At 37.4% G+C, this 144,179-nt stretch overlaps 2 protein-coding genes across 2 annotated transcripts; one reads left to right on the forward strand and one right to left on the reverse strand.

Annotated features, from left to right (window-relative positions):
* Positions 1–39,182: 39,182 nt before the first annotated feature.
* On the forward strand, positions 39,183–101,641 carry NDFIP1 (Nedd4 family interacting protein 1). The gene is made up of 8 exons (XM_036750292.1): positions 39,183–39,657; positions 66,759–66,846; positions 71,072–71,202; positions 88,447–88,534; positions 90,002–90,126; positions 91,407–91,473; positions 93,126–93,231; positions 100,599–101,641. Exons 1-7 carry the CDS (start codon positions 39,613–39,615, stop codon positions 93,227–93,229), a joined length of 648 nt encoding a protein of 215 aa, XP_036606187.1. The 5' UTR covers positions 39,183–39,612; the 3' UTR covers positions 93,230–93,231; positions 100,599–101,641.
* Positions 101,642–143,432: 41,791 nt separating this feature from the next.
* Positions 143,433–143,654, reverse strand: LOC118844933 (ubiquitin-like protein 5). Its single transcript, XM_036752952.1, has one exon. It carries the CDS (start codon positions 143,652–143,654, stop codon positions 143,433–143,435), a length of 222 nt encoding a protein of 73 aa, XP_036608847.1.
* Between the last annotated feature and the right edge of the window lie 525 nt (positions 143,655–144,179).

Genomic DNA, 144,179 nt, shown 5'->3' on the forward strand with positions numbered 1-144,179 from the left:
TTGCCTGATGCTCCTTTGAATAAGGGCACCCACTTGTGAGCTGATTGTCTAGCAGTACAATCTTTGGCCTTGGCACAGAAAAAAACTAACTGGCACCCATAGAGATGGAACCTATGGCTTTGGCCTCATTTATGAGGCTTGCTAACTGAGCTATCCATACGTTAGCAGAAATGAGACTGTTCCCCCTCCCCATAAAGTAGAAAGCCAGCCATTCTCTCTCATCCCCCTCTAGAGGCCAGAAATCTCTATGACTTAGGCTGCTACTGTGGCTGGGACCCTGGCCAAGGGAGAAATGAAAGGCTTTGCCTTGAATCAGCCTAGGAAAGGAGAGAAGGGAGTTGCTGTGGCTACTGTAAGTCACACCAAGACGGATAGAAATGTGAGCTCATCTTTGAGATCCCTGAAAGCCAACACTAGAACTCAAAAGCACCTCATTGGAAATGATTTGTAGGTGTAGGCTGAGAGGGGCGGCATTTGCAGACAAATAAGATAAGGTTATTCCCATTTCCCTCAGATTAATTTCAGACCAGTCCACAACCTGTTCATGTTGCTCTTTTCTAGTTGGAACTTGCCTATCTAGCCCCACAGCACATGTAAATAAAACAATGTAGCTAGAAGCAGCCTAGCATCCTAGGAAGAACACTGATCTAAAAATGAAAAGATACTTAGTTTTCACTTTATCGCTAACCAAGTGTAAGTAACCTTGGGCGGCACAGTGAATGGAGAGCTGGGCCTGGAGTCACCCTAGGTCAAATTTGGCCTCATGTACTTTCTAGCTGTGTGACCTTGTGCAAGCCCTTTAACCTCCATCTGCTTTATTTTCCTCAACTATAAATAGGGATAATAACGCCCAGGGTGGTTTTGAGGAAAAAATGAGATAATATATTTTTTTATTGCTTAGTACAGTGTCTGGCACATAGTAGGTAACTACAGACTTATTCTCTTCTCCATTGGTTTCCATATCTATAAAATGGGGATATTAATTCATGCCAATTAAACATTCAAGAGATTATTAGTATTATTTTGAAAGAGCTGTGATTTTATTTATGTGGGTAATTCTTCCACTGATGCAAGCTATAATATCTTCATGCTTTTCTAGAATGTAAGCTCTGTGAGGGCAATGACCATCTTTTGCCACTTTTTGTGCCTCCAGTGTTTAGCACAGTGCCTGGAACATAGTAGGAACTTAATAAATGTTTATTGATTGAGTCTTTGTGAGTTATTGTGGTCCAGAAAATTTGGGGGGGGGGGTCAGCCTCCTAGTGCCAACCCTGTCAGACTTACCTGGGCTGGTTCTTGGGCAACAGATGCCATCCACCACCAGATTCTCTGTGAAATCTTTTTGACTCCAGTCCCATAGAACCTGCCAGAGTTGGTGCTCTGCTGCCAAAGTCTTCAAGAACCCAGACTCATAAATCTTCAAGTCAGAGCTGGAAAGGACCTCACAGGCTAGCTAATTCTCCCTCCTTCTCTATTTTACAGAGAAGGAGCTGAAAGCCCATGGAGGTAAAGTGACTTGCCCAGTGTTAGCCAGGTAGTAATCATCACAGGTAGCATTTGAACCTGGGTCCTCTGACTAGAGGGCAGTGCTCTACTTACTGAACCATACAAGGTCACCTCTAAATTATGAGGAATTGGAGTAGGTTAGGGTTAATATTATTTTTAAATTCAAATATTATTTTTTTACATTTAATTTTTATTTTTCTCAATTTTCTCAATTTTTTCCCATAAGAAATTTTTAACATTTTTTTTAAATTTTGAATTCCAAATTCTCTCCCTCCTTCCTTACTTTCTCCCTTTCTGAGAAGGCAAGCAATTTGATGTAAATTATACATGTGCAATCATGCAAAAACATTTCCATATTAGCCATATTGCAAAAGGGAAAACACAGGTTAAAAAAAATAAAGAAAGCAAAAAAGTATGCTTCAATCTGCATTCAGAGATGGATAGCATTTTTCATCATGAGTCCTTCAGAACTGTCTTAGATCATTATATTGCTGATAATAGCTAAGTCATTCACAGTTGACCATCATACAATATTGCTGTTCCTATATATAATATACTTTTTTTTTTTGCTTTTTGTTTTTTGGTAGGGCAATTGGGACTAAATGACTTGCCCAAGGTCACATAGCTAGTACGTATGTGTCAAGTGTCTGAGGCCGAATTTGAACTCAAGTCCTCCTGACTTCAGGGCCGGTGCTCTACTCACTGCGCCACCTAGCTGCCCCTGTATATAATATTCTCCTGGATCTGCTCACTTTACTTGGCATCAGTTCATATAAGTATAACAACAATGCTACTTGCTGCTACTATGTGTATAAACAATAACACCAGCACACAGGAGGGCCCCTAGCACAGGTTTTTTGATCTGCTTTTCTAAGGAAAGCAACTTTAAGGGGTTTACAATCATACTTTAATCAAACATACATGTATCATTCACTTAGTTCAGGGGAAAAAGTCAGCACCCTGAACTTCAGAGCAAATACAAACAGAAATTACAAGCAGAAATTATAAATTGAGCAAAATAACACAAATGAACAGACAGGCTTCTATCTGTCTGACCATAGCGATACATACACAGTTACCAGAGAGAGGAGCACTAATATCTGGGTTTTCAAAGCCAGTGGGGCTTCTTAATAGCTACCCAGAGTCTTATCTAGTCAAATCACAGGAACACTCTTCCAGTGAGTGAGCTTCCAAAGCAAAACCCCTCCTCCCACAGTTCTGAGAGTTCTCAATTCTCAATTCTCGAATCTGAGTTCAATAACTGTCCTCTGGGTATATATATACCCTTTTTCCAGGGCCCAAGGACTTCACGCCTCTCCTGACCTAATTAGCAAAAGGGCATGGGCCTTCCTACAAACAATGGCCTTAGTGCTGAGAAGCACTCCAGAAGAAAAAACAGTAAAAAGTCCCACTTTGTTTGCCCTTACGATAAGTATCTTCCAGGTTTTTCTGAGAACATCCTGCTTGTCATTTCTTATAGAAAAATAGTATTCCATCACAATTATATACCACAACTTGTTCAGCCATCCTCCGGTTGATGAGCATCTCCTCAATTTCTAATTCTTTTGCCACCACAAAAAGGGTTGCTATAAATATTTTTGTACATATAGGTGCTTTTCCTTTTTCTTTGACCTCTTTGGGATACAGACCTACTAGTGATATTGCTGGGTCAAAGGGTATGCATAGTTTTATAGCAGGGCTAATAGTATTTATAATTACCTACTTATTTGTCTACTCACAAGACCTGCTCCCAATTATCTTCTATCAACCTAAAACCTACAGAATGTTCGCCCAGGCTGCTTTAAAGCCCTTACATTAAACAGTTCCTCCCGAGATGGCCTTTAAAAAAGACACATGGAGGACAGTCTAACTCTAAATTCTAAGATTCAATGACCATAGATACTATTTTCCTCCTTTAAAATCTCCTTTGATCACCAAAAAAGATTATGAAGTAAGGCTAAAGTGCTTACTCTCACATCAGTTTAAAAAAATCAGTTTCTTAGGCAACCAGTCTTCTAGGCTGTTTCATTTTGGCAAATGGTAGGTAACAGCTCTCTTGAGTTCTCTACATGGTTTGCCATATCAGCTCTAAGCCCTGGCTGAGAAGAAAAGTCAGAGTTAGGGGAAAAGGAGAAGGAATAGGTGTTGATGTTAGGGATTTGAAAATCGTTATTATTTGAGAACCTTTTATAACTTTGTAATGCTTAATAATAATAATATATAGCACTTTAAGGTTTTGCATGTACTATATCTCGTTTGATCCTTATAACGATCCTGTGAGGTAGGTGCTATTTTTATCCTGATTTTACAGATGAGGAAATAGAGATTGGTTAAGTCACTTGCTCAGAGTCATATAACTAGCCTTTGTTGGAAGCAGGATTTAAATTTAGGTCTTGCTGATTCCAAGGCCAGTGTAGCCATTGCTCCACCTAGCTACCTTAATCTTGGATTTAATATCACAGTAGTTTATAGCATTAAGTAGTTACCATGGTCTGAATGTCTGGAGGGCTGCTAGCCATTTGCCTGGTAACCTATGGAATAACTTGCCTTTTTAGACTTTTCCCAGGAGATTAGGAGGCAGAAATTGGTTGCCACCTTTACAAATTCTTTCTAAACATCGTGGGATCAAAGTAAGATCATGGAATTTTACCAAAGAGCCTTAAGAAGGCTATCTCATCATGATATTAGCATATTCTTTTGAAGAATGAAAGTGTCCAAATCTATTTCTTAAAATAGATTTTGTGGATATCTTTTACATCTCCTACATTGAACCCTCTTCTGTATCCCTTCCCTATTCCCCTCCCAGAGAGCCAGCTCTTATAACAAAGAATTCAAATTATTTTGAATTGACATTTGAAACCCTTGAAATCTAGATTCTCATGTCCCAGGTACACCTTAGGTGATTTTCTCACTCTCTTTGATTGTGGTCTCCACCCAGAAAAGTTGAGACACTGGCATGCATAACACTTCCCTGTGTATTTGAGGTAAATCAAGTTCCAAGGATGTAGTTCAAGGCCATGAATCATCAGTCAGTCATCCTCAGGGTGGCCTCAAAGGGGCATGGAGTACCCAAGTAAAGGTTGGGTTCTCAAAGAATTTAACCTTGAAAGGGAATTTCACACCTTGTTAAGGAGCCAAAATCGGTGTCAGAGAAAGTCCTCATCTTGGGGTTCAATGAAGATTTTATACCTTGTATAGGGAGTCATTATCAATGCCAGAAGACAGGCCTCATCAGTGGAGCAACAAAGACACAGGATGATGTCTGGGTGCAGCAATTATGTGTAAATTCCCAAACTATTTCACAGTCCAGAATATGAGGACTCTTCTGTCTATAAGTCCTGCCTAAGATATCCCTTCTTTGATGATTGTGGCTATTGATACACAAAGGGTGGAGAGAACAAAAGCAATCTCTGTATGTGTGTGTGTGTGTGTGTGTGTGTGTGTGTGTGTGTGTGTGTCTTTGTTTCCGTCTCTGTCTCTGTCTCTTTCTCTGCCACTGTGAGTCTCAATGCCATTTTTCCCTAGGGTAAGATGAGGGTTTTAAAAAAACCCTCTACAATCATTCTCATCTCTTTTTTCTCTCCAGTTGCCACCACTCTCTCCCTATAGGCCCTTCCTCTTCTCTTATTTCTTCAGGCTTCCTCAAATTCCAGTCCTGCCCCATCATCTCACATTTACCTTGGTGTGGTTAAACCTCATTTTCAATTAAATAGGCATTTATTAAGTGCCAGCACCAAGGCACCAAGATTCAAAGACAAAGCCAAAACAGTCTCTGCACTCAAAGAGCTTGCGGAAGCAACATGTGCACAGATAAATTCAAAATATGTACAAAATAGACATTTTCTTCTGCTGGGAAGGAGGACTGGAGGAACCAGTAATTCAAATAGAAAAAGAATAAGGGGGAAATGTCCTACCAATGACCAATACATCACAGTAATGCTTTGATCTTTGCCATGTGTTTGAAAAATGCAGTTTTTTATTCCTTAGGCCATTATTGCCAATATAGATTCCTTATATTTTAAATTTTCTTTTTGTTATTGAACCATTACATTCATCAGCATTATGCTATCCATGGAAATAGATCATTAAGATTACTTTTTATGGAATGGGATCCTTTTTTTTAATAGTTGCAATCAATTTATTAAAAGAGATGATTGGTTAGGCATCTGCAACGGTGACTTCAACTTCTACACCTGGTTCAATGCTGATAGAAGTTATCTGTTTAACAATTTCAGAAGGACTGTGCAAATCAATAAGGCATTTGTGAATTCTCATCTGGAACCGATTCCAAGTCTTTGAACTTTCACCTCAAGGAGTTTTTCTAGTTCTGATCCAAAGTGTCTTAGTGAGCATTTGAACAGGTCCCTTCACTTTCAAGTTTTTCTTTGGCTCCTCTAATTAGGTCAACACACACTTTCTCAAGTGATTTCACATTACGGCTGGTGAGGGTGATGAGGATTCAGTGAATGGCCACTTCGGGCTCCACAAGGGTTTTGCCAGTGTCTTTGAATGCCACGACAATGGAGCGGCTTCCTGACTGACTTATTCCTTGGTGAGAGCGAACAGCAGTGAGCCAGGAGGAGGAGAGGCAAGGACTGCCAACTCCACACAGCTGCAGCGGCGATACCTTCACCAAAGAGTGGATCCTTCTCATATGACATTATCTGGGGACCTGAATTCCACACACCAGTAGAGGGAGTTACTGGGGTTTCTCTTTTTTCTGTGACATTCCCACCTGTTGGTATTGAATGATGAATATGAAAGGCAGATATTAATGATACAAGAAAACATGCTGTCTCTGAGGCTGTCACCTCTAAAGTGAGTCTGAGTTGGAAGGGAAATACATTGTCAGGTCTTGTACTTTTACCAAATCAAGGTCATGGCAGCTTTTGTGGAACTTCAATGTTTCTAGTCAAATACTTAAAGGTGACAGAAATCAATTACACTGAGGGGATCTCATTCCCATAATATTTATTGTCAAGATTTTCTCTGCTCTCTGTATTAGGGAGATTACATAGAAATTTTACTAGACCTTTTGCCTATTCAATGGACTTTATTCCCATTAACTAGTCAATCTACAGAGCACCCTAGGGAATTGTGACTGGCCATTTTCTCTAATTATTGGAAGAGCCAGATGGTTTATCCAAGGTCCTTTGTGCATTAAATCAGCTCTAAGGCCTAGGTCAGAAAACTTGTTGATTCTCTAATCCCTTCTGGTCGTTCTGTCAGGCTTCAAGGAATTATCCCTTTGGGCATTTGCCTGTACTTTTTGGGGAGAGAAACATGACCACTAGCTAGTGAATTTTACCTCTTCTATACCTATTTCCAGCTCTCCTCACTTGTGACATTATCTAGTCTGTTCTCAGGTCTCAGAAATCACCTTGGACAAAGAAGTCTTTATATGAAAATCCTGACTGCAGTCTTATCTCTGTGGCCTGGCATCATGACAATTATCCTGTCTAAGAGATACACAGACCTATAACTAAGATGGGGCAACTGGGGATTTGTCCCAGGGTGTTGAAATTCAATGAGATCTGATAGCACTTCCAGCCCTTCAATAGCAGTGGAAACAACTGAGCCTAACAACTGCTTAGCAGGAATAGTCAGTTAAAAGAAGAAACTGCAAGATAGTAAGATCTTCCTGGGCTTTCTGTTCTCTGCCCCTGCCCTGCCCCCCCCCCCCCCCCCCCCCCCCCCCCGTTACGTCCTCCAGAATTTGAGGTTGCATTTTGTTCTGTTTGCTCCCGGCCTAAAAATTGCTAGTTATGGTTCTGTAGATGTGATCCAATTCTTCGCTGTCAACAACTAAGCAATTCAGACCTTTTCTATCCTGTCCCCCAAGTTTGTAGCTAGAATAGACTGTAATCTGTCACACTGAAATCTCTAGCACTTTTAGACATCTTCTGAATGGCATCATCCCAAGTTTTTATTCTCTGGACTAGGAGGTTGAGGGGAAGAAGATTGGGAGGGACAGGGAAGCCAGGTACAACTTCTGACTTGTCTATTGTAGTAAATCAATAAGGAAGCAGATACACTCCAATGAAATCAATACATTTACTCGGGGGTGTTGATCCACAGTTCAGCTGAGCTACAGATACTTTGACATTTATCTGTTTGTTCCATACTTTATGAGCAATTGAGCCTATTGTCCTTTCTACTGAGCCTAGAAGATCTACTTATGGGATTATGGTTTTGGGGGTTTTCTTGTTTTTGTTTTTTGGGTGGGGAAGGAGGTTGTGGCAAGGAGTCTGTATTAAATTCCTCAAACAAGGAAGTGAATGATTATCAAATTTACATAAAGCAAAATAGTACTTTCTAACTGCAATTTGGCAGCACATTAACCGGCCCCAGTCCATGCTGCAGGGGCCAATGTTGATCATTCCTGAGCATTATTTGTGATCAAAGAATAGATAGAGGTGCAATGATGCCCAACTGTGTTAGGCAAAAATGTTGTTTTTAGTCAACACTTGGTTGGACCTTCTTGGTTTAGTGTCCTGGAGGAAGAGGAGAAGGCAATCTCTAATTATCAATCTAAAGTCTAAGCTAAAAAAAATTTAGAATAGTAAACTATAGAGAAGGGAAATAGAGGACCATTCCAAATCTACTTTTCTTTTTAAGGTTATTTTAAATTCTAAACTTAGCAAATATCAAAAAAGTAAGCATTTCCATATATACCATAAAAGAGAAAAAGGATCATTTACTAAACTGTAAATCTCTACAGCTAGCTTTTCCTTTTAAGTATATAATAAATCCAACATGTAATTTTCAAAGCTGGCCTCTTGCCACTTTTTTTTTTCTTCCTGGACCTCCTCTGTTCTCTTCTGAGCATTAAAAAAATGTTTCAACGACCTCTTTTCCTTTTTATTTTTTCCTTTCTGCAATCTTATAAATAGCCTCGCTCTCTCTTTCATCTCCCTCTTTCAATAGAAAAATAAATGCCTTTTTAATAGATATGCATAGTTGAGAAAAACAAATTCCCACATTGGCCATATTTGAAAATGTATGTCTCTTCCTGCACTTTAAGTCCATCGTTCTCTCTCATGAGGTGGGTAGCATACTGTGCAGCGTATTTCCTCATTGGTTCTCTGGAATTATGCCAAGCCTACTTTTCTTCATTATTGTTAGTGCATATCCTCATTTTCTGAGACTTTGACAGTCTTCAGGATATCCAGGAAGTGTGAGTTATTGAAAACCTTTAGCCTACAATGTTATTATATTCCATATTTCAGAATGATCATTTAATCCCAATCTAATGCTCTCTTCCTAGGAGGAATGACACACCCTTTCTCTGGGGGGAGTTTTTACCTTGTCAGGGAAATTGTAGAGTTAGCCAAAATTTTTCATCAATTCAGTTGTCACTATCCAATAAAATGCAAGCCCTGAAAGTAGAGGCTACTTCATTTTTGTTTTTGTGAGAGGCAGTGTGGCATAGGGAATAGAGTTCTAAACCAGGAAATCCTGGTTCAAGTACTACCCCTGATACATACTGGCTCTGTAACCCTGAGCTTACTTAACCTCTGGGTGCTCAAAGCCAGTAGTGTCAAACTCAAATAGGAAAGGGGACCCCTAAATTCTGCAAATTGACTTAGAAAACCACATATTGACATTTCCTATGTTTTATTGTATTTTTATTTATTTTGTTAAATATTTCCCAATTATATTCTAATCTGGTTCTGGTTATACTTTGGAGTGTTGTACTTCCGTGACAGAGGGCAGGTATTTGACAGCTCTGCTCTGGACAATTCTCAGACACTATGAGTTCAGAAAAGACACTGACCTACATTAGTGGAGGAATTTTCTCATCTTCCAGGAGTTCCTTGTATCAATCAACTCAACAGTAGCCTGCCACTAGTGACTGCCTGATTAATGTTTATTAAATAATTGATTGATTTACTTGCTTCTGCTCTTCAGGAAAGCATACTTTTAGTGATTCATAGATTAACAAAGCATAAAACTGTACTAAGAAGGCCAGTTGACAAACTGTTAGTCCCAGGGCTTGATAAGTAGGGGGCCCAAATACACCACATATGGGATAATGTAGAAGGTCTAGAAAGGTGCCAGCAGTGGGTCTTAGGAATGCAGGCAGGAGGAATGAATAATAAGGAAATATATCAGCAGCCAGTATGTGGGAATCTAGTGAAAGGAAAAAACTCCTTTTGTCACTTCTAAGGAATGCCTTTCTCCTAAGTCTCCTCCAGAGAGCTTAGGTCAGCTGAAATAGGAATGTGTTTCTTAACTAGCTAGACTCCCTTCTTGGTCTTGAGTTGATTGACCTCTCTGCAGCAGGGGATCCCAGTGGCCTAAAAAGCTGCCAGCTCAGCTGTTCTCTCTTTTACTGGGTCTCTACATTCTATTTTCCATTGGTATATTCCAACCTGTGCTCCCACCACTTGGCTGTCTTCCAGTAATTAATATTTTTAGCCTTTTTTGGAGGGGGGTGGTGCTAAGATTAGAAGGGAGAACTTTTTTTCATAGCCCCAGAGTTAGAGTGATGCATATTACTAAGCATATGACTATATTGAGATTAGGGCTGTTTTTCAATGTTGGCCTGTCACCTGTCTTAGGATAATCATCCTAGTTCCCAGCATTGTCTAGAGCTTTAAAAAGCAAATATGACTTGCTCTTTGTGGTCATTTTCTCACGGGCAGAGGCTAGTCAACCTCTCTGAGTCTGTTTCCTGTAGTAGAATGGTGGTAATAACATTTCTAATGCCTTCCTCATCAGAATATATATATATGTATATATATGTATATGGTAATATATATTATTGTATATAAAAAAACCACTTTGCAAAACTTAAAGCACTGTATGTGCTAGGAGGCATTGGGGGTAACAGCAGTGGACCTAGAGTCAGGGAGACCCGTTCAAATTTGACCTCAGACACTTATCGACTGTGTGATCCTGGGCAAGTCACTTAACCTCTGTCTGCCTCAGTTTCCAGAACTGTAAAATAATAATAATAGCACCTAATTTACAGGATTGTTGTAAGAATAAAATCAGATAATATTTGTAAAGCACTTTGAAAACCTTAAAGTACTATCTAAATACTAGCTATTATTATGCTATTATTTGCTTTGTTAATTATTGCTATGATCAAATCTTTTCTATAGAAATCTTGTCTATAGAAAAATATGACCAGATTTGTGTATGTCCAGTGGTTGTAGTAGCTGCATCTATTAAAACCAAATGACCATGTTTAGTTATATAAAGGCTCTCAGGAAGCGTGGTTGATCTTAAAGGTCCCAAATGAAGCAAAACTCTAGTAATCACCATGTAGCATAATATCACATAGCTGTGTTAATATATCTAGACTAATAAATTCATCAGTTTACATACTCATTTCAGGGCTTCATTACTGAGGTTATTATAAACCACCCTAACTTCTGTTAACATAGCTAGTAGCTCTTCCTGGATATGCATCCATCTGTATATATCATGTATATGATATATATGTATGTGTGCATATGTAATATACACACAGAGATAATACGTTTATTAAATATTTACTACATACCACTGACTGAGCTAAAGGCTCAGGTTACAACTATAGTATAAGGAAAAAGACTGTCCCTGCCCTCAAGAAGCTTCCATTCTAATGATGAATAAAGGAGAACTAGAAAGGGAGTTGGAGAGAAGAAGGGTGAGGATGGGGTGGGTAGGTAGCTAGGGAGGAAGTGGAGACCTACAGAGAGTGAGCTGATCTGAGAATGAAACAAGTATGTCTGGGCCCCTCAGGAAATCCTGGTCTGGCTTAGGGAGTCACCAATCAGAAGAGTGGATCTTAGAGCAGAGGTTATTCTAGGGTGACAAGGCCTCTAGTGAGGGGTTGAAGAAAACATACAGTTTCTTTTTCCTGTGGTTGCCTTTGCTAGGCTGATGCTAGCTCTAATCCTTAGAACTGTTTTGTTGTTGTTATTTTTTTTGGTGGGGCAATTAGGGTTAAGTGACTTGTCCAGGGTCACACAGCTAGTAAGTGTCAAGTATCTGAGGCTTGATTCCAACTTAGGTCCTCCTGACAAGAAACTGAAAATAGTATGCTTTGGTCTGTGTTCAGACAACATCAGTTCTTTCTCTGGAGATGGATAGCATTTTCCATCATGAGTCCTTTGGGATTGTCTTGGATCATTGTATTGATGAGAATACCTAAGTCATTCACTTGATCATCATACAATATTACTGTTACTATGTACAATGTTGTCCTGGTTGTGTTCATTTCATTCTATACTAGTTCATACAAGTCTTTCCAGGTTTTTATGAAATTATCCTTATGTCATTTCTTTTTTTAATATAGTACTTTATTTTTTCCTAATTACATGTAAAGACAATTTTAAACATTCATTTTTTTAGAAATGCTTACCTAAGATGGTAAACAATTGGATATAGGTGATATATGCATAATCATGTAAAACTTATTTCTGTATTAGTCATCTTGTGACAGAAGAAACATACCAAAAGGAAAAAATCACAAAAAAATTTTTAAATGAAAATTAGTATGTGGATGGCATTTTTCATTATGAGTCCTTTGGCCTTGGGTCAATAGCTAAGTCATTCATAGCTGATCATATTACAATATTGCTGTTACTATGTATGATGTTCTCCTGGTTCTGCTCATTTCACTTTTCATCAATTCATGTAAGTCTTTCTAGGTTTTTCTGAAATCCTCCTGCTCATCATTTCTTATAGCAAAATTTCCGTTACAATCATATACCACAACTTGTTCAGTCATTCCCCAGTTGATGGGGATCTCCTCAATTTCCAATTCTTTGCCACCAGAAAAAGAGTTGTTATAAATATTTTTGTACAAATAGGTTCTTCTCGGGGGTCGGAGCCAAGATGGCGGCTGGAAAGCAGGGACTAGTGTGAACTCCCCACCGAGCCCCTCCAAAAACCTATAAAAAATGGCTCTGAACCAATTCTAGAACTGCAGAACCCACAAAATAGCAGAAGGAAGCAGGGCTCCAGCCCAGGACAGCCTGGATGGTCTCTGGGTGAGGTCTATCCTGCACAGAGCTGCGAGCGGAGGGGAGCCGAGCCCAGCTTGGGCTGCGCAGACCAACCAGACCAGGAGCCGGGCAGAGCGTGCCCTAGCACCCTGAATCAGTGAGCTGAAGCAGTTACCAGACTTCTCAACCCACAAACACCAAAGACAACAGAGAAGGTTAGTGGGAAAAGCTGCTGGGGACAGAGTTATAAAGGAGTTCATGGTTCAACCACTGCCCCGGGGGCAGAGGAGGTGGGGCAGCTACAGAAGTACAGCTGCAGTTGCTTCCGGCCCCAGGCCCACCTGGCAGGAGGAATTAAGTGGCAGATCAGAGCAGGAATGAAGAGCCTGCTGAAGATCTAAGTCCAGTCCGGGTTGGGGATTCTTGGGGAAGGAGGAGTGCTGGTGTGGCAGACCTGGCACATCCCCCCAGGCGTGGAACATAGTTCTCTTAACTCTACAAGCAGTCATACCCCACTGAAAAACTCAAGGGTCAAATCAGTTGGCTGGGAATATGGCCAGGCAGTGAAAATGCACCCAGATTCAGTCTCAGACTCTGGAATCTTTCTTTGGTGACAAAGAAGACCAAAACATACAGCCAGAAGAAGTCAACAAAGTCAAAGAGCCTACAATAAAAGCCTCCAAGAAAAACATGAACTGGTCTCAGGCCATGGAAGAGCTCAATAAGGATTTGGAAAAGTAAGTTAGAGAAGTAGAGGAAAAATTGGGAAGAGAAATGAGAAGGATGCGAGAAAACCATGAAAAGCAAGTCAATGACTTGCTAAAGGAGACCCAAAAAAATATTGAAAAATATACTGAAGAAAACAACACCTTAAAAAATAGACTAACTCAAATGGCAAAAGAGCTCCAAAAAGCCAATGAGGAGAAGAATGCCTTGAAAGGCAGAACTAGCCAAATGGAAAAGGAGATCCAAAAGACCACTGAAGAAAATACTAGCTTAAAAATTAGATTGGAGCAAGTGGAACCTAGTGACTTGATGAGAAATCAAGATATTATCAAACAGAACCAAAGGAAGGAAAAAAATGGAAAACAATGTGAAATATCTCATTGGAAAAATCACTGACCTGGAAAATAGATCCAGGAGAGATAATTTAAAAATTATTGGACTACCTGAAAGCCATGATCAAAAAAAGAGCCTAGATATCTATCATCTTTCAAGAAATTACCAAGGACAACTGCCCTGATATTCTAGAGCCACAGGGCAAAATAGAAATTGAAAGAATCCATCGATCGCCTCCTCAAATAGATCCCAAAAAGAAATCTCCTAGGAATATTGTCGCCAAATTCCAGAGCTCCCAGATCAAGGAGAAAATACTGCAAGCAGCCAGAAAGAAACAATTTGAGTATTGTGGAAACACAATCAGAACAATCTAAGAAATAGCAGCTTCTACATTAAGAGATAGAAGGGCTTGGAATACAATATTCCGGAGGTCAATGGAGCTAGGATTAAAACCAAGAATCACGTACCCAGCAAAACTGAGTATCATGCTCCAAGGTAAAATATGGATTTTCAATAAAATAGAGGACTTTCAAGCTTTCTCAGTGAAAAGACCAGAGCTGAATAGAAAATTTGACTTTCAAACACAAGAATCAAGAGAAGCATCAAAAGGTAATCAAGAAAAAGAACAAGAAAAAGAAATTGCCAGGGACTTACTAAAGTTGAATTGTTTTGTTTACATTCCTACATGGAAAGATGATGGGTATGATTCATGAGACCTCAGTATTAGGGTAGCTGAAGGGAATATACATGTATATATATACACACATATATGTATATATCTTTATGTATATATATGTATATGTGAGTGTGTATATATGTATATATGTATGTGTATGTATATATATAATGTATATATATATATATATATATATATATATAGAGAGAGAGAGAGAGAGAGAGAGAGAGAGAGAAAGAGCACAGGGTGAGTTGAAGATGAAGGGAAGATATCTAAAAGAAATAAAATCAAATTAAGGGATGAGAGAGGAATATATTGAGAGAGGTAGATAAGGAGGGATAGAATGGGACAAATTATCTCACGTAAAAGTGGGAAGAAAAAGCAGTTCTGTAGGAAGAGAAGAGAAGTCAGGTGAGGGGGAATGAGTGAATCTTGTTCTCATCAGATTTGACCTGAGGAGGGAATACCATACATACCCATTTGGGTATCTTACCCCACAGGAAAAAAGGAGGAAGAAGATAAAAAAAGAGGGGGGATGATAGAAGGGAGGGCAGATAAGGGTGGAGGTAATCAAAAACAAACACTTTCGAAAGGTGACAGGGCCAAAGGAGAAAATTCAATAAAGGGGGGTAGGTTAGGAAGGAGCAAAATATAGTTAATCTTTCACAACACGAGTATTGTGGAAGGGTTATACATAATGATACACATGTGACCTATGTTGAATTGCTTGACTTCTTAGGGAGGGTGGGTGGGAAGGGAAGAGGGGAGAGAATTTGGAACTCAAAGTTCTAAAAACAGATGTTCAAAAACAAACAAAAAAAAAGTTTTTGCATGCAACTAGAAAATAAGATACACAGGCAATGGGGTGTAGAAATTTATCTTGCCCTACAAGAAAGGAAGGGAAAAAGGGATGGGAGGGGAGGGGAGTGACAAGGGAGGGCTGACTGGAGAACAGGGCAACCAGAATATATGCCATCTTGGAGTGGGGGGGAGGGTAGAAATGGGGAGAAAATTTGTAATTCAAACTCTTGTGAAAATCAATGCTGAAAACTAAATAAAAAAAATAAAAAAAACCAAATAGGTTCTTCTCCCAATCTCCCCACTTTTTTAATCTCTTTGAGATACAGACCTAGTAGTGGTATCACTGGATCAAAGGGTAAGCACCATTTTAGCCCTTTGGGCATAATTCCAAATTACCGTCCAGAATAGTTGAATTAGTTCACAACTTCATCAACAGTGTGTCCCACTTTTCCCACTTCCTCTCCAACATATATCATTTCCCTTTTTTGTCATATTAGCCAATCTGATGGATGTGAGGTGGTAGCTCAGAGTTGTTTTAGTTCATATTTCTCTAATCAATAGTGAATTAGAGTATTTTTTCATATTACTATAGACTTTTGATTTCTTCATCTGAAAGTTGTCTATTCATATCCTTTGTTTATTGATTGGGGAATGACTTGTATTCTTATAAATTTAATTCAGTTCTTTATATATTTGAGAAATGAAAGATTATTTTCAAAAAGAAATATTTGCATAGCAGTTTCCAGGTTAATAGCTGGCAGATGGACCACATGACTGGCTCTTTATTTAACTGGCCACATTATTTAATTCTCCTCATGCACATGTTCATTTCCTCTGAGGAAGAAACAGGAAGGAACACTATTGATAAGTATATTTGGACACCTCAATCTTCTGTAAATCATTGGTTTGGAGATCTGAAATAAAACTTAGTACATCCATTTTTTATTCTCTCCCTATACTCTGCTCCCCTTAACTCTTTGCCCTCCATACTGCATCCCCAACTGCAGCTCCCAGTTCTGGGAATTAAAGCCTAGAGACCTTCTAGCTTCTTTCCTTATCATTTTGGCTTTCAGAATTTCATCACCTAAGATTCCTTGTTGATAATCTGTACTCTAAGAACTCCCCCTGTTGCTGCTCCCCTTTTCTATATACACCAAGATGAGAAGAGGTTTAGTCTAGATCCTTGGCTACCCACCCTGATATGACAAGCTGTGACCCATTCCCCTAGAAAAGACTAAAGACCTCCCTGAGCCCTGATGACTGTGAATGAGCTAGAACTGACCTGGACTCTTTAAGACAGGGATTCTGAACCTTTTTTGTGTCATGGATCCCTTTGGGAATCTGATGAAGCTTATGGACCCTTTCTTAGGACAATGCTTTTAAACGCATACAATAAAAGTAAATAAGATTACATAGGAAACCAATTACATTGGAAATTTTTGTTGTTGAATTCTGTCCAACTCTTCATGACATCATTTGGAGTTTTCTCAGCAAAGATTCCAGAGTGGCTTATAATTTTCTTCTTCAGCTCATTTTACAGGTGAGGAAACTGAGGCAAACAGGATTAAGTGACTTTCCCAGGGTCACACAGCTAATAAGTATCTGAGACTGGATTTGAACTCATGAAGATAAGTCTTCCTAATTCCGAACCCAGTGCTCTATCCACTATGCCATCTAGCTGCTCATTTTAGAAATACAGCCGTCAAAATATTAAAAGTTCCAAGTTCATGGGCCCTCTGAAATCTATCCACAGACCCCCTTCATGAACCCCAGTTTAGGAACCTATGCTTTAGGCAATTGCCCATGAGAAGAGATTCCCTAGAGGAGCTCTGTACATCCTAGAACAAATTTTGTCTCTCTTTCTCTATGCCAATCATCAGTTAGAGAAACCATGATGGGCGAATATTAATATGCTTTTAGAATTTATTCTCTTGGACTGAGGCACTGACGTAGGATGGCCTATTTCTGTTCTACTCTTCATCCTCTCTTGAATTAGCTGTGTACCTTTAGGCTAGTTGCTGAACTTTCCTTTAAAAATTTTTAAAAATTTTTTATCATTACCTATTATTTTTATATCACTTTCTTGTCTGAGTACATATCTTCCCCCTGCCCTCCTCAGCAAGTAATAAAAAAAATAACAAAAAGGAAAAAAGGCAGTTCAGAAAAAACTAATCGATACTTCAATTAAGATTGACAGTGTATGCGATGCTCCACACACTCATAGTACCCCCTCTCTTCATCTATTCTTCATGGTCATGTTTAGTCATTGTAAAAACATAGCATTAAGTTATGTTTTTTTTTGTTCTTTCCATTTTTATTGTTAGAATCATTGGGCCATGTAGTCTCTCCTTCACCCAGCCATCTTCTGCCCTGGGGGCATCTTGTACCATCCCTATTTCTGCTTCTTACACTGAGAATTGTAATCAAATTAACTCCATCATTGCCTCTGGAAAGGGCATGTCTATTGACTGTCCTGTTGTTCTATTCATCATCCTAGTGACTTTCCTAACCAAAACTCCCTTCCTTGGCTACCACTGTTATGTCTTCCTCATTGGAGGCGAAGGCAGGAATTGTTTTACCTTTCCGTTTGTATCCCCTCCTCCTTGGAACTTAGCACAATGCTTGGCACATAGTAAGTGCTTAATAAATACTTTTCTTTTTTATGTTTTCCTGGCTTTGTATTAGTTCATACCGGTATTCTTATGCTTCTCTGAATGCTTTTTATCCATTACATTCATGTACCACAATTTGCTTAATTATATGTCAATCAATGGTCATTGATTTTGCTGGAGAAAAAGTCCTTTGCTACCATAAAAATAATACACACATGTGGATGGCATGTAGGTTTGTTACAACACTCTTGAGTGCTGCCTGAACTAGATTAAAATGTAATTGAGAAATGTTTAACAAAATAAAGATATGATTAGACATAAATAACATTCATATGTGGGTTTCTAAGGCAATATGTGGCCTGCAAGAATCCTTATGTATAGTTTAGTGGCTCTGTTTCTATTCGAGTTTGATACCAATGTCTTCCTTGGGGTCTATGCTTAACAATGGCATCTCTGGGTCAAAGGATGACATTTTATTTTTCTGTGCTTCAGCCTCCTCATTTGTTAGATGACAGTAATACCTGCCATATCAACCTCTCTGCGTTGTTATATCAAATGAGATAATACAGGTGAAACGACTTTGAAAAATTAAAAAGTGCTCTACACTTAAATAGCAGACATTTTAATATAACGTCTAACTGCTACTATTCCACGAATCTAGGATCATTCTCATAAAGTAGGCCCACTTACCTACCTTCTGCCAAGGTCCCTGTGCAGGGCTTTGGAACTCACAGAAAAGTTGTGGCCTAATGAATAGAGTGTTTGTTGATTTGATTTGGCTTGACCTGCCTGCCTCTTACTTACTAGCTATGTGACCCTAGGCAAGTCAGCCCTTGCCTTCCTCAGACTCCTCATCTGTAAAATGGAGATAGCAATAACACCTACCTCCCAGGATCATTGTAGGGATAATATGTGTAAAGCATGTTGTGAATCTTAGCACATTATAGAAATGTTAGTGATTATTTAAAATTAACTGTATAGTTTTCATTACACTTTCCAGTCCCTGGATTGCCATATCCAGGAGGGAATAGGAGCATAAGAGGATTCTTGAGGACCTCCCAGAGCATTGCATGTTGTCTTGGGAAGGGCCTGTCTCCCACAGTTTAATGAAGGGCAAAGCGACCTCCTTTTCCCAATAAAGGGCTTGTCAGACAACTCTGGCCGATTTATATTCAATGACTGATAGGTACATAGCTCTTCTGTACATAGAGATGTTTCTTGCATATAACCAGGAGTCAGGCTGCAGAATTTACTCATTGGTCTTTATGCCTCAAATAGCAATTTGTACCCTGCCTTAATTCTCCATTTCCCTCAGAGCTGTAATTAGATGGTAATGAAGGGTCAGGAGGAGTAGGGAGGAATAGGACAGCTTACAATATGAGATTTGTTCACATCAGCAGCTACCACTCAACCACCTTTGGAACTTAGTCAAGTTATTTCATCTCATTACTTTTAATTGCATACCTCCCCTTTTTCTCCACCCTCCCTCTCTCTTTTCAGTTCAAACTCGAAAGCATGGAGTCGTTTTTCCTTTCTTTCAAAATGATACAGGAAAGAAAAAAAAATGTTGCTAAGAATCATGTTTGCTTTTCTGTTGTTGATTGTTTTATGATTGGTTCAATGGAAAGAGTGTTGGGTTTGAAGTCAAAGGAGCTGTATTCAAATTCTGGTTCTTCCACTTGATACTTGTATGACCATGGGCAAACCTGAACCTCCCTGAGCCCTAGTTTTCTTATCTGCAAAGTGAAGGGGTTGGACTAGATAACCTTTAAGGTCCCTTCTGCCTCTCAATCTATAATCTTATGATTCTTCTAAATAAGATCTATAGGACAGTGAAATCTCTGCCTCACACCAAATCTATAATTTGCTTTGTTTCTTGAGGAAGGTGTGAGGGTGAGTATATAAAAAGAGGGTGAAGAAGTGACTCCCGAAGGCTATGTTCATTTTTGCTGCCCTCCACCATTCTATCCCTAATCCTCCACCTTAGATGGGTGCACATTTTGCAAAAATACTGTTACCATCCCCCTACCCCAAACTTTTATTTCCAAATAAGACAGATTCTAGCCTAGTGTGAAGCAAGCAAATTATCTAGGTCTATTCCCACAGATTAAATAGTTTTTCTCTGTTAATATTTTCACTTTTGCATACTATGTCACATGCTCTCACCAATGGAGTTCTTTAGTTTGATTTTGGGGAATTAATGAAAAACCTTCATTGGTAGTTTGTTATTTGGGGATACACCATCAACAGTAAGTCAATCGTTTTTCTCTGGGGGAACATAACCCATTTTGTTTAACTTATGGCAAGTAACCAAAGCGCAAGTTAGAATGTGTTCAAGAAAAGAACAAAGTGCTATGGATATGCAATATAGGAAAAAATTGATTCCAAGTGGGGAATCAAGAAAGGCTTCAGAATATGAAGGTAGCACTTGAAGTGAGCCTTCAAGGACAGGTAGGAACTATACAGGTAAAATCTAGAGGAGAAGGCCATCTCAGATGGAAGGAACAACATAGACAAAAAATATGGAGGTGAGAAAACATACTCAATATCTGGAAAACAATTAATAGTTTTATGTGTCTGGAGTTTAGGTTACTGCTTATGAAAATCACCAGTAAATGATGAGGTAGCAGACTAACTGTGGAGGAGATTGATTATAAAAGAAAAGCATTTGGACTCGAAGTAATGGAGAACCATTTAAATCTTTAGTGTAGGGGATAACAAGATAAGAATGAGCACTTAAAGTCAGATGGAGCTATAGAGTTCACCTAGATTTTAGTAAAGCATTGGATAAAGCCTCTCATGCTATTCTGATGGAGAATATGGTGATATTGGTTAGACAACAGGCCAAATTGATAGACTCAGAATGCATCAACTCAAAGAATTCATTAAAAGCTTTATAGCAATTGGGAAAGAGGCATTAGTGGAGTGTTCTATGGGTCTGTATTAGTCCTTCTACTATATAACACTTTTGTCAGCAACTTGGACAAAAATATGGCATGCTTTGCAAATTTGTAGATCCCATAAAGCTGGGAAAGATAGCTAGCACCTTGGATGACAGAGTCTAGTTCCATAAAAGACTTGACATTGGGCCTAGAACATTATGCTTGGGTTAAAAAAAATCAACTTCAGAAGAATGAAGTGAGGAAGTTATGTCTAGGCTAACCATTTGTCTGAAAAAGATCCAGGCGTTCTAATGTATTACAAACTCAACAGGAGGCTGTAGTGGAATATAGCAGCTATTAAACTTAATGTAATCTTTGACTGCATTAAGAGAGGCTTTATGTCAAGGAATAGGACGAAGATCTCTCAGTACTCTTCCTTGGCCAGACCATATTTTTTAAGATAATATTTTATTTTTTCCTAAATTACATGTAAAAGCAATTTTCAACATACTAAAAAAAATTTTTGAGTTCTACATTCTCTCCTTCTTTTCCTCCCATTCTCCCTCCCTGAGACAATAAGTAATCTGATATAGTTTATCCATCTGCAATCATGTAAAACATTTTCATATTACATATTTTGAGAAAGAAAATTTGAACAACAAAAACAGTGAAAAATAATGTTCTTTGGTGTACATTCAGACTCGAACAGTTCTTTCTCTGAAGGCAAATGGCATTTTCCATCGTGAGTCCTTTGGGTTTGGGTCAGAGCATGTTTAGAGTATTGTATTCAGTTCTGGATGCCACTAAAGCTTCCCCTTACCAATCACAGACCATGCCTTCCCACCCAGATCACAATGGGAAACTCTAGGGCCCAGCAGGAGCAGGGCACAGAGATCCTTTCTCCTTTCCCAATCCAGCCCCCATTGCCTAGTTCCCACCGGACTCTGGACACGTCTCCCTGTTTGGATGCTGACGCCCCATTCCCACTGCCTCAGGAGGATACACAGAGCCCCTACTCCACTCTGTCCATTAGGTCCACTATTCCTTTCTCAACAATTATGGTTTGGGAATATGGCACCTCATACCATGAATAGAGATGAACAGAAAGTTGCCAACTTTAATTTTTCCAGCAAGAAAATGGGCTACTGGATATTGCTATCTAATCTGCCTTTGCACATTAAGGACCATCAGGTCTTTCCATCTGCCTTGAAGATAAGCCCTCCTAAATATGTTGTCTACTCTAATTAGGATATGAGTTCCTTTAGACAAGGAAAGGGCTGTCATTTCTCTTTGCATCCTCAATGCTAAGCATAGTGCTTGGCACATAGCTAGTGTTTAAAAAATGTTTGTTCTTTTTATTCATTCACTCATCCATCAATTCACATTTTAAGAATTATATAAAGAGCATCTAGGGGAAGGTGACCAGGTTGGTAAAATAGATCATACTCATGTCATATGGGGATCAATTGAAGGAACTGAGGATGTTTAGCTTAGAGAAGATTCAGGAAAGAATATGCTAGGTATCTTCAAGTTAGGTGGTACTGTGGCTAGAATGCTGGGCTTGGAGTCAGAAAGACCTGAGTTCAAATTTAGCCTCAGACACTTACTAGCTATGTTATCTTGGGCAAGTCACTTAACCTCTATTCATCTCAGTTTCCTCATCTGTTAAATGGTGGGGGGTGGTGGTGGTGGTGGTGGTAATAATAGTACCTATTTTTGTAGGGTTGTGGTGAGAATCAAATGAGGAAATATTTATAAAGCACTTAGCACAGCAGGCACCTGGTAGGTACTATGTAAGTGTTACCTATTATCATTATGTGGAAGAGAGGTTATACTCATTCTGCTTGCCCCAACCAATCAACAGTTTATAGTGTCTTCTGTGTGCCTAGGCACTGCGTTAGGTACTGGGGATATAAGTACAAAGAATAAAACAATTTCTACTTGCAAGGAGCTTACGTTTTTCCAAAGGGGAAAATAGTATGAATAGGTGGTAACTGCAAAAAAGACAAATTTAGGCCTGTCTAAATGGTCTGAACAATTTAGAGCTATGCAAAATTGGAATGGTTTGCCTTGAGGGTTGGTGGGTTCTCCTTCATCTGAGCACAATCAGACTATTGAATATGTTATAGGGAGCATTCTTTTTTCGGTATGAATTGTAGTAGATTTTCCTTTCCAGCTCTAAAATTCTGTGATTCTGTATTCAGGACAGAGAAGAAAAGGGAGACCTATCAGGTACTAAAACTGAAGAGTTTGTTTAATGTACATACATGCAAGAAAAGTCAAGGCACTCTTGGTTTCTTCTTGAATTTGGGCAGAGTCCCTTAAGGCAGTTGGCGAATAACAGGTGTGAGGTGTCTTCATAATCAAAATAACCTTCTGCTACATAACAAATCAAGTCTTTCCTTGGTCTTTCGCTTTCAGCTGAATTCAACCTCATTCCTAATCTTCAGTGGCTAATTTTAACTTTCAAGTGCCTAGTCCTGGCTGCTAGTTATAGTGCCAGTGGCTATACTTAGAGGTCTAATCTCATCAGCACTGTACACAAGGAGTCAGCACTAGTAAATCCTAGACCTAGAATACTCTCTGGGCCTCTATTTAGAAAATCCGAGTCACTGGCATTATATCTACAGAAGTTATATCTTTCCTCCTTGTACTGAAGGGGAATACATCAGAATTCCTGATCTCATCACCCCTTTACCTTGAAAACATGAGAACATTTTTTAAAGTCCGAATGGAAATTCTCTCCACTCTATGGGAATGTTTTTAAAAGTCCAAATGGAAATTATCTGCTGTCGGCTGACAGGAGACATTTCTACCTGCTCCTAAGGAGGAAATTTGTCTACTAGTGAGAGGAGGATATGGCCCTATGCGACAAATTGGCTATGAAAGACTACACCCTGGATTGTGGTTAATCTGGATTAACATCTAGCCAAAAGGGAACATTTTCAAAGCTAAATTTTCTGTCCACAATTTAAGGCCTATTAAAACAGTCATAGGTTCACAAGCTTTGAAAAAAGTTTTATTGCTGTCTTTTCACTTTTTTTAATATCATAGTCATTTTTACTTTACTTAATTGTCCCTCCATTCTGTATCCCCTCTTTTGGATGTTGAGTCCTCTCTTAGTTTTTTTATTCTTAATTTAACTAAAAAAGAAAACCAAAAGAGAGGATTATATATGAAATTGTGAATCTCTATTATGTACAGTTTGCTTTTTAAAAAAAATTATAGTGGGTGAAAGAAATGACTGATGAAACAAAGGTTTTATCTTCCTAGCATTTAGATTTATTAAGCAATGCATACTAATTGCCCAACAAATTGGGATCAGATATCCTCATCTTAGGCCTGGAGCCTGAACACAGAGGGAGACAGATTTGTATACACTAAAAACAATTAATCAAATAAGGCCAATTAATTGAAAAGAAGCAATACAACATTGGTATCTGATTTGTAATTGGAGGAAAGATTAGGGACTTTTCAAATTGGGAGGGGGAAGTACACAGGTGCAATTGTCTGAAATCAGAAAAGGAGGTGTCTCACTCTCCAAAGTGTCTGTAAACAATCACAGGAACATGGAAACAATAACTTGTTGATCAGTATGGGGCCAGCTTTCAGATAAGACACATGAACTGCTTAAGATGAACAATTGTGAGAAACTCCTTGCTTCAATCTTTGGATCTGACTGGGTTTCTGGTCAGCATACCCTAGGTGTGCCTAGTTAAGGGTCTCTAAGCAGCAGGGAGTGGAGGTCCAGCTTGCCAGACACTCAGGGATAAATTCAAACAATATAATAGGATTTTCTTCCAATTCCCACAGTTGAATAAAGTTTCCTCACGAGACAGAATTTTGACTAGACACATGAACTAGCTCCAGAATTGAGTCACAGGATGGAGTCAGTGTGGTTCACTCAATTCCCACAAATAACTACTTGCAGTCCTAATCCCCTGGATTCCCTCAGTATACAATAAATTCAACATTAAGTTACTGTCAAAATTGTCTTCTTTGTCTACATTTCTTTCTGAACCTTTTCTGTTCTTTTGTATGTATTTTTAAGATGCTTCAATTCTTCCCCTTTTCTTTCTTTTCTTTTTCTTTTTTATTGCTAAGTTTCCCTCTTTCTCTTAAATTAAAAAAAATAGCCTTGTGACTAATGAACATAATCAAACAAAGCAAATACACACATTTTCCAAGTCCAAAAATGTATGTCTCATTCTGCAGACTTTGATTCTATTGTGTCTCTCTCTGTCAAGAGGTGGGTAGTAGGTTTCATTATTGATACTTTAGAGTCTTTGATCATTGCATTGAATAGAGTTCTGATCTTTCAAAGTTGTTTTTCTTTTGTTGTTGTCATTGTTCAGTCATGTCTGACTCATGATGACTCCATTTGGGGTTTTCTTGGCAAAGATACTGGAGTGGTTTGCCATTTCCTTCTCCAGCTCATTTGATAGATGAGGAAACCGAGGCAAACAGCATTAAATGACTTGCCCAGGGTCACACAGCTAGTAAGTGTCTGAGACCAGATTTGAACTCAGGAAGATGAGTCTTCTTGACTCCAGGCCCTGTGCTCTATCCATTGTAGCCCCAGCTGCCCCTATAGTCTTTCTTTAAAATTTTTTTATTCATTTTGTACTTAAATACAAAGACACACACAAAAGAACATTCCCATGTACATACCACAATGTAAAAAGAAGATTCAAAATAAAAACACCAATTTCCATTTCACACTGTTCACTTTTTTTGAAAACCATGTAATAAATATTACTCATCATTTTCAGAGCTACCCTGCTTTTCTGTGTTTGCTTCTAAGTTTTCTCCTTCTGCTTTTCTTTACGGTGTTAACTGCTGCACCAAGAATCAGGAAGACCTGAATTCATATCTGGCCTCAGATACCATCTAATGGTGTGACCCTGGGAAAAATCACTTAACCTCTGTCTGCCTCAGTTTCCTTACTGTAAAATTAGGATAATACTAGCATCTACCTCCTACGGTTGCTGTAAAGCATTTAGCACAGTGCCTAGCACAGAACAAGTGGTTAATAAAATCTTTTCTTCCTTCCTTCCTTCCTTCCTTCCTCTTTACTATATATACATATATAGTATATATACATATTTAACACATATGTATGTGTTCTGGTTCTGCTCACTTCACTCTACATCAGTATTACAAGTCTTCCCAGGTTTCTTTGAAACTGTCCTTTTTGTTGTTTCCTATGGTACAATAATATTCCATTATATTCATATTCCAAAAATTTTTATTATTGCATTATTTTATACCATAGTCATTTTCGCCTCTTCATTCTGCACTTTCCCACTCAGGTACTGAATATTCGCTTTCCACAGTCAAACATTTTGTACAGAGAAAGAGATATCTCTTGAAGCGATTATTTAAGATTGATATAATTGACATTGTAGGGTGATCATAGGGCCATAGAATTGGAACTGGAGGGGAACTTAAAGGCCATCCAATTTAACTCCATAATTTTGCAGATGAGGAAACTGAGGTCCACAGAGCTTAAATGACTCACTTAAGATCATACAGTTAGGTTTGGGGCATGATTTGAACCCTGGCCTTTAAGACTCCAAGTCAAGTGCTTTATCAACCACTCCTGATGAAATCATGTGAGAATGCCAGCTGAATACATAAAATGATGGTATGATCCTCATTCGATTTTTGCTTTATGTTTATGAATTACTGGTGTAGGAACCATGGCAATATTTAACATTCCAAAAGCTGAAGGGAATGGCTCTATTGGCTTTCACCCCCGAACTCCCAGGCTGATGGGGTAATACATTTAAAATCCAAACTTAAGTTTTTGTAGCCAATCTGGCAATTCTACCACCATGGTTCCACAAGTGTGACTTTTAGAGCACAACTTGACATTATATGTCACTATGACACTATTTACTATAGGACAAAATATGATATAAAAACAGATATGTCTTAGATCCCTCCATGGGGTTCAATTATTGAGGTAGCAAAGGACACCATTAAGAATCAGTGGCACCTCCAAGCACATCTCAGGAAACAGGCCCTAAAGATGGCACTGGTGCAGGGCTCAGGTGCATTATGGCCAAGAGGTTATAGCTTAAGAAATAAAGATAGTTAAATAGAATGTAGTTAGGCGGGTGAAGATATGGAGAACAGCTTCACAGAGAAGGCAATGCTTGAGTCACATCTGGAAGTGAGGAATTCTATGAGGCTTAGAGGAGTGCATTCCAAACAAGAGGGAAGGCCATTGAAGAAGCTCAAAGATGGGAGAGTATAGTGGGTGAGGAACGGGGGGATGCCTCGTTTGGCTGGAGTTCAAGAAAAAGAATAACGTATAATAAATGATGCTGGAAAAGATAGGCTGGGACAGGTTGTGAAGGGCTTTAAAAACAAAAGAGAGGAAACCTAGGAAACAACACTCCAGAGAGGCTAAACGATAGGCAGCTAGGTGGGCATGCTGAATAGAGTGCTGGGCTTAGAGTCAGGAAGACCTGACTCCAAATCCAGTTTTAGACACTTACTATCTGTGTGACCGTGGGCAAGTCTCTTATCCTCTGTCCCATTTTCCTCAACTGTAAAATGGTGATGATAATAGCAGCTACCTTCCGGGGCTGTTTTGAGGATCAAATGAGATAAAGCAGTTATCACAGTGCTTGGCATGTAGTGGGTGCTTAATACATGATTTTTTCCCTTCACCTTCTTTTCTCCTTGTTCAAGGTCACGCAGGCAGTAAGTAAAGGAGCTAGGAGTTCTGACTCCAAATCCAAAGCTCTTTCTACTATGTGCTTACTGCCTCTAACGTTAAATGTCTATTGAATTGAATATCACTTAGCAGTAAAGAATCCTTCATATACCATTTGCTTATACAAGGGCAAAAACTCCAGAGGCCTCAGGCCTGATCTCTATCACATGGCCATGTTTCCGCAAAGACCCATAAGGTTGAACACTTCACTCGCACTACAAACAGCTGCTATAGGTTTTACCAAAGAGCAACATGAATTTCTTCCACCAGAGCTGCATCCCTCCGCCCCCGCCAACTTCAATTATGTTTCTCTTGTGTCTGATAATTAATGTGCATTGTTTTTCCCTTGCCAGACCATGAAAAATATAATGTCTGCCTACAATATCTCCCTTGTGTGTCCCAGCTTCTCATGATAGTCCCTAAACACAGGCAGAAAATTACCTTCCATAAGAAAGACAGGAAATGGAAAGAACACTCCATTCACCCAATGTCTTCTAATACACAATTGTTGTAAGGGCCCCTGCGGCTGGTAAGCTTGGTTCCAACTCTTAAATGCTTTTAAAAATGCCTGTATCTAATTAGCTCAGCAGGTTAGAACACACTATTCATGATGCTAGGGACCATGGGGAGGGATTCCCAAATGGTTTTGCTAATGTGGTGCCGTCATGTGTATGTTCTCTGTGTCCCTAATTCCAGCCAACCCTTACAACAATGTATGCAGTGGTTCAAAAGGAGAGTTACAATCATATGACTCTGTGTAAATACAGCATCATGCAGTATGTGGAGTTTTTTCCATAGGTGTTAACATCATGAATTCTTAGAGCTAATAGGGTCTTCAGATCACATAACCTGTTTCATTTTTCAGATGAGGAAACTGAGGCCTAGTGTGAGGAAATACCTCCTTGCCCAAGATCACACAAGGAACTTGTTCACTGTCTTGACTAGAACCCAGTTCTTCTTTTATTATATATTTTTAATATATTTTGTTTTTCCCAATTACATGTTAAAACAATTTTTAAACATTTTTTTTAATCTTTTGAGGTCCAAATTCTATCCTTCCTTTCCTTCCCTCTCCTTCCCTTCCTGAGATGGTAAGCAATCAGATATAGGTTATACATGTGCAATCATGTGAAAAGTTTCCACATTAGTCATTTTGTACGAGAAGACTCAACTAAATTTCTTTTATTATATTGAACTGCTTATAAGGATTTTAATTCAAAGCATGTTCTCTGTTGATGATTGGGAGGCTGGCTTTGACATATCTTATCATGAAAACGGAATTTATAGTGTAGCAGTGACCAGTAGGGTTTATAGTTGTTCAGTTCTTTCAATCATGTTTGACTCTTTGTGACCTTATTTGGGGTTTTTTTTTGGCAAAGATACTGGAATGGCTTGCTATTTCCTTCCCTAGCTCATTTTATAGATGAGGAAACTGAGGCAAACAGGGTTAAGTGACTTGCCCAGGGTCACGCAGCCAGTAAGTGTCTGAGGCCACACACGAATTCAGGTCTTTGTAACTCCAGGCCCAGGGCTCTGTCCACTTCAACATCTAGCTGCCTGATTGATAGGGTAGTTGTAACAGTTACATTTCACTTCTCCCCCAGGGTTCTTCAGTGCCCTCCTGGGGTCTGGGAGAGTCTAGTCTTTTTGCCATTGGCTTGAGCCCCCATCAATGATATTCTTTCAATTTTAAGGGACCCTTGCAACCCAGGTCCATTAACAGTCAAATTAGCTTTTACAAGAGAATACCTACTTCAAAGATAGAGCAACAAATATATAACCATCTTCTCCAACTTGTAGAAGGCATAATCCCCCCTTTCACCACCTCACTCTCTGGGAAGGGGTCAGGGATTAAGTTCACAGTTTAGTTCAGTTCCTATGCAGTATAATCCCACCAAATTCCAAGTCCAAAGCTCTGTACTGGGCTGAGTCCTGAGCAACCTGGCTTGTCAGGGCTTTACTGCTGGACCAGTTACAACCTTTGGCCTTGAATCTACCTTCACATGCCATGTGCTGAATCTGGGTCTGGGTACTCCACCACCTGCACCTAGAACTAAAAAAAGACAGATGTCTGTTTAGGTCTGTTTAGATGAGACCAAAGCCTCAAGGCCATTTCTTAGAGTCACAGGACATAAAAAGGGGCAGGGAGAAGAAAGGTAGTACTCCTCCCTCCCAGTGCAGCTCATGGTGCCTGTGTTGTAGGTGAACAGGACTTTTAGCCCTTCTGAATGAAGCCAAGAAAAGAGAGAGAGAGGGAGAGAGAGGGAGGAAGAGAGAGGGAGGGAGAGAGGGAGGGAGAGAGAGAGGGAGAGAGAGAGAGAGAGAGAGGGAGGGATGAAGGGAAGGAGAGGGAGGGAGCGAGGGAGAGAGATGGGGGGAGGGAGAGGGAGAGAGGGAGAGAGGGAGAGAGAGAGAGAGAGAGAGAGAGAGAGAGAGAGAGAGAGAGAGAGAGGGAGAGAGGGAGGGAGAGAGAGAGAGAGAGAGGGAGAGAGAGGGAGAGGGAGATTGAGACTGGATCAGTCTGGTAGTTTTAAAGATTCAGCCCATTCTGGCTATGTAGCCAATGGAAAAAGGCTACTCCTACTCATGTTGTAGGTCTTTGGTGCCTCCCATGTAAGTGCATCTTTGTTAGGTGATCTAGGCATGTAGGCATGTGCAAAGCAAAACCCTGTTACACTCACCTTGAAGTTATCCTATATATCCCTCTACCCCAAGGAACCTCCTTCCCAAAACAGCCTGGGAAAAGTCCAGAAAATGCACAAATCAGATAAGTTATGAGGCCAAATTTGATTAGTGGCCTTATCATTGCTCTTCTCTTGCCAATATAATCACTGTGGGGAAGTGGAGGACGATATTGGGACTTTTGTCACTTTACTCCAGCTTATAGTTCCTCTGAGATGAATTCTCAACACTTTCCATCTACATTCCTTCCTCAGCATATTCAGGCCAGTTTCTAACCACCAATGACCAGTATCAGGCTCCTTTCTGCTTAATAGGCCCAGGGAATAGCTGGCAGCTGCACTTCCCTGCAGCCTTAGATACACAAATGTTCCTCCTTTCCCAGAGTACTTAGCCCTTGATACTTTCTGAACTATTTCCAGAAGTGTTATATAAATATCAGCTATTTTACTGCTATCATTATTATTTGTTATTATCTTGGTCATGACTGTGTCAGAGGTATGTGTGTCAGAGGCATAGTGAGATCTTGGTGATTGGGCCCCCATGAGACCCTGACACAGGAACTCACAGTATCTCATGCATTGCTCTGTACTCAGTATCATTAGAACAAATCAACTGTGTTCTAGGTTGAAAGATGTAAATGGAGAAAATAAATTTTAATAGTATTTTATTTTTTTTTCAATTACATGTAAAGACAATTTTTAACATTCATTTTAAATAAAAATTTTCTCCCTCCCTCCCTAAGATGATAAGCAATTTGATATAGGTTATATATGTGCAATCATATAAAACATAAGGAAATATCTTTTGGATTCTATTCCTGCCTCCATAGCTTTGATTCCCTCACTGGGTGGTCTTTATAAAAATCTTTTAGACACTCATACTCTAAGGCCTTTCACAAATTACCTCTTACCTCCTCTAAATCTCTTAATCTAGTTATTCACTTTTCCTTGCTCCTTGAGTCAGACATTCTGTTTCAGGACTAGGAACATAATCTATTTGCTCTAGCCTTTTTCAGGGTGTAATAACTATGTTATTTGCAGCTACTATGGCTGTGTAAGGCCAATAACATCAGCACATAGGAAGGCTGCTAGTACATGTTCTTTGATCTGCTTTTCTAAGGAGAGAAGCTTTAAGGGGTTTACAATCTCACTTTAATTAAACATACATATATCATTCACTTAGTTCAGGGGAAAAAGTCAGCACCTTGAACTTCAAAGAAAACACAAACAGAAATTACAAGCAGAAATTATATAAACAGAGCAAATAAACACCAATCAACAGACAGGCTTCTAGCTGTCTGATCAAGATATTACATACATAGTTACCAGAGAGAGAAGCACCAACATCTGGGTTTTCAAAGCTGGGGGTTGGGGTGGGGGGGCTCCTTTATGGCTACCCAGAGTCTCATCTGGCCAAATCACATGAACACTCTTCCCATGAGTAAGCCCTCAAAGCAAAATGCCAACCTCAGAGCATATATACCCCATTTAGGGCCCTGGGGCTTAGCACCTACTTAGCAAAAGGGTGTAGGCCTAAAGCTTAGCATCTACTTAGCAAAAGGGTGTAGGAAAGATCTTTAATCACTGATTGGCATCACAAAGGCATAGGCCTGCCTCTAATCAGGCCTCTTTTAACTGGCTCCATTTGAGGCCTATTAAATGAGTGGGAAAGATCTTTAATCACATTATCATTACACAGAGCTTTCTCCTGGAGTGGGATGCAATCACTCCTCCTTTCCATCAAGACATCCCTCTAGTATCATGTAGTGGAAAGATGGTGAAATTTGGATTGAGAGGATCTGTCGTCATCCAGGCTCTGCCACTTACTACCTGCATGACCTTGGGTAAGTCACTCAAACATCTTTCCTTCAAAATCCTTAACAAAACTTAACCTCCATGAGCAGAGCCAGGAAAACATTGTACACAACCACAGATATATGGATTCCGTGAGGACCAACCCTGACATACTTCGCTCTTCTCAGCAACGAGAGGTGCAAGGATAACTCCAGGGGACTCACGATGGAGAATGCTGTCTTCATCCAGAGAAAGAACTGTGAAGTTTGAATACAGATTGAGGCGCACTACATGCTTGCCTTTTTTCTTCTCTTTTGTTTTTGTTTTTGTTTTGTTTTTTTTTGGGCAGGGTCATAATTCTCCTCCACAACTTGACTAGTGTATAATTCAATGTGAAAAAAAAAAAACTTAACCTCCATGAAGCCCTCCCCATCTAATAATAGCTAGGATTTAAAATTGCTTTAAGGCCTTCAAAGCGCTTTACATGTTATTTCTTTTTTTGTGAGGTAGGTTCTATTTCTATCCCCATTTTACAGACAAGTAAACCAAACCTAAAGAGATGACTTCTCAGGGTCAAATAGTTGGTGAGTGTCTGAGGCAGGCCTTAAACTCAGGTCTTTATGATTTCAAGACTAGCCATTTCATTTTCTACATAATCTATGCACTCTTTTTTTTTTACTATTTTGCAACATATCTATCTAGTAGAAGCATAGATTTATTAAAAATGAAAAAATATTAGTCATTGATGTCCCCATGAAGATTTAATAAAAATGAAAAAGTAGTAGTTACTGATACTGTATTGAAGTCAGTGTGGTATAGCAGAAAGAATGACAGATTTACGAGTCCGAAGACCTGAGTGAGAGTCCTGAAACTTCTACTCGCTACCTTTGTGACCATAGGTAAGTCACTTAACCTCTTTGGATCTTACTTTCCACATTTGTTAAATGAGGAAAAGGGAATGGACTAGATGACCTCTGAGGTCTTATCTGCCTCTAAACCTATAAAAATTTTTGTTGACGTTAATAGTATCTGCGGCCCCTCCCCGCCCCCCCCCAATTCTTTAGTATCTTTCTTTCCCTGAGATAGCTTATAAAATTATCTCCTAAAACTTTCAAAATCATGTTGCCTCCTGCACAGATTTTCGATGGTATTTACTTGATCCGGTCCAATCTTTCTTCCCAATTTTATTTTGTTAAGTGCCATTTCTAGGTCTTCATTTTATATTTTGTGCACTGAGGTGTTAGAGTCTAAATCAGATGGTTTCTCTGTCACTGATAATGAAAATAGATCATTCTAGAAATGCTGACAAATGTTTGCATTTTATACCTATTTCTTCTGCTGCCAATTTCATCTATGAATGCTCCTAGGACAATGTGGCCAAGTTGGGTCTTATGCCAAGGTTTCTATAGACTTATTTTTGTCTCCTCTGCTTTTTGACATTTAATGAGGTGATATCGCTCATATTCTTCCTCCTCTGTAGCACTTGACGAATTATTTTGTATTCTAAATTGATGTTGCCTTTGGCTGACATTTCCCTGCAGCATGGAGATCGAGTATAGGCTGACTAAGGCAGCTTTGAGGCTCTTTTGGCCACTACCTTGTGGCAGTTGCTTTATACCTATTAAAGTATACACAGGGATACTGTTTCCTACATATTTGTTTATGTAGGAAATGGTGATGATGAAGGTCAGTATCTGCCTTTTTTCCATGCCCTATTTTTTTTAACATCGACACCCTGTTTGAATAGATCAATTTGAGTCAGTTTCAGTTTATGAAGGATCTCTTCATTTTTACCCTTTCTTCTTAATTTGTTATTTGGGCCTTTGCTCTAACTAGTTGATGGCATGCACATACACAACTGATTCTGAAATTACCCCTTCATCTGTAGCCAGTTGTTTCCTGTTTGTTAAGATGTAACCAAGTACATTTTTTGTTGTGTGATACAATTCACCATTCATTCACTTCTGGAAGAAAGTATGATATGTAGGTATTAAGGTTCTGATTAACCAATGAGATTGTGATTTTTTGTTTCTTAAACCAGAAACATATTTTCTGTTGCTCTTTTTATCATTCTTCCCTGGGCCTACATTCATACGCTGAGATCACAAAGTACCAAAATATATAAGTAATAAATGATATAAGTATTATATATTTATGATATATACTTAAAAACAAGTTGTCTATAGTGGAGTTTAGTGGTTTACTATGCAATCCTTTTTTATTCTATGTTGTACATGGAAATACTAATTTTATTTTGTCTTAAGTTCCTAAATTTTTTTTTCAGAAGAGAAAACTATAAATTACATAGGATTTTCCTGATCTGCATTAGTGGAGGGAGTTTCCACACCACTGAGCTGTCCAAACTGATAAAATCACAAGTTGGACAAGAACAAAAGAAAAACAACGACAAAAAATCCCACTAGAACAAACAAAAACATTTTTTTCAAGAATTTACAGTACTTAGGTTTCTGATCTCATTAACATGGATACTCCCTTTTTAAAGCTCATGCCCTTTCATCTTTCTCCATATCTTACCTTAACTTCTCTACAGATACCCATATAACCTGCTGGGGGTGAAGTGGGGCTTTCTCTGGATCTCTTCATAGTGGTTGGCTCCCAATGGGATGGACTCCCCTTCCCTGGTTGTTCCTCTCTCACTACATAACTGGTCCACCCTTTTTCTGGTCTTCTCCTGCTAACATCCTTTATGTTTCTTCTCTTGCCCAGTGTTTTATTCAAAATGTGTTACAACTTACTGTGGGTTACTCCATTAATCTTTAGGTGATCTGAAACTTTGTTCTTTAGGAAGTAGGATATTCGATGACTTGCCATTTAATTGTGTTAATATCAGTGTTAAAAATATAGGTCTTTGTTTCAGAGAGAATCTTGGCTCATTATAAGTACTATGTCATTTCTAAAAAGTAATCCAGTCCACTCTTCTATTACTCAGTTCTGGGGTCAGTTGATTTTTCATTTGGACAGTTCTAGGGTTTGTGCAACTAATTGAATGTTATGAGGTAGACAATAGTCATTATTTATACGCTATGTGGATGGAGTAATTATAGCTCTAATCTAAGAGGCTCTGAAATGGTGTCAGGATTAATACAATCAGTATAATAGCATCCACATATAAAAGAATTTGGAGGACTTCTCCAGGTCTTCTCTTCCACTTGGCAAACACTGTCACAGACTGCCAACATGTATGGCAAGCTTATGTCTTCCAGTTTTATGCTTCTTTTGATAATAAGAGCCAGAGAGTTATTGAATAAAGTTATTTTAGTCACATTGCTGGAAGAGAGTTTTTAAGGCAGCATTTTGCTCTACTGAATCAAATGCTTTTGCAGGGTCAACAAACAATAAGCATGGTATCATCCTGTATTTACTATATATTTAAGTTAATAATATGACTATAAAGATGTGACCTACTGTAGAATATAGTTTGTTAAAGCCTGTCTCTAATCTTTTCAAACTTTATCAAGGAAACCTTTGATACATGAAGCATAGGTCCTGGGATAACTCTCTTAACTCATACTTGATCAGCAGGTTGGGGGAGGGTTCTACATATGAGCCTGAGAGGTTGGAGTTCTATAATACTATTGCTCACGACCTCCATACATTTACTTCACCCACTATCGTTTAACCAGGTAACATCTCCCCAATATCTTTTAACCAATTAACATCAATTAGTTTTTACAAAGGGATACTTATTGAGACTAACAAGGACTAAAATAAAACATTAACCCTTCAAAATAAACAAAGAAATTCAGAGGCATACTCTCCCTCCTACACATACATATTACTTTCTACAAAAATAATCTTTCCCCCTAAACCCTCCCCATTACCTTTCCTAACTTCGCTATTACTATGGAGGGCAACATATCCTCCCGTTCCCTCAAGTCACTACCTAGGAGTCATCGTCATCCTGGACTCCTGGCTATCTCTCCACCCCACCCCCTCACTCCCCATATCCAAGCTGTCACTAAGGCCTGTTGATTTCACCTTTGCAACATCTTTCAAATAAGCCCCTTTCTCTCCACTGGCACTGCCATCACTCTAGTGTAGGCCCTCATGACCTCATGCCTGGATTATGGTAATAGCCTGATGGGGGCTGCCTGCCTCAAGTCTCTTTTCACTCCAATTCATCCTCCATTCAGCCACTAAAGTGATTTTCCTAAAGCACAGGCCCTATCATGCTACTCAATAAACTCCAGTGGCTTCCCATTGCCTTCAGGATCAAATACAAAATGCTCTGTTTGACATACGAAGCCTTTCATAGTCCAGCCCCCTCCTACCTTTCCAGTCTTCTTATATTCCCCTACATGTACTCTTCAATCCAATGACATTGGCTTCCTGGATGTTCCACAAACAAGACACTCCCTTGCTCCACTCTGGGCCTTTTCTCTGGCTGTACCCCATGCCTGGAACACTCTCTCCTCTGCTGTGACTATTGACCTACCTGGCTTCCTTTAAGAGCCAACTAAAATCCTCCTTTCTACAGTGAGTCTTCCCTATAAGCCTAGTGTCTTCCCTCTGCTAATTATTTTCTATTTATCCAGTATATAGCTTGCTTTGTATCTGTTTGTTTACATGTCATGTCATGGGATCACCTCCTTGAGGTCATAGTTCTCTTCAAGAAGGAAGGACAAACAACAACAATAATAAAAATAATGTTTCCCTTATTAGATCATATGCTCCTTGAGGGCAAGGATTGTTTTTTTTTTTTGCCTCTTTTTGTATGCCCAGTGTTTAGCTCAGTGCCTGGCACATAGTAGGCACTTAGTAAATATTTATTGATTGATTGATCCACTTTGTGCCTACCTTGCCTACTTCTAGTTCCCTTCTGCCTCCAAATTATAAAATTTATCCTGAATCCTCCAGTGATCAACTACTCCTTTGAATTCCTGTTGTACTTTCTAGGATCATAGGATTTAGACATGAATAAACCTTAGAAAACAACTAGTCCAATCTCCTCATTTGACAGATGGATAAACAGAGGTCCGTAGAGGTTAAGTAACTTGCCCAAAGTCATATTGTTGTGTAGAAAATAACAGCAAGATGAGACCTGGGTTCAAGGTAAATTTAAGTGTGGACTTATTGGCCAAGCCCACGACTACCTGTAGTACATACCCAAAGTACACTAAAATCAGGCAGTCCTGAACTGAGGGACTTACAGGCTTATAAAGGCAAAAACCACAATTACACAATTAGGGAAGGTCGCTAGCAGAAGTAATGACTTACAGAAGCAAAGATTGGTTGAATTCATCATCTCAGAGCTAATTTGGGAACATGGCCAGATTCTGGGGTGCGACCATTCTGTGACACAGAGTGGTCAGCTTCCTAGAATGGGTGGCCCTCTTAGGTCGTGATCGGTTTCCTATAACTGGATGGAGGGGTCAGGGCGGAATTTCCCAGAAAGTAACCCCTACTTGATTAGCTATAGTCCGAGTGGAGGGACCTAGCTTGGTCAGCAGAATAGCTGCACCATAACTCAGGATGTGGGGCTATTTGGTAAGGGGCAGGGTTCTCCTTAAAATAAATTTATACCTTACCCAAGCAACTGATCCTTACACATAATGGGGGGGGGGGGGTCAGCGGACTAGCCTTGGGCAATCTACCCAGAATTATGCCTTAAGCTGTTTCAAGCCATTTCAGGGTGTGGACAGAGACAAAGACAAAAATATAAAGGGGATTGATGGTGGGCTCAAAAGGGATTAATGGTGTGCGTCTAATGGTGGGCTTCATTTGGGTGTAACAATATGCATTATAAGGAGCAGATCCAGGGCTCAAGTTCGGGCTTCTGATTCCAAATTCGAAGGTCTTTCCATGACAGGGCACAATGGACCACTTACTTACATTGGGGTATTTGGTGATATAGAGATAGTGATTAGTGGATGGGGCATTGCTCTTGGAGTAAGGGAGATATGGGTTTAAATCCCCCTCCCCCCAATCTCTGGGTGAGTTGCTTGACATCTCTGTGCCCTAGATAATTTTCTAAACCTACAAAGGAAGGGATAATCAGCATTAGTAAAGTGAGTTCCTCACTTGGTGGCTTCTTATACCACTGAATGAGTGAAAAGCATTTATTCAGCACTCTTGGGCCAAGCACTGTGCTAAGTGCAGTAATACAAATACAAAACTGAAGTGGTCCTTGGCCTCAAGGGGTGTGTGTGTGTGTGTGTGTGTGTGTGTGTGTGTGTGTGTGTGTGTGTGTGTGTATGTGTTTGTGGGTACATGACAAAATGTAGTGGGTATTTTGGTTTGGGAAGTCAGGGATGGTAAGTAGAGTCATCCAGTAGCGAAGGCAGTATTGATTTGATTATGGTTAGTGAAGGTAGGGGTGGGAATGGGAGATGCAGCAGGGTGGACTTTGAAGTTTCTTGGCTGGAAGGTACAGCAGCGGGCCTAGTACACAGAACCTCACAGCCCCTAGGACAGAGTTCTAGAGTGGTAAGGATTAAATCCCCCAGGGCATGGTCTCTGATCTGAGGTTTCAGCAAACAGCAGGTATGGTGGATGAAATCACTGGTCTGATACAGAAAATGCCATAATAATGGCTCACATTTTAAAACTATAGTTTACAGAGGTATGTGAGCCAGGGTGTGCAAGAATCCTTACTTTACAGACAAAGAAATTTAGGCTCAGAAAGGTTGTAACTTGCTGAGTCATGTTAGTAAATGGCAGAGCTGGTTTTCGAGCCTAGAGTCATTGTTCTTCACAAAGCTGCTCCCTAAAGTCTCCTTCCACTCAACACTGTGTAATGCATATACATCAGAATGTATATATGTACACACACATATATCCTTACAATATATCCCCATATGTATATATGGGGGTGGGGTCTTCCACCTAGTACTTGTAGAGCTTGTCTTCCAACTAGTTTATAAGCTCCTTGCAGGCAGGCACTGTATTTTATATTTCTCTTCTATGTCTACAAGGGACCCAGACTGCATAAAATGAGAAGGACTAAAAAAACCCCCAAACAAAAAACCCCTTTGAATATAATAGGACAATCCTTTCCAGGCAGAGGAGAGATGATCTGGCAGGCTTAAAAGGAAAAAAAAATACATATTTCTAGGAATGAGCTAATATAATAGGATGCATTAGTGATGGCCAAGAAGAAGTGATCTGTGAGATCTCTTACTGAATCCTGGAGAAAGTAACTAGATCTCCCTTCTTTTTCCCTGTCAACCATGCAGTGCCTCAGAGGTGGTGATGATGATGGTGGGAGGGGTTTCCCTCTAATTCTGAAGGTAGGAGGAAGACAGGAAATCAAAGATGAAGGGCATAAGACTAGGGAAGGGGACTTAGGGCTGAGAAAAAGCCTGACAAGAAGGAGAAGAGGCTGAGAGTGGCACCGAGACAAGGGGAGGAGGGACAGGGAGAGGGGAGAAAGGTGGGGGAGAGTAAGAGGCTGAGAATTACCCAAGAAGGGTGGGAGGAAGAGGAGAGAGGGAGGAGGAGGAGGGGAACATAGGGGAGAGGGAGGAGGAGGAGGAGCAGAGGGAGGAGGAGGAGGAGCAGAGGGAGGAGGAGAGCAGGAGGAGGAGAGGAAACATACGAGGGAGGGAGGAGGCCGGGGGGGAGGGAGGAGGAGGGCTCGCGCCCGCGCCTAGCCAACTGGGCCTGGAGGGGAGGGGGAGGAGAGCGCAGCGCCGCGGCTTCGTCGTATCGTTTCGGTCTCCGCCTCCTTTCGGAGAGATCGCGGCTGTGCTTCGACAGCTGCACCGTCAGGCCCAGGGAGGGCAACCCGCAGAGAGCCTGAAGGAAGCCGAGGCCTCCGAGTGCTTCCCGCAGCGGCCACCCATCGATCCTAGCCCTTCCGTCGCCCCCCTTTACAGACTCCCCACCCCCCGGGCCTCCCCGAAAGCAGCCCAGCCGCCGCGGCCCCGCCACCGTCCCCGCAGCGGCCCCTCCGCCCTCCCGGCTGCGCCATGGCCGCGGCGGCCGAGCCCAGCAGCGGCAGCAGATACCAGCAGGTGAGCAACGGCCCAGCCCGCAGCCCCGCCCCACCCTGCCGCCCCTCGGGCCCCGCTCTTCACTCCGGCGGGGCCTAGAATGCGACGCCGAGGCCCTGTAGGCCCAGCGCAGGACTCCCTGGACAGAACTGGGCCTGGCCCTGGGCGCCCCCGCCCCCGAAGGACGCGCCTCCCCCGCCCTAGTCGACCCTGTGGGCCACCTGCCCGGGGGTCCTTTCCGACACGACCTCCCCTAGGGGCGGGCGGGTCCCTTGGTCGGTTTGGCGGGGCTTGCGGGATGGAAGAGGACTGCCCTCCCTCGTTTGCAGCCCCCCCCCCCTTTTCTTTTCTTTTTGGTTTTCCTTGCCGTCAGATTGTCAATTTAAAAACAGGAGGGGAAGGGGTAGAAATGCACTGGAAAAGCGAACCGAGGGATGGATTGAAGTAGGTGCCTGCGCCCAGCGCTCCCTGCTGTGGGAGATGGCATTACTCATGCCTCAAAGCTGGCTCTGTTTTTGCCAGCCCCCTCTCCCTTCGCTTTAAGATAATTAAAAAAAAAAAGGGACCCAGAGAGGATGGCCTGTAATTTTTTTTTTAAAGGCCATCTTTTGTTGCATGTGTCCTCAGAAATGGCGACGTGTATATGGAAGGTTTGCATTTTAAGCACTTGAAAATGATGATGAAAGAAGATACAACTTTCTCATAACAAACATGGGAGGAAATGAATAGTTTATGGTTGGATCATTATCTAACAGCGTTTTGGAAATTGAGGCCTAAGGAAGAAATTTTTTTTGTTTGTTTCTGCTACTGAGCCTCATTTTCTGGAAACGTAGAGAGGCCTAAAGGTGTTTAATAATGTAGCCCAAAATCTATTATAATTGGCAGAATACAGCCAGATTCTAGCTGTTGATGCTTAATTGTAACCACAAATGCCTGCAGTCTAGTCATATTAAAGGATTTTTAATACTAATTTGAATAACAGTGCTAAGGAATGGATATAAAGTCTGTGTTAGATGTTTTCTGTCTTCCACAGAATAAATGGAAACCATGAAAAGATTAAAATAGGAAGTTTAAACCTTACATAACCCAGTTTTTGTTTTTGTTTTCATCATCTGTATGTTGTCATTTCCTCCATCTCATTTCTCAGGTTATCAAGGTGATTTTATTTAGGAATTTGGGTAGATTGTCACAAATTTAAATTGTGGCAGTACAGCCTGCTGAATAAATCACTAGACTGGATTAAGAGACCTAAAGCCTAATCAGGAGCCTGTAATAGACTTTTTATATGACCTTGGGCAAGTCATTCTTGTTCACTGTGCCTGGGTGTCTCCATTAATAGGACGTAAATAATTACCTATGTCATAAAACTGTTACCAGGATGTTCGTTAATTTCAAATTTACTGAAGATTTGTTTTTATTGATTCTTTAAAATGTTAATTTTGGATTTAAAAAGAAGTCATACATTTTCTTTTAATTAGTCATCGTCTTGATCTACCCAGGTGGCTGTTGGCATGTTAGCATTTAGAAAAACTGCTGGCATATTATACTGCATACTGAGTGCATTATTTCAATGCATAAAAATGTGATATGTCAGGATTAAGTCAATTTTAGATATTAGCCTATTATTTGCATCAGTTAGAAATTGGCTTTTTAAATTTGATGTAGTTGATTAAATTTATTCTTGTAATTAATAGTAGAAAAGAGGGAGATTGTGTCCACTACAGTAATATATTTGAATAGTAGTTTGCCACTCCAGATCTTTGTTAAGGACTGAGGAAAAGACCAATATAAATTTAGCATCTGGCTGTAAGCACCCTGGCAAACAAGACTATTTCAAAAAATTTTTTTGTCTTTGTATCCTCAATTTTTAGCTCATAATAGGTGCTTAATAAATGTTTATTGAATGAATAGTTGATTGTGGAATTCACAAATTTGAATAGAATATGCATACACGTATTCATTTAAATCTATTAATATATACTGAAAACAGGACATCCCCGTTATCTTTTAAAAATTTATTAGGAAAAATGCAATTACTGTATCATGCTACATGCAAAAAATTTTAGAAGTTTGTCATTAGAGCTGAGATACCTGATTTCTATTGCTGATTCTGCTTCCTACTTTCACTTAGTGATTTGCCCAAAGGCATTTATCCTTTCCTTAATTACAGTATGGTTTTGATAAACTCTGTCATTTGTCCCCATTTGAAGACTTAACATTTGTAAAGAGCTTTGAGTTGAGTTCCTTGGATTTGTATCCAGCGTAAATTATGTGATAATCCATTGGAACTAGGTAGAGATCTGGATTCAAATCCTGTTTCTGACACTAGCTGAGACAATGAAGGAAAAAGCATTTAAGAGCTGCAGAATTTACTGAGATAGTTGCCAGGTCACATCTTCACAAGATTTGCTTCCTTGAACAATTTCTTTGGGGGTTGCAGTGGGAGTAAGGGGTGCTGTTGTTCCCCTGGAGCTCTTGGGCTACTTTCCCTTATGTAATAATGGACCAGTCATTTAACCTATCTGAACCTCAATTTTCTCTTCTGTAAGATGGGAATAATATCTTTGGTATATCAAAGCAGATATTAGATATATACACATTTATATATAGTGCTTGGAAACTTAAGATACTTAAAATGAGAATATTATCTACTTGTCTCACAAGATTATTTCATGGGGGCCAAAAAAATATGTAAAGCATTTTGTAAACTTTGAAACACCATAAATGTAAGATTTGCATTTATTATTATTTTATACATTAAAAATAGACTGCATAACTTTTAGTTATTCAGGTTTGGCTTACAGCCTTCTAAGGGAGTTGACAGCTTTTTGAGCGAGATGTAAACCTTGAGCTTCTTCAGTCTGGTGTCTTTCATTTCTCTCTTGTTGATCTACTGGAACTTCATCCAACATTTAAATCTTCATTTCTTTCTCTCTACTCTCCAATATCCTAATTTCTCTATTTCTGTTGATACTGTTCTTATAACCTCAGTTTCCAGGTGTTGTTGCTTCTACTTGGGTAGTTTATCATGTAGCCACCACATTTTCTCTCCTCAAGTTGCAACAATCCTAGCTGAGGCCCTCATTACCTCTTTCTTAAATTATTGTAATAATCTCTTAATTCTTTTCCCACATCTTGTTTTTTATTTTTCCAACCCATTCTTCATGTGGATTCCAAAAGATTCTTCTTAATAAATAATTCTGACCATAATTCTGGTCTAACCAGATTGGTCTAATGAGTCCTCTTCTCAAAAAGTTTTCTTGGATCTCTATTGCCTGCAGTTGTATAGAAGACCAACTCCTTAAGTTGGCATTTAAGTCCCTCCAAAATCTGACTCTAATCCATCTTTTTCAGGCATACCTACCTCACACCTTGTTCTTGTCAGACTGGACTGCTGACTATTCCTTGATCTTGACCTGCCTGGAACATATTCCTTCTACATCTCTGCTTATGCAAAATTGTTATTCTTCAAAGACCAGTTAGAAGCCACTACTTCCATCAAGCATTAGTTCCCATGAATGCTCTCCTCCCCCTCACTCCAAGTTCCCTTTCTCATCTGTCTAGTACTTTGTCTACATCACTCCTTTGCCAGATACCTTGTATCATACTTGTTTGTGTATGTCTAACTGTTCCTATCAGATTATAAACTCTTGGAAGACGGGCTTAAGTTTTTGTGTTGGAGAATCTCAGGGTTTCTTGAAATATGTAACAACAGAGAAAAGCTTGTTTATTGATCCTCAGATTATAATTTTTAATTGAAGCATAAAGTAGGGAGATACAAGCTTACTAAAAGTGTTCATCATTGTCATGGATGTTGTCTGCACGAAATTCATGAAGTCATTTGCAAGTTGGCACTTGAACTGAGTTTTGAAGGAAACAGAGTTAGGAGGGAGTCCTTTCCAGGACTGGGACAAAGGCTAGGGCACCAAGATGTAAGGGAGTGTCTTGTTCCAGGAACAGCAAGAAGGCTAGACTATACAGTACAGTACAGTGTGTGGAGGGGAATGATGGGATTGGTTGGGGCCAGTTTGTGAAAGGTTTTAAATACCAAACAGAGTAACTTGCATTTTATTCTAGAGACAGGAGGAAACCCTTGGAGTTTGAGAAGGAGATTACATAGTCAACCATTTGCTTTGGGAAAATCAGTTTGACAGATTTTTAGAGGATAGATTGAAACTAGAAGGCTGTTGCATTGTAGTCTAGCTAGCAGGAGATGAGGGCTTGAATTGGAGTGGTGACCTTGTAAGTAAAGAGAAAGGGGACGTATGTGAGAGAAGTTGTGGAGATTAAAAATGACAAGGCTTGACAACTGAATTTATAGGGTGAAGAAGAGTGAGAGTTGATAATAATGCCAAGGTGGTGGGTGGTGGTATTCTTGACAGAAATAGGACTTTGAAGTATTTTTGAAGTATCTTAGAATCTAGCACAATGTCTTATACATTTCAAGTACTTAATAAATATTTGTTGAGTTTAATTTTGGGTATTCACATATAATAATGTCATTATAGGGATTGCAGATTTGGCAAAAAAAAAATTGAGATTGTGGTAAACTATTGAATTAACCGGTTCAACAAATATTTATTTTTTTCTGGCAGGTCTTTCTGGCTTATAAATGAATTCATGTGTGAACTAAGGAAAGAATATATTCACCTCAGAATAGGATCAGTATGGTGTGATTAGGATGGAGTACAGATCACGTAGTAGTTTATGGATTTATTTCATAACTTTGTATGGCATTTCTCTCTGGCTTATGAATGAACATTATATATGAACCAAGGAAAGAATACCTTCACCTTTCTCATAATACTACCAGTATGGTGATTAGGTTATTGGACCAGGTAGACATAAGAGATATTTTAGGACATAATATTACAAATTTGTTATAGTAGGAGGATTAAGATGAATATTTGCATGTTTTATTATTAGTTGTGTTTTACAATTATATGCTGGACTGTTTTTTTGAATGTTCTATAAAAATATAATGCCTTGCACATAGTAGGTTTTTAATGATTGAACTAAAAACATTCACTTGCTTGGTATATCAGGAGCCTGTTTTGGCTTAGGGATACATCAGCTGTGAAAATAAAAGACAACACCTAGGCATGTCTTTGCAGTAGAAAAATTAATTGTGGTTAGAATTATTGCCTAATTGAATGTTAGATTTTAAGCCATTTTTTACCACATGGTGAATCACTGTAGTCAAACCATTTGTCTTAGAAGTAATTAGCTTTCTGTTGAGTTTTGGTATCTGCAAGTAACAATGTATTAATTCCTTTGTATAAGAAAATATCCCTACTTACAGGCTGTTACTAAGGCACTTACTGAGTTTTTTCCACAGTTAGTGATGGATTTATGTAGCTTTATTCTCTCTGCCTTACTTAGTCCTCTATGTTTAGAGGAGAGCTTATTATTATTTAGAGGAGAGCTTAAAGATATTAGTTGTAGCCAAGGTATCAGGCAAAACCAACTGATTGATATAGGATTCAAAGCCAGAACCTTAGGCTCATCATTAAAAGTCATACTTTAAACTGAGGTAATAAGCACAGATTTGTCTGGAGGAAGAAAAAAAAAAAAGGGCAGTCCTCAAAGGTAGTTTTGCCTTTCTGAATTCCATATGTTTCTTACTTGTCATATGTAATTAGGGGAAAAAAATTAAAATTACCTTGAAAATTGCTTTGTTATTCCTTCTTTAAAAAAAAAAAAGAAGATCCTGAACTTATATATAGCTCCCTATTATACGTTTATATTTAGCTCTTTAAAATAATGGTTTCAGTTTCCTTAATTGATTATTCTTATTTTGTCCTTGAACAGAGCTATAATGATAGCACATTCTTTGGGAAGTAGATTTTGATAGCTATTCTTTCAAAATGTTAACAGATTAATGGTTTAGTAGTACTTTAGTTCACTTTAAAGTAATTTTTTCCAATAGACAAGAAATTTAGTGAATAGTAGTCTATCAGGGTTTTTATGTTTTTCAACTTTTCAACCCTTGTATTTAGCTTAGTAGAAAAATAGAATATATTGCCATATTCTTATGTATAACTTAAATTCGTAAAAGATTTTAACTTACACAGTTCCTTGAAAGATGCAACAGTAGGTAACTTTGTTTAAAAATCTAATGATTGTTAGTATCAAGTGAGACATAAAACTGGGGTACATATCCTTACCAAAGGCTTACCATGGCTTCTGCCATGGAGGATCCTCAGTCAAGGTAGAATCCAAATGATAACAGAATTCCCTGTAGATGTGGAGAAGGCCCTTTAAATACATGTTAGGATGACATTGTGTTGATTGCTTTAAGCCCTGGAACATTAAAGAGTCTCCTAAGTGACATACCTAATCTTTCTAAAGACTATAACCTAATTATTCATATAGGAAAAATCCAAGTGGATTAAGTATGCCAGTGGTCCAGATGATCATATGCATTTGCATGAACAACTCATAGAGCTGGTCCATTACTACATACAGCTTAGGACAAACATTTCAGATGGATAGTAAATGGATTCCAGAATTGGACATAAGGGAGAAGAAAAGACCATTGAATTTGGGGAATTTCATGGTGTTTTTAATGATCCCACATTTCTCTTTTAAAAGGCCCCATTTTTAAACCACACTGTTCTTTTGGTAATGATACAACACCGGTATGAATCATGGGTTATCATAGTCTCTGAAGAATTAAAATACGGGTCTTCAAAGGACATGGTGTGATACATGGTGGAGATGAATAGGTTGCAGCATATTATTCATGAAGAATTGTCCAAAAGAGACAGCATTAAAAAAGCCAAAAGGAAGAAAAGAAGATTTGGTAGTTAAGTAGTGAGAGTTAGGGAGTAGGAATGGATTAATCAATAAAATGAGCCTCTACCATGTACTTCCAGTTGACTTTTAAAAGTACTACCAGTCGTCCTAGTTCCTTAAGTTTGCAACCTGAGTATCATCCTCAACTCACTGTCACTTACCCTGCATATTCAGTCATTTGCTAAAGCTTGTCATTTTTTTCTCCTCAACATCAGGATAGAATCCAATACGTTTTCTGGGAGACATTTTTTCTCCTTATACAGCCACTTTTCTTTTTCACTTCTCACCTGGATTATTTTAGTAAGCTTCTAAATTTCCCAGCCTCAAGTCTCCCCACCCCCCCAATCCATCCTTTACCCTGGTGGTGTCAAATTCATATAGAAAGAAATTGTGAGAAAGAGAAATTCCATTCAAAGTTACTATAAAATGTTTGGGAGTCAAGACAAGCCCAGGACCTATATGAACATAATTATGAAACACTTTTCACGCGAATGAAGTCAGATCTAAATAAATGGAAAAATATCAATTGCTCGTGGTTAGGCCGAGCTAATATAATAAAAATGACAATTTTACCTAAATTAATCTATCTGTTCAGTGCCATACCAATTGAACTACCAAAAAATTATTTTACAGAGCTGGATAAAATAATAACAAAATTCATCTGGAAGAACAAGAGGTCTAGAATATCTAGGGTATTAATGAAAAGAAATGCTAGAGAAGGTGGCCTAGCCATACCAGATATTAAACTGTACTATAGAGCAGCAGTCATCAAAACTACCTGGTACTGGCTAAGAAACAGAGTTGTGGATCATTGGAATAGGGTAGGTACACAAGATGGAGAAGTCAACGACTATAGCAACCTACTCTTTGATAAACCCAAAGAGGCCAGCTTCTGGGCTAAGAAGTCACTATTTCACAAAGACTGCTGGGAAAATTGGAAAATGGTAGGGCAGAAACTGGGCATAGACCAGTATCCTATACCATATACCAAAATAAAGTCAAAATGTGTTCATGATTTAGGAGTAAAGGCTGATACTATAAGCAGTTTGGGAGAGCAAGGAATAGTTTACCTATCAGATTTATGGAAAAGAAAAGAATTCATGATCCAACAAGAGATAGAAAGCATTAAAAAATGCAAAATGGATAATTTTGATTATGTTAAATTGAAATGTTTTTGTACAAAAAAAGCCAATGCAACAAAGATTAAGAGGGAAGCAGAAAATTGGGAGAAAATGTTTACAACTAGTGTCTCTGATAAAGGCCTCATTTCTGAAGTATACAGGGAACTGAGCCAAATATATAGGAATACAAGTCACTCCCCAATTGAGAAATGATCAAAGGACATGAACAGGCAGTTTTCAGAGGAAGAAATAAAAGATATCTATAGGCATATGAAAAAATGCTCAAAATCACTATTGATTAGAGGAATGCAAATCAAAACAACTCTTAGATACCACATCTCTCCTGTCAGATTGGCTAAAATAACAAAACAGGAAAATGATAAATGCTGGAGAGGATGTGGGAAAATTGAAACATTGTTACATTGCTGGTGGAGTTGTGAACTGATCCAGCCATTTTGGAGAGCAATTTGGAACTATGCCGAAAGGGCTATAAAAATGTTCATACCCTTTGACCCAGCAATACCACTTCAAGGGTTGTATCCCAAAGAGATCACACAAGTGGGAAAAGGACCCATATGTACAAGGATATTTATAGCAGCTCTTTTTGTGGTAGCTAAGGATTGGAAATCAAAGGGATGCCCAGCAATTGGGGAATGGCTGAACAAGCTGTGGTATGTGAAGGTAATGGAACACTATTGTGCCATAAGAAATGGGGATGATATGGGCTTCATAACAACCTGGAAAAACCTACATGTTATAATGCTGAGTGAGCGGAGCAGAGCCAAGAGAACATTATCCACAACCACAGATATATGGATTCTGTGAGGACTAACCCTGATAGACTTTGCTCTTCTCAGCAACACAAGGTGCAAAGACAACTCCAAAGGACTCACGATGGAGAATACTATCTACATCCAGAGAAAGAACTATGAAATATGAATGTAGATTGGGGCACACTTCATGCTAGCCTTCCCCCCCCCCCTTTTTTTTTCCTCTTTTTTGGTTTTGGGTTGGTTTTTTTTTGGGTCTGTTTCTTCTTTCTGATGATTGATTCCATTGGTCATAATTCTTCTCCACAACTTGACTAGTGTGTAAATTAATTCAATGCAAAGTTATATGTGGAAGTTATATGGGATTCCATGCCGTCTTGGGGAGGGAGGGAAGAAAATCTGGAACTCAAAATTACGTAGAACCAACCGAGTGTTGTAAACTAAAAAAAAAAAAAGAATAAAAAAAGAAGAAAGAAATTGTGTCTGTGGGCTGATATTGCCTTAGAAAACCACAAATTAATATTATTTGTGTTGTATTATATTTTTATTTATTTTGTTAAATATTTCTTACACTCAGGATTATTTATTTTTAATGTGTATTTAAAAACTTTTTGAGTTCCAGATTCTCTCGTCCCCCATACCTTCCCTTCCATTGAGAAGACAAGCAATATAATATAAATATTACATGTGAAGTCATTCAAAACATATCTCCATATTAGCCATGTTGCAAAAAAAAAATGAAAATCAAGAACCATAGAAAGTGAAAAAAACATGCTTCCATCTGCACTTATAGTTTATCAGTCTTCTCTGTGGATGTGGATAGCATTTTTCCATCATAGGTCCTTTGGAATTATCTTAAATCATTGTCTTGATCAGAGTAGCAAAGTCTTTCTCAGTTCCAGTATTGCTGTTACTTTGCACAGTGTTCTTTTGGCTCTATTCACTTCACTTTGCATCAATTCATATAAGTCTTCCCAGGTTTTTCTGGAAGCATCCTGCTAGTCATTTCTAATAGCACAGTAGTATTCCATCACAATCATATGCCACAATTTGTTCAGCCATTTCCCCAATTGCTGGGTATCCTTTCAATTTTCCAATTCTTTGCTACCAAAAAAAAGCATTACTGCAAATATTTTTGTACATATAGGTCCTTTTCTGTTTTCTTTGCTCTCTTTGGGATATAGACCTAAAGTGTTACTGCTTGGTTAATCACAGTTTTATAGCTCTTAGGGCATTTGTTCACCAGAACGGTTGGACCCATTAACAACTCCAAAAACAGTTCATTGGTATACCTATTTTTCCACATCCCTTCTAGCACTTATTTTATTTTTCGGTCATGTTAGGCAGTCTGATAGGTGTGCCAATTATATGTTAATCTTGTTCTGCAACACTTGGGAGTTTAGTGGGCTGAGATTTTAACACCTCTGCTCTACATAGCTGCCAAACTAATTTTCCTAAAGCCTTTTTTTGACCTGGCAAGGCAGGGTGTAAATAACTTGCTACACGTTACTGTCTTCATGTACAAACTAGCTCTACCACCATTTTTTACCTTTTTTTTGCGTTACGTACCCCTTTGACAGTCTAGTTAAACCTATGGACCCCTTTCTCAGAATAATGTTTTCAAAGCTATAAAATAAAATATATGGGGTTTCGAAGGAAACAGCTTATAGTGGAAATAAAAAAAAAAATCAAAGGCAGAGATTGCAAAAACCTTTGCCCTGCTTGTCCTCACACACAATACTCCATCTCCTTTTTCTGTACTTTTGCACTGGCTGTTCTTGTGCCTGAATTGCTCTCTCTCCTCACCTCTGCCTCTTAGAAGCCTCAACTTCTTTTCAGACTAAGCTTAAATGCTACCTTTTGAAATTCATGAAACCTTTACTGGTTACCTCAGCTGCTAGTGCCTTTTTCTCTAAGCTTACCTTCCAGCCTCTCTTGCTATCTAGTATGGGCCTATTTACATACATGCTGTCTCTACTTGAGGAGAAGTTTTTTTTTTTTTTTGCTTTTTCTTTGTATTCCCAGTATTTTGCACCTTGACTGGCATATTGTGTTTTTAATAAATAGTTATTGATTTAAGAGGTGGAGATGAGGGAAGGAGTGGTTTCAACATAACGTCAAGAGATAGGGATAAGGTCACCAGTATATTAGTTGGATCCTCTCCTAGAAGCTTTAGGGATATGATTTTCATAGGATAGGAAGGTGTGTAGATGTGATTAAGATTGGAGGAGTTCCTATGTAGTCCATTGGAAGAGTTAATTGCATAGTTCCTTGGAGGAATTACCCAGTTTGTCCATTGGAAGAGTACCCATGTTAACAATATCATTGGATTGATCAGCTCTCTTTTTGACTCTACAGTTGACCTCATCTAAAGGCAATTGTCACATGTCACCCAATATCTGTTGTTGTTACATTTAGGGTTGCCTTATTTTTCTAAGCAGGATAGCTAGTTAAAAGTTTCAGATGCTAACTAAAAATGCTGACTAGGATCAAGGGCATTTTTAGTAAAATATTCACTAATTGGTTAAAACAAGAATTTCCCCTTGTGCAGTATTTATCAATCCCCCAGGCAATATGACACATTTTTTTTGACTTTGCTGTCTTTTTTGGTAGTTAACATAAAGTTAACATAAATGTAGACTTAAAAGAGACTAAAGACTCAACCAGTATCATATTTAATCAAGAAAAATATTAAGATATATTAGAAAAAACTTGAGACTGTTGTGTAATAGTAGATCAAGAGCTAGTTTTGAAACTAGGGATTCAAGTCCTGCTTTTGACATACTGGCTGTATGATCCTAGGCAAGTTACTGTTTCAGCAATTCGGCTAGCAGCACAAGCCCAACAACAAGAATGCTGCCAGCACAGATTCTTTTGATCTGCTTTACTAAGGAAAGCAACGTTAAAGGGTTAACAATCTTATTTCAGTCCAACATACAACATCATTCACTTAGCTCAGGGCAAAAAGGCAGCACCCTGAACTTCAGAGGAAATACAAACAAATTACAAACATACGTTTACAAACAGACCACATACAATTCATGGTTACCAAGAAACCAACATCGGAGTTACGAGCTATGGGAGCTCATAACAACGGCTGGCCCAGAGTCACTCGCTCCTCCTCCTGTGGCTCACGGCCCCAAGGGAGAACGCCAACCTCTGGGTTTATATGTCTTGTTCAGGGTCAATGGTGAGTCACACATGCGACTCACCCATGGGGGACCTAAAAGCGGCACAAAAATGCAACTTAAACCCACATGGTCTAAAAGCCTCTGATATCACAAACATATCACTCAAACCCATGTAAACTAGGCTTTCCCTTGAGGCAAGGAAGTCACCAAGGACTCCTAATTTAATCAAGGAAACAAAGGCCAAACTCTTCAAGGGCACTTGATTGAATAAATGTCAAAAGCCCATCTTAATTACCAATGCAGTTACTTAACCTAAGACTGTAAGTTGCAGAGAAGATGCTCAATTGGAAGAAGGAGTTTCCACGTGAAGATACCTAATTAATGAAGTTAGTCACATGTCCAGTCTATCCCTGCTAACTTAGTTTTATATATTAATGTTTGGATGCATTTTGGGACTAAATGGGACTACACTTATAATCTAGGTAAAAGTCTTTGGGGAATATATGAAATTCAGCAATGTTCAGTAAAATTCCAATAAAATTCTTAGTAGTTTTATTGAAGTTTTTGTTATATATTTTATTCAGTCTTCTAAGCTCTTAATTTTTTTCTTTTACTAATTGCATTGAAATAAATTGTGTTCTAAGGTTCCTTACATTCCATATTCACAGGACCCTTCTAGTACTGTTTTATCTTCTCAGACACTTAGTAGCTATGTGATCCTGTGTAAAAGTGTCTTAACCTCTGTCTGTTTCTGTCTCTTTAACTGTAAAATGAGAATAATAATGACACCTCCCAGAGTTGTGAGGATCACATGAGATAATATTTTAAAGTGCTTAGGACAATGCCTCAAACATAGTAGGCACTCATAGAAATAATCGCTATTATTCTCCTTTCTCCTCCTTGGGGCCCCTCCCTCCCAAAGTTCTGTATCTGGGGGAAAAATATTTAATTCTAATGAATGCCTTCTTGGAAGGGGTGTTTTGGAGGGAAGCTTGATGACTTACTACTCTGAGGGTTGTTTGCATTTGAATTTGCATTGGAAATTTGAATGCAGAAGATATCAAGATTAAATATCTCAAAATTTCTAGAAAACTAACATTTTCCAGATGACAAGCTAAGGATTCCTGCAGGTAAGTATAGGTTGGCCAGATGACTTGTAATATCCCTTCTAGGTATGAAATTTTATGATTCTGATAGTAATAGCTAGCTGACATTTATATAACATTTTATGGTTTATAAAATACTTATAAACACTCTCATTTGATCCTCAACGTAGGTCTGTGAGGAAAGTAGTTACATTTATTTTACAACTGAGACTCAGAATAGCTAAGTGATTTGTCTAACATACAAAATGGCAAGGTTAAAATTTAAATTCAATTCACAAGTCAGTTAATCTTTATGGGCCTTTGTTTCCTTATCTTTAAAATAAGCAAAATAATGGAAAAGGTCTATGTAACATGTTTTATAAAACTAATTTTAAAAGCAATTATCGAGCCAGGAAAGTGGTGCTTTGTGGGCAGAATGATGTAAGAATATGGTTCCACATCTTGTTTAGAGCCATAAAAAAAAGTAACTCAGTTTCAAAGAAATATATAGTAAAACTCATAAACAGAAACATTCATTAGTAGTTAGAAGCAATAAATTGGAAATTACTTTTCAAAGCTTCTCTCATTTCATTTTTTGCAAAAGGGAGGATTGCTATTTCATATCCATATTGATTTTTGTACATTCTTGGCCCTGTACTTGTCTTCCTGAGATTTTTTTAGAAAACTCACCCAGTTACTATGGTAACAGAACATAGAGACATACGATTTGAAGAGGGTTATCCGCAGTCTTATTGAATCTTGTGCGTCAGGAGTAGGAGACTCTTCAGTAAAATTTTGTTCTTGTACAGCTGACATGGAGTCTTTCTGGTATAGTTAAAATATGCTTAAAGTCATTTCCACTTGTTTATATTAATATATAGATGGGCATTAGCTATATGAGAGGTATTTTTACACTATTAGCCTTGTTTTAGGTGAATGAATATCTAATAGCATTTTGAACATGAGTCTCATGAATTTGAGCAATATTGATAGAATTCAGTTCTAGCCAAAATGGCCAGCTAAGTGAAAGACAAAAAAAGGAAGTAATTGGGCATTATATTAACATCTCTAATTGTTAGGAAAGTTAAAAGCATTTTGGTGGTCTAGTTTGTACTTTTTAAATTGATTTTAATGTTAATGTTTAAAGCTTTTTTTAAGCCTTAACGCTTGACCTTCTGTAAATATATAATCTATATGAAAATCTGTATATGATAGCTGTATTCCAATAAACCTCATCAATAACATTAGTGTATGTATATATATAATTTATACATACACATATTTTATATACTTACACATATTTAAAATTAGTCCTGACTGCATTTTTCTCTTGGTAATAAAATTATTATTTAGCTATTCCTGGACAATTCTATGATTCAGATTTTTTTCAAAGCTGTTTGAGAAACCCTACTCGTGAATCTTCAGCCATTTGCCTCTGGGATAAAATATAGCTTGACATTTAAAGATTTTTAAAGATTTTCACAATTTAACTCCACCCAGACTGGTCTTCTTGTTTTTTCTTGAAGTTGGCATTCTGTCTCCCACCTCTGTCTACCTTTGCATAGACCCAGAGGTTCCCAAACTTGGCCTACTGGCCTCTTTAAAAACAAATTATTCAGTGCCCCCCCCCAAAGTCTTTAATGTTTTTTTTTAAATTTGTGTCATTTCAAAAAAATATAAATTTTTTTTAAAAAGATGCATCTTAAATTTAGTAATTTATTGCAAATTTATGGTTTTTTTCTTGCATTGAAATTTTGATGACACAATATTGCTTCATGTTACCTTACAGTATCCTATTGTAAACAAGTCATTACATGTACATATTCATGCTTATGCATGCTGGACTTCCTGACATTGTGCAACACGCCTGCTTATTAAGAACTGTCCGCAGACTTGACCACTGATTGGTTATAACTTGCATTTTGTGTGTTTATTTGGACAATAATGGACAATAATCACTACAACTTTAACTCTGTTACACAACAGATGAAACAACGTATGAACAGTTTTTCCAAAATTTTTTATCTTCTTTCCTTATGTTTCCACTGCCCTTTTATTTTTGTTCAAAACATCCCCAATTGCACTGGAGGCTACTGATCCACCTCCCCCATCATTCCAGTGCCCCACAGGTGGTATCGCCCAGCTTTGGGAACCTCTGGCATAGACTGTCCCCCATGCCCTTCTCACATCAACTGCTTAGACTCTTTAGGGCTCTCAGCTCATATGACAATATTGTATAGAAAGCCTGTCTTGATCCTACTAAATGTTACTGGTCTCTGTCCCTTGAAATTATCCTGTATATATTTTTTATGTTTAAGCCAGACTATAAACTTAAATAAAATGTAAGTCCTTGAGTGCAGGGAATATTTTGTTTTTGTCTTTGGCAAAAATGAGACAATGTAGTGTATTGAATGGAGAGTTGTCCTTAAACCAAAGGAAGATTTGAGTTCATCTGCTGCTTCTCATACGTTCTAGCTATATGACTGTGGACAAGTCACTTAATTTCTCAGGGCCCTAGGCAGTTCTTTCTAAGAACTATAATGGTAGCAGAGGTTAACACCTGGGAGTTACCAACAGTAATGAAATTATAGGTCTAGGTCCCAGCCCTTCTATCTACTTTGTGGTTCTTAGAGGCTAGTACAATGCCAGTGCCTTGAATGTAGTAAATGTTTAATAATGGTTGGATTGGATTGGAAAGTGAAGTATAAAAGAGAAGGGTTAGAAAAGAGGATTTAAATGAAACATTTTCTGTATGCTAAGATAATTATGGAGGTATTCCAGGAAAACATGCTTATAGCTATTACCTTAGGTCCTTTGCTTTTTGTCCATGATACTGTAAGCAATAGTTTGGAGGGGACTGGTGTGGAGAAAAATCTCCAATTGATTATAGCGTTCTTTGGCCATGTTCTTGGAGTGCCTCAAATTTTGAGTGATTATTTTTCCACATCCAGAAACTTTTTACTTGTAGGAATAAGAGTAACACAAGAGTACTTGTCTTTTGGATTGAGTAGTCCTTCCCTAACCCTTTGACGAAGATGCCAATAGGTGACATTGGCATTAGTTCTTGAAATCCTTTAAAATTCTGTATTTATTTTTAAATTTTACTTTGGCTGGGTATGTAATTTATCTTAATGTTTTGATAACATGAAAGAAAACGCATGTTTTAAATTTCTTTTGAAATTATTTTAATTTGGATCATTTTTATTTTATTATTACAATTTTAGTTAATTATATTATTTTTATTTATATTTTTATTAATTGTTATTACAGTTCTAGTTAAAGGAGATATTCTTTAGCCTATACTATCATTTGCATGAAATATTTTGAATGTGAAATACAGTTCAAAAATATTTAATGATTTTATTAATTTTAAAAATTTAAACATTTTCTCAATAGGCATTGCGTTATTTATTTTGTAGCAGAATTCATAGAATTAAAAAAAGTCATTTATTAAGTTGCTGAAAGATTTGTGAAAAAATTTTTATCTGATGGTAAACTAAATAAGTGAATAATTCCATACTTAAAGCCCCCTTAAATGTCAAGAATTTAACTTTGTGTTCTCCCTTAATTTTTTTTTTTAAACTGGGAGGCAGCTTTGCAAAGTGAATAAAGAGGCTTAGAGGCAGGAAAATCAGTATTCAACTGCTGCCTCAGACATTTCCTAGTTATGTTCCCATGGAGAAGTTATCTCTTGTCCGGGTCTCAGGATCACAATCAATCAAGAAGAATTTATTTCTGACTTACCATGTACCAAATACTGTGCTGGTGTACAAAGGGAAAAAAAAAAACACTCTTTGCTCTTAAGGAGCTTACATTCTAATGGGGGACACATATTTAACATATTTAAATCTAATATCCAAGATATATGCAAAGTAGATGGAGAGGTCATTTTTGAGGAGGTCATTAGCAGCTGAGTGGATTGTGAAGGGCCTCCTCTAGCAAGTGATGATTGAATTGTCTCAGATTCAGAGGTAAATGGGACTTCAAGGACTATCTCATCCACACCTCTCATTTTATAGATGAGGAAACCGAGGCCCATAGAGGTTAAGTGACTTGGCCAGTGTCATATAAATGAGCTATAAATCCAGGTCCTCTGAATACTCTTTTCACTGAACCAAGCTGATTATCTGTAGTACTGCAGTAAGCTCCTCTTTGCTCTCCCTGTCTCAGGTCTTTCCCCTCTCCAATCCTCCATAAAATGCCTTAAGTCATTTATCTGAATTGTGGGTCTGACTCTTTTACTCCTGTATTCAGTAAATTCCTCTTTGGCATTTAATAGGGCTTTCATAATCTGCCTTCAGCGTACCTTTTAACCTTATTATATATTACTTGTATCTTTCCTGCAGTTGAGCCAAACTCTCCTTACCACATATGACTCAGTTTGGCTGTCAGTGCATACCTGTAATGCATACCTTCCTCACCTCTTCTTTTTAGAATCTTTTGTTTCTTTCAAAACGTTGCTGAAGTCCTACCTATGTGAAGCTTTTTTTAATTCCCTCCAGTTGCTAGTATGTATCCCCCTCCAAAATGAACAAAAAACCCCTTTACCTTATCTCTATTCCGAATATACTTATTTATGTAAATGTCATCTTCCCCTCCCTGCCCCCCTTAGAATGTGATCTTCTTGCGGTAAGAGCTATTTCATTTTTGTCATTTTATCCCTAGCACCTAATATTAGTATGTAGCATATGAAGGTCATAGGATCATAAATTTAGACCTAGAAAGGGACTTTTTGAGATTATTAAGTCCAACACCTTTATTTTACACATGAGGTAATTGAGGCCTAGAGAGGTTAAGGACTTGCCCAGGGTCACACAGCTAATAAATTCACTTAGGTCTTCTCTGACTTCCAAATCCAGTGCTCTTTCCATTACACTACCCTGCTTTTCATTAAATTAGAGGTCTGTACTAGGCTTTTTCCCCCACTTCACAAATAGTCTTCTTAAGGGAACACATGGTACTCTATGCAGTATAATTTTTTTAAAAAGGAAAAAAAAAACCTATTTTGCCCTTACAGTTATGTAAGCTAGAAAGTAACTCTTGAACATGTAAGTCTTAGTGGAATAGGACATATTTGGAGATAATGTGTTAGCAATTAGAATTTTGTTGTTTTCATTTTCATTCAGGTTTCGTCTTATTTATAATTTTAATTTTATATAATAACAGTAGCAGCAATACACAGGGAAGGTTAAAAAGCATTTATAAAACAAAGACTATGAACTGTATAACTTGCTATAGTAAATAACAAGTTTACAGAGAAAATAATTTACAGTCTGTCGGATTTTTTGTTTTTCTTCTTTTCTTGTTTACATACTTCAGTATGTATACTTTACGTTGGAAGTTAAAATGTATATAATCTAAAAAAAATTGTTCTTTTAAAGAACTTTTCCTAACCTTTATCTTCTAAAAACCCAATCTTTTCTTTTCCCTAAAGGAAGTTAAAGGGGAAAAAAGGCATACCAAATGCCATTTCAGGTGGAAATTATTGGCCTAATATAATCATGGCAGTGTTAGTCTGTGTGAAAAGTGATGATTCATTCTTCCTACCACATAAACCCTCACTGTTTTGTTGATCAACACTTAGATTTTGGTGATGAATTCAGAACATCTTTGTGCTGTACATGCAAGGAAAATTTTGTTTCATTTGCACTTGGTGGAAATTAGCTTATTAAGAGTTTTAAATATAATTAATATTTCCACGTACCAAAATAAATATAGAAAATAACTTTGGATTGTTAACTTTATAACAGTAAGGCTCATTTTTTTAGGTCTTTTTTTTGTCCCTTTCACCTGTTAAACTTTAAAAAAAAATCAGTCCCTTTTTTTCCTTTCTTTCAAATTTTCTTTGACCTGTAATTTTAATTTTTGTGTCTTAAAAACTTTGTGTGTGTGTTATTGCGAGGAAAGCTACAAATATTCTTTTTATTCAGATTAGTAGGTTCTCTGGGAAGCATTTAAAATTTCAAAGCCAACAACTTAATTACAGTTGGAAGTTCAGACTTTCTAGGAATTCTAATGAGATCAAAATTGTAATTATTAGAAAGAGAGTGTTAGATTTGCTTGGTCAGCTGTGCTCATGGCTTCTATCAGAGTTCCCTAAATTTTTTTCTTACTCAATACTATTCATTCTGGAAGGATAACCCTTTCTTTTGGTACTTTGTTGTTCCATTTCTCAACCATCCTTTTTAAGAAATTTATTCACTGTTAATTACTTGATATAGTACTCAGGTGTTGTGTACTAAAAAGGGACTGATCTCATAGATGAGAGTATTCTCTTCAGTGGTGTATATTGCACCCCATATGTGATTTCTTATTCTGTTCAATTCTTGTGCATGTCATCTTGTAAAGGATCTGCCTAACATGCTGAAAGTCTACATTTAAGTCTTTTACAATTAATTGGGAACCAGTGTAGCACACAGGCTTTGTTATTGCTCACTTTTGAAATGTGACTAATCTGCCTTTTTTAGTCTTAGATTTCTTGGTTAACTAAATCTTTTACACCAAATCATTTGTTAATATGCTGCAGTCTGTGTCCACCATATATTTCATCATTGCCCTTTTGGTTTACTTGCAGTTTTGAGTCTTTGTGTTCCATAACTTATAGTCATATAGCAGCATTATGAGGATGATGATGTTAAAAAGACGACGTTACAGTCATTGAATATATTGCACTTTCCAAGTTGGAATTTTGTTCACTTCTTTCTTTGATAGAATTCTGGGCCCAGTCAGTATTACCTTTGAGAACCTTTGTAAAGTTGAGCTCTATACCATGATGAGACTATGGAATGGGACTTTTGTGGAGGATGATATGAGATAGATTTAGATCTAAAAGGGACTTTATAAATCAACCAGTACAACCCCTCATTTTATGGATAAAAAGGTCTGAGGCCCAAAGGGGCTAATTGAGTTGGTCAGTATTACATAGGTAGTTAAGTAGTGAAAAAGAATTTTAACTGAGGTAATTTGATTCCACGTTTAATACTCTTTCCACATCACCACTTTGTCTCTCTGAGGAGTACAAGAGTTTGAAGGGGAAATTTTTTAAAGATGCTTTGTTCTAGTTGCTTTGAAAAGTCCTCTTCCTCCCCATGCACAGAATGCTTATTTGGTTAATCATTGAGAACTAGTGGAAGAAACAGTGAAGTGGGTGGAGCTCCTGCCCTTGTGAGTAGAGCCTTAGTCATTTTTTCCTTTACAACTACAGCAGTAATGCACAGTGTTACATTTCATGTGTTGCCTAGTAACTTAGCCCACAAGTTGCTTTTTTTTTTAAAGATGTTTCAGTGAGTATTGAGGTTAACTTGAGTTAATTTAAATTAATTGCTAAGATATATAAGATACATTAAGAATTAGCTACCTTATCTTCAGTGTTGCAGAACAAGGTTTCCATGCCTGCTTTTAAAATAATTAAAGATGACTTTGCTATACATTTTGCTTTTTGGAGAAGGTCACAGATAAGAGTGTGTGGTCTCTATGAAATGAAGTGTATGCCTGTTGGGAAAATCAGCATATATTCAAGTTGAACACTTAGGGAAAAAATTTATCATTGTCAGTCACATACCCTCCTTTTTTTTTTTAACATAAAAGGTTGATGATGTGTTCATTTTGGCCTACTTGTATATAATTAATGTGAAAAACTTTGGTTATTTATAGTTGACTAGAGAAGCAATGTGATGTAGTGGATAGAGCTCTGGACTTGGAGTCAGGAAACTGTTTTCTATTTGTGCGACTCTAATCTTTGTGGGCCTCAGTTTTCTCACCTGTAAAACAAGCAGGTTGGACTTGATAGCCAAGGTTTCTTTTGGTTCTCAATCTTATGTTCTTACAAATAGTGGCATGCCTAAAGTATTGCTTTTAATAAGTACCTTATTGACATAACTGGTTTTCAACTCCTAAAATTAATAATATATATTACTATTATGGTAAAAAAATTTTAATAAAAAAGTTGAAAGGTAATTTTTTTTTTTTTAGTAATTTTAGAGACAGAGGAGTAACTTTGAAAACATTTGTAAAGATTATGAAGTCTTGGGCAAGAAGTTGAAGACTTTAAAGGGACAGATATTATTTTCATGGTATCTATGCATCTTTACCAAGCTAGATACCATAGAGAATAGCTACAATATAGGAAGAATATCAATAGAGAATTACCCAGTAATTCACAAGAGACAAAATCTCGCGCAGATTAACGAGGACTCTGTTCCTTGACATGCTGAACCTGAACAACGCAAAATTAAAAAAAGAAGCAGCAAAACGCAAGACCTCAATTGTTCATTCTCATATTTACCAAGTATGAATAACAAGCAAGGTAAACTAGCTAACATTAAGTGATACTTTCTCTGAGACCAGACTTAATGGGATGGGACTTAATATTGAAATAGTGCTCTGGAAAGGGTTTATTTTACTCAAATGGAGCAGGATAGTTATAATGGGTGGTAGAGTTGAATTGTATATTAAGAAGCAGAGTAGCATTTTATATTATTTCTCACATGAATATGTGAGAAAATCCAGGAAACAGTGAAGAAATATGGAGAGTATTTGGATTGATAATAATGGTAATAATATTTATATAACACTTAAAGGAAAAACTTTTGTCAAATCTAGTAACTTTTCTACTTCACAAAGCCCTTAGTGTTGAAGAATATTGAGTCCAGGACTGAACTTTATTCATTTAACTTTTCTACTTTTAAAAACTTGATAACTTTTAAAACCATTGCGGTTAAAATGCCTCCAATTATATTTCTTATATCAGATAATAAAAGTTAATCTTACATCCTGAAAAAATTAATCACACTTTAAGCAAAAGAGCAGATTATCAAAGCTGCCATAACTGTATCTCAAAATTATAAATTACTATGAACATCAAAATCCTACTCTGAAGCTAAATATTTTTATGTCACAATTTTTTTTAAGAAAAGCAATCAGTTTGAAATATTTCCTCCCTGGAAAAAATCTCAGGTTATCACTGTTAATTTTAATTTACAATTTAGGTACATGGCTCCAAGTACCTTAGGTTTCAAAGGGAAAAGAAAAGAGAAAGTGCATTGTAAATTCAAGCTTCATTTTTTTAAACATATAATTCATGTGTTTTATTTGGAAAAAAATTGTGTTCTCAAAGTTTTACTTCCAAAAATAAATTACATACAACAGACCTAGTGTTCTAAATATGGCCATTCTTATTAGTAGCACTTACTAGTGTAGCAAAGGACTGGAAACTTAAGAGATTGCTGATCAGTTGAGGAACAGATGAATTACAGTATATGAATGTAATGGATGGAATATTGTACCATAAGAAATGACAAAAGGGATGGATTCAGAGAATCCTTGGAAGATATGAATTAATGTAGAATGAAGTGAGCAGAACAGTTTATACAGTGAGTACAACATTTTGAAGAAAACCAACTGAGAGATTTATAATCTGGGTGGGTCAATGCAGTGACCAACCATGATTCCAAAAGATAAATGATGTCGCATACTAACCTGATAATACTCCTGATAGAGTGGTTATGGACTAGAGACTCAGAAAGAGAGGTACATTTTTGTATGTGGCCAGTACAAGAGTTGGTTTTGCTTGACTAGACTTTTTTTTTTTAAACTATACTTTTATTTTTTACAAAGGAGATTCATGATGTCCAGAAGAAGGAAAAAAGAAAGAAAAAGAGTTGTTGAAGCAGTTTTTTAAAATGCAAAGAACAGAAGAAAGTTCAGAGGATAAAAAACATAGCTTTGAAAATAATGTATTGAACTTGTTCTTAAATAATTACAGACTGTATCGAATAGAGATGTCATTTCATCTTTATTTTTTTGTTCTTTTTTCTTTTTGTATATGGAAATGTTCATTTTGTTGGTGTTTGTTAAAGTGAGTAATAAAAAAATTTTTTAAAAGAAGATGATAAAAATATTAATAATAGTTAAATGAATTTTAATTTAAAAAAATGAACTATTAAAGAGGCAAGCTATTCAAACTTTCCAGCAGAAGTTCTGTTACCTGTGATAGTAACATTTCAAAGGCAAAGAAAATAATGATTGTTATCTACCTCATTTCAAATGACCTCCCTATTGCTCTCCATTACTAAATCTTTACAGTAGATGGTAATATTTTACATGCAGCATCTTACAAAAGTATGAAAAAAAAGTCAAGTGAATCACATTTTAAAGCTCTTGTAGAACTTATATTGAGCCACATTTTATAGCTACAAAGTAGCAGTATTTCAGGTCAAGTCTTGTTACACTGCACAAATCTTGTTAAAAATTCTCACATGTATGTATGTATGCAATGGCAGATTATATCATGCTTTATATTATTAGCTCACGTGGTAAAAATATGGTACTAATGAGGTCAGATATATTGCCACCACTATGAAGCAGTAGTGTCAACAGAGAAAATCTTTTTGAGTCATTATGTGTGCTATGAATGCCTAAGGGGGATTAGACAAAAGTATGCAGACAGCTTAACCTAAACTAAATCGCTCTTAGAAAAGCCAAAGCATTTATTGCAAAAACTTATTTCATCATTCTTACTCAGAGTTGAGTAAAAGGGCAGTGTGACGTATGACCAGAGTCCTGGACTTGGCATCAAGACAACATGATTCAAATTCTTTATGAAAACATGTACTATGTATTGTAGGCACTCGACTTCGCTGGGCCTTAGATTCCTTTTCTGTGAAGTACAGAGGTTAGGTTTGATAATATCTAGGGTCCCTTCTTTCTTTAAAGCTATGATTTCATGACCTGTGGATAGTGAATTGAGAGCCAATTGATATAATCTTTTTCTATAAAATTGTTTGTAAAATGTTATGGATGTGGATAGTTCAACATAGTATTTCTTAATAAATGGGGAAGTAGTAGAGAGAAAAAACATTTTAAAGAAGTTTGTTGAAACAACTGTCCACCTGAGATAAGATGTTTAAGGATGAATCTGGAAGGAATATAAGATGGAAAAAGACATACAAAATTTTTAATGATGAGTTCTTTTTCTTTACTATCAAGGAATTACATTTGTACTCTATAAAGAGGAACACTTCATTAGGAAACATTTTTCCAGCTATAGATATATATTGCTGAATATATGTTACAATCCCAAAGCAGTAGGTTTTAGGTATTAAGTTTTTGAGTTGTGATTATGGGACTTGGTTTGATAAACCTATATTATATGAAACTTGAATACATTAAAAGAAAACAGTTTTATTTCCCTATTTCTTATGGAACTTTTTACTTTTGTGCTTAATCTTACATACTCCTGTGTCATTCTTCCATCTTCCCACTTCACCTCATCTCCTTTAGAGACATAACTCTTTCAGCATTCTGTTGTTATTTTTCAAAAAGAAGACATGGAATTTTCTGAAGAGGTGGGAATATCTCTTCTCGGAAATCTCTCCATTTTTCGGTTGTGAGATGATCATATTTTTCTGTTTTAAAGGAAACTTCTGTCTGTATAGTGAGTGGCATTGAATGTAAAATCTCTTTATTCTGTTACTCTGCAGACTTTGTAGCTTTTAGAATTATTGTGCTGCTAAATTATGCAGAAGTCATTAATGTTTGCTTGCACCATTTTCATAAGATGAAAATAATAAAATTTAGAAGCAACTTTTTGAATTTAATTTCAAGAGTGTAATACTATCCTAGGATTTAGAACTGGAAGGGACCTTAGAGATGACCTTTTCTAAGACAGGGAGAGGTGGTACCCAAGTGGATAAAATTACAAATCTTTTGAGGAATTCAGTATGCTAGCATTACTAAAAACTTGAAAAAAAATTGTCTGTAGTCTTATTTGGGATGGTACCTTTCCCTTTGAAGGATTTTACAAGAATGAGAAAAGAAAGGTATATGGAATTCTGGAATATCCTCTTTGCCTTCCTGGGACTTATTCTACCTTAAAATGTTTGCCAGAACTGTGGACACTCAGCATGTTCTCACTGCAGAATCTAATTAAAGTAACTATTTGCATTTCCATATGCAGGTTTGAGTCTTTGTATTCTATGGAGTTATTGCTTTACATATAAATATTTTAAGTGTTTTACAAAATTGATTTTTGGTTAAAATTAAATAATTTAGGTATATCTTGACCCAAGCTAAACGTTAGATATGGGATCCCTGGGAGTGGCAGTACTACCTCAACAACTGGTCCTACTTACAGCCCAGCCCTCACCACCATTATCCAGGGGAGTAACTCTTGTGAAAAAGGGGGCAGCTTTCTCCATCAACTGCCAACCCTCTGCCAGAGGGCAGGCAAGCCTCCAGCTGAATCCTTAGCTGTCATCCTGGAAAGTAACTCCTGTTTATATGCAGCCTAGCTCTTGTGGGTGCTACAGTTGATATGCAGCCCAGCTCTTGTAGGTGCAAGAGCCTGAGCTACTGCCCACCCAGAAAGAAGATTCTTGCTACCAAAGTTCTTGGCACTGTCAAATGGTTCAACCTCAGAAAGCGGTATTTTATAGTGGAAATGACATTAAAGAACAAGCATTACCATCTGCTTTGCCACTACACCCTAAGGACCATGGGACTTTTCCACCTCATCATCTTACCTGCTGCTGAAACCTTCCACTTGTGTTACCTTAGAATGTGAGCTCCTGGAGAACAGGGACCTTCTTACTTTTTCTTTCTGTATTGCACAAGGCAGACACTTAATAAATTCTTCATTCATTAAAATGTAAATAGTTGGATAATTATGGTGTGACTTTATTATGAAAATTAGGCTTGTGTGCAAGAATTTGAAATTAAAGATTTGGTAATACTGGTTAGCACTTATACATTTATATCTTGTTTTAAATGACCATATAGAGTGAATAGGAAATGGAGAATTTCGCCTTTTAACATGTAGGTTTGGTTTTTCTTACTATACTTAAGTTTTAGATTATGTTGTTTTTCTGTAACGGTTCAAGGTAGAATGTAAAATATATGTCACTTCAAGCATGTTGGTGTAGTGATAGAGAAGTCTGGCTTTTGAGTCAGGGGTTCAAGTCTCATCTCTGACATGTACTGGCATATGACCCTGGACAAGTCACTTAACCTTATTGCTCCAGGTAATCAAGTTTGCAGAACAGTGGCTGCGCTTTGTTTGTAAAGGGCATTCATTCAATGGGGAGCACCCTACTTCCTCTTAAATCACAGGTATGAGCCCTCCAAAATATCAGTAAAGTAGGGATTAAAGGTTTGACCCTCAAAAAGCATTTCACTTTCACATAGAGTTAAACATATTCCATGGTCTCAGATTATATCATTACTATTGGAGAAAGAGAAAACTGAATGGATGGCCCAGTGCAGCCTGTTAACTACATTGGAAAAACTAAAAACTTATTTTTCTTATTCTAAGATGGCACTACTCTCATCCATGAACTGTAGAACAACGTGTTTGAGATGTGTACTAAAAAGTTGGAGAGGCATTGTGTTGTATTGAGTAAGGAAAGATCTGGCCTTGGTTGGACTCCAGATCAGGAACACCTTGGGTTCCATTAGTAATCATAATAACAATAATATTTATATAATTCTTACTAGGTGTCAGGCACTGTGCAAGGTGCTTTAAAACTATTATCTCATTAGATCTTCACAGGATATGGGCACTGTTGTCTCACAGGAAGATATGTGCTATTATCCTCATTTTATAGGTGAAGAAACTGAGGGAGAGGTTAAATGACTTGCCCAGGTTCACATATCTCGTAAATGTCTGAGGCTAGATCTGAGGTCAGGTATTTCTGACTCCAGGACTATTGCTCTATCTGCTAGACTACCTAGCTACCCCTGTTTGCTATGGACAAGTCACCCAACACCTTATAAAAATTGTTCATTGTAATTTTTCAATGTAAAAGATTTACATTGGTAAAAGGGACTTCCTCACCAGAATTTCCTAGTGAAATCATAGGTTTGGACAAAAAAAAAATTAAAAGGATTGAGTATTTTGAACAACTTAACTCTCATTGCCAAATACTTACTATGGAGTTTCATAGAGGTGGAATTGGGAGGAGGTTATGTCATTTGTCGAATCTAGCAGAATGCCTAAACTATTTGGGATTATTAAAACATTGAATATTTCAAATATGAACAGTGAACTTGAGTTGAGAAATATCCAAGCAAAATGGTTTGCATGTTGTCTTATTTTCCTTAATTAGGCTCTTCAGTGAGAGTGAACTATTCGTTTAAGCACAGACTCTGTATACAGCACTATCACTACTACATCAGAGAACTTTTAATTATCGCATTTATTAAAATAAAATTTGTTTTCAGTTGCAGAATGAGGAAGAGTCTGGAGAACCTGAGCGAGTTGTTAGCGATGCTCCTCCCCCCTACAGCAGCATCTCTGCAGAGAGTGCAGGTAAATGGAAAAGGACTGAACTGCTTTACTCTTTTCATTCCCCAAGGGAATTTTATTTTTCTATCTTTGTTTTTCTAATTTATTTTCACAAATGATTGCCTTGTTATCTTTTTTTTTAAACTGGCCTAGTTTTTGTTTTGTTTATGACCTGAGGGGTGCACTTTTCCATGTATATTTGTTATGACGGATTTATTTTTATTTTCTTTTTCAGGGGAGGAGGAAAGAGTTGTGGAGGGGAAAGAATAGATTTTTGTTAATTGAAAATTAATTGAAAAAAAATTTAGTGTAAAAAATAATTGGAGGGGAACATAGATTAGTTCCTTAGTTGTTGGAGGGGATGTGGGAAAACTGGGACACTACTAATGCACTGTTGGTGGAGTTCTGAACTGATCTAATCATTTTGGAGAGCAATTTGGAACTATGCCCAAAGGGCTACAAAACCATGCATACCCTTTGATCTGGCAATATCACTGCTAGGTCTGTATCCCAAAGACATCCAAAAAAAATGGAAAGGGACCTATATGCACAAAAATATTTTATCACAAACTTTTTTTTGAGGTGTCTGAGAATTGGAAATCAGTTGGATAGCCATCAATTGGGGAATGGCTAAAAAAATCTATGGTATATGATTGTAATGGAATATTTTTTTTGTTGTAAGAAATGAGCAGGATGATTTCAGAAAAACCTGGAAAGACTTATATGAACTGATGCATAGTGAAGTGAACAAAACCAGCAAAACATTGTATGTAATAACAGCAATATTGTTTGATGAATTGTGAATGACTTAGTTATTCTCAACAAGACTATCCCAAAGGACTCATGATGAAGCATACTACCTGTCTTCAGAGAAGGAACTGATATTGACTGAATACAGACTGAAGCATGCTATTTTTCACTTCTTGCATTTTTTTCATTTATTTGAGTTGTCTTGTATGAAATGACTAATATGGAAATGTTTTGCATAATTGCACATGTATAACCTATTGCTTACTGTCTCAGGGAGGAGTGGGGGAGGGAAAGAAGGAGGGGTAGAATTTGGAACTCAAAACTTTAAATAAGATTCTTTATTTTAACATACATTTGAGTCCATGTTTTCACAAAACTTATTTAAAGTTCATTTTTAATGCTGCCAGTTAAAGAATAAAATCAAGAATTCAGAATGCTAAAAAATAAAGTAATTAGTCAAGGCTTCAATAAATGCACTAATAGAAATTTAAGAGCCTTCAGACTGTGTAGTCTTGCTTTTTTGATTTGTCTATTTCAATTCTATTTTAAACAGTTTTTTTGTTTTCATAGTTTGCTTAGTCTTCTTGTTATTTATGATTCATTTATGAAATGGTACCCGTTTCTAATGTCTATAGCATTTATGGTTATTAATGATGCTTTTATGCTAATAAAATCTTATTTGAAAACTTGAGAGCAAAAGTATAACTCACTGATCGTCTTTTACAAGGCTCGAAAAGGAACAAAAGGAAGCAAAACAATATTCAGTCTGACTTGGGCCATAGTCAACCTCTTATCTTCCCTTTTTCAAACATTTCTTTTAGTTTAGCATATACTTAAGGTGAATAAGTAAGGAAACATAGTGGTCCATGCTAGAGCCTTAGTAGAACCTTCCCCCCAAAACTTTAACTTGTAGTCAGGTGTCCATCTGGCTAGACAAGTACCTTCCACCCCACCTTTTACTTCACAGTGGGATTGTATGGGTTATGTGGAATGTTTCCTTGAAGTTGTTATCACCACTGTATAAGTGGATGGCCACTTCTTAGCTCTTATTCCTGCTGCCTTTTCCCCTGTGGTAACTTAACTACCTTAGTAACTGGGGAATTTACTGGGTGCCTTCATTTCTGAATGAGGATGATGACTTACCTGGAATCAGGGGACAGAAAAAATGTTTGAATAGTGCTTTTTTGGCTAGCCTCATTAAATTTCTATTTGTTTAGGAGAGGCAGAGCAAAACTGAGGCTATCTGAAAAAGAACCAGAGAGCTATGCTTTTTTTTCTCTTTGGTTTATAACTTCAAGCAGTACTGGTAAGATTTTCACTTGGTTAATGAGCAACTGGATTCTTATTTTAGAGAGTAAAAATCTTTATCTCAACTATCTGTAGTCTTTCGAGGATAAATTGTTCTGGACAGCTGAATTTTCTGAATAGATTAAAATTTATTGCTTTAAGTACCAACTTATTTTAAAATTTTAACTATTTTGGCAGGAAATATTTCCATATAGTGAACATATTCTAACCTTTTCTTGATAACTTAGGGTCTTTGTTATGAACGTAAGTTAGTGACTTCTCTTTTTTTTTGGAGGGGAGAAGGCAGGGCAATTGGGGTTAAGTGACTTGCCCAAGGTCACACAGCTAGCAAGTGTGTCAAGTATCTGAGGTCAGATTAGAACTCAGGTCCTCCTGACTCCAGGGCCGGTGCTCTACTCACCGCACCACCTAGCTGCTCCATGTTAGTGACTTCTGCTATAATATAGTGATTCGCCCAATCATTTTTGAGGTAAGAAGGGCTTTTTACAGTACAATATGAACTTTGAGACGTTGGCTTGTTGCAGTGCCAAATGTACCTGATAAATATTGTTGGGTTGAATGTGAAATAGAACTTAAGGTAATATGAATCATTTTATTAAGGTTGTTAAAAATGGATTCCATATCTTTTGGAATTGGAAGCAGATTTTTCATAAAGGCTCTTTATAACTCCTTTCTTTTTTAGATCTTAGAGAATCTTAGTTCATCAAGACGTCAAGCAGTATTTGATTATTGATTTGGCATTTTTTGTAGGTAGTATTGTGGCTTTTTGTAGGGAAAATCTGTAGATAAATTTCATTGAGCTTGGCATAGCTTTTTAAACATTTATTATATTTTAAACATTTTAAATTGTATATTTTAAACATTTTTTAGCACTATCTGTGGAAGTAAGATAGTTTTAGATTAATTTATAAACATAAATTATAAGTTTGTTTAAAGTATGCTCTCTTTTATGGATTGTGTCTTCAGGTAGAAAAGAATAATAGTTTATGGAAAAACACAGATAGTTCTAAAAATGTTGGTACGATAGTCTAAGAGCTGCATAGCTGCATAGGTCTTGAAACTATATAGCTTTTCTGATTCAATAAAGCATGGGAAAATTAAAAAATAGGAAAATTTAATCTTGATGAATTGTAGGACATTCTTTTCCTTACAGGATATTGTAGGAATTTAATTAAGAAAGCATGAATGTAGGAGAGATTAAGTTTTTTTAATAAATGTTTTTTCTTTGAGCTTTTGACAATAAGGGGCATTGATCATGAAGTTTCTCATTTTAAAGAGAGAAAAGAAAGTTAATAGATGTTAGGCCTGTGTTATCAGCTTTTTAAAATATAAATTACGGTTCTATCAGTGTATTAGCCATGTCAGACATGCCAGAATGTGATAGATTCATAGATTTGGACCCTGAAGTGACCTCTGAGATCATTTATTCCACATACTTCCTTTCTCAGATAATAAAACTGAAGCCTATAGAATTTCTTTGGCTTTTACGATGTCCTACAGGTACTAGTAAAGGTGAGATTTGAGTCTAGGTCTTTTGATTCTTAAGTCATATTAACCTGTTTTCTTACTGTGATAGTGACAGTACTAATTTCATAAAATAGCAGTATGGCACCGTGGAAATGGTGTTGGATTTGGAGTCTAAAGATTATTTACTGCTTGTATGACCTGGGATAAGGCCCATAACCTCTCAAGTGCCTCAATTTAATTATCTGTAAAATGAGGGAGTTGGATTAGATGACTTCAGAAGTCTTTTCTATCTCTAAATCTTTTCTCAATAATGACTTCTCATGATAATGTGCAAAATGCACATGACTATAACAACTTTACTGTGATACAAATTTTACCTTTTATTTAAAAAAAATAGTTCTTTCTTAATTGTAATGAAAGGAAACAATAATCTAAAAATCTTTTTTTTTTTTTTTTTTGGTTTGTAGTATTACTTTTCTTCATCAAGTTAGCTTGTTGGATGTTTTTCTTTAAGAAAATATTGAAAGTACATAAATCACAGTGGAAGGAGTTTCCCTGAAAACATGGCAGTAAAGATGGTCTAAGATTCAAAATTTATTTTTGGTAATCTACATAGAAATCATTTAAAAATCATACCCATTGAGAGAATGCATGGCATGAGCAATAAATAAACCATCTTAAGCTCCTTTTCTGTATGTGATTTTTTTTTAATCTTTCTCTACAGCATATTTTGACTACAAAGATGAATCTGGATTTCCTAAGCCCCCGTCTTACAATGTGGCTACCACATTGCCTACTTATGATGAAGCAGAAAGGACCAAGGCTGAAGCTACCATCCCCTTGGTTCCTGGGAGAGTGAGTATTGGACATGATGTAATTAATGATTGTTGTGTAGGAGTTAACATTTGTTTAGTTATTTCTTAGATATGAGGAAAGTGATTACTGAAAACACTAGTAATTTTTAAAGAATAATGTACTTTTAAAAATAATACATTTTCATCTCTTGTTATTAATGATGAAGTGAAGAAAAAATGGAAAAACCCAATGTGGGGAAATTTTTTTTTGGATCAGACTTTGACCATGAGGGAAGAACTAGCAGCTGGGCTAGAAATAATGGGTATCTTTGGAGGATATGATTGGTCCATCCTCTAGTTTTTGATAGAGAAAGAATGAAAATCTGATCATAGTCTTGACACCCACCCTAGATTTTGATAAATCAGATTTCAAAGGATACAGAGGAAAGATGGAATCTGAAATAATAAAATTATTCAGGAATAGTAAGCCCGGGAGGGATGTGGGAGATGTTTAATGATGAAATTTGGTAGATACAAAGGGCAACAATTTCAACGAAGAGAAAAAAATGGGATGTGTCTGAAGAGACTGATACTAGTACACAGGACAGTTATCAGCCAGTCTAAATTTAAAAACAAAATGTACAGAAGAATGCAATGTCCAGATAGAACATATGATATAACGAATATGAAAATATGGCACAGTAAAAATAGTTTCAGAGAAGCTCATTCTCAGAATGAGCCGAAGCCAGTAAGGAAAGCTAAGACAACTAAGAGTCGTTATCGTCTTCTCCTATTCCTTCTCTTCCTTCTCCTTCCTTCTTCCTTCCCTCTTACTTCAGAGCTGCTCCAATCTATTTTGTTTTGTTTTTCTTGCCAGGGGGGACAAATTTTATGCTGAAGATGATACAACAAAAGTGGCTAACAAGGAGTTGATGCCCAAAATAAGGAGAGAATCTAGCCATCCCTCATCAATTTCAGTTATCTAGTTCAGATGAACTACATTCTTAGGTCCTGAAGCAATTGGCTGAACCAATGTATAGTTGAAAGATCACAGGAAAATGAAAAGTGGTAGTGCAAAATAAGAGAAACATAAATATCATGATGTTCAAAAAGAGAACAGACTATAGACCAGTGCGTTTGACTTTAATTCCTGGGAAAATTCCAGAACAGTTCGTTAAAAAGATGGTTGGGGAACATCTAGACAAGGAAGTGGTGATGACAAGTAGCCAGCCTGGCTTCCTCAAGAACCACTCTTGCCAGAGTCATTTCCTTCTTTAATGGGATTCCTGAAGTAGTAGATAAGGGGAGTGCTGTGGATATAGTTAACCTAGATTTTTAGCAAAGTTTCTGATAAAATATTACATGCTGTGCTTATGGAAGAAGATGGAAAATATAAATTAGACAATAATAGAGTCAGATGGAATCAGAACTGATTAGAATCAGAACTGTACCCAAATGGTTGTTAAGAGTTCAGTGTCAGTGGGATAAGATGTTTCCAGTGTAGTACACTAGGGATACGTGTTTGGCTGTTAAACATTTTTATCATTAAATAAAATTTATATTTTATTTTATTGGTTACATTTTCAGATGAAAACAAACAGTGCATAACAGAGTCAGAATCCAAAAGAATTTTGATGAGGTAGAGCATTGGGCTGAGAAAGAGAAATTCAAGAGGGATTACTAAAGTCTTGTTCTTGGGTACCTCTCCCTGCCCACCCCAAATTAACTATATAAGTATAAGATAAGAGGAAGCATGGTTATATAGCAGTTGAAAAAAAATCTGTAGGTTTAGTGGACTGCAAGCTTAGTATGAGTCAACTCTAATGAAAAAAATGGAGGTTTCGATTGCATTAAGAAGAGCATAATTTCCAGAAATAGAGAGGTGATAATCTCACAGTTAAGAAGGTCATAATTTCCAGGAACAGAGAAGTGATAATCTCACAGTATTTTGCTTTCATTAGACCTTATTTGAAGTGTTGTGTTTTAGTTCTGGGTACCACATTTTAAGAAGAACATTGACTTATAGAGTATCCATAGGTAGACATGCAGGATAGTAAAGGGTCTGAACCTATGTCATACAGGGATCACTTGAAGGAATTGTGCATATTTAACCTGGAAAAGAGAAGACTGGGGTGGGAGGGAGGGGAGAGAAGGACAGACATGATCACTGTCTTCAAATATTTGAAGGGCTGTCATGTGGCAAAGGGTCCGAACCAGAAGCAATGATAATCCTGCCAAGTGTGAAAGCTGCAAAAAGGCAAATAAATACAAGCTTGATGTCAGTAAAAACTTGTTAAATATTAGAGCTGTCCAAAAATAGGATGGGCTGCCTAGGTGAGTGAGATTCTTCCTTGGAGGTCTTCAAGCAGGGTAAATTACAGTAGAGATTCCTTTATTGTATGGATTAGACTCAATAGCCATTGAGTTTACTTCCGTCTCTCAAGTTCTATGATTCTACGAAGCTGTTAAGGCTATTCTTTTTGAGAAAGAATTTTGTTTAACATCTGACATCTCTAAAAGTGGGACATTAAGACTCTTGGCTATCTGCACCCTACTGGATTAATGGATGACTTTGTTAATGAAAAAATACAAAGTTAATAAGTACTTATATTCATATGGTCTTTAGAGACATATCTAACTTAGTACAACTGGGGAGGTGGGGGGAAGGGAGGGAGGGAGGACAGATACTCTGGACTTAGAGTCAAGAAAACTCATTTTCATGAGTTCAAATTCAGCCTCAGGTGCTTGGAAGCTATGTGATCCTGGACAAGTCACTTAGCTCTGTTTGCCTCAGTTTCCTCATCTGTAAAATGAGCTGGAGAAGGAAATGGCAAGCTATTCCTATGTCTTTGCCAAGAAAATCCCAAAATGGGGTTATGAAGAGTTAGACATGACTGAAATGACTGAAGAATAACAACAACTCTGACCTGCTTCTTAGCACCCTCCATGTCAGATCTGAAAGGTCTGAATATGTTGTCCCTTTTATAAGGAAAAAGAGTTTTGAATCAAGAAATTGTCTTCATTTTTTAAAAGCTACTTTTTCAGGACATGGTTTGTTGGTACCCTCTCTCCTGATACTTAAATCAGGAACTGAGTCAGGGAGGAACAAATTATTTTGTTCTCCATTCTACATAACTAAATGGTAATGAGATGATTAGAGCAGCCAGAGAGCTTTTGCCTCAAGCTGTTCAGTACTTGTGTGGAGCAGGACCAGCTGCTACCTAACCTGAAGTCTGTGGGCTACAATGAGTTGAAAGGCTGAGATAACATCTTCAAGCAATTCTATTTCTAAGACTTTAGCTGGATTTGGTTGTTTGTGACAAGAATCTCTCTACAAGATAAAATACTGGACCACCAGACTGACTGGTTCAGGACATTACCTTTACCAGTTTCATTGAACAGGTAGTAGTGTCTCTGGCTTAGCCTATGACACCCTGCCCCCCCCCCCCCCCGCCCTGTACTTCCTTGGTGGGTATAGCTGACAGCATAAGGTAGTATAAGGTAGTTGAGCAAGAAGGCACAGGAAATACAAGACATTGGAGCAGAGTTGGTGATTGTACGTAGCAGGGGGAAATAGACGTAAGGCTGTGTTGCAGTATGAAACATTCTCTTGTTCTGAGCACCAGAATATGCCTATATATGCTAGAGGGTGTGTGTTCTAGAGGTGTATCTTCATTTGTGGGGAAAAAACTCTTTACTGATTCATGTTGACATCTTTGGAGCTTTATAGTCTTGCTTCAGTACTGGGAGACTGAATGAATTGTCATTGGGCATATAGATTAGTGTATGTCTCAGAGGCAGGACTTGAATCTGTGTCTTCTTGACTCCAAGATTGGCTTTTTATTTGTTAATGCTAATGCCTCTTGGTTTCCTTTTATAATCTGTTATAATAGTTTAATGTTCTAATAGATATTTTTAAAGATTATTTCCATGGTCTACTGTTAGTGCCATTTTGGCTGTACTTTGAATTAATAGTGTTCATGAGTGGATTTTACATGTTTTAATGAAATTGATGTTTTTAAAGATTATTTGAAATAAATAACTCACAGTGAGTTGAGCTTACAGAATTATAGGGCCATAGACATTATTTTAATGCTAGAAAAAGATCTTCAGAGCTTCTATCTATGTCATGAGGAATCTAGGACTAGAAAGGTGACATCATTTAAATGAGAATTTGGTGGTATATACAGTGATTTTTATTTTAAAATTTGATAGCGAGGAGACTTTCTGATGAAGTGTTTCATATGTTATTTGAAATCTTCAAGCTAGATAACCCCCCAGTGTTACTGTGGTGTACATTTATCATTATTATCAATATTATTTAATGAGGGCCTGTTGGATATCAAGGGAATTTTGACAGGTGAAGGGAGCATGCTTTTAGTCCTCCAGGGGGCTAGAATCCAAGATCAAAAGAAGAGCAACAAAACTATGTATGTGTGTGTTAAGATAGTTTAGAGAGGCAATAGGCCTTAGTGGATAGAATCAGGAGAGACTTGGCTTCAAATGCCCCTTATATTGCCTACTAGTCATGTGACCATAGGTAACTTAACCTCTCTGAACCTAGTTTTTTCTTCTGTAAAATGAGGTAAATAATACCTGTGGTACCTTCCGCATGCACGATGTGGTTCTGAAGATCAAATGAGATAATTATGTAAAGTACTTTGTAAACTTTAAAGTTCTGTATAAATGTCAAGTTGTTTTTATGATATATGCACAGAGGGTGAGCACCTTATCAAATAGATCAGGACATTAAGGTTTATTCAAAATATTAATTCATTTAATAAATTTATTGAGTACTTGCAATATACCAGAAATTATGAAGGAAAAAGAGAAATAGAAGGTGCTAGACAAAGAATTTCTAATCTAATTAGAGAGATATATCCAAAACTAATTATAATGCTAGACAATGCATGACATGTCTGTCATATGAACATATAAGTCACACATGCCACAGGAATGAAAAAGAAGGAAGATAGCACTTATCTATCCCTTCCCCCCCATTGAGAAGGCAAGCAATTTGGTACAGGTTGTACATGTGCAGTCATGCAAAACATATTTCGTTATTAGTCATATTGTAAAAGAAAACACAGACCAAAAAAAAAAACCCGCAAGAAAAATAAAGTTAAAAAACGTATTCTTTCAATCTGCTTTGACTCCATCAGTTCTTTCTGTGGGGGTGGATAGCATTTTTGGAATTGAGTCCTTTGGAATTGTCTCAGATCACCGTATTGCTAAGAATAGCTAAGTCATTCACAGTTGATCATCATATGATTGATCAGGGGAAAGAAACTATTATGAAAGGTGAAATTAGAATTTTGGGAGAATAGAGTTTTAATAGGTAGAGATAGAGGGTAATTGGAAATTCCATATGAGGGAGAAAGATATGGAAACTTTCAGAGAAAAACTTTTATACTTTCTATAAGGAAAATAAGATTTAAAATGCAGATTAGGCCCAGATTTATGAGTGAGAGGAGGAGGCAGATCTTGGATGCAAGGTTAAATAGTTCTATTCTGTAGGCTGAGCAGGTTTTTGAGTAGATCAGTGGGATTGAACCTATGAAAATATTATTATAGCATGATGTATAGAATTATACTAGGAAAGGGAGAGATGAGACAGGGAAATGATTTTAGGAGATTATTGCAATATTACTAGGAGAGGAATTATATTTGAAAATTTTTAATGAATTAGCCAAAAAATAAAGCAGTTGGTTAAAGAAAGGCTTACTTATCCTTATCTGAAGTCAGAGTTAATCATCATGGTTTTGAATGTTCCTCAGTAGTTCTTTTCTGTTGAGTAAGTACTGAGTTTACTCTGCAAATGAGTTCGTTCTTTTTTTTTTATTATTTAATATATTTAGTTTTCAGCATTGATTTTCACAAGAGTTTGATTTACAGATTTTCTCCCCATTTCTACCCTCCTCCCCACTCCAAGATGGCATATATTCTGGTTGCCCTGTTCCCCAGTCAGCCCTCCCTTCTGTCACCCCACTCCCCTCCCATCCCCTTTTCCCTTCCTTTCTTGTAGGGCAAGATAAATTTCTACACTTCATTGCCTGTGTACCTTATTTTCTAGTTGCATGCAAAAACTTTTTTTTTTTGTTTTTGAACATCTGTTTTTAAAACTTGGAGTTCCCAATTCTCTCCCCTCTTCCCTTCCCACCCACCCTCCCTAAGAAGTCAAGCAATTCAACATAGGCCACATGTGTATCGTTATGTGTAACCCTTCCACAATACTCATGTTGTGAAAGACTAACTATATTTTGCTCCTTCCTAACCTATCCCCCTTTATTGAATTTTCTCCCTTGACCCTGTCCCCTTTCGAAAGTGTTTGTTTCTGATTACCTCCACTCCCATCTGCCCTCCCTTCTATCATCCCCCCTTTTTTTATCTTCTTCCTCCTTTTGTCCTGTGGGGTAAGATACCCAATTGAGTATGTATGGTATTCCCTCCTCAGGTCACATCTGATGAGAGCAAGATTCACTCATTCCTCCTCACCTGCCTTCTCTTCTCTTCCTACAGAACTGCTTTTTCTTGCCACTTTTATGCAAGATAATTTACCCCATTCTATCTCTCCCTATCTCCCTCTCTCAATATATTCCTCTTTCATCCTTTAATTTGATTTTATTTCTTTTAGATATCATCCCTTCATCTTCAACTCACCCTGTGCCCTCTCTCTCTCTCTCTCTCTCTCTCTCTCCCTCTCCCTCTCTCCACATACATATATACATACATACACACTCACATATATATACATAAACATATATATCTATATATCTATATCTATATATATGCATATTCCCTTCAGCTACCCTAATACTGAGGTCTCATGAATCATACTCATAATCTTTCCATGTAGGAATGTAAACAAAACAGTTCAACTTTAGTAAGTCCCTGGCAATTTCTTTTTCTTGTTCTTTTTCTTGATTACCTTTTCATGCTTCTCTTGATTCTTGTGTTTGAAAGTCAAATTTTCTATTCAGCTCTGGTCTTTTCACTGAGAAAGCTTGAAAGTCCTCTATTTTATTGAAAATCCGTATTTTGCCTTGGAGCATGATACTCAGTTTTGCTGGGTAGGTGATTCGAGGTTTTAATCCTAGCTCCATTGACCTCTGGAATATCGTATTCCAAGCCCTTCGATCTCTTAATGTAGAAGCTGCTAGATCTTGGGCTATTCTGATTGTGTTTCCACAATACTCAAATTGTTTCTTTCTGGCTGCTTTCAGTATTTTCTCCTTGATCTGGGAGCTCTGGAATTTGGAGACTATATTCCTAGGAGATTTCTTTTTGGGATCTATTTGAGGAGGCGATCGGTGGATTCTTTCAATTTCTATTTTGCCCTCTGGCTGTAGAATATCAGGGCAGGTGTCCTTGATAATTTCTTGAAAGATGATATCTAGGCTCTTTTTTTGATCATGGCTTTCAGGTAGTCCAATAATTTTTCAGTTATCTCTCCTGGATCTATTTTCCAGGCCAGTGGTTTTTCCAATGAGATATTTTACATTGTCTTCCATTTTTTCATTCCTTTGGTTCTGTTTTATAATATCTTGATTTCTCACCAAGACACTAGCTTCCACTTGCTCCAATCTAATTTTTAAGGTAGTGTTTTCTTCAGTGGTCTTTTGGACCCCCTTTTCCTTTTGACTAATTCTGCCTTTCAAGGCATTCTTCTCCTCATTGGCTTTTTGGAGCTCTTTTGCCATTTGAGTTAGTCTATTTTTTAAGGTGTTGTTTTCTTCAGTATATTTTTCAGTATTTTTTGGGTCTCCTTTAGCAAGTCATTGACTTGTTTTTCATGGTTTTCTCGCATCCTTCTTATTTCTCTTCCCAATTTTTTCTCTACTTCTCTAACTTGCTTTTCCAAATCCTTTTTGAGCTCTTCCATGGCCTGGGACCAGTTCATGTTTTTCTTGGAGGCTTTTGTTGTAGGCTCTTTGACTTTGTTGACTTCTTCTGGCTGTATGTTTTGGTCTTCTTTGTCACCAAAGAAAGATTCCAGAGTCTGAGACTGAATCTGGGTGCATTTTCACTGCCTGGCCATATTCCCAGCCAACTAACTTGACCCTTGAGTTTTTCAGCAGGGTATGACTGCTTGTAGAGTTAAGAGAACTATGTTCCACGCCTGGAGGGATGCGCCAGCTCTGCCACACCAGCACTCTTCCTTCCCCAAGAACCCCCAACCCAGACTGGACTCTTAGATCTTCAGCAGGCTCTTCGTTCCTGCTCTGATCCGCCACTTAATTCCTCCCACCAGGTGGGCCTGGGGCCGTAAGCAATTGCAGCTGTACTTCTGTAGCTGCCTCACCTCCTCTGCCCCTGGAGCAGTGGCTGAACCGTGAACTCCTTCCACTCCCGCAGATTTTCCCACTAACCTTCCCTGTTGTCTTTGGTGTTTGTGGGTTGAGAAGTCTGGTAACTGCTGCAGCTCACTGATTCAGGGCGCTAGGGCACGCTCCGCTGGCTCCTGGTCTGGTTGGTCCGTGCCGCCCACGCTGGGCTCTGCTCCGCTCTGTGCAGGATAGACCTTACGCAGAGACCATGTAGGCTGTCCTGGGCTGGAGCCCTGCTTCCCTCTGCTATTTTCTGGGTTCTGCAGTTCTAGAATTGGTTCAGAGCCATTTTTTATAGGTTTTTAGAGGGACTCGGCAGGGAGCTCACGCTAGTCCCTGCTTTCCGGCTGCCATCTTGGCCTTGCCCCCCATGTTTGTTCTTAGTAGCATCTCTTCTTAGTAAGAAAGATTTGTTGAAGGGGATATGGTATTAATGGTGCCAAGATAAGTCTCAGTTTTGAAATAGTTCATGTTTTAAAAAATGGGAAAGATGATAGTTATTCTGGGCCTATATACTGGCCCAAACAAATCTTTACAGAATGAACAGTTGGAAAGTATCTCAGGGGCCATTTATACCTGAACAAAGTCACCCTACAGCATACTAATAAGTTATCATCCAGTCAAGGCAGCTTGTTCCATTTTGGCATAGTTCTAATTGTTTCAAAGCTTTTCCTTATATCAAGTCTAAATCTGCCCCTTTGTAACTCCTGTCAGTCCTAGATCTGTCCTCTTGAGTCCGATCAGAACAAGTCTAATGATCTCTCTTTCATATTATAGTCCTTAAAGACAGCTCTTATGTTCTCTCCTGAATTCTCTCCAGGCTAAACTCTCTAATTCCTTCAACTGATATTCATGTGGTTAGAACTTGAGGACCTTCATTGTTCTGGTCAACCTCTTCTATGATCATTCTACAACTTTTTAGCGTCATGTGGAGCCATGAGCTGAAAATAATACATGTGATGCGATTTGACCAAAGCAGTACAGAAGGACCATCACTCCTGGTCCTAGACACTGTACTTCCCTTAATGTGGCCCAAGGTTACATTAGGGTTTTTTTGTTGGTTTATTTTGTAAAGGAATGCTCCATTTATTCCTTTGCTTTCTAGTGTTTTTTTAAAATATTTTTTCCTAGATGGCGGCTGGAAAGCAGGGACCAGCCTAAGCTCCCTGCCGAGCCCCTCCAAAAACCTATAAAAAATGGCTCTGAACCAATTCTAGAACGGCAGAACCTACAGAACAGCAGAGGGAAGCAGGGCTCCAGCCCAGGACAGCCTGGATGGTCTCTGGGTGAGGTCTATCCCGCACAGAGCTGGGAGCTGGGAGCTGGGAACGGAGTGGAGCAGAGCCCAGCCTGAGCGGCGTGGACCAACAAGAACAGCAATCGGGCAGAGCATGCCCTAGCGCCCTGATTCAGTGAGCTGTGGCAGTTACGAGACTTCTCAACCCACAAACACCAGACTGCTGAGAAGGTTAGTGGGAAAAGCTGCGGGAGTGGAAGGAGTTCCCGGTTCGGCTTCCAGCCGCGGGGGCAGCGGAGGTGGGGCAGCTACGGCTGCTGCTGCTTCCGGCTCCAGGCCCACCTGGTGGGAGGAATTAAGTGGCGGATCAGAGCAGGAGTGCACAGCCTGCCGAAGATCTAAGCCCATTTCGGGTTGGGGGTTCTTGGGAAAGGAGCAGTGCTGGTGTGGCAGAGCTGGCACCTCCCCCCCAAACGTGGAACATAGAACTCTCTAGTCTACAAGCAGTCATACCCCACTGAAAAACTCAAAGGTCAAGTTAGTTGGCTGGGAATATGGCCAGGCAGCGAAAACGCACCGAGATTCAGTCTCAGACTCTGCATTCTTTCTTTGCTGACAAAGAAGACCAAAACATACAGACAGAAGAAATTAATAAAGTCAAAGAGCCTACAACAGAAACCTCCAAGAAAAACATGAACTGGTCCCAGGCCATGGAAGAGCTCAAAAAGGATTTGGAAAAGCAAGTTAGAGAAGTAGAGGAAAAATTGGGAAGAGAAATGAGAAGGATGCAAGAAAACCATGAAAAACAAGTCAATGATTTGCTAAAGGAGACCAAAAAAAATACTGAAAAATACACTGAAGAAAACAACACCTTAAAAAATGGACTAACTCAAATGGCAAAAGAGCTCCAAAAAGCCAATGAGGAGAAGAATGCCTTGAAAGGCAGAATTAGCCAAATGGAAAAGGAGGTCCAAAAGACCACTGAAGAAAATACTACTTTAAAAATTAGATTGGAGCAAGTGGAAGCTAGTGACTTTATGAGAAATCAAGATATTATAAAACAGAACCATAGGAATGAAAAAATGGAAGACAATGTCAAATATCTCATTGGAAAAACCACTGACCTGGAAAATAGATCCAGGAGAGATAATTTAAAAATTATTGGACTACCTGAAAGCCATGATCAAAAAAAGAGCCTAGATATCATCTTTCAAGAAATTATCAAGGAGAACTGCCCTGATATTCTAGAGCCACGGAGCAAAATAGAAATTGAAAGAATCCATCGATTGCCTCCTCAAATAGATCCCAAAAAGAAATCTCCTAGGAATATTGTCTCCAAATTCCAGAGCTCCCAGATCAAGGAGAAAATACTGAAAGCAGCCAGAAAGAAACAATTTGAGTATTGTGGAAACCCAATCAGAATAACCCAGGATCTGGCAGCTTCTACATTAAGAGATCGAAGGGCTTGGAATGCGATATTCCGGAGGTCAATGGAGCTAGGATTAAAACCTCGAATCACCTACCCAGCAAAACTGTGTATCATGCTCCAAGGCAAAATATGGATTTTCAATAAAATAGAGGACTTTCAAGCTTTCTCAGTGAAAAGACCAGAACTGAATAGAAAATTTGACTTTCAAACATAAGAATCAAGAGAAGCATGAAAAGGTAATCAAGAAACAGAAATTGCCAGGGACTTACTAAAGTTGAACTGTTTTGTTTACATTCCTACATGGAAAGAGGACATGTATGATTCATGAGACCTCAGTATTAGGGTAGCTGAAGGGAATATGCATATATATATATGTTTATGTATATATATAAGTGAATGTGTATGTATGTATATATCTATGTGTATATATATGTGTGACACAGGGTGAGTTGAAGATGAAGGGAAGATATCTAAAAGAAATAAAATGAAATTAAGGGATGAGAGAGCAACATACTGAGAGAGGGAGATAGGGAGAGATAGAATGGGGTGGATTATCTCGCATGAAGGTGGCAAGAGGAAGCAGTTCTGTGGGAGGAGGGGAGAGGGCAGGTGAGGGGGGAATGAGTGAACCTTGTGCTCATCAGATTTGGCCTGAGGAGGGAATACCATACATTCTCAGTTGTGTATCTTACCCCACAGGAAAGAAGAGGGAGGAAGATAAAAAAAAAAATAAAAGGGGGGGGATGATGGAGGGGAGGGCAGATGGGGGTGGAGGTAATCAAAAACAAACACTTTGGAAAGGGGACAGGGTCAAGGGAGAAAATTCAATAAAGCGTGATGGGTTGGGAAGGAGCAAAATGTAGTTAGTCTTTCACAACATGAGTATTGTGGAAGGGTTATACATAATGATACACATGTGGCCTAGGTTGAATTGCTCGACTTCTTAGGGAGGGTGGGTGGGAAGGGAAGAGGGGAGAGAATTTGGAACTCAAAGGTTTAAAATCAGATGTTCAAAAACAAAAAAAAAAAAGTTTTTGCGTGCAATTAAAAAATAAGATACACAGGCAATGGGGCGTAGAAATTTATCTTGCCCTACAAGAAAGGAAGGGAAAAGGGGATGAGAGGGGAGGGGGGTGATAGAGGGGAGGGCTGACTGTGGAACAGGGCAAGCAGAATATACGCCATCTTGGAGTGGGGGGGGGGAGGGTAGAAATGGGGAGAAAATTTGTAATTCAAACTCTTGTGAAAATCAATGCTGAAAACTAAATATGTCAAATAAATAAATTTAAATTAAAAGAAAAAAAAAGAAAAGAAAAAAAATATTTTTTCCAATTACATGTAAAAATAATTTTTAACATTCTTTTAAAAAAACATTTTCAGTTCCAAATTCTCTCCCTCCTTCTCTCCCTTCCCTTCTCATAGAGAAGGCAAGCAGTTCGATATAGGTTATGTATGTGCAGCCATGCAAAACATATTTCATTATTCATGTTGTAAAAGAAAATATAGACCAGAAAAACCCCCCAAGAAAAATAAAGTTAAAAAAGTATGCTTCGATCTGCTTTCAAACTCTATCAGTTCTTTCTCTGGACATGGATAGTATTTTTGGAATTGAGTCCTTTGAAATTGTCTTGGATCATCGTATTGCTAAGAATAGTTACGTCATTCACAGTTGATCACCATACAATATTGCTGTTAATGGTTTACAATGTTCTTTTGGTTCTGCTCATTTTGCTTTACATCAGTTCATGTCAGTCTTTCAGGTTTTTTTTTTTTGAGACCATCCTGTTTGTCATTTCTTATAGCACAATAGTATTCTATCACAATCATGTACCATAGAAAATTGGAACACCAATGCATTGTCGGTGGAATTGTGTACTGATCCAGCTTTTCTGGAGAGCAATTTGGAACTTTGCCCAAAGGGCAATCAAACCGTGCATACTCTCTGATCCAGCAATACCACTACTAGGTCTATATTCCAAAGAAATCATGAAAAAGGGAAAAGGACCCATATATACAAAAATATTTATAGCAGCTCTTTTTGTGGAAAGATAGGAAGGGGTAGGGTTAAAAAGGTCCTTAAAAGCCAAACAGAATAGGTTTGATCCTGGAGATATAATCGGGAGCCATTGGAGATCATTGTATATAGGATGACATGATCAGATTTGTGCTTTAGGCAAATCACTTTGATAGGCAAGTGGAGGAGGATGAACTGGAGTGGGAAGAGACTTGAGGCAGGAAAACAACTGGGAATAACTTACCTAACCTGCACAATTGAGCTTCGTCTTAAAGGGGGGAAATGGACTTTGAATGAAACAGAGAACTTTTGAGCATTCCTTCTTGGAAAACAAAAATCAGAACTGAGTAGAAACTTTAGAATCCAAACACAGAAGTCAAGAAAAAGCTGGAAATATAAATACATTTGAAATACATTTGAACATCTGGAAGGTGCTAAGATGGCAGTCAAGGGCTTAAATTCAGGGAGGAGAAGAGACAAGTTTCCCTTTTAGAATCCTGATTTCAAGGTCACATAAGGAATTAAATAAGACAAACAGGAGGTTTGGGGGTGGTTTTTTTTTTTTCTGTTTTGATGGTCTTAAGAGAGGAGAGAAAAGTGAAGGAAAATGGAATACACAAGGATGTAAAATGGGTAATTTTGATTACATTAAATAAGATTTTTTTTTTTGCATAAACAAAACCAATGCAGCCAGAAGACTGGGAGAAATTTTTATAGCAAGTAACGAGGAAATTTGGAAAACTTAGTATTTCTCTTTATTGGGGTTCTCTAACAGAAGATTATTTAAATATGGAATAAAGGACATTCTTTGAATCTCACTCAATTTCATTTGAACCAGATGAACAGATAAGGAGGTTCAAACACAGACATAACCACACACTCAAAGAGCTGAGGTTTCACTTCATACTCACAAGACTGGCTAAGATGACATTAAGGGAAAGGTGGAGTTTAAGAGGGAGGGGAGTGTTGGAAGCAAAATATTTAAATTTCAGAGGGTGGATCAGTTGTAAAGGGAGGATTGAAAGAATTGAAAGTGTAAGAACCAGTGACTGGGGTCTAGATGAGGAGAAAAAATCATGGGCACTGGAGGGAAAGCAGACATTTTGATTAATGAGCACTAATGTTGATCACAGGCCTTTCTTTCTACCACCTTCTTTGTAAAGAGTGGAGTAGGGGGGCAAAGAGAGCATATGGTGGAGAGAAATATACAATTAACAGTCATAACTGAAATTGAAGGAGATGAACTCAAAAAACATGAAAATAATGGGATAAATTAGAAAGCAGAATACAATAATATGTTGTTTATAAGACATACACTTGAAATTAAAAATTCATTTAGAGTTAAGATGAGTGGCTGGAACAGCAGTATTATGTTTTAGGTGAACTAAAAAATAAAAACAAGGGTGGCAGTCCATTCTAGAAATAGATAAAGTTAAAAGAGGTAAGCAAGGGGATGATATTACAGTTAAAAGGAATCCTAAACAATGAAATAATGTCATGTTTAGTAGGTGTTGAATGGCATAGCACCTAAATAACTGGAGGAAAAGTAAGTTGAGTTATAGGGAGAGATAGACAAACTATAATATTTGGGGACCTCAGTTTACCTCATCAGACCTAGATAAATCTAATAAAAAGATGAACAGAAAAGAAATTAAAGACCTGAATAAAATCTTTAAAAGATTAGATATGATAGTTCTCTGGGGATTACTGGTTGGGAATAGAAATAAATGCACAAATTACTCAGCTATGTTTAGTCCCTTTACAGAAATTGATGATGTGCCAGGATGTAAAAACTCAAATATAGAAAAGCAAAAATATTAAAACATATATTTACTGACCACAGTGCAGTAAAACATATGATCAGCAAAGGATTTTGAAGGAAATATTCAAATTTAAATGGAGACTGAATAATTTAATCCTAAAGCATTGGTGGATCAAAGAAAAAACTACAGTTGCCAGGAGTACTGAGAGGTAAATAATTTGCCTACTGTCATATAGCAGGTATGTGTCAGAGGTAAGACTTGAATCCTGCTCTTCTTGACTTTGAGGCCAGCTCTATATCCATCATACTACAGTGCCTCTTCTTTTGACAGTATTTGACAACATACAACAACCACTTCTTTAAACATTAAACATTAAAAAGCATAAGTATAAATGAACCTTTCCTTAATATGATAAATAATATTTAAACCAAGATCCAATAATATATGTAATAGTTAAATGCTAGAGGCCTTTCCAGTAAAATCAGAGATAATGGAAGTATTACTATTTAACATAGTTCTAGAAATGCCTGCTATGTGGCTATAATAATAGCTAACATTTATATAACACCTTTCATATGCCAGGCATTCTGCTGAGCACTTTATAGTTATCTCATTTGATCCTCACAACAACCCTTCAAGGTAGGTACTATTATTATCCTCATTTTATTGGTGAGGAAACTAAGGCAAACAGATGTTAAGTGGCTTTGCCTAATAGTCACACAGCTAGTGAAATGTCTGAGGCTGGATGAGAACTCAGGTCGTCCTGACTCCATGTGCCACCTGGCTGCCTCTATAACAAAAAAGAAAATAAAATAGAGGGAATAAGTATAGATAGAGAGGAAACAAAATTATCACTTTGCAAATGATAGGATAGTCTACATAGTGATCCTCGGTAGATAAATGGCCAAGGATATGAATAGTCAACTCCTAAAAGGAGAAAAACTTTAAATAACCATATGAGAAAAATGTTTTAAATCATGAATAATAAGGGAAATGTGTATTAAAACAACTGTGAGGTTTCTCTTTATAACTATCAGATTAGCAAAGATAACCAGAAAAAGGAAAAGTACAGTTGTTGGACAGAATGTGCAGTCCAGTTAATGCATTTTTGAAGGATCTGTGAACCCAGTATAGCCATTCTAGAAAGAAGCTTGGAATTGTTCCTTCCAAATCAGTAAACTTTGGCATACCCTTTGACCCAGCAGTACCAATACTTGGCATTTATCTTAATAAAGAAGGAAGAGAACTTTTTGGTACGTGGCAAAGAACAAATTAACATATTTGAGTATAATGGAATATTGCGCCACATAAAATAAAAGGATGAGGTAAATGATACTGAATTTTTTAAAGTACAGGAATTTGTTTCTCATGACTATGCATCTTTGTAATGGACTTTGTTTCTCTTCCCTTCTCAGTGGGTGGAGTCAGGAAGGGAGAGAATTTTGAATTGAAAATAAAATTCAATTAAAAAAAAACAGAGGGACATATATTCAGAAAAACTTGGGATTACTTGAGTGAAGTGAGCAGAACCAGGAGAACAATTTATGTGAAAACTATAACATTAAAGAAAACAAAAAAGAAGAATTTTGGTAAGACTTAACTCTCAACAATGTAGTAACCACACTGGAGGACCAGTGATGAACCTGCTTCCCATCTGTTGATGGAAAGAAAGGCAAAGATTTTTGGATGTGGCTGATGTATAGATTTGTTTTGCTTGACTCTTAATTATTATCTGCAAGGGAGATTGCAGGGAGGGAAAGAGAGGGAATTGGTGGAAAGAAGGATAATTGCAGTAATGTTAGAAAAAAAAGAATAAAAAGACCATCAGTGAAGCATTTTAAAAAGAGAAAAGAATGCAGATATGCAGGGAAAGACAACAGTATAGCTTTGGAACTAATATGCCAAATGTGTATATATACTTCAAAAACAAGCCGTGTATAGTAGGGATTGGTAGTTTCATGTAAAACTCTCTCTTTCTGTTCTTTGTATATGTCAGTATTCATTTGCTGGTATTTGTCAGGTTTAGAGTAACCAAAAACATTTTAATTATATAACAAAAAGTGCAGATGTATTAAAATATTTTTTTTAGATTTCTTTTTCTCCAATCTTAATTTGTTTCATTTAAAAGCAAAGTAAGTGGCAATATGGTGTAGTGTTCAGGAATATATGAATTAAAATCCTGGCTCTAATCCTTTACTATGTGACCATGGATAAACCATTTAGTATCTCTGAGCCTTAGTTCTATCATCTGTAACAGAGGGATGATAACAATGCTACATACCTCACAAAATAGCTGTGAGGAAGATGCTTTGTTAAGCTTAAAGCATTCCATTGATGAGAAATGGTATTTTTATTGTATATGGTCAAGTGCTAATGTTTAATTTTATATTGGTTATACTTTTTCTTAATGTATAAGCCTGTCCTAATTCAAGATGAAAAAAGAAATAATTCTACACTGATGTTTCTGTCTGTTTTTGTTTTTCCTTAAGAAGTACTGAGTATGGATTTTCATTATCCTTTCTCTTTTTATATTAGGACGATGACTTTGTAGCAAGGGATGATTTTGATGATGCTGACCAGCTGAGGATAGGAAATGATGGGATATTCATGTTAACTTTTTTCAGTAAGTATATATATAGTGATTAGAACCATTTTATTGTGTTTATCCCAGAGGGAGGAAGCAAATAGTTTGAAGCATTATCATATTTATATTTTAGTATTCTCTCATTTCCTCTTCTCTCCCCATGCTTGTTTATGAAAACTATAATTAAGGTCTTTATGGGGGTGCTCCAGTTTTATACCAGTTATGCTTCATGACCGTTCCTACCTCTACCTGACCTGTAGAATAGGAACACTGTCTTTACCTGAGCAGTTTTCCTCAGGACTTCTTTTTTTGACTAAGAGATCAGAGTTGACCTTGGTCTCTTGAGTCCTTGTGCTTACCTTTCTTTCTCTCTTCCTCCCACCCTCTCTTTCTTTCTACCTTCCAGGTTTTTTCCCTGGAGCTTCCACTGGGAGAGTGGCAATCCTTTTTTTCTCTTTAATTTGCAATATTTAATAGTGAGGGATTTTATTGGCAACGTTGCCTAATAGTCTCTTTAAAGATCATGGAGAACTAGAGGTTTGGTGAAGGTAAACACACTCTTCTTAGTCGAAAGAAATATTAAGAACTTGAACCCTTTAAATACTCAGCAAATTATTTGATGCCACAACTTAGTCAAAGTTAAATATATTTGCAGGAGGTGGATAGAAAAAAAAAAACCTTAAGAATTTAGACTAGAAAGAAGTACAAATTCTGCATGCTTAGCAATAAAGTTTTTTCCCTTCAGTTCCACAGACATTTAAAAAAATGTGCTTTGCAGTGGGGATACAGAAGCAACAAGTAAAATAGTCCTTGCTCTTAAGGACCCCTTTTTTGAGGGATGGGGTTGGGAGGACTGGAAAAGAGTACAAAGGATGGATTGACTGATAGGACTTGTATACAGATCAGTATAATAAAACAAATGAGGGAATGATGAGAGCGAAGGAGAGATCCAGTCAGAGCGAGTAAGGAATATTTGAGGAAGGAGAGAACATTTATGAATGGGGCAAATCAGGAAAGGCCACATTAAACTTGTGGCACCTCAGCTCTGTTTCAGAGAATGAAAAGGATTCCTAAAGGTTGAAATGAGAATTATTTTCAAGCATGAGGGGCAGGATGGAGAGAGTCTGTACAAATTCAAGAAGTGGGACATGGCATGTTGATTTGGGGGAATAATTAGCAGTTCAGTTTTACTGAAATATAGAATATGTGAAAAGGAGTTATATGAAACAAGGCTGAAAATCTAGGTTGGGGCCATATTGTGGAGGGCCTTAAATAGCCAGATAGAGTTTGTATTTTCTTTTAGTAGCTCTAAGGACACTGAAGGTTTTTGGTTAGGCTGAGGAGTTTGGATATTTTCTTGGGGAATTTTTGACATGCGGTATTGAGGGGGAAGGAGGTCCTTTCCTGTCCTTGGGAACATTGTTGAAATAAAAAGTTTATAAACATCTTTATCTTATTGCTGGGTTAATGTATGTTTTTATATTCTATTTTCTCTTGATTTTCCAGTGGCATTCCTCTTTAACTGGATTGGATTTTTCCTGTCTTTCTGTCTGACCACCTCAGCTGCAGGAAGATATGGGGCCATTTCAGGGTTTGGCCTATCTTTAATTAAGTGGATCTTGATTGTCAGGGTAAGTTGTATAGAATAAGAGGTTATTGGGGGGAGAAGTAGAAAAAAAATTAAATATTTATTTTCTTAGCCTCTTTACTCTGTATTTTTATTCTCCCAAAAGTTTGAATATACTTTTTGGTTTTGTCTGCTACCTGTCCCTAGCATTATATATATTCCAGAAAGGGCCCTCCTGGTAATTCTAGGGCGCATATATTTTATTGTGTTAAGTTTATAATGTGAACTCTATGTGCTTATTTCTGGAATTAATAACTTCTGCTACCACAACTGAACTAATATTACCATGTTATCAGAACTAGTGCTTTTGTTCCTACTGATTCTGCCAGGATGTTTTATTTATTTGTTTATGTGTTTTTATGGTAGCAAGTAGATTTGCATTAGGAGTTTTCATTACCTCAGAATGATCTAGGGATCAAAAAAGCTTCTAAAGTACAAACTGTAGATTAAGCTTTTAAAATTCCTCTAACTTCAAATTTGATAATTGTATAATTTCATAAGTGAAAATATTTTCTGTAGATGGTATTATTCCCAAATGATTTATTAATGCCTCTCTGAAAAGTAGAAAATATATCAAAAAGTTCCCACTTGTAAAGATTCCTGTTCTATAAAATTGTTTGTATAGTTGTATATTTGTTGCACAAAATATAAAGTAGACCCCCAAAATTGTTTTATTAAGAGCTAAAAACTTACCTTTCCTAAACTGTTTTGGCCTGTGTTATATCTGCATGACACCAGTACAGCCAGTGGAAACTGAACAGGGAAATTTAGTTAACCATTTGTTATCAAAATTACTAAATGAGCATTTTTGACTAATTTGTAGAAAACTGAAGTGGTTGAATCAATCATTTGATTTGGCATCATATAAATTAAGTCTTAGATAAATCCATGGATGAAAGAGTTTTAAAAATGTATTTTCTGGGAAGAAATTTTCATTTTTAGCACATTATAAATCCATAATGTATGTATATATTATTCGAAAGCAAAATATCTTATGAAAGTTATATACAGAGGAGTCCGTAAAAATGGAAACTATGCCATTATGACATGAATATTTTCCACAAAATAAACCAAAATTGCACACCGGTTGCAACAGTTACATTTAGACAACACATGGATCTGAAATGTTAGTAAAATTGAAAACTACTTCTACATATATAATTTGCATATGCTGCCCAAAAAATTCACTTTCTACTGAAATTCTCAGCTATTTTTAATTGTGTTTATAAGTATGAAATTCTATTGCAGTGTAATACGCCTGAAAATTATTTTTTTATTTTTTAGTTTTCTACTTATTTCCCTGGCTACTTTGATGGTCAGTACTGGCTCTGGTGGGTTTTCCTTATATTAGGTAAGTATTTGTAAAGTACTCTTTTCCTACATTTTCAGAATTAAATTATTTTTAGCGAACTTAACTGAGAGCTTGTTATATAGTAATATGTTAAAAACAATACCAAATAAATGCCAGAAAATGAAAGGGATGCCTTTCATTGTGCCCAGGGTCACACAGTTAGTATCTCAGACTGGATTTGAACTCAGGTCTTCCTGATTCTAAGTCTAGCACTTTCTTTACTATGCCACCTAGCTACCTATCTGTATTTTTTAGAAGCAAGGTGCTATATGGATTTAAGTACAAAGGGATCTTTAAAACTAAAAATAATTCTATGACATGATCATTTTCCACAAACCAAAATTATTTCAGTTGTCAAGGAATTCCGTAGTTTTTTTTGAATAAATACTGTACTTGAAAGTCTCTCTGCCTTCACTCACAAAAGACTTGACATATATCTTGCTATGTATGTCATACATCAGTTGCCTAGTGGCAGTGATGATGATGTATTTGACCAGTGCTAGACCTGATCTTGTATTTAGTGGAGCCATGCCTTGCTCTTACCAGCCCAGTAATACTATAAAGTACTTACCTTTGTAATAGAATTTACCAGGAAAAGCATCTTCCATGGTATAACGGTTATAAATGTTGGAATTGTAGAAATATAATTGGAGGAAGGCAAGATCTTACTTAAAGGTTAAAGTGTTGGAGCAGCAATACTGTTTCCAGAAGTAGCAGTTGCTTTGCTTACCTTTGACAGATTTTTGAAGAGGCTGCCACCATCTTACCTAAAAGCAAACCCTTTTTTACATCAGCTTGCATCCCAAAATTGCCATGAGGTCTTTTACCAAATAAAAAGGCTTTGAATCACTTTTGGGGTGTTAGTTGGGCATTGACAGTTTTTTTAGATTTCTCTGTTTTATGTGTCTCTGTGTGTGTATTTCTAAGTTTGTGAAAAACAAAACAAGAACCTCAAATCTGCCCTGTGGTGGTTTTATTCATAACTCACCCTTATGTAAAAGGTGGTGAGAAAATGGGCTCAAAACGACTTTGTTGGTAAAGGAATCCTGCCATCTAGTGGAGAGAATTAATATGCTGTAGTTAAGAAAGACCAGAAATGACATGGCTGGTCAGCAGAAAATGCTATGGAGAATGGTAATTCATAAAATTCATAAAAACCTGTAAATTTCTTACCACTCATCTTTAGTGGTTAACTCTCAGAATATTTTTTGAAGCTTAGGAAGGTATTTTTATGAGTCTCAACTGAGCCTCTAGATATAAATAATGATACCACTTCTCTTTTTTTCTTTATGTGCCCATTTAGGCCAATTAATTGATATATCCTGGTCTTTCTTGGATATATATAAAAAGAACCTATAAAAATTGGCCCCAAGCCCCTTTGGTCTTATTAATTAATAGAAATTAGATGTGGAAACTACTTTGGAAATATTAAAGAAAAATTTCTATGTTTTGGTTTCTTTTAGCACAGATAAGGTTACAGATTATCCCTCATTTTGGGGTGGCATTTCTGGTATGTGGCTATCTCAAAGTGTATTTGGAGGGAAAGTTGAATTTGTATGGTAATTTTTAAATTATGTTTGGGCTTTATTTTTGTGAGTTTAAATTCTTTACAGTAATGATAAAACTTTGTATTTTTAAAAAAATCTTTTTAGGTTTTCTCCTGTTTCTCAGAGGATTTATCAATTATGCAAAGGTTCGGAAGATGCCAGATACTTTTTCAACCCTTCCCAGGACCAGAGTTCTCTTTATTTACTAAAGGTATTAAAGTTTTGTTTCTAAGTCATATTCCTAGTACATGTATTTTTATTACACATTTCTGTTTAGTTTTTTGAGCTATATCTAAATGAAATACCTAAAGTAATTTTAGCATTTGTCTCGTAGAACTGTCATATTTGAAGACTTTCTGGTGGAATGCAGTAGGCTCCCTGCCTTTGTAGCTACCCAAGAGTTTGGACTTGTTTGCTGCAATTAAGACTTTAGGGAATCTGGGTGTATTTTCCCACTAATTCTCTTATATTCACCTTGTCATGGTAATTCCTCATGGTTGTAATACATTATCAAGCCAATTTTCTAGATTGCCATCACAGTTTCTTTACTGTTTGTCGTGAGAGTAGGAAATGGATGTGGGTAGACATACCAGAAGGTAGAGAGTCCGACTTAAAAGACATATTACTGAAGTCCTCTGAAATAGGCTTCCTCCATCTTACATCTCATGATGAATCTGGTTTCTGTCCAAGGTCTGTTTTTCTTGGACCCCAAACAAGTCTGCAGAGTCCTCAGTCTGCACCTTATTTCATTCCAGGCTAAACACCCTTTCCACTTGTTCTGTCTCCGTGTGTGTGTGTGTGTGTGTGTGTGTGTAATTCTCAGCTTCTGTTGAACTAAAACCTTTTTTTCTCTGACTGTGACTAACCAGACCTGGTGCCCTTTTGATTTCTTTTTAGACCATAGAGCAGCCACATGGTTATGCTGGGGAGAGAAAAAATTCAGCTGTTTTGCTTACTTTTTCAGAATTCATCATTTTCTTTTAAATGAAAGCATGGTGACAACAAAGGCATATATGTTCAGCTACTTATATGGGAAGGAATAACTATTAGACTCATTTTTATGAAAATCCTTCAAAGAAGCTAGAGTTCACATGGTAGTTAAAGCTCTCTTTTCAAGGGAATGCTTAAATTTTATTGCTAGGAAATGTTCATGGACAGATTTGTTACATGCTTGAGAAATTTAGCGTTTCTTGAATTAAATTTAATTTCAAACTCCAGACACACAAGTAGATACTGATAAATCAGTGACATAGGTCTTAAAACCAGTAATGCACCTTTATGGTTTTTCCTGTTCATTGTCACTTTAAAGCTGAGAAGCAAACTTATTAATAAAAGTATTTCATTCTATTTTTCAGGATAGTATTTTAGTTCTTTCAAGTCTATGTTTAATTCTTAGCCTTTTGGATGCTTTAACCCTTTTAACCCTTGGGCTTACAGCTCTGTTCCTTGAGGGTGAGAATAAGGGTCTAAAACATCCTAGAAATTATACAAATGGCTCTTAATCCATTTGTTACCCAGAATAGCATTAGAATATTTTTTTCTTCCATAGATTCTGCAGCTGTGATGGTAGCTTCTAAAATTAGCTTTAAAGCTAGTTTTGAACTGTTTTGTTCTGTTTCTCCTCTACTTAAAACTTAGAACATTACTGAAAAACTAAGTTCTCAGAAGTCTGTCTGTTCAGGTGCTTGGTAACAGTTTTATTCTGTTTGTTTAAATGGGCTGAGACAATCTTCTTTCTTTTCTCTTGATTCTTTAGTTAGAAGAAACATTTAGTCTTTATTCAACACTTGCCAGATAATTATATTCCTCCATCTGCTTAGTTACAACAAATTGTATATTGTTGGGTATCCAGGTAATAGGGAAATTTGGGTTGACTTCATTCTCTTTTTCTCTGTGAAGACTGACTTCGATGAAACATTTCTCTAAATTCTATTTTTCTTAATTAGTAACTTTTTATGAAATTCTTGATGAGGTTTTTCAGTGGAAAAGCTTAATTTCTAAATTTATCGTGCTGCATGGTTATGATTTGAAATAGAGAAAGTCTTTGGAAAATAAGGTTCTTCAAGATAGATTTACTATTTAAATTTTATAATCAGCAGTAGTCCAGAGTATTTTTTAAGAATAACTGCTTTCCTAGCAACTTTCTCAGAAGTGTAGGATAGACTTCCATTGAGGATAATATATTACATTTAATTGTTTCTTTTTGCAAAAGTAACAGCCATACCAAATAATCCTTTGGTAGATGTAATTCTGTGCTTCCTGAAATGTTTAGAGATATGAAATTTGAATGGTTAGAGCTAAAATAGCCTTTGGAATTCTATTTGTAAGCCTCAGAAGCCTGAACAGCTGTGTTATACGACAGACTTGATTTTTCTTTACCCATTGAAGGGATAGGCAAAATCATACATGTTTAAAATTGCATCCTAAATATATTGGAGTTTTTAAATGTTTTTGTGGTCTTATCTACGGTATATTACAATTCATTTTTGCCTTCTAATCTATGTTATTCTTGAACACATCTTTCCCATATGTTCTCTATAGAGGATCCAGCCACGATACTGTAGGCTTTCCTCTGATTCTTTATTAATATTCTATACATGCTAGTGCTGCACTTGGAATATCTTTCTCCTCTCTTTCTTCATACACGATCAGTCTAACTACTTTTCAGATACTACGCTTCCTCAATGATGCATTTTATGCCCCACCAAATGTACTGGGAAATTATTGGAAATTATTTCATCCTGTTCACATCAACTCTGAGCCTTTCCATTGTTCTTTGGGTCACCTGAGGTATTAATCCTTTTGAGATTGTGGTGTCCATGATGTGTAGTCACAGAGCGTATCAATAGAACATTGCTAGTAAAAGGGTGTGTGCACTCATATCAGGGAACAACTTGGGATCATTGAAACAACTATATGTTTTTCTCAGAATGTGATCCTGCCTCATCTCCTGTCGAGCTCTGGACCTATCACAGCATCTGTCAGCAATGCTTGTCCGGAGGGACTGACCCAATAGAATGCCATCTATCTAAGTGTTAAAATCTGGGCAATATGCCTTCATCCTTTGGTTTCTCTTGTGTTAGATTAGATTGTGAGGCCAGTCACTTTGAGGGTTTTGGGATCATATTGATGATACCCTATAGTATTTAAGCACTCTGAAGTACAATAAGCATGATGTCATCTTCAGTAGGAGCAACTAGAGAATCTTATCATCTGTAGGGATACCTCTTCTGTTTGTATTCATGATTCAAAACAAACATTTTTGGTAAATATATATCTCCTTTTAAATTTCTTCCTTGATGTCTATTCTTAAAGTATCATTGAGCAAGGTTATCTCTTAGTTTGTATTTATCCTATAACTTTGTAAAGAGATATCTTCTTAGATTGCACTCCCCCTACCTTCTGAAGTATACTTTGTTCCATTGAATCAAATGCTTTTTTTTTTTTTGTAATCAATAAGCATAATAGGATCCTTTATTTTCTGTATTTTTTAATTAGGTGTAAATATGAGGATATAGTTGTAGAAAATTCTCTGTGAAAGCCTTCCTACTTCTTATATTCACTTTTTTTTGTAGCAGAGAATAGATTTAATTCAATAAAATTGGAAGGTAGGCTCCAGCATTGTTAAAACTGCTGATCTTTGTTAGAGAAATGATTGGTTTAAATATTAACTCTTGAAAAGAAGGCAAAAGTAGAAATGTTTTTAAATAATTTTTTTAGAGCAAAAGAATAAGCAGTGAGTGGCACAGAGTAGATATTTAATGAATGCTCGTTGATTCATCAAATAAAGGAGTTCCTGTGTTGTGCTCTGTAGATTTTGGTTAGTTAATTCTGACAAAGATGTCATTGGTAACATTGTAGAGGATGGATCCTGCTCTTATGGACTAGGATTTATCTATTCAGTAAGTCTTCTGTAGATATTATATACTCTGGCAACTTTCAATTTTCGGGAACATAGTTAAAACAAAGAAGTAACTTAAAAAAACTTGTGAGCTGCTAAAACTGATGTCACAAAGACTCTGCAGTAAAGCTCGTGAAGTATACTCCTAGGAAAGACCTTCACTCAATTCTTACTCTTATTTTAACAAACTTATTATTGACATATAGCAAATCAAGAAAAAGGAAAGGTGGCATGGAGACTGAGATCCCAGGATTGTAGATTTAAGAGTTGGAAGATCAGTTTTAGAGACCACCTAGTCCAGTCCCCTAATACAGATGAGGAAACATACCCAGAGAGGTCAAGTTAGTTGTGGGATTTGAACACAGGCCTTGACTCCAAATCCATTATTCTTTCTGCCCCACTAATGTTAAAAGAGACATAAGAACTTAGGGCAGTTTGAGACCCTGTAGATATTGTTGTAACATAGCATAGTATAATAATTTATGTTCATAATGATGACTGAGTAATTTAAAAAAAGATTAGATTATGTTTAGTGTACTCAAGAAGGTGGAAAAATGTGGAATACATTTTAGAAATATTTCCCTACAAAACAATTAAAGTTCTGGAATTTAAAGGGGATAATCTTCAATTGGAAATGCCTTTATACAAAATATCTTATTCTTCAGTGAAGATAGTGTAGTGTGAGAATAGGTCCAAAGTAACAGTACTGGGATCTGCTTTAAAAAGTATAAGACCTCTTCACACAGACAACTAAACTTACTAATTCCTGCTTATATGAATTTCAAAAGTTCCTATCTAATTTTGTGAAATAAAATTAATATAAAAACTTTTCATACTCTTGAGACCATATGAAACATACAATTAATCTTTTAAAAACCATCAGTTTAATTACATCATAGACTGGAGAGTTACAGTTAGGTACTTATGTTTATCATCCCTGAATATATTGAATCAGGGTATATCATGGTTAGAAAATAACTACTAGGAATTGGCCAGGCGCCTCCTGACGAACAAAATCATAACTTTGTTCTGTTGCTAGTTAAAATGAAGGCATAAACATCTTCATCTCCTTTCCTTTTTCTAAGCATGAATATATGCTTTTTGCCCCCCCTTTTTTTTTTAAGGAAATAAGTGTTCTAGGCTTGAATGATTTATTGGAATATGTAACTTTAAAGTAGAAAAGTTAAAATTTCCATTTAGGCCTTGCTGAAAATATAACATTTCACACAATGCCTCAAAAAATTATTTTTCTTCATACTGAAGGTTAAGAAAGATAGCCCCATACCTTCTCTTATGGCCTGTATATCAAAGCTTTAGAAATCCTTTCATTTCCACAGTAATCTCTCTGATCTACAGATTCAACATAATATTAATATTCCACACGATCAGCCTTTCTTGACATTAATTTCATCATGAGGACTTCTGTCTCATTGAGGAGAAACTTCATTGCCATGGCTAATATGAAAATTTGCTTGAATATTAGCTTGAGAATTAAGCATGTAGCTTTTAGTACATAAGGTGTTAGTATAGTAATTAAAGTCACCCTTTGACAAGCTCAGTTTTCTTTAATGTTTACTGTGTGGCTCTCCTGACTTTAAGAAATCTAGCAAAGCTAATTTACCTAAGCTGAAGTAGTATGAGCCTTTGAGTGAAGGGCTAATGTTGTTATCTAGACCAGGGCTGTGGAAGGTCAATTTTAGAGACCACCTAGTCCAGTTCCCCAATTTTACAGATGAGGAAACATACCCAGAGAGGTCAAGTTAGTTGTGGGATTTGAACACAGGCCTTGACTCCAAATCCATTATTCTTTCTGCCACACTAATGTTAAAAGAGACATAAGAACCTATTAGAACCTATGCCTGCAAGCATAGGAATTTACATAAATACTTTAGTAAATGAAGCTGAGCTACTGCAGAGCTCTCACTAAAATGGCAAATCAAAATATATTGGCTATTGTTTCAAGAAAATCCTAAGGTTGGACAACCCTGATCCAAACTATACCACATACTTTAATAAACATTAATGTTGTGACAAAGTAGTACTTATGTATAGTAATGGAAACTGATACAAATTAAACAGCAATAGGAATGAATAAAAAATTCATTGCAAAGCCTATATTTAGTATCAGCCTACCGTTTTTCCATCTGTCTATCTTTTGCATTTGTTTATTTTTCTAAATGTCATTACAGTTCCTTTTCTGATGTGCTTACATGTCCTAAGCAAAGTTAACCTTTTATGATTTGCTTCATTTAGAACTGGAAAGGGATACCTTAGAGATCATTTCTTTTAACCTTATTTTATGATGGAGACTGAGGGAGAGAATGAGGGATTTGCCTCAGGTCATATAAACAGAGTGAGGCAGAGCTAGATATTTGAACTCAGGTCCTCTGACTCCAAATGCAACATTCTTTTCATACACCATGCTGCCTGCTATTCTTGTCTTTAAGTTAAGACCAAAGTTTCAAAAACTGAGAAGTGGAGGGGAAGGGACAGACTTATTTTTCCTGAAATTTCTACCCCATTCGTAAAATAATCTTAAGATTCACTTAGACTTTATTTGTTCATTTGATAACTTATTTTTTTAGAGCATGTTTTGCTAGGTGTGCCATTAATTTGGTCTTTGCATTTTTGAGTCTCCTGACTTTCCTCCATTGTGTCAAGATTCCTTATGACAAAGTGTAGTACTTTGTCTTGAGGGGAAAAAACCCAACAGAAACAAAGCTTTGCCATTGATTTAATGCTGGCGTAGAATTGGGCCAGAAAGGTAGTAGTCACAGTATTCCCTAAGTGGTATATGTGAGGTTTAAAAAAAAAATCAACGTAGTATAATTTCCAGGAATATACTAAAATATTCAGGATTACAGAATTTGTAAATTGAAAGGGCCTTCAGCAGCAGTCCAGTACACCCCATATACAAAAGGAATTGCTACTAAACCATAACCATCAAAGGTTTATACAGCTTCTGCTTGAAAACCTTCAAGGATGAGGACTCACTCACTTTTGTGTTGAATGCAAAATATTGCTCCCAGAGCTCTTTGAATGTGGTATGGATCAATGGCTGTTTTCATGACCCCCTTGTACATGAGGTTGTGAAGATAGGAGCAGTCAGTAATAACAATAGTAATGACAGGTTTCTGTCTGAATCCCATTGAAAAAATGAGAACAAAATAATATAATAGGTATCTGACATTAACACTTTAGGGTTACTTTACATACATCATCTCTTTTAATCTTCATAACAACCCTATAAAGTAGGTAGCATAGCTATTATCTTCATTTTACAGATGAGATAACTGAGGCTTAGAGAAGGTAAGTGCCGCCATCACACAGCTGCTGAGTACTGGATCTAAAGCTAAATCTCTAGACTTTTAAGTTTGGCACTCTTGGGTACACAGTACTTCCTGTCACAAACCTTAGGGAAAAGACCTTAGAGAATGCAAGCACATCCTTCTACGAATCTCAGTTCTGGAGGCTTTATTAAATTTTAAAATTATCTAATTTAATAATAAATGTTTAACTGTTGACTTGTGACATCAGTGTATAGTAATCCTACAACAATGTTGAGGTTTATTTTGTATGTCTACAAACATCCTACATTCTTTTGTGGACTACATCCTTCTCTTGGCCAAAATAACAATCTAACTATAGTTTCAATATTCAATATCCTTTTCTGACAGATGTTTTCTGGCAATTGCCTTCCTGCATTTATGAATTCTCTCTCAAGAAGCAACAGGACACCTGCAGGAAGTGAATCAAGACTCAAAACACAGAAGAAATAATCACCTGCTTTAAAAAATAAAGTACTGTTGAAGATCATTTCTCTTTATTTGTTTCTAGGTGTAAAATTTTAATAGTTAACGCAGAATTCTGTAATCATTGAATCATTAGTGGTTAATGTTTGAAAAAGCTATTGCAATCAAGTCTGTGATGTACTAATAATGCCTTATATATATTGTTTGTAGTCATTTAAAATAGCATGAGCTATGTCCCTATAGTCAGTAGGGGGCAGTCTTGCTTTATTTAATTCTCCATCTTAAAATGAATTTGGAATTAAATATTTCAGTGTAAGATATGTATAATGCTGGCCATTTTGAAGGGATATTCTCAAAAGTTTAGGAAACTGTTAAGACTACATTTCTGCACATGATACGTATACACTGTTAAAAATAAATCTATAAGTCTTAAATTGTGTTTTGTGTACACCTGGAAACAAAGTCATAGTACAAAATTCACTTAAGGTGTAGTCAGGAATGAGTGTTCTTTTTTGCAAGGTGTAATACAAGTATTAAGTCTGTAACCTAAATTTTACAGTACCCTTTTCTTTTGTACTTAGTACTTTGGGACTTCGTAAACATTTTCACTACATATGGTATTGTTATATTATCAAAGACAAAGATGACAAAATTAGTTAAGTACAATTCTTTACATCTCTCATGAAACAGATTTCTCTTATTTTATTTTATTTTTGCTTTATTATCTCTGGAAATAGAGACTAGAGGATTGGGATAAAAGAATTTTGACTTTGGGACTTTTGAGATGATCCCTAATAAAATTGTATTACTTGCTTTTATAATGTGTTAGCAGAAACTATGATGCAATGTAAGTGTAGACTGATGTGCTTTCTGCCGAGTGGTAATTCAGATTTGAGTTTTACTATGTTAAAACTGTAAATACAGCAGAACATTAATAAATGTTACTTATGTAGCAATTTTCTTCTGTAGACCAGTGTTTAATTTAGAATACAAACTTTTGGAATGTAGTTGGTGATTACTGAGGTACTTGGTTTCTAATATTTTACTAAATGATTCAGGAAATGTCAAATGTTAGTTTTTGAGTGCAAAAACATTGGGATATTTAGTTTTATTCATGTTTTATAGTACCATCATTTAACTTAGCAGCTTGCTGATTGTATAGATATAGTATTACTTTCCTTTCCAGAAGTTATATTTTGAAAGATTTTGTGAACAACCCTTTAAGATTTTTTTTTCCATTCTGCATTAGATCATATAGATAGAGAAGCAGTTGTTTTGATGGTCAGGTATTCATTAAGTTCCTAGATATACATATGTTCAAAAATCTGTTCAGGTCATAGTAACTTGAATGAATGTATATATATACATATATTAGTAAGTACTGTTTAATTTATCTTGCAGGACAAAGTAGAGAACACTATATCACATAAATGCAAACATAGTAGAAGACTACCTTTGTGTTTATTCTCTGGGTACTTGTACTATTCTCTAGGTACTTGTAAATTCAAAAAACTGGAATATTTGACATTCTTGATTTCTACTCATTTGGTGAGACAGTCTTATGACTGTCAGACAGAATCCCACAGTTGGATGATCTTTAAAAGTACTTACTTGTAGATGATAGTTTCAACTATCTTTTTTCTCCTAAGTAGTTAAATAACCTTAATTGTTTTTTCTTGCCATCCCAGGGAATTAAAGTGTGTGTGTGTGTGTGTGTGTGTGTGTGTGTGTGTGTGTGTGTAAAATGGTTACCACATTTCACCTAAGGTAGGTACAAATTCAGATACATTTTTGTAATTTTTAGTTTCCTTTCTCTTTTTTTTTTCTTGCAGAGAAGATATAGTTTCCTCTTTTTTTCCCTTAAAGGAGAAATTGAGTCATCAGCAGTTAATTTGTGTGGGTGCATAGATAGTAAATTTGCTTTGGTCTTTCAAAAGCAGGTGGGACTGTTGGAGTAAAGTATCAGGCTAGTATGCATCACAACTTCTGAATGCATTTATATCATACATAATTATCACATAGAATTAGCTTCATGCTGTTTTGCAAAGTTCTATACTGTACCATCATCTTTTATGGGGAGCGAGGAAGGGGAACACCAAACTATGTGGGGGAAGAAAAGGTTTTAAGGGAATTAAATTCAGGTAGTAAGCTCTGAGAAATTGAAATAGAGAAATGTGGTAAAGGAAATTGATTGTTGAGATCAGAGTTTCAAAGCTCAGCACATATGAAAAATCAGATATTTAAGGAGTTAGGTGATAAATATGCTAATGCTGAAATTTTTGTTTGCTTTTGTCTCATTGTTTTCCAACCTGTGGCTGTCCCTGAGTAAAACAGAAAGGATCATTCTTGGTTCTCACATTATGTCTACCTGACTCTGTGCCTATTGTTCTGTACACGTAATAGTGTTATATGAGCATAACACAAGGGTTATGAGAGGGGGACGAAATCAAAGTCAAGACGTGGCTAGCTTCAGGAGAGCCCTATTCAGGTGCAACTGAAGAGATACTAGGATACACTTATTTGTTTCAGGGTATCAAGGTTTGAAGTGGGAGAGAGCAGAAATGGCTCTTAGAAAAGGATACAGTAGAGCCCTACATCTGGCTTACATGTTGAAAGCTGAACTATCCCTTGACCCTCACTGCCCAGACTTGTCCTTCCTCAGAAATTGGTATAGGATGACAAATCACTTGGTATACTGGCCCTGGTTAATATCAATAATTATTTTACCTTAAAATATTTCTAATAAGACTTCTGTTACAGTCTATGTAGGTAAATATAAAATATAAAGTTATTTGCAAATCTAGTTGTGGCGTTACTAACTTTTATATATGGCTTTGGCTCTCAAGAAAAACAATTGGATATTGATGACATTTGCAAAATGGAAGTTTAAGCTTTAAGATTTCCTCTTGCTATTTACTATTTTCTTGGTTTATTTTCGAGCCATTATAGAAGTTTCTCATATATACTTTCAGGTTTTCTGAGGTGATTTGGGGAACAAGTAGTGTAAAAATATGCTTCTACAAATATTTCCTATATATATTTCATTATCTTGAAATTTTGGTAAGAGTACATTTTACATTTTCTTTTATCCTTCTTTAAGTGTTATTTTATAAAGCTGAATTGGGAGTATTTAGTAACATGGCTTTAAAAATACACTTAGTCTTTATTTTTGCCTTTTGTATACATCTATATGTTTATATATAAATGTGCCTATTTGTACAGATACTGATCATCCGCAAAAAAGTGGCATTTTTGGTAGGTAACTTTAAGTGGAAGTTGTACTCTTCTCCAGGTCACCTAAAATTCAAATAGACATCCTTTTGGAGCACTGAATACTACATAGAGGACTCGGGGGACTGAAATTTGGAGTAGAAACTACTTTTCCATAAGAATGTGACAAGTTTGTATACCTTCCTATTCTTAAAGGATGACATTTTATAACTTAAAATTGCTTTCTGCAGTCTTGTAGTCAATGATTACCTCTATCAAAAATTAATATTTAGAAATTAAGATATTTAAGGAGGTGATCTTTAAATACAAAGTTCTCCTGCAAATTTTCTCTGTATGTTTAAATTTGAAGTAAGCCATTTATTAGTGGGGTAGATGCATGTCATCTTGTGTGTATTGCCCGTTCTTAAATAGATCTTTCCATAAGCCCTCTGTAGACTGTACATAATGGTTTAAAGACCTTCTCTGGGTCATATTTTGTGGACACTAATACAAAACTTAAGCTCTCCACATTGTTCTCACTATGTGATTGGTCCACTCTTTTCTGAGCATACATTTCCTTGATAATTTTTATGTATCCTGATAGAAGCCAATGTTAATAATATGCTATGGCCTGCTTACATCATATGCCATTCTATTGCTCCTGGTGGTCACCTGCAATTTTGATTCTTCAGAGATTATGGTGCTCCATGATTGTTAGCCCATATAGCCTTAGTGAAAAAGTATTACTAAGTAATGTAAAAAAGATGTAATTTGGTTACTGACTCCAAGTTTCCAAAAAGAGCAAATGCCCATCTTTTTAGTAGAAATATTTTTACCGGGATTGCTATATGGCAGTAAGACCTAGAACACCATTGCTTCTGAAGAAGTGAAGATGAGTATCACACAGAGGACACATGGCAGGTGTGAGCAAGTTGCCACATGTAAACCAATGAAGAATTCCAAAGATAAACAAGTAAAGAATGTCATCAAGGAATTGTATTTCAGAAAGAAAAGATGGGCTGGTTACATGATGAAAGCAAGGGATGACCGGTAGATGGCTAGAGAGCATCATTGCTATCCTTGGGAGAAAACAGTGTTCTCTAGTGTTGGGTGGATCCCATATAGCATAGGATGGGCAGATATAGGTCGTTTGTTGGCTGGAAGTCCCAAATTGATGAGATCATTCATCAGTTAAGTACTAGTGATAAGGAGTGTGCTACATAATTTCAGTATATAGTTGAACTGGCTTCCACCTATTTAATTCTGGGCCCAGGGCCATGGGTAGTATATTGATGAATTAAGTCAGTTGTCCATGTATGGGCAATAACTGGGTAGTAAATGTTCTTCATCTACTTGGCTTTCCTGTGTGGATTTCTAGACCATTTTCTTAAGTGAATGAGTCTAATGGTGTTTGAAGGAGTCAATGTAATCGTATGTCAGCTGCAAAAAAGAGCATCTATACAATTTCATTTGTCTTGGGAGTGGCCATTCCATTTAGTCTTTAGAATATTTAATCTATAACTGGAACATTGAACAAAGTTATCTGTTGTTGCAACTAGCAAGGAATCTTAGTGCTGTTTACATGGGAGATAAGACTTTAAGGATATCTTATTTAGTTGAACACCTTTTTGTAATCAACTAGCACTAAGTACAGTGTTTGTATTTTCCATACCTCTCAGTTGGGTGATTGTGAAAATGTGGCCTACTATAGAAAATTAAGATCCCAGGGGAGCTGGAGATCTAGATGTGTGGGGATCAGTCTAAGTTAAGTATAGCTGGGTGAATTGATGGAAATAATTTTTCAATCTACCATTTTAAAATATCTTTAAGAATCTTTTCTCTTTTATGAACATTTAATGTCTGGTCATTATCAGGTAAGCTGGCCACTGGGTAATGAATTATTTGCCCATGGTAACTCATGAAGCAGATTAAAATACAAAATGGTACTTAATCCTGTGTGCCACTTCTGCTTCCACAGTGAGAATTTAGTAAAATAGCAAAAAAAAAAGGGGGCAGCGCAGAGAGTGCTAAGAATTAATAGACTGTCTGCAAACATGAATTTAATTGTATCCTAAATTCAACAACTTTTTAAAAAATTATCAGTGAGATGATAGACTATTAGAGGAACTGAGCTACATCTACATTCATTCTCACTATAAATGAAACCAGAGACAAAATTACAGGTAAGCAGAACAATGGCTCACAGGTTCTTGGGTGAATAAAGCAGGGAACTTGGTTTCATTGTACATCCAAGGACAACAAGAAACATTTTATAGGGCACTTGGTCATCTTGCCTTCCTGTGCAAACTGGAACTTTTGACAAGTACAAACAAGGGGACCACCACAAAGAAAGTTGCTTATCTGCCAAACATCTGTTGTAAAAGATGAAAAGGTAAATAAATTCTGTGAAAAATTTTGACATTGTTCTTCAAATGAGGTGTTCTTAACCTGTTGTCCATATACTTAAAAGCGTCTTTTTATAAGTATTTTAATATAATTAATTTCCTTTGCATCCTTATGTATCTTATGCATTTAAAAACATAATTCTCAACAGTACAAGTTTCACCTGACAGGCAAAGGGGGCTTATGATACAAAACATATTGACAACTCCTGCTCGAAACCAAGTGCAACATATAGCTTGGTTCTTGTTGACTTCAGTGCAACGGTGGGCATGAGGAGAATGACAAAAAAAAATACATGCAAAATATAGTTTAAAATGAACAAGGCCAACGGTTTATAGATTTAGAAGTATCCCACCTATATCGTATGATTACTTTTAAGAAAAGCTTGGATGGTGCCAGACATGGTGAGCACTAAGCATTACACAAAACATAAAACTATCTTAGTAGAGGGGAAATGCTTGTTCAATGATGTGGGACTCATTTTAGAATTGGCTGTCTCTCTTGGGTTACATCACTGATTAGAGGAAAGCTAAGCATTAACATTTGTAAGAAGAAACAAAATTAAGAAAAGACTATACCTTTCTAATAGCTCTAAATGTCTAAACAAGGAAAAATGGGAAGTGGATAAAGATAAAGATAATGACTTTGTGACTATAACTTGAAGTTAACATAGAGTTGACATATCAAGGAAGCCAAAAAAGCACAGACATTGCCTTAGCGCCACCGCCCCACCCTCCTCCCCCAAAGTGAGCTCATTGCCCAGTCTTGAAAGATGGCAGACATGGTTGCTGAGCCATTGTAAATATTTGGCAGCTGAGGGGGACAGTGGGTAGGGCACTGGACTGGACTCAGGAAATACCTGAATTCATTCAAATCCAGCCTTAGACACACTGGCAGTGTGACATTGGGCAAATCACTTGACCTCTGTCAGCCTCGGTTTTTTCATCTATGAAATAAAGATCCTAATAGCACCTACCTTATAGGGTTGTATGGATCAAATGAGGTTTTATAAAGCACTTAGCAAACCTTTAAGTGTTAATATAAAATTTCTAGCTATTTACAATATTTGAAAGATCCCAGAGGATGGGGCAGTTATGGCAGGGTTGGAAAAGAGGGCAAATGTCAGAATTTTTTATAAAGTAGAAGGATAGAACAGTGTCAGCAAATCATAGGCCAGTGATACCGATGTTGATTCCTGGGGAAATTCTAGAATAGATTTTTTAAAAAGAGGTGGTTATTGAACAGCTAGACACGGAAATTGAGACTTTAATGAGCCAGTATGACTTCAGCAGGAAAAGAGCATGCCTAGTCAAACTTTTTTTTTAAGTGTGGTTACTAAATTGGTAGGTTTAGATTTTTAGCAAAGCATTTGATAAAATATATTATGCTATTCTTATGGAAAAGATCAAGAGAAATATGGACTGGACAATAAAAATAAGATTTGGAACTGGTTAAATGGCTGGACTCAGAAAAGTAGTCCTTAATGGTTCAATGTCAGGTTGGCAGGAAGTCTTAAGAGGACTGCTCAAAGGATCTGTGCTTTCAGTATTTTTATCATTGATTTGAATTGCAGGCATGCTCATCAAATTTGCAGATGTTACAAAGCTGGGAAAAATAGCTTTGTAGACTAGATGACAACGTCCAAGAAATCTCCTGGCAGATGGGAGCATGGGGATGAATCTAAGAAGATAAAATTTAATATGGATAAATGCAAATCCATTGGGGTTAAATCAGCTTTACAAGGAAGAATGAGGGAGATATGATCATACATGGGTTTGAAAAAAAAATCTGAGTATTTTAGTGAAATGTAAATGTAATATGAGTCAGTGTTTTATGACAACCCCAAGAGCTAAGACGTTGGGCTGGATTATGAGAGGCATAATATTTGAAAATAAGGTGGTGATAGTTCTTTTATACTCGACCCTGTTTAGATCATATCTGGAGTATTCTGTTCAGATCTGTGTGCCAACCTTTAAGACAGTAAGAGGGAGAGAATCTAGAGGAAGCCAACCAGAATGGTGAAAGGCTTTGCTTTCATGTCATGTAAGGATGAGGTAACAGGCTCTGAAAGGTTATGTAACTTGTCTTTTGTCACACAACTACTAAGTGAAGCAAGATTAGAATGCAAATCTCTGCTGCCTTCCAAGTCTAGGGCACTGTCCATTACACCAGTGGTATCAAACTTGGGGCAGCTAGGTAGTACAGTGAATAGAGAGCCTGGCGTGGGATCAGGAAGACCTGAGTTCAAATCTGGCCTCAAACAATAACTGTGTGACTCTAGGCAAGTCACTTAACCGTGTTTGCCTTGGTTTCCTTATCTATAAAATGAGTTGAGAAGGAAATGACAAACCATTCCAGTATCATTGCCAAGAAACTTCTAAATGGGGTCGGATCCAACTGAAATGACTGAACAACAACAAACTCAAATAGAGAGAGGAGAACACAAGTATATATAAGGATTCCTACAGTGGCAAACAGTGTATTAAATCATACATTAGCTGTGTTTTATTTTTTAAAATTTGTTTTGTCAAACATTTCCCAATTACATTTTTAAAAATACTTACTGATCGTTTTCTGTTCTATCACCATAGTATCCCATGTATCTCTCCCTTTCCTGAGAGCCATCTCATATGATAAATAGTACTTTTTAGAAGAGGGGAAAAAAATCAACAAAACTAATTGATGCATTTAAAAAGTCCAAAAATATAAATATAGTGTGTAATACTTGCGGATATCCCACCTAGATGTAGTAGTAGTTTGGGGGTATCTTATATCTCTTCATTTGAGTCCTACTGGATCATTTAATTTAGATTTTTTTTTTTTTGGTGTATGGTTCTTTCCATTTACATTGTAGTTACCGTGTACATTGTTTTCTTGGCTTGACTTCACTTTGCATCAGTTTATATGGCTCTTTCCATGCTTCTCGTTATTTATCACATAGATAATTTCTTACAGCACAGTGATTATAAATTACATTCATGTACCACAATTTGTTTAGCCATTCCCCAGTTGATGGGATCTACTTTGTTTACAATTCCTAGATATCAAAAAAAGTGTTACTATAAATATTTGGGAGTTTATGAGGACTTTTTTTTCTTATTGATCAATTCCTTGGAGTTTAAGCCCAGTAATTGAGTCTCTAGTTCAAAGTGTATGGACACACTCTCTTTGCAGAATTCCAAATTGCTTTCCAAAATGGTTTGCCACTTCACAGCTCCACCAGTCATGTATTAGTGCACCTATCTTCTCACAATACCTCCAATAATGATTATTGCCATTTTTTCCTCATTTTAGCCAATTTCAGGTGTGAGGTAAAACATCAGAATTATTTTGAGTTGCCTTTCTCTTTTTAGTGATTTGAACATTTTTTAATGAGGCTGTGAGTTCTTTGCAGTTTCTCTTTTGAGAACTGTTCATATCCTTTGACCATTTATCTTTTGGGGAATGACTGTGTGTGTGTGTGTGTGTGTGTGTGTGTGTGTGTGTGTGTAATATCTTGGCTACCAAACATATCAGAGAAATTTGATATAAAGTTATTCCCCCTTTCTACCATTTCCCTTCTTATACTAGATGTATTAATGCTGTATCAGAAGCTTTTCAGCTTGAAGTAGTCAAATTTATCTATTTTACCTTTTGTAATTGCCTCTATCACTTATTTTGTTTAAGAAATGTCTCTCAGTTGTGAGAGGTACATGAACTCTTTTTCTCTTCTAATTTTTTTTTATATTAAGACCTTTAATATTTATGTCACATATCCATTTAGAATGTGTGTGGAATGTGGTATAAGGTGTTTGTTGAGGCCTAATTTCTGCCATATTAATTTCCAGTTTTCCCAGCAGTTTTTATCAATTAGGGAGTTTTTCTAGAAGTAACTTATTTTTCTACTTTATCAGATTTTGGGTTATTTGAGTTTTATTGTTCTGAATCTCTCTTGTCTAGTCTGTTCTATTGATCTCTCTCTCTATTTTTTAACCAGTAGTAGTTGGCTTTGATGATTGCTGCTTTATAATACGGTTTGAGGTCTGGAAGGGCTATTCCCCCTTCATCTGTATGTCTTTTCATCATTTCCATTGGTATTCTAAAGTGTTTTTCCAAATGAACTTCATTATTTCATCAAGCTCTGTAAAGCATCATCTTGGTAATTTGATGGGTATAATCTTAGAAGTGTAAATTAATGTTGCTGGTACTGTCATTTTTATTATATTGGCATGTTATAGCCATGCGTTCTGAATATTCCTCCAGCTATTTAGGTTGTTTTTTAATTCTTTTTTTTTAAATTCTTTTTTTTTTTCATTTCTTAAAATTTAATATATTTAGTTTGCAGCATTGATTTTCACAAGAGTTTGAATTACAAATTTTCTCCCCATTTCTACCCTCCCCCTGACTCCAAGATGGCATATATTCTGGTTGCCCTGTTCCCCAGTCAGCCCTCCCTTCTGTCACCCCACTCCCATCCCCTTTTCCCTTTCTTTCTTGTAGGGCAAGATAGATTTCTACGCCCCGTTGCCTGTGTATCTTATTTTCTAGTTGCATGCAAAAACTTTTTTTTTTTTTGTTTTTGAACATCTGTTTTTAAAACTTTGAGTTTCAAATTCTCTCTCCTCTTCCCTTCCCACCCACCCTCCCTAAGAAGTCAAGCAATTCAACATAGGCCACATGTGTATCATTATGTATAACCCTTCCACAATACTCATGTTGTGAAGGACTCACCATATTTTGCTGCTTCCTAACCTATCCCCCTTTATTGAATTTTCTCCCTTGACCCTGTCCCTTTTCGAAAGTGTTTGTTTTTGATTACCTCCACCCCCATCTGCCCTCCCTTCTATCATCCCCCCCCCCTTTTTTTATCTTCTTCTTCCTCCTTTTTTCCTGTGGAGTAAGTTACCCAATTGAGTATGTATGGTATTCCCTCCTCAGGTCAAATCTGATGAGAGCAAGATTCACTCATTCCCCCTCACCTGACTTCTCTTCCCTTTCTACAGAACTGCTTTTTCTTGCCACTTTTATGTGAGATAATTTACCCCATTCTATCTCTCCCTATCTCCCTCTCTTTTTGGAGGGACTCAGTGGGGAGCTCACGCTAGTCCCTGCTTTCCAGCTGCCATCTTGGCTCTGCCCCCCGTTTTTTAATTCTTTAAGGAGCACTCTGTAATTTAATCTGTACAAGTCTTTTTTGTACTTTGAGAGATTAGTTTCCAACTATTTTGTATGTTTTATGGTTATTTGCAATGGGATTTTCATTTCTTTCATTGCTTCATGTTTTGTTGTTGTTATATAGAAATGCTGTAGATTTTTTGAGTATTTATTTTGTAGCCTGCAACTTTGCTGAATTTATTAATAGTTTCAGTATCTTTGGTGATTTCCTGGGGTTTTCCAAGTAAACCATCATCTCCTCAACAAATAGGGATAATGTCCTCTCCTCTTTACCTATCTTTATTTCTTCACTTATTTTCTCTTGTCTTATTGCTATTGCTAGCATTTCCAGAACTATATAAAATAATAGTAGGGAGAGTGAGCATCCTTGCTTCACTCCCATATTTTTTGGAAAAGGTTTTAGTGTATTCCCATTGCATATGATGCTTGCTTTTGGTTTTAGATAGATGCTTTTTATGACATTAAAAAACAGGTGTTACTATGCCTATACTTTGTAGGGATTTTAGCATTACTGAGTGTTGTACTTTGTCAGTCTTTTTCTGCATCTATTAAGATGGTCATGTCGTTTTGGATGTTTTGGTTTTTAATATAGTTAATTATGTTGATTTTTTTTCCAAATGTTGAACCATCTTATGTCTCTGGCATAAATCCTACTTGATCATAATGAATGATTTCTGATAGGATTTTGTTTAAAATTTTTGTTTTAATATTCATTAATGATATTGATATATAATTTTTTTCTATTCTGTATTTTCCTGGTTTTAGTTTTGGACTATATTTGCGTCATAAAAAGATTCTGGTAGGGTTCTTTCTCAGTTTTTGAAAATAATTTGTAAAGTGTGGGTATTAACTGTTCTTTAAAAGTTTGATAGAGTTGTCTCATTAATCCATCAGATCCAGGAGTTCCCCGCCACCCTTTGGTAGTTCTTTTACAGCTAGATGTATTTCCTTTCTGAGATTGGGTTATGTAGGATCTTTATCTGGTCTTCTGAAATTCCAGGAGCAGAACAGAATTTTCCGTACAATGTTTGTCAATCTGACCAAGGCGTTTGATACTGTCAGTCTTGAGGACTTGTGGAAAATCATGGCAAAATTTGGTTGCCCTGGGAAGTCCATCAGCATTATATACCAGTTTAATGACAGCATGCTTGCATGGGTTCTGGATAACATACAATGCTCTCAAGCTTTCCCAGTCACCAATGGAGTGAAGCAGGGATGTGTATTGCTCCCATATTGTTTAACATGATGTTTTTAGCAATATTGTCAGACATCTTCAGTGAGAAAGAAAATGGCATCAAGATCAGCTACCACACTGATGCTAAATTACTTCATTTGAAAAGGCTACAAGCCAAGACTGAAGTGGAGGGAGATTTGGTACATGACTTTTTGTTTGCAGATGATTCTGCAGTCAGTGCAGCCTCTGAGGCTGAGATGCAACAACGTATAGATCAGTTCTCTGTCTCGTGCTAATTTTGGCCTAACAACACCAAGGAAACACAGATTCTCCACCAGCCAGCATCACATCATCCATATCTGGAACCACTGGTTACAGCGAATGGAGAAATTTTGAATGCTGTGGATACATTTACTTATATTGGCAATATACTTTCCAGGAATGTCCATGAAGATGATGAGGTTGACATGCACATTAACAGAGCTAGCACAGTGTTTGGGAAAGTGTGGGGGAGATAAGAGGTATTAGACTGCCTATCAAACTGATGGTCTACAGAGCCATTGTGCTGACTTCATTGTTGTGTGCCTTTGAAACCTGGACAGTATACCAGGACCATGCCAGGAAACTGAATCCCTTTCTTTTGGATTGTCTTAGGAAGATTCTGAAAATTACCTGGTAAGGTAAGGTACCAAACACTGAGGTCCTTTCTCAAATGGAATGGCCAAGCATTCAAACTTTACTGTAGAGAGTGCAACTCTGATGGGCTGGCCACGTTGTTTGATTGCCAAACTTAGCTTTAACTCAAGGACTATTTTGTGGAGAACTCACAAAAGGCAAGTGGTCACATAAAGGTCAGAAGAAGTGATACAAGGACACTCAAGGTCTCTCAGGAGAACTTTGGAATCAATTGTGACACATGGGAAACACTGGCACAGACCCACCCAACACGTTGCTCACATCAAAGAGTGCACTGTGAAGATGGCAGCTAGAAAGCAGGGACTAGCGTAAGCTCCCTGCCAAGTTCCTTCAAAAACCTATAAAAAATGGCTCTGAACCAATTCTAGAACTGCAGAACCCACAAAATAGCAGAGGGAAGCAGGGCTTCAGCTCAGGACAGCCTGGATGGTTGCTGGGTGAGGTCTATCATGCACGGAGCTGGGAGCGGAGCAGAGCAGAGCCCAGCATGGGCTGCGCAGACCAACCAGACCAGGAGCAGGGCAGAGCGGGCCCTAGTGCCCTGAATCAGTGAGCTGCAACAGTTACCAGACTTCTCAACCCACAAACTCCAAAGACAACAGAGAAGGTTAGTGGGAAAAGCTGCTGGGGACAGGGTGATAGAGTTCGAAGTTCAGCCACCGCCCCGGGGCAGCGGAGGTGGGGCAGCTACAGAACTACAGCTGCAGTTGCTTCCAGCCCCAGGCCCACCTGGTGGGAGGAATTAAGTGGCAGATCAGAGCAGGAGTGAAGAGCCTGCTGAAGATCTAAGTCCAGTCTGGGTTCGAAGTTCTTGGGGAAGGAGGAGTGCTGGTGTGGCAGAGCTGGCTGTATAGAAATAGCTCTGACAACAACGGCACATCCCCTCAAGCTTGGAACAAAGTACTCTTTACAAGTAGTCATACCCCGACAAAAAACTCAAGGGTCAAGTAAGTCGGCTGGGCCAGGCACCGAAAACGCATCCAGATTCAGTCTCAGACCTTGGAATCTTTCTTTGGTGACAAAGAAGACCAAAACATGCAGCCAGAAGAAGTCAACAAAGTCAAAGAGCCTACAACAAAAGCCTCCAAGAAAAACATGAACTGGTCTCAGGCCATGGAAGAGCTCAAAAAGGATATGGAAAAGCAAGTTAGAGAAGTAGAGGAAAAATTGGGAAGAGAAATGAGAAGGATGCGAGAAAACCATGAAAAACAAGTCAATGCCTTGCTAAAGGAGACCCAAAAAAATACTGAAGAAGACAACACCTTAAAAAATAGACTAACTCAAATGGCAAAAGAGCTCCAAAAAGCCAATGAGGAGAAGAATGCCTTGAAAGGCAGAATTAGCCAAATGGAAAAGGAGGTTCAAAAGACCACTGAAGAAAACACTACCTTAAAAATTAGAATGGAGCAAGTGGAAGCTAGTGACTTTATGAGAAATAAAAATAAAACAGAACCAAAGGAAGGAAAAAATGGAACACAATGTGAACTATCTCGTTGGAAAAACCACCGACCTGGAAAATAGATCCAGGAGAGATAATTTAAAAATTGTTGGACTACCTGAAAGCCATGATCAAAAAAAGAGCCTAGATATCATCTTTCAAGAAATTATCAAGGAGAACTGTCCTGATATTCTAGAGCCAGAGGGCAAAATAGAAATTGAAAGAATCCACCGATCACCTCCTCAAATAGATCCCAAAAAGAAATCTCCTAGGAATATTGTTTCCAAATTCCAGAGCTCCCAGATCAAGGAGAAAATATTGTAAGCAGCCAGAAAGAAACAATTTGAGTATTGTGGAAACATAATCAGAATAATCCAAGATCTAGGAGCTTCTACATTAAGGGAATGAAAGGCTTGGAATACTCTATTCCTGAGGTCAGTGGAACTAGGATTAAAACCAAGAATCACCTACCCAGCAACACTGACATGCTCCAAGGCAAAATATGGATTTTCAATAAAATAGAGGACTTTCAAGCTTTCTCAGTGAAAAGACCAGAGCTGAATAGAAAATTTGACTTTCAAACACAAGAATCAAGAGAAGCATGAAAAGGTAATCAAGAAAAAGAACAAGAAAAAGAAATTGCCAGGGACTTACTAAAGTTGAACTGTTTTGTTTACATTCCTACATGGAAAGATGATGTGTATGATTCATGAGACCTCAGTATTAGAGTAGCTGAAGGGAATATGCATATATATATGTGTGTGTGTGTGTGTGTGTGTGTGTGTGTGTGTGTGTGTGTATGTGTGTATATATATATATATATATATATATATATATATATATATATATATATATATGCAGAGAGAGAGGGGGGACACACGGTGAGTTGAATATGAAGGGATGATATCTAAAAGAAATAAAATCAAATTAAGGGATGAGAGAGGAATATATTGAGAGAGGGAGAAAGGGAGAGATAGAATGGGGTAAATTATCTTGCATAAAAGTGGCAAGAAAAAGCAGTTCTGTAGGAAGAGAAGAGAAGGCAGGTGAGGGGGAATGAGTGGATCTTGCTCTCATCAGATGTGACCTGAGGAGGGAATACCATACATACTCAATTGGGTATCTTACCCCACAGGAAAGAAGGAGGAAGAAGATAAAAAAAAAGGGAGGGATGATAGAAGGGAAGGCAGATGGGGGAGGAGGTAATCAAAAACAAACACTTTTGAAAGGGGACAGGGTTATACATAATGATACACATGTGGCCTATGTTGAATTGTTTGACTTCTTAGGGAGGGTGGGTGGGAAGGGAAGAGGGGAGAGAATTTGGAACTCAAAGTTTTAAAAACAGATGTTCAAAAACAAAAAAAAAAGTTTTTGCATGCAACTAGAAAATAAGATACACAGGCAATGGGGTGTAGAAATTTGTCTTGCCCTACAAGAAAGGAAGGGAAAAGGGGATGGGAGGGGAGTGGGGTGACAGAAGGGAGGGCTGACTGGGGAACAGGGTGGCCAGAATATATGCCATCTTGGAGTTGGGGGGGAGGGTAGAAATGGGGAGAAAATTTGTAATTCAAACTCTAGTGAAAATGCTGAAAACTAAATATAATAAATAAATTAAATTTTAAAAAATGTCATTAACATTAAACATTAATTTTGTAATGCCACAGTATATTTTAAAATATATTGGTGTTATTTCAAATTCAGTTTTACATGTAAAATGCAAATAAGTGATTTTTCATTAGTTAATAATTTTCTTTATAATTTTTTTATGTATCTAATGCTGACAAAATAAGGATACCGCAGTGTAATTTTTTGCAAAGAAATGAAGAAAAGCTATTTAACCTTGTTTTTTTGTATATAAAATTATATTACTTAAGTGATAAGCAATATAAATAATATTGTGGGCTTGCAAAGACAATGCAATAAGTACCAGTGAACCCTATGCAAAAATAAAAATACTGTAAATGAAGAATGCATTGTGCTTTGTGAGCAAAGTAGAATTGCAGTAGCTCAAAAGAAATGTGAAATGCACAAATTTAGAGATATTTCTTCTCCAAATGTCCATATAGACTATTTGTGCCTGACCTATGGTAGAGCCTTCCAAGCTCATATTGGTCTGATTAGCCACAGTCGGAGACACTGTACCTTGACCCCAGCATAGTGATGCTGTTTTGGTCCTCTTTGAGAACAAAGGACAACAACCGATCTGGTCTTCTGATAGTTTGGGTATTTAATATTTTTGAAGTTATTCCTCTTTCTTTTACATTCTCAGCTTTGTTAACATATAACTGCACATAGTACGTTCTGATTATTCTTTTTATTTCTTCTGGTTTGGCTGTAATTTCCACTTGCTCATTTGCTATTCCATTGATTTGATTTTCTGCTGCCTTCTTTTTAATCACATTAGCAAAGTGTTTAATCAGTTAGTTTTTTTCAAAGAATCAGTTTTTAGTTTTGTTTATTGTTACTATGATTTTTTTGTTTCCAATTTATTTCCCCTCTAATTTTTGAGATCTCCTCTTTTGTGACTTGTGTATTTGTTGATTTTTCCAACTTTTAAAAAATGCACAGTTCGTTAAACTTCTCTTTTTTCTATTTTGTTAATATGTGATTGTAAAGATCTGATTTTCTCCCCTGAAGAATGCTTTAGCAGAAGCATCCTAGAAATTTTAATAGGTTGTTCATAATTATAATTTTATTTTACATAAATATTTTTTCTATGATTTCTTCTTTAACCTACTCATTATTTAAGATTTCATTAAGTCTGTATTTGAGTTTGTATCTTTTGTTTGTGGTCCCTGAACCAATTTCCATTTTTATTATGTTATGTTCTGTAAAGGACATATTGATTATTTCTGCCGTTTTACATTTGTCTGTGTTATCTTCGTGCCCTAGTATGTGGTCAATTTTTTATAAAAGTTCCAGATAGTGCAGAGAAAATTCTGTAAGTTTTTTCACTCTAATTTCTCCAGAAATTTGTTCAGTTCCATATTTTCCCTTTTGTTTATCTTTCTGTTAGACTTATCTAAAACTGAGAGAGGATATTGAAATCTCCTATCACTATTGTGTTAATGTTTTTGTCTTCTCGAAGTTCAGATGTTTCCTTCATGAATTTGGATGCTAAAGCATTTGGAATGTATAAGTTTATTTCTGGTATTGGTTTGTTGTCTATGATTCCTTTCAACATAATACAGTTTCCTTGTAAATCCTTTTTAAAAAATTTCTTGAATGTTTATTTTTGCTTTGTCTCATAGAATGATGGCAAATTCTGCTTTTTTGAATTCACTTGGTACATAGGGGATTTTCCTCCCATTCCCTCAGTTTTATTTTGTATGTGTTTTTGTTTTTTAAATGTGTTCCTTTGTTGTTACTGAGTTGTCTCCAATGCTTTGTGTCCCCATTTGGGGTTTTCTTGGCCAAGATACTAGAGTGGTTTGCCATTTCCTTCTCCTTCCTTCATTTTACAGATAAGAACTGAGGCCAAACAGGGTTAAGTGACTTGCCCAGGGTCACACAACTAGTGTATGAGGCCAGATTTGAACTCAGGTCCTCCTGAATCCAGTCTTGGTACTCTATCCACTGAGTCATGTAGCTGCCCATTTCTAGTAAACAGATTTACACATTCACTCCTGCCTTTCTTAGCTAATCTGTCATTTTTAAATTTTTTTGGCTTGTTTAACCCATTTACATTTAAAATTATAAGAGGTTTATATTTTCCTCTATTTATAAAATTGGTTTTTTTTAAACACCCCCTTTTGTTGTAAAACCCGATAGTAGGTTCTTTCAGTTGCTTTACTTTAATCTTTTTTTAAAAGTGGCCCTGTTCCCATAGGCTCTCTTCCCCTCACCCTTGGTCCCCTCTTTTTTTGTTTGTTATTCTTTTCTCTTTAGTGTATTAATTCCCCTTTCCTGCTTTTATCTGATTATATATTTCATTTTTCTTTTTTTTTTCCTACTCAGTAGTCAAGTAGAGTCCCCCTTCCTCTCATCCTCTTAAGCTAGTCCTGGTTATTAGTTTTTAAATTTTATTTTTGCACCCTTTTCCAAAAAGGATTTGGTTTACTCTCTTTATTATCTGTCTTCCCTCCCTGTTCACTCTAGACCCTCATTCTCTAATTCATGACTCCTATAATCATCTGCTCTCTCTCTTTTCTATTTATTCTTCATACAGTCAAAGCTTCCAAGGTATCCACTCTAGGCTCTGCCATCTAGGTACTTTCTGCCACTGCTTATTAGGGATCACCCCGTGGATTCTGCTTTTCCATTGTGCCTCACTTTTAGAACAATGCCAATTATTGCAGGTATCAGAAAGGATACAGCCCCATGGTATGGCACTGCCTCCCCTATCTATATCCTCTTTTGTTGATATTTTTTCCCCTACATTTGCCTGACAAACTCCTCCCCGTGTCCAGGTATTCCTCTTCATCTAGGTGATAGTTACCCTCAGGGGTTCTAAGTCTCCCTCCCCCTAAGGCAAGTGGACTTTTCAGGTTCCATATCCCCCAGGTCTCATCCAGTGTAAGATCCTCATCTCCCTTCACCGATAGGTGAACTCCCTCCCAACCCCAAATTAAGGTCTCCTTCCTTTCCTCCATTTTTCAGTTTTTCTGTCTTCCTCCTCACACATTTCCCTGTAAACTCTTCTCTTTCTGAGACCACAGAGGATCACCTTCCCCACATTGCTATCTTTTGATTTCACCCCAGAATGTCACTTTTCTATTTCCTTTCTCCCCTTCCCAACTTTCACATACCCTCCCATGTTGCATTGCAGTCCCACCAAAAACAAAACAAAACAATTTACCTGTGGATGATATGTCATCAGGTTCTGTTCGTAATGTTCCCTGTCTGCCTCTTCACTGGTACCTCTACCAGATTTACACATTGACTCCTGCCTCCTCATGTACATCTAGAAAGAAGTCCCTTACTGCTCTTTCTGTTATTCTGTTGCTGTTACTATCTGCATTTATTTAGTCCTGCAATTCTGTTTTTTGGGTTATTCGAGAAGTAAATAATCTCTTCAGTTCTGGTTTCCCTTCTGAAAATCTTTTAAACTCTTCTTTATTATTGCATGTTCATCTTTTGTTTTGTATAGTTAAGCTCAGATTCGCAAGATAGGTCACCCTGAGCTGCAACCTGAGCTCCAGTGCTCTTCAGAATACAGTATTCTATTCTATCCTCCTTTTTTTTTTTGGTGGATATGAAATAGTCTTGCATTATTCAAATGTCCTTTCCTTTGAATTTGAAAGTCTTTCTCCTGATGGCTTGCAGAATTTGTTTCTGAATTGAATTGTTAAATTTAACCACTGTGTCTTGGAATTTACAGCCTTTTTTCTGGAAGCAATCTGAATTCTTTCAACTGGAATTTCAATTTCTACATTCAGAAGTTCTGGGCATTTCTCTCCTATTATTTCATTCATTGTGGTAGTAAGGTTTTTTTGTCTTGTCATGTTCTTTTGGGATACCTAGGATCTTTAGGTTGTTTCTATACATCCTGTCTTCAAGATACATATGTTTTGCTTGAGTCATGAGTATATTTTCTTTTAATGCTGTTCTTTTTTTGCTTCTCTTCTTCTAGGTTGACTTTCACTTCTGTGTATTCTCATTCTCAGTCTATATTTTTTTCCATATTATTCAAATCTATTTTCAGTTTTCAACATTCATTTCCACAAGATTTTCAGTTACAAATTTTCTCCCCATCTCTACCCTCCCCCTGACCCCAAAATGTCATGTATTCTGATTTCCCCTTTCCCCAGTCTGTCCTCCCTTCTATCACCCCACTCCTCACCCCATCCACTTTCCCCTTACTTTCTTGTAGGGCAAGATAGATTTGTATAAAACAATTTTTTTAACATTTGTTTTTAAAACTTTGAGTTCTTAATTCTCTCCCTTCTTCCCTCCCCACCCACCCTCCTTGAGAAGGCAAGTGATTCAACATAGGCTATACATGTATCATCATGCAAAACAGTTCCATAATAGTCATATTGTGAAAGACTAATTATATTTCTCTCCATCCTATCCTGTCTCCCTTTATTCAGGTTTCTCCTTTGACCCTATCCCTTTTCAAAAAGTGTTTGCTTTTGACTACCTCCTCTCCAAATCTTCCCTCCCTTCTATCATCCCCCCTCATATCCCCTTCCCTCCTACTTTCTCATCAAATTGGGTGTGTATATTACTTCCTCCTTGCACCAAATCTGATGAGAGCGAGTTTCACTCATTCCCTTTCACTACCCCTTCTTCTCTTCCATTATAACAACTTTTTCTTGCCACTTTTATGTGAGATAATTTACCCCATTTTATCTCTCCCTTTCTCCTTCTCCCAGTATATTCCTCTCTCATCCCTTAATTTTATTTTTTTAGATATCATCCCTTCATATTCAACTCACCCTGTGCCCTCTGTCTATATATATGTATATTCCCTTCAATTACCCTATACTGAGAAAGGTCTCATGAATTACACACATCATCTTTCCATGTAGGAATGTAAACATAACAGTTCAACTTCAGTAAGTCCCTTATGAATTCTCTTTCTTGTTTACCTTTTTGTGCTTCTCTTCATTCTTGTATTAGAAAATTAAATTTTCTATTCAGCTCTGGTCTTTTCATTAAGAAAACTTGAAAGTCCTCTATTTTATTGAATGTCCATATTTTGCCTTGGAACATTAGACTCAGTTTTGCTGGGTAGGTGATTCTTGGTTTTAATCCTAGCTCCTTTGACCTCTGGAATATCATATTCCAAGCCCTTCAATCCCTTAATGTAGAAGCTGCTAGATCTTGTTATCCTGATTGTGTTTCCACAATACTCAAATTGTTTCTTTCTGGCTGCTTGCAGTATTTTCTCCTTGACCTGGGAACTCTGGAATTTGGCTACAATATTCTTAGGAGTTTTCTTTTTGGGGTCCTTTTCAGGAGGTGATCAGTGGATTCTTTCAATTTCTATTTTGCCCTCTGGTTCTAGATTATCAGGGCAGTTTTCCTTGATAATTTCCTGAAAGATGATGTCTAGGCTCTTTTTTGATCATAGCTTTCAGGGCGTCCAGTAATTTTTGAATTCTCTTTCCTGGATCTATTTTCCAGGTCAGTGGTTTTTTCAATGAGATATTTCACATTATCTTCCATTTTTTCATTCTTTTTGTTCTGTTTTATAATATTTTTATTTCTCATAAAGTCACTAGCTTCCACTTGCTCCATTCTAATTTTTAAGGTAGTATTTTTTTCAGTGGTCTTTTGGACCTCCTTTTCCATTTGGTTAATTCTGCCTTTTAAGACATTCTTCTCCTCATTGGCTTTTTGGAGCTCTTTTGCCATGTGGGTTAGTCTATTTTTTAAGGTGTTATTTTCTTCAGTATTTTTTTGGATCTTCTTTAGCAGGTTGTGGACTCGGTTTTCATGATTTTCTTGCATCACTCTCATTTCTCTTCCCTGTTTTTCCTCTACTTCTCTTACTTGATTTTCCAAATTCTTTTTGAGTTCTTCCATGGCCTGAGACTAATTCATATTTTTTTGTATGTTTTGATCTTCTTTGTCACCAAAGTAAGATTCTATAGTCTGAGTCCTTGTACACTTCCAGCTCATTTTCCCAGCCAATTACTTGACTTTTTAGCTCTTTGTCAGGGTATGACTGCTTTCAGAGTGGAGAGTGCTCTGTCCCAAGCTTCAGGGGTTTTGTGCTGCAGTTTTCAGAGCTACTTCTATTCTGAGGTGGTATGTTGCTCCTCTCCTGTGCTCTGGTCTGTGAGTGCAGGCACTCTTTTCTGCTGTGTAACCACCAGGAAGACTCCTTCTCCACAGCCACCACAAGCTCTGCCACACCAACACTCCTCCTCCCCCAAGGATGGCCAACCAGGACCGCAACCCAGATTTGAGCAGGGAAAAGCAAGAGAACCTTGCCTCAGTACCAGCAAAGAGATCCCTGCACTCCCACTCTGATCGACTGCTTGATTCCCCCCACTGTCTGTGGGCCTGGAGCTGGAAGCAGCAGCTGCAGTTGCAGCTGCAGCCACTTCCACTGCCCCAGGACTGGGGCTGGACAGTACACTTCTCTCACCCAGGTCCAACAGCTTTTCCACTGACCTGCTCCATTGTCTTTGGCATTTGTGGGTTGAGAAGTCTGGAAACTGCCACAGCTGCCAGTGATTCAGTGCCCTGAGACCTGCTTTGTCTGGTATACTCTTGCCGGGTCTGTCCTGGTGTGACCCATGCTGGGCTGTGCTCCGCTCCTAGTACAGTGTAATAGACCTTTCCCAGCAACCATCCAGGCCATCTTGTGCTGGAGACTTGTTTCAGTCTGTCATTTGGTGGGTTCTGTAGCTCTAGAATTTGTTTAGAGTAATTTTTTACAGGTGTTTGGAGGGATTTGGGGGAGATCTCAAGTGAGTTCCTGTTTTCATGTTGCCATCTTGGCTTCTCCCCTTCCCAATATACTGTTCTCTCCTTTCTTTAATGAGACCTGCCATTGCAGATTCAAGTTTTTCGATTCTAGCTCATTTTTTTTGTCGTTGTTGTGCCGGCCATTGTTACAACAATTTGGCTAGCAGCTGTTGTGGGGGTGAAAGACCAACACAAGCCTAACAACAAGAATGCTGCCAAAGTCCAGGTTCTTTTGATCTGCTTTACTAAGGAAAGCAACGTTAAGGGGTTGACAAGTTTACTTTAATCCAGCATATAAATATCACTCACTTAGTTCAAGGGAAAAAGCCAGCACCCTGAACTTCAGAGCAAATGCAAATACAAAGATACATTAGAAACAGACCAAATCACAATTCATAGTTACCAAAAAGCATCAACATCTGGGTTCACGAGCCGGGGAGCTCGACAGCGGCTGGCCCAGAGTTACACGCCACCCCTGCTGTGGCTAAGAGCTCTGAAAAAGAGAAAGCCAACCCCTGGTTTTATATCTTTTTCAGGGTCAAGGGTGAGCCACACATGTGACTCACCCACATTACCTAAAATCGTCACAAAGAGGCGACTTAAACCCATGTGGTCTAAAAGCCTCTGATGTCCCAAACATGTCACTCGAACCCATGTAAACTAGGCCCTCCCCTGAGGCAAGGAGGTTACCAAGGACTCCCAATCTAATCAAGGAGACAAAGGCCAAACTCTTCAAGGGCACTTGGTTGAACTGAGTGCCAAGAGCCCATTTTGATTGCTCTTATAACTCTCACGTTTTTTTCAAACCACCCAGGTACAGTGTTTAGTGGTTCCATGTTCTCCTCAAATTCCATGGGATTCTCTCATCAAGTGTTGGATCATTTTCCTTCATTTTGTAGTATTTATTCATAGATACCTGAACTCATTTACTAGATCCAGAGGCTGTATTTCCTTCTGTTATTATTTTTTCTGTTGATTTATCTGTTTGTGTTGTTTCTTCTTCCTGGAATATTTGGTATATTCATTCAGTCTCCTTCCCTGTTCTCTCCTCCCCTCACCCCCCAATTTCCCTTATTGCTCACTTCTGACTCCCTCCCTTTCTCTGTTTATGATTTCCTTAGGCGCTGGATTTCAATGTGTCTCAGTTTCCTCCCACGCTGGGCAATTCATTGTTCTCTGCCCCAGCTAGGTCTAGATCTCTGCCCCAACTAACTTTTAGGTGTTCAGTACTGGCCCTACCTGGATACTGCACTCTTCCCTCAGGCTTGGTGGAATGCTGCACAACTCCCTACATGCACAGTATCCTGTCCTGGTGACCTGTCCCATTCTCTCCATTCCTTAGCAGAGTAGTTCAGAGCCTGCTTTCCCTGGTATTGGCAGAACTTACTTTCCTCACCCATTTCCCCTCCCCCCAGTTCAGTTCAAAGCTTTATAGTCCAGAGCTTTATAGCCTTGTTGCTTGCTGGCTGCAGCCTCTGGCAGGCTTTTGCTCCTAAAGGGCTGTGGCCAAGCTGGCTGTTGAGGTCCAAGGAAACTTCCATAGTTTAGAGCCAGAGTCCTTATTGGCACTAGAAAAAGGGAGGAGGGACCATGGTATTGAGGTGGGTTTTGATATAAACTTGTGTTGTGTCCTTGAGTCTGCTGATGTAACCTCACTTCCAGTAGCATGGTAAGTGAAGGAGGAGTGCTGAATGAACTCAGGGTCAGTGAGCATCTGTAATCTTTTGGATTTTGGGTGTTCTAGACCATAAAAACAGCTGAAGTTGCTTTATCTTTGGCATATAATTTCTGTTTTGGAGGGATTTAAGAGGTCATGGGGATCAGAGAAAATATCTGCCATCTTGTTGCTTGTGTGACCCCTAATTACATTTTAATCTGGTTTCAACTTTGGGAAGTATTGCCCTGATGTTTGTCACATCTATATTACACCACAGTGCTTTTCAGTTAAACCAATTCATCCTGAGAACATTTATTTATGAAATTAAGACAACAAATAGATGTAAATCGGAACAGATCTGCCATTGTTTCTATAGCTGTCCTCGTTATTGACAAGGGAACCACCACATTTGAACTCAACACTTTGGTACTGGTATGCTATGTGAGCACATAAAAATGGCACTCAAGAAATTGAAATGAGAAAGCATGTCTAGACTTACCTAAATCCAAGTTGTCCCAAAAGACATTGCACTAAACCTTTTGGGACAGCCTGCACAAAGGAAACCTATCATAAAGGTGATAGTCAATAAGCATTGACACAGTTTTAAAGGCCCTCAGAGATGGATTTTAAAGGCATATCGAAGGAAAATTTTTTCAAAAGAGTGGAAATGCTTATGAACAATACTAAAATCACTCCCCAAAAAGACATGAGAAGGCATTAATAGCTACCAACCCATATGCCTTTCTCATTCCTAGATAATCTTTTTGAGAATGAACTATGTATACATTCTTGATGAAAATTTGCAAAGAGAACAGCAGGCAGACTTTGACCATTTTTTTTTAGATATGTATTGCTTATTTTATTTTTCATTTACAACACTCAGTTCCATAAGTTTTCGAGTTTCAAATTTTCTCCTCCCCACACCCCCCCCCCCCACCAAGGCAGCATGTGATCTGATATAGGTTCTACATATACCTTCACATTAAATTAATTTTCCTAGTAATCAAGTTGTGAAGAAAAATTACAATCAATGAAATGAATCATGAGAAAGATGAAACAAAACCAAAAATAGAATAAAATTTTTAAAAAGAGGGAGGAAATAGTAGGCCTTAGTCTGCATTCAGACTCCGTAATTCTTTCTGTGGATATAGATAGTCTTTTCCATCATGAGTCTTTTGGAGCTTTGACCATTTATTAAATAACATTTTGATTCCCTTGGCTCTCCAGTTAACATACTCAGTTTTCCTCATGGAAGTAAATAATAGATGTGAATATATTTCTTCTATGTTTTTCTTATTGAACTTTTATTTAAGGCTATTCTTTTTTCCTAATCAGAAACCATTGTCCCTAATTTTTGTGAGAGGTTTATATCTTCGGCACAACCAATTGTCAGATTAATAAAATATAAAATCTTGAGTGTAAGTTTGAGTGTAGCCAGAATGTAGTGAGTTTTCTACTGCTTAAGAGTTGTGTTATAGAAGTGAGAGAATGTGATATATGAGTTGTTAGAAATATAGGCATCTTCCTAGTATTCATATCTGGCTTATCTAGTATTCATCCTGAAACTAGAAGTGACTGTTTCTCACATAAAAGATTATAAAAATTAGTATTTTACAAGTTTTGTGAGATCCACAGCATGCCTTAATGTGTGATAGCTAGACCAGGTTGGGGAACCAGCAGCCTTGAGGCAACATGTGGCCCTCTAGGGCCTCAAGTGTGATCCTTTGACTGAATCCAAACTAACCTGCAGCCTCGAGGCCACATGTGGCCAAACTTAAGTTTGGATTCAGTCAAAGGGCCACACTTGAGGACCTAGAGGGCCACATGTGGCCTCAAGGCTACAGCTTCCCCACCCCTGATATTCTAGACCTAATAACAGACTTCTAGAGGGTTAGATGAAGTTCTGTGTATCTGTAAAAGATTTTGAGATGGCATTCAGAAACGACTGCAGAATTCATTATTATTCCTTACTTGTCTGAAAGACCTACCATCAATAGAAATATGAAAATGAGTCCTCAAACCTTACAGATGTTGCTTAACTTAGAATTACCAAAATAACTATACAGCTAAATTAATCAGTAGACTTATAACCCTTTGCTTCATGTAGAAAATCATTCTAGAGCAATCATGATTTTCGCTTTGCTTGGGGTCTGCTTTCATACCCCCTGCAGAGATCTATTTCCCCCATTTAAGCCAGTTACTTCCTGAGCTGAGTAGAAAAGATTCAGACAGCCCATTATCCTAGCTCAGCTAGAGTTACACTTGATGAAGAAGCATTCTTTTCAATTGCAGAGCAGTCAGAAATACCTGAAATGGACTTTAAATGGGGTTTTAGCAAGAATTTTGCCGACTGCTTCCTGATTCTGTATCTTTGTTTCGACAGGACATTTTCAGGCACAGTAGCCCTGGACTAAATTTCATGCTCTTTTCTTCATTACCTTCACAATATGGGATTTTCTTTTCCAACTACTTCTAACATTTATATTTTAATTGAAGTTGGCTGTTAAAGTTGTTACACTGTCTTTGGCAACCAGTGTTTTCACCAGCCCTGCCCTTTCTTATTTGTGTCATTTAATTCTGTCTCTATTAACAATGGGTATCAATGACCTAAAAAAATTCCTTCAGAACCTGTTCCAATTTTGACATTCTATGCTTTTGACTTTAAGCAATGTGCAAATGCTTACAAATTCTAATTCTTAGATGGTTTCTAAGCTGGTTAACTTTTTAGTCTGACTTAGTTGTGTTTAGGAATTGGTTCTGTGTCCCCATGGTCATTTGTATGGCATTGGAAGACCTTAAAAAATAACTTGTAGGTAGATGTATGGCACAGAGGCAGCATGGTCTGTAGTGCATGTAAATTAAGTTAGGAAGATCTGAGTACTTATGCTAAAAGTGAAATCCTGGGCGAGTTACTTAACCTCTGTCTTCCTCAGGCAACGAGCCTAAGACTTAAGTAAATCATAGATGGATTGGTCCATCTGCAATAGTTCTGCTTGAGTAAAGGAAAGCTCCTAGTACTGAAGCAGTAACATGATTCCGTTCTTCCTTTATATATGTGGTAATAATAATAGTACATATTTATATAGAAAGCAATAGCTACAGTGGTATTTGAGAGTACATGTGACCTGGGTGTGTGTCTGCACATGGGGTCTCCTCTACAGATGGGACCTGATCCTCCCTTTTCTAATTTACTGGCTTCCCAAGCTTTGTTCGACCGAGTTCTAAAAATTCATTTTTAATGCCTTCCCCACCACTTAGCCTTCTGTGTTATTAATGGGCAGACCTTGCTGCAATTTTTCCACCAAGAGAAGTAGGCTAATGGGTGAGCATCTATCCTGAATCTCCACTTCCCCTTTGGATGAGAGTTGATTAGAACAAATTTGTGTAGGATATACACTTTTAACCCTCTATTGTGTCAGTTTCATTAGGAAATTTAAAATGATACTTGGCTTTGTGAGTGGCTGAGAACATTGTGAAATCTGTTCTGGAGGCCTTTAAAAAGAGGACAGCTTCTTATTCCTTTGTAATGGCTTAAGGGTAAAGGCAGAGGGATGGATTAGCTGACCTGTGAGATATCAGTGACAACCATAGGATTTTGTGTGTTACTCAAAGTGGTGGTCCAACTCAGTGAACAGCAGGTTGAGGATGTACTGCTTCTAATCTACGTTCCCTTTAAGAGCTGACATCTTTTGGGAGTGTTTCCCTAAATCTTTTCCAAGGAGAAAGAAAGCAGTAGTTGGGACCACTAGCAAGGTAATTTTGTGGCTTATTACCTGTTACTTTGTTTACATAGATACATTAGTGATAAATTCTCAATAAAGTATAATTTTCCTCTCATTGTAAGAAGTACTGGTCAAAGTCCAATTTCTGAATTCATTTTTAAAAGGATCGCAGGATTCTGATCAAATCCTATTCAGGTAGAATTCCCCATAGTCATCTTTTAGAATCCCCTAAGGGAAGTATGGGAGGGGGAAGGAGATTAGAATGGTTGGGGAGGACACCAGAGGAAATGAAGTCTATTTGTGAAGGAAGGATAACTAAGGGGGGAAGTGTAGAAAATCTGTTCCTTTTGTTCTCCCTTATGTTTTAATCCTTCAAATTCACAGTAAAAGGTTGCCAGCTAATTGCTAGGAGTCCCCATACCAGAGAGGATTGGCCTAAATTTAAGAACAAATCTGTGGGAAAGTAAGGATTTTTCCTTCATTTTTTATTTAAACATGATTATGTGTCTTAGAAGTGGTTGGGTGCTTTTGGAGTTTTGCTCCCTGCCCCCACCCTCTCCTAAATTCCACAGTAGCACTTATGCAACAGAGTGTGGTGAATGGAATTCACTGAACTGTAGATTAAAAAAAAGACTTTAATGTGTTTTATGGTGGTTTTTAATACAAATGACTCACTAGACTCCTGCAAGTATATTGGCCTTTTTAAAGTGAAACCCGATATGTCAGGGGGAGAGATTTAAATTATAAGAAAACAGACACTGTATTTAGGGACAAATGATTCTGTTTGTACCCTATTGCCAATCTGAATCATTCCTTGGCAATTTCCAAATGTTACCTGATCCATTCAAAGGGAGTACATTGAAGTTTCATCAACTACAACAAATTTTAGTACCACGGATACTTTTACTGCCTTTTATTTATGGATTGGCTTAGTTTATTAGAGGGAAAGGTAAACAAATGTGTTTTGCAAAAAGTATGTACTGTAAGCCAACTCCAGTAGCAGTCATATTAGGATTTTTTTTTCCAATTAGATGATGAAGCATTTATACAAGTAGTTTATTAGTGGCCTTCCCATTAAAAAAAAAAAAGCAAAAAACATCAAAAAAACCCCAACTCAACAATTTTTTAGCTATTCAAGGCCAGATGAAGGTCACAAGTTTATTCAAGCTACTCCCTTTCAAGCACTGCTTTGGTGGCAACCAAAGAAACAAGCCAAGAAACCTTCCCAACACCTTTTATTCCCACACACTCCTTGGCTTTGCCTCAGTTCGGAATCTTTATTCCTGTTCCCCTTCTTGGAAAGATTTACAGATGAGATGTTGATGATGTAAACTTACCTGTGGTAGAAGCTAAAAAAGACTCTAATGTTTCTTTTTTTTTTTTTTTAACAGTTCCTATGTTGCTTGAAAAGACCAAAAAAAAAAAAAAAAGCCAGCACAAATGAATGATCCAATCTCTTGAAGAAAATGATTTTACATAGTTCTCTTTGAGGGTTTTATTTTTCTTCCAAGTATCTTACAGCTTTCATTTAGTAAAAGGTGTTATTGAATATTATTGCTGACCTTCTGTGGTAGCAAAGAATCGGAAACAAAGTACCCATCAGTCAACAAATGGTGAAATACATTGTGATACATAAACATAATAGAATATTGCTACACTGATGAAGAATTCAGAGAAGGGAAGGGGTGGAAACACATAAATTGATACAGAATGAGATAAGCAGAACCAGAAAAACAATATGTACAATGAGTATAACGATGGAAATGGAAATGAACGCTGTGTAATTATAATTACTATGGTTGGCCCAAGAGAAGAGATAAGAAATTGAACCTCTACTCCCTTCTTTGTGGAGATATGAGGACTATAGTGTGAAATATTGTGTATGTTATCTGACTTTCATGATGCTTTGATTAATTTTGCTGAACTGCTCTTTTTTTAAATTGCAGAGCCAGGATCAAAATCCAATCTTTGCGAAAATTCTGGGCAAGCAGAGGTGGAGGGAGAAGGTATATCTATTATATATATATCTATATTTATGTCTAGAAATGAAGCTAATATAAAAACAAAAGAAGTCATTAAAAGTTTTAAAGAATATTATTGCTGAGATGCAACATGGTGTGGTGAATAGAGAACTGACCTTGGAGTTAGGAAGACATGGTTCAAATTATACCCCTCAGTCATACTGGTGCATGCCCCTAGGTGGGTGCTTGACCTCCCAGTATCCTCGGTGGTTTTCTTGAAAGTATAATTGCAGAGCAGGTCCTGATCTGCATTGTTAGAAGGAACTTCATTATTAATAGTTCCATAAACCAATCACAGGTGTAGTACATATGTGTGGGTATACATACATATATCTACATGTGTGTGTGTACGTACACATACGTACACACATATACACATACGTACACACATATACATACATAATGCATACATACATATATATGTATGTGTGTGTATGTATATGTATATATATATAGCTATTAAATCAGTCTATTTCTCTAAATCCTCCAACTCCTTTGAGAGTATGCTTTTTTATTTCCTGTCTTTTTGACTGTTATTTCCCTTTGGGAGTGAGAGGTGGGATTCTGCCATATTGAATTTATATAGCCCTTTCACATTTTCATTTAAATCTAGAGTTGTTGAGTTTTTTTAGTTATAAAAAAGATTTAATATATTCCTTCCAATTCTTTTATAGTCACAAGTTTATCCAAGCTAGTCCCTTCCAAATATTGGTTTGGTGACTGCTGGCAACCAAAGAGCCAAGCCAAGAAACCTTCCCAACACTCCCACCCACAACCAACCCTTATCTCTCTTATTCCTTGCCTTTCTCAAGTCTTCAGACATTGATCCTCACCTGTTTTCTTATATTATTTGTATTCCCTTGTCCTATTTTCATTTATACTTTATGCCATCTTTGTGTCGCATTCACTTGTGTTTCCTGGCTGGCTTCTCTTGAACTTTCTCTTTCTGTTTTCCCTTGCTTTCTGCCCCTAACACTTATGGTACTACTTGTCTCTCCCTAGGGTTTCTACTTCTTAGAGATATTCTTGGGAGCCTTCTATACCAAACCTATTTTGTTCTTTGTTGCTCCCTTTCCTCAATTTTCTTAGCATCCTGGAATCTCCAAATGGGATAATGCCTTCTCATGGTTCCGTGAATGACATTGCAGCAAGTCCCCCAGGCTCAGCCCCCCGCCATCCTGAGATGATGGGTCATCTCCTTCCTAAGACCTGTATGCTTGTACAGTAGAGACTCTTACTGTTCCCGTTTCATAGCTAAGGAAACTAGGACCCCCAGGATAAGTGATTTGCTGAAGGTCATATAGCCAGTTAATGATAGAGAATAGTTATTGATAAAGAACAACTGTTCTTCTGATTTCTAGTCCAACACTATAATGCCTAAGTGATGGAATCATCCTTAAAGGATGTTATTTCACCTAACTCTCCCCACTTGCTGAAACCTGAGCTAACATCAGAACATGTTGTTCTTTGTGTTGATTAAAATTGAACACCAACAATATCATTTGTTTAGAATTACCAGCTCGTAGAGCTAGTAGGGGCCTTAAAGATGCTGGCTGTGGTCATGGTAAGAACTGTGGATTTTGGAGTCAGATAACTTGGGTTTTGATCCTGGCTCTGCTGTTTGCTATCTGTGAACTTAGGTAAATCACCTAATCTCTCTGGGCCTCAGTTTCTATATCTGTTAAATAAAAGGATTTGACTAGATCATCTTTAAGGCCCCTTCCAACTCTAAATACTGGTCCAGTTCCCTAATTTTATGGATGAGGAAACGTCATGCTCAAGATGACATTACTAAGCCTCTTCCCCTATGTCTGATGCTCTTTTGTATACCACCATGAGATGAAAATCTTCATCTCTAACTTTGAAGATGGACCAAACATAGTTTCTAGATAGTTCAAAAACAACAGAAGGGTATTTTTTTTTTACCTTTTCTGTATCTTTATAGCATTGACTACATAATTATTTTTTATTGAGAGAAGAATTTGGAGTCAACATTTTTTTTTGCTTTAATTCAAACAGTAAATGTAAAAAAGCCATCTATTCATTTGAATCAAAACTAATAAATTTATGAAGCCAGTACCATGGCAAATTGGAAATCTTGTCATTTCCACAGGTTTAAACCTGACTCTTGGTTGCATTATTAGATGAATACAATTCCCTGCTCTCTCTCTTGACTGCTGAGCTTAGAGTTGTTTGCTTCTCATTAGGGTGGTCATAGGTGAGCTACCTTGTCCTTAGTCCAAATGTCCTACCTGTACTAGTCTAGGGGCACAGAGCTACAGAGATTGCCTCCATCCCAAATACAGAAAACATAGATGATCTAATCTGAAAGAGAGTTTGCTTCCCCATTGATCCCATTCCTACCTTCCCCTGCCAAGCCTTAGCCATATTCAGAAAGAACTGAGGATGGCAGTTTGTGGATGCATTGAGGACAAAAACGTTTTTTGTTTGCCCAAGAGTCTATCAGTGTTTAAATAGAGCTGGCGGAAGCATAGGCACACTGTATCAGCAGCTTATCTTGGCCCAGGTTTTTCCATGTACATTCACTAGTCACTTGAGTTTACCCAACTACATCAGGGTGAACTTAGAAATTTCACATGCATCACCTGGTCCGGCCACTCTAATTTTCTGAGTAGGAAACCACTCAAGAAACAGCTATGGGAACTGGACATTTATTGAACTGCAGGGGTGTGGTATCCTCCAGCTCATTTGCATTCCACCCAAATAGGTGGAATTATAAAATTGTTATAGCCTCTTTACGAATGTACATGAAAAGAGAATCAAGCCCCGGCTTGGACCTGCCCCTTTGGGACAGGCTACCCACAGGCCCTCACTGGAGGAGATATGGTGAGGAAAGCCTCCCACCCCTCTCTCCCACTCCCACACTGGTTACTTCACTTCCCTGTTCATTTGCATTTTATCTTCCTGAGTGAACTCTAGTTTTGCCAGAGCTGATTTCTTGCTGCTAGGCACTTTTAAGAGTTCTGCAACTTTTGCCTTTCCCTTTTTTAAGTAATTATCTTGGTGACAAATAGGCATTTATAAAGAAGGGAAACTTTCCTGAGAGATGGGTAAGGTTTGTCGGTCAACACGGAGATACCTTGAATTTGTATGCCAGTTGTAAACTCTTCAGATTGCTTTTACATACATTATCTCATGTGAGCATCAATAGACACAGAATGACGTACCTTTTAAAGGGCACATGTAGTTGGATTAATGTAGTCTTTAGGCCACCACAATTTCAGCAGACAGCCGTTCTCAAGTTTACCACGTGGTGGGATGTCTGGGCCTCAGGAAATGTGGTGCCAGGGATATGTCGGTCCTGGTTAAATTTTTTAGTTGAGTTTCCTCACAACCCTCTCCGACCCTACCCCCCCCCCCCCCCGCCCACCCGCCCCTTTTCCCCTAGCCTGACTTCCCCTTAGCTTCTCTTTGTCATCTAGGCCCTTTGTCCATGTTCTTTTTTTCAAACAGAATATTACAATGAGGAATAAAATGACTGGCCTATTTTGCTGAAGCTTCAGGTCTCTTAGAAAGGAGCCAAGCTGCCCTCAGTAGTTGGATACCTCCTGGGAATGATATCTGCAGTGGGATTGAGGTTTGGGCCAAATTGAGCACCTCAGGGGAAGGACCTGCTATGGGAGACGGAAGGAGGCCTTTCCTTCTATGTGCTTCAGTCATGGTTCTAACCTATTTTTCTGCAGTTCAAAGAGAAACTTAGGAACCCTATCATCTGCAACTATGTACATCTAATAGCAATAATGACTAGCATTTATATAGTGTATTAAGGTTTGCAAAGAGCTTTACAAATATTATTACATTTGATTCTCACAACACCCCTGGGTCCTTTTTTTAATTCCCATTTTACAAATGAAAAAACTAAGACAAAATGAGGTTACATGACTTGCTGAGGGTCACATAGCCAGTAAGTATGTAAGGCTGAATTTGAACTCAGGTCTTCCTGACTCTAGGTCCAGTGCTCTTTCTCCTGCACCTATTAGAGGAATCAAGGGGAGTCATTTAGTGTAAGGATATATTTTAACAAGGAGGGCAGCTAGGGGGTGCAGTGGATAGAGTGCTAGAGCTGGAGTCAGGAAGACTATCTTTGGGAGTTCAAATCTGGCCTCGGATACTGTGTGACCCTGGACAAGTCACTTAACCCTGTTTGCCTCAGTTTTTTCATCTGTAAAATGAGCAGGAGATGGATCCAGTATCTTTGCTGAGAAAACCCCAAACAGGGTCACAGAGAATCAGACGCTGCTGAAAAACTACAACAAAAATAACATTTGAAGGAACTCAGGTCATCTTGAGGCAGCACCTGACATGCTTTTTCAGGGCAAAGATTTAAGAAACAATTATTTGCTGTTTCCCAATACATGCCAAAACCCATTTAACAGAGGTTCCTGATTCTGCATTTTCAGTAAAGGTAGAAGTGGTTTCCTTAGGTGTTCCGCCTTTACACTTAGGATCCCTCTCAAAGTTGCCATAGTTTGGAAGCTACAACTGCAGAGTAGCTAACTAACTGTCTAGCCAAAGAACCAGGAGCTAACTTAACCATCCTACCCCTGCGCAAAGGAGAAGCTCACTTTCTTGTGCCTGTGGAATGAATTCTTTTATCTGCTGGATGATTTCAGAGAAGGCTGGGTTAAGTCTGTCTAGAAAGTTCCAGTGAAAGTGGGCCATTGAGCTCTGTTACCTCTCCAACAATAGTTTTTCTGAGAGAAAATTGGGGGAGTATGAGGCTATGGCAGTCATACAAGGTCTAGATGGCTCTCCATTCTTGGATTAGACTATTAGATTACCTCCATTCAGCAAACTGAAGGTCACTGTCTCCATGATGAATCAGGCACATGAATGGATTAATATGTGTATGATTTGTGTAAGGCATATTTTATGTAGATTCTCCCCAACAGTGTCACAAAATTTGTTTCCAAATCACTTTCCCTTATGAAAATACTATGAATTGTATGTATTATTATTCTCATAGGTAAGGAAACTGACTTGCCCATAATAGTACAATAATTATTAGAGCCAGGATTTGAACTCACATATTCTGACTTTAGTTCTGTCTATAGATTAACTGTCCGGAGCTGACTCAGTGGTTATTAACTCCTGGTCATTTCTCTTTCTTCAGTATGGCTGAAATTTGTGGTGAGTGGGTCTATTTTTAGTGTGCCTTAGAGATTTCGTGCCTTGAGAGTGTTTGGCAGGACATTGAGATTATTCTCATTGCTCAGGCGTGTTTGAGCAATTGTCGGATACAGGGCGTTGTACTAGGTGCTGCCATGGTACTAATTATTAGATCAGAATTTGGAGTTACAAGGCACTTTAGAGAGGATTGATTCCAACTCAGTGTTTTACAGATGAGGAAACAGAGGCTCAGAGAGGTTGCTACAGACAGCTTGAAGATAGTAAGTAGAAAAGCCAGGACTCAAATACAGTTCATCTGACTTCAAATTCACTGCTATTTCCTTTACAAGTTATTGGCCCTTTAAGGATGGGAAATGAAACTTTTAGACAGTGACAAATGTAATTTCCAGTTCCCTTTTGCCAGGCACATCATCTACCCTGCAGTCTCCCTCACCAGATCTAGAAGACCCCTCTCCACCCCCTCCTCACCCTGACTTGTGATTTACAGATTTCTTTCCCTCAGTCTCGAATCTTAACCTCTTGTCCACAGTTCCCATACGAAAACTATATTAGCTTCTGACTTGAGTTTACTTCAGGCAAAAATGGTATGACCACAAGGCATAGAAGGAGATTCCAGGGGAGATAAAAGTGCATCTTTGACCACTTCTCTACCAAACAGACCCAAGATATGTAATTAAAGGCCTGATGACTCAAATGGAAATCAGTTTAAACTTGAGGTAATCCCTTCTGGCACTTCCTTTTCCTAATAACCATCAACAAAAATCAAACAAATCCAACTGGCTCCAGCCAGGAAATCTATAACAAGCAAAGGTCATGGGGAGTGATAAGAGAGGAAAGGGACCACAAACAACATTACTGGAAACACATGTTTGGATGCATTAGAAAGTGAAGTCTGGCTGAGGGACCCAGGGCCATCCTGGTCTTCTCATTGGCCAGTGCTGCTGTCTAGAAATTTGCTGGGGGCGGTGGTTGTTATTAAACAAATGGGTAAGTATAAGAAAAGTAATTTGCAGAAGGATAAGGATTTGAAATCACATATTTAGTGTCTAGAGAAATCTTAAGGTTATCTAGTCCAAACTTCTCATTTTACAGATGCGTAAACTAAGTCCCAGAAAGATTAGGTGACCTACTCAGGGTTGCAGGGTTCGTAAGTGGCTGAACCAAGAACCAAACCCAGGCCTTCTGGCTCCAAATCCCACACTGTTTCCATTGCCTTCCAATCACTGAGGCACAAAGGGGCTGTATGTGAGTTTTGGTCATGATCCAAACCCAGTCCTTTTTCTAGTTGTTTATACTCTAGTTGTTTTTAAGGGAAACGATTAATGACAAGTGCTAGATCCCAATGCCCCAATATATTTTATTGTTAAATCTGGCCACCCTGTCCAGGGATAGGTAGTGAGCATTTGGATCTAAATAATTTGTACCTAGCCTTTTTTTTTTGCATGTGACATTTGTATGATAGAATGTTTTAATTAACAGGGGATTACAAAGTCCCTTACTTGGAGACTTTACCTGCCTAACCATACTGAAGAACAAAATAGGAAGCATTCAACAAAACAGAAGTTCTAAGCCAGAAAGTTTTGTCAATGAGACTATTAATAAATAATAAAGCAAAATTAGGTCATTAAAAATTTGATGTTCTTGTGGGGGCAGAGTAATTCACAAGAAAAAACCTTTTAAATCTTGAATGAATCTGAACTAATAGTAGTGCAGCTGATTTGAGGAAATAGTGCAAATTTTCATGGGATCAGGGTGGGAGGTTTGAGAACGGCAAAAGGGCCTTCATATTTTGAACCTAATTTGTAAACTTTTTGTCTAGAAATCAGCCAAAAGGATCTTAAAATGCTATCTTAAAAGCTTGTTAATAAATATAATTTTAAAAGCTCATTCAAGTTGAGATTTGGTTTTACTGTTTATAAAGTAAATACTAATTCTGACATAACTGACCAAAGTAGAGAATAGATTTGTATTGGTAAAGAGCTTTGAAGATAAAAGTTACTTAACTGTACCTACTCTTTGACTCAGCTATACCATAAGTAGGCCTATATCCAAAAGAAATCAAAGAAAGAGGAAAAGGACCTATTTATACAAATGTATTCAAAGCAGCCGGGCAGCTAGGTTTCGAAGTGGCCTGGGGTTAGGAAGACCTAAGTTCAAATCTTGCCTCAGACACTAACTGTGTGACCCTAGGCAAGTCATTTAACCCTGTCTGTCTCTCTCTCTTTTTTTATTTTTGCTTTTTTTTGGCAGGGCAATTGGGGTTGAATGACTTGCCCAAGGTCACACAGCTAGTACATGTGTCAAGTGTCTGAGGCTGGATTTGAACTCAGGTCCTCCTGATTCCAGGGCCGGTGCTCTACTCACTGTGCTACCTAGCTGCACCCCAACCCTGTCTGTCTCAATTTCTTCATCTGTCAAATGAGCTGGAGAAGGAAATGGCAAACTACCCCAGTATCTCTGCCAAGAAAACCCCAAATGGGGTCATGGAGAGTCAAGCATGACTAAAATACAACTGCACAACAAATTCATAGCAGCTCTTTCCATCATAACCCAAAACTGGAAACTAGTGACTAAAAAAATCATGGTGTACCATTACCATACCATAAGAAATTACCAAAAGGACAGTTTCAGAGGAAACTAGGAAAACCTCAGTGAACTGATACAAAATGAAGTGAGTAGAACTAGGGGAACAAATTATACAATGATAACAACATTGTAGAGGAAACTAATATTGAAAGACTTTAGGGCTCAGATCAATGCAATGATAAACTATGAATCCAAGAGTTCAAAAAGAATGAAAATAAAACATGACATTTACCTGTCAGAGAGGCAATAAGAAAGATACATTTTTAGACATGGCCAGTGTGGAAATTTGTTTTGCCAGATTATGTAGCCATGAATAGATGACTTTATTTTTCATTTAAAGTAAAAAAAAAAATTGTTCAATGGAGGAGGGATAACGGGACAGACTTATTAATAAAAAGAAAAATATATTTACGAGATGGCTCTCCATGAAGAAGAGGCATGTAGGGATAATTTAGATACTGTAAAAACAATAAATTAAAAAAAAATTTTTTAAAACGATGAAAGTTGGGTTTAGAAATCTATCTTACCCTACAGGAAAGTAGGAAGGGAAGGGGATAAGAGAAAGAAATGGGACTCATAGAAGGGAGGGTAGATTGGGGGAGGCAATAATCAGAAGCAAAACACTTTTGAGGAGGGACAGAGTGGAAGGAGAGAGAGAACAGAATAAACAGAAGGGAAATAGAAGGGAGAGAAATACATTTAGCAATCATAACTGAAAAAAAATTCTGAAGCAAGGTTCTCTGATAGAGGCCTCATCTCTCAAATATATAGAAATGAGTCAAATATATAAAAATAAGAGCTATTCCCTGATAGACAAATGATCAGAAAATATAAACAGTTTTCATGTGAAGTAATTAAAGCTATTTATAGCCATATGAAAAAATGCTCTAAATCACTCAGATGGAGAAGTGCAAATTAAAACAATACTGAGGTACTCCTTCATACCTATTAGATTGGATAATAGGACAGAAAAGGTGAATAATAAATATTCTAGGGGATGTGGGAAAACTGAGATACTTATGCACCATTGGTGGAGTTGTGAACTGATTCACCCATTATGTAGAGCAATTTGGAACTATCCCCAAATGTTTATAGCATCTCTTTTCTGGTGACAAAGAATTGGAAATTGAGGGGATGCCCATCAATTGGGGAATGGCTGAACAATTTGTGGCAAATGATTGTGATGGAATACTATTGTGATACAAGAAATGATGAGCTAGATGCTTTCAGAAAAACCTGGAGAAACTTCTATCAACTGATGCAAATGCTATCCATACCCAGAGAAAGAACTGATGGAATCTGAATACAGATTGAAGCATTTTTTTTACTTTGTTTTTCTTGAGTTCTTATTTCGGTCCATGTTTTCTTTTACAACATGACTAATATGGAAACATGTTTTGCATGATTACACATATATAACCTATATCAAATTGCATGCCTTCTCAATGAAGGGAGTGGGGAGCGAAGGAGGGAGAGAATTTGGAACTCAATTTTTAAAATGTGTTGAAAATGGTTTTTATATGTAATTGGGGAAAAATAAAATGCTAAATTAAAAAAACAACAACAAGAGAAAAGATGAAAGTTGCCCTCTTAATATTATGACATCACAGATTGGAAAGGGACTTCAGAAGTTATATTGTCCAATCCTTGCACAAAGCATGAAATCATCTAAAACATCCCTAATAAGTATTCATCTATCCTCTGCATAAAGCTCTTTGGTGACAGGGAATCTACTACCCAATGAGGTTGCCAGTTCTATTTTTGGACAGAGGTAATTGTTAAAGAAGTTTTCGAGCTGAAATTTACCTCCAATTGCATCCACTGACCTTATTTCTTCTCTCTGGAGCCAACCATATTTTCCAAATGCCAACTCTTCAGATATTTACAGATAGTGATCATTTTCCTCTTCTCCTTTCCCCAATTCATTCTTTTCTATAAGCTAAATATTCCTAGTTCTTTAGATGATCTTTGTGTGGCATGGGTTCAAGTATCCTTGTCATTCTACTTATCCTTCTCCAGACTCCTTTCAGCTTATAATTTCTCTATTAAAATGTGATACCCACATATATTCCCAACAATTTCAAAGGCAGAAAGTAATACCCCATATAAGCTAAAATATTTGCCAAAGTACTTTTGTATGGTAGCAAAAAACTGGAAACAAAGTGGGTGTCCATTAATTGGAGAATGCCTAAGTAAATTGTGGTATATGAATGTATTGGAATATTATCGTGCCACAAGAAACAGTGAATGTGACAAATTCAGAAAAATGGGAGATTTATTATTAACTGATGCACAGTAAAATAAGCAGAACCAATAGAATAATATTCTCTTTGGTTACAGAAATATAAAAATGTAAAGAACTTGAATGAGAAGACAAACTTTGAGCATTGTAATAAGCAATCCCTATCGCAAAAACCAGATGATTAAATACTCCTTCCTCTTGATGGAGAGGTATGGGGGAATGTTGCGTATACTGATAGCCCTGGTTCAAAGGGTCAATTGTGTGGGACTTCTAATTAGTGGAGATTAACTACTCAATGCTTTATACATGCATGAGGGGTAGGTGGAGTTGGTGAGAGCAGGAGAGTAGAAAGATCCACTTTCTTTAGGCTCTTCTGACTTTGAAAGAGAAAATGACCTCTTCTAAACTCTCTTCAAAGTTGCTGGGGTGAGAGAAAGACTCTGAGAGCAGCTGGCAGTCTCTATCACACTCCTATTCCCAGCTTGCTAAACTAGAGATTTTGAGGAATTTCCCTTTTGGGTGAGATCCGGGACTCTCTCAATTGAGCTGTGTTACCTCATTCTCTCTCTTTTTTTAGTTTTTTTTTTTTTTAAATTTAACATATTTAGTTTTCAGCATTGATTTTCACAAGAGTTTGAATTACAAATTTTCTCCCCATTTCTACCCTCCCCCCCACTCCAAGATGGCATATATTCTGGTTGCCCTGTTCCCCAGTCAGCCCTCCCTTCTGTCACCCCATTCCCCTCCCATCCCCTTTTCCCTTCCTCTCTTGTAGGGCAAGATAAATTTCTGTGCCCCATTGCCTGTGTATCTTGTTTTCTAGTTGCATGCAAAAACTTTTTTTTGTTTGTTTTTGAATATCTGTTTTTAAAACTTTGAGTTCCAAATTCTCTCCCCTCTTCCCTTCCCACCCACCCTCCCTAAGAAGTCAAGCAATTCAACATGGGCCACATGCGTATCATTATGTATAACCCTTCCACAATACTCATGTTGTGAAAGACTAACTATATTTTGCTTCTTCCTAACCTATCCCCCTTTATTGAATTTTCTCCCTTGACCCTGTCCTTTTTCGAAAGTGTTTGAGAACTTCCTAGTTTGGGGCTGTGGACTCCAGAAACACATGAATCATGCTGTGTAAGATACTACTGTTCTTTAAGGCTCTTTTCCTATGGAGCATTGAAAGAGAGGGAGACCAGAGGTCAGGGTGATATTCTATTCTTGCTGAGAGTGGGAGATCAGGAAATAAAATTAATAGCATACATTTTAAATACCAAAGAGGCTCAATTCCATTTTTAGAGTTCCTTTATATCTCTGCCCAGTGCCTGGTTCTGAAGAGGTAGCCAAAGAGTCAACTTCCTGTTGGGCCAAAGCAGATGGAAACTTGACCCAGTCATCCCATAACACCTCCACCCAGAGAGCCAATCTAATGACTCTGCAGCTCAGGGTTGGAGAAAAGGATACAGGACTGAAATTCAGTAGCCTCACAATTGCTTTCTATTTAGCATTTTATTTTTCCTCAATTACATGTAAAAACAATTTTTAATATTCATTTTTAAAACTTTGGGTTCCAAATTCTCTTCCTTCCTCCCTTCTCCACCTTTCATCGTTGAGAAGGCAAGCAATTCAGGTTATACATGTGTAGGTTATATATGTGTAGTCATGCAAAAAATTTCCATAATAGTCATGTTGTGAAAGAAAACAGACAAAAAAAAGCTCAAGAAAAATAAAGTGAAAAAAGTATGCTTCAGTCTGTATTCAGATACCATCAGTTCTTTCTCTGGAGATTGATAGTATTTTTCATCTTGTCCTTCAGAGTTGTTTAGGATTGTTGTATTGCTGAAAGTCATTCACAGCTGATCATCTTACAATATTGCTGTTATTTTGTACACAGTAAATTTCACTTTGCATCATCCTGTGCAAGTCTTTCCAGGTTTTTCTGAGAGCATCCTGCTCATCATTTCTTATAGCACAATAGCATTTCATCATAATCATATGCCACAACTTGTTCAGCCATTCCCTGATTGATGGGTATCCCCTCAATTTCTAATTTTTTGCCCTCAGAAAAGAGCTGCTATAAATATTTTTGTACAGATAGGTCCTTTTCCTTTTTGTTTTTTATCTCTTTTGGGATACCAACTTAGTGGTGGTATTGCTAGGTTAAAGGGTATTCATAGTTTTATAGCCCTTTGGACATAGTTCCAAATTGCTTTACTGAAAGGTTGAATCAGTTCACAATACCACCAACAGTGTATTAATGTCTAATTTTTCCCACCTCCTCTCCAACATTTGTCATTTACCTTTTCTGTTCTATTAGCCAATCTAAGAGGTGTGAGGTAGTACCTCAGAATTGTTTTTATTTTCATTTCTCCAATTGATAATAAGTTAGCATATTTTTTTAGTATGGCTATAAATAGCTTTGATTACTTCATCTGAAAATTAATCATATCTTTTGATCATTTATCAATTAGGGAATGGCTCTTATTTTTATAAATTTGACTCAGATCTCTATATGTTTAAGAAATGAGGGCTTTATCTAAAACTTGCTTCAAATTTTTTTCACAGTTACTATTGCTATTTCCCTCCATCTTATTCCTCCTCCCTCCATTTATTCTATTCTCTTTCTCCTTCCATCCTGTCCCTCCTCAAAAATGTTTTACTTCTGACTATCCCCTCCCCTGATCTGCCCTCCTTTCTATCAGTGCCTTCCCCCTTCTCTTATCTCCTTCTCCTATTTTCCTACAGGGTAAGATAGCTTCCTATACCCAGTTGAGTATGTGTGTTATTCCCTCTTTGAGCCAATTCTGATGAGAGTAAGGTTCACTCATTCCCCTTCATCTCCCCCACTTCCCCTCTGTTTTTTTTTCAGCATTTAAATTATTTTTATTAGCGAGACTTTAAAAATGGGGGATGGGTTGCAGAATTGGCAGGTCTGCTGCTCCTACTGATAATAAAGCTCAAGGTTCATTCCATCATGGATCTCATAGTCACCCAGGGAGACATGGTCCTTGAAGATTATGTACCATTTCTTCAAAATAATCTTGTTCCAATGGGTGCCTGTCTGAGCCTCAATCAGTTTCTTCAGGTCTCCTATTGTGTCAACCGTGTTGCACTTTACATGGACCTTTTTGCTCAGCGGGTCTTTACACACAATCTCAATCATGGCTCCCTCTGCCTCCAGACACAGCCCCTTCCTCACTTCTCCCTTTTGTTTTAAAAGCTTTTTCTTGCCTCTTTTGTATGAGAAATTTATCCCATTCTACCTCTCCCTTTCTCTTTCTCCCAGTACATTCCTCTATCATCTCTTACTTTTATTTTTTAGATGTCATCCCTTCATATTCAACTCACACCTATGCTCTCTGTCTATATATGCTCCTTCTAACTACCCTAATAATGAGAAAGATCTTATGAGTTACAAATATCATCATCCCAAGTAGGAAGGTAAACAGTTAACCTTATTAAGTCCCTTATGATTTCTCCTCCCTGTTTACCTTTTTATGCTTCTCTTGAGTCTTGTCAATTTGAAAGTCGAAATTTCAAATCAGCTCTGATCTTTCATCAAGAATGCTTGAAAGTCCTCTATCTCGTTGAATATCCACTTTTCCCCTTGAAGGATTATGCTCAGTTTTGCTGGGCAGGTGATTCTTGATTATGATACTAGCTCCTTTGCCCTCCGTAATATCATATT

The sequence above is a fragment of the Trichosurus vulpecula genome, chromosome 3 (assembly GCF_011100635.1).
Source record: "Trichosurus vulpecula isolate mTriVul1 chromosome 3, mTriVul1.pri, whole genome shotgun sequence".
NCBI lineage: Eukaryota > Metazoa > Chordata > Mammalia > Diprotodontia > Phalangeridae > Trichosurus > Trichosurus vulpecula.

What these genes read in the sequence shown, in the direction of transcription:
- NDFIP1 (XM_036750292.1), top strand. Translation starts at nt 39,613, where the DNA reads ATGGCCGCGGCGGCCGAGCCCAGCAGCGGCAGCAGATACCAGCAG. An exon ending in CATCTCTGCAGAGAGTGCAG is followed by an intron (nt 66,847 to 71,071) that starts GTAAATGGAAAA and finishes CTTTCTCTACAG; the next exon opens with CATATTTTGACTACAAAGAT. An exon ending in AGTGGATCTTGATTGTCAGG is followed by an intron (nt 90,127 to 91,406) that starts GTAAGTTGTATA and finishes TTTATTTTTTAG; the next exon opens with TTTTCTACTTATTTCCCTGG.
- LOC118844933 (XM_036752952.1), bottom strand. Translation starts at nt 143,654, where the DNA reads ATGATTGAGATTGTGTGTAAAGACCCGCTGAGCAAAAAGGTCCATGTA.